We start from the raw sequence: 144,179 nt of genomic DNA, 5'->3' as shown, positions 1-144,179 counted from the left end.
CCAGTTCATCAGGTTCCAAGTCCAACTAAAATAAATAAAAAGAAATATCAGTATGACAGATTACTTCTTATTTAAACTGAATCATGATGTTGCTGTCCTATTGACATGGCTAAACAATTATCTTTTTTATCCATACTTAAGCAAGTCACATCAAAATTGCATACTTGTTTGACTTGAAGTTCTATTTAGCGAACCGTATAACTAAATTTTAATAATTCTGCAATTTAAAATAAAAAGGTGTCATCTTTTCATTCAAGGTATACAGATTTCAGCTGAATCTTATCAAAACTGAATCATAGATGACACTCAAGAGGGATGTCATATTGGAAGAAATGAAACATATTTGAACAGGGACTCTGACTGCCTCAGACTTTAGTTTGACAGATTGCAATTTTAAAAAAATTAAGAAATTGTAAAAATCAGCTTTGTTTTAGGGGGAGGCTAAAATCATGTTAACATGTACATATTTTCAAGTTGATATTGAGTTTAATTTTATATTGAGTTTTGAATATGTCTAAATTATGTTGAAAAAAAAGATACTGCAAGTAAAGGTACTATAGTTTTCCTTTTAGGTATGATGTCAAGCAGGTTCTCATAAATAGTACCTCTACACCTTAGTACATTGAGTAGGCATGCTAGAATATGAAATATTACCAGGTCTGATAAGTTATCCTCATTTTCTTCAGAGTCCATTATTTCTTCTTCTTCACCTTGTACTATTTCTTCTTCTGTCGTCATACTTTTTGGGGCGATATCAATCAAATTTGCTAAAAGAAATAAATCAACAATTACAAGAAATACTCTGTATCTATTTGTTATTCTAATTGTCATTCATAACCTATCATTTAGTATAACTAATAACCAGATTTTAATATGACAGCAAAACAATGCTAGAAAACATTTGAGGGGGAAACATTGCTTACGCTCTAAGATCATGAAAATGTCTGATTTACAATTCCTTTTTTAAAGTGTTTTGTTTTTTTGTAAACTATAATTTGTTATTAAGTGCTTTGTATTATGCCTAATCATGATGTTGCATTTTCCTCCTTATAATTGTTTTCAGTTTTTGTGTTCCTGCTATTGTCGTTGTTGTTGCTGTAGATAAGATAATTTCATATTTTCGATTGTGTATTTCAGCTAATAGTATGTCTATTTGCAACAATGCTGCAACACATTAGCTAATGAAAGTCTTTCTATATTGCATTTGTTGTCTGTTTTGAAAATAGAAAAGAAAATAACTTCATTGTCATGTCTGTCATCATGTTATCATTAGATATATGTAAGAAAAGTAAAAAGAGATGAAAACATATTTCTTTTGAATCTGTTCGTTTCTTTTTCATCTTTATTTGTTAAAAATATGCTTACTTTCCCTAAGTCTTTTCCAAAGTGAAATATTTCCCCATGTCAGGACTTGACTAAATCTATCCCACACTTCTTTTTCGTCGGGTTTCAATGAAATGAGTGATAAATCAAAATCATTCTTTGTCAGTGTGGTTGCATTCTTGCAGAGACATCTGTCTGTTTTGTTGCAATTTTCAAGGTGCCATTTGTCAGTTATGACATTGTCTTTTGGAAGGCCTTGGAGGGTAAGTGGCAGGGTACAAACTTGTCCTGTCCTATTTTCACCAGGGTTTGGGTCGGAATAGGTTATCAGTCTTACTAAATTATCCATCATCAGTATCAGATGACACTCCTGCAAACTGACCAAATTTTCAAGTTCACCGTCCTGTGTCTCATATCTTAGTGGATAACGCTTTAAATATGTATTGTAATAGCATAAGTCGTTTACCGTTCTTTCCTTGATTTTTCGCTCTGCTTGATTCAGACTGGTAGATATACCTGTACTGTTTGTAATAGAAAATACGGAGGTGATACTTTTAAAATGCATTGCAAGTTCGTCAGTGTTGGCTTGTTGTAAAATTCCAATATAAGTCCTGTTAAATGTATTCAGCATTGCATCACACAGCCCATACACTCTATCTAATTTCGTTGTCAATAAATCATTGTGTTTTGATTTTCGAAAGGACATTTTGTTAATGAAGGTTTGAAATAGAATTTGAACATCTAAAGGAACATCTAGATACCACTCTTGCACAACGGAGAAGTCCTTAATACTGAGTGGCTTTGGCAGGGAAGTTGTGTGGCACACATCACATTTATAGGTGTTTGTTTCTAGAACGTCAACTTGTGCTGGTGTTTCTATGTGGAGAACAGATTCTGTAAGCTTTCCCAGGAAAATATCATCTCGCAAATGAAAACGTGCTGTGTCATTGTTTTCTTGTGTATAATTTGGCAATGAATCTTGTGAAAGAAACATAATTTTACTGACATTGACATTGTGTCTTGTATTAAGGAATCGAGAAACATGCTTACTAATTAATTGCCAGTGTAGGAACATATACATCTCTAAATTCTGGGTCATTAAAACAGTTGAGATCAACTTCAGCAACAGACTTGTACAAATCTAGCAGTGTTTTGGTGTTAGTCCTTTTTTAGCTCACCTGGCCCGAAGGGCCAAGTGAGCTTTTCTCATCACTTGGCGTCCGTCGTCCGTCGTCGTCCGTCGTCGTTAACTTTTACAAAAATCTTCTCCTCTGAAACTACTGGGCCAAATCAAACCAAACTTGGCCACAATCATCATTGGGGTATCTAGTTTAAAAAATGTGTGGCGTGACCCGGTCAACCAACCAAGATGGCCGCCACGGCTGAAAATAGAACATAGGGGTAAAATGCAGTTTTTGGCTTATAACTCAAAAACCAAAGCATTTAGAGCAAATCTGACATGGGGTAAAAATGTTTATCAGGTCAAGATCTATCTGCCCTGAAATTTTCAGATGAATCGGTCAATCGGTTGTTGGGTTGCTGCCCCTGAATTGGTAATTTTGAAGAAATTTTGCTGTTTTTGGTTATTATCTTGAATATTATTATAGTTAGAGATAAACTGTAAACAGCAATAATGTTCAGCAAAGTAAGATCTACAAATAAGTCAACATGACCAAAATGGTCAGTTGACCCGTTTATGAGTTATTGCCCTTTATAGTCAATTTTTAACCATTTTTCGTTAATTAAAGTAGTCTTTTACAAAAATCTTCTCCTCTGAAACTACTTGGCCAAATTAATCCAAACTTGGCCACAATCATCTTTGGGGTATCTAGTTTAAAAAATGTGTGGCGTGACCTGGTCAACCAACCAAGATGGCCGCCACGGCTAAAAATAGAACAAAGGGGTAAAATGCAGTTTTTGGCTTATAACTCAAAAACCAAAGCATTTTGAGGAAATCTGACATGGGATAAAAATGTTTATCAGGTCAAGATCTATCTGCCCTAAAATTTTCAGATGAATCGGTCAATCGGTTGTTGGGTTGCTGCCCCTGAATTGGTAATTTTGAGGAAATTTTGCTGTTTTTGGTTATTATCTTGAATATTATTATAGATAGAGATAAACTGTAAACAGCAATAATGTTCAGCAAAGTAAGATCTACAAATAAGTCAACATGACCAAAATGGTCAGTTGACCCGTTTAGGAGTTATTGCCCTTTATAGTCAATTTTTAACCATTTTTCATAAATTAAAGTAATCTTTTACAAAAATCTTCTCCTCTGAAACTACTTGGCCAAATTAATCCAAACTTGGCCACAATCATCTTTGGGGTATCTAGTTTAAAAAATGTGTGGCGTGACCTGGTCAACCAACCAAGATGGCCGCCACCGCTAAAAATAGAACATAGGGGTAAAATGCAGTTTTTGGCTTATAACTCAAAAACCAAAGCATTTTGAGGAAATCTGACATGGGATAAAAATGTTTATCAGGTCAAGAACTATCTGCCCTGAAATTTTCAGATGAATCGGTCAATCGGTTGTTGGGTTGCTGCCCCTGAATTGGTAATTTTGAGGAAATTTTGCTGTTTTTGGTTATTATCTTGAATATTATTATAGATAGAGATAAATTGTAAACAGCAATAATGTTCAGCAAAGTAAGATCTACAAACAAGTCAACATGACCAAAATGGTCAGTTGACCCCTTTAGGAGTTATTGCCCTTTATAGTCAATCTTTAACCATTTTTCATAAATCTAAGTAATCTTTTACAAAATCTCCACTGAAACTACTAGGCCACAATCATCTTTGGGGTATCTAGTTTGAAAAATGTGTCCGATGACCTGGCCATTCAACCAAGATGGCCGCCACGGCTAAAATTGAACATAGGGGTAAAATGCAGATTTTTGCTCATAACTATGAAACCAAAGCATCTAGAGCAAATCTGACAAGAAGTTAATTTGTTAATCAAGTCAATATCTATCTGCCCTGAATTTTTCAGATGAATTGGACAACTGGTTGTTGGGTTGCTGCCCTCCAATTGGTAATTTTTAAAGAAATTTTGCCGTTTTTGGTTATCTTGAATACTATTATAGATAGCGATAAACTGTAAACAGCAATAATGTTCAGCAAAGTAAGATCTACAAATAAGTCAACATGACCTAAATGGTCAATTGACCCCTTAAGGAGTTATTGCCCTTTATAGTCAATTTTTGACAATTTTCATTAATTTGGTAAATTTATGTAAATTTTTACCAAATATAGTTCTCTGTTACTAATGGGCAAAGTTCATGATAGATATAATTGTAAGAAGCAAAATCGTTCAGTAAAGTAAGAACTTCAAACACATCACCATCACCAAAATACAATTTTGTCATGAATCCATTTGTGTCCTTTGTTTAATATGCACATAGACCAAGGTGAGCGACACAGGCTCTTTAGAGCCTCTAGTTTCTCAGAAAAGAAGCAGTTGCTTATATCAGTGCCTATTTCTGTGCATATCTTAAAGTCATCAAAATGATTAAATATAAATTTAGACACTGATGTTGTTGTCACTGCTTTGCCATGAGTAAGGTCTTTGATTCCCTCTTTGTGACCTTTAAACTCCCTTAGCACATTGTGCTTGTGCAGTTTTTTATCATCAGGCGTTTGTCTTTCCCTAATAAATTCGTAAAAGTCTTCAAAATAAATCAAAGGTTCATCTATTCCTTCTTCTTTGAACTGATAAAGAGCTTTCATTTTTGAAATCTTGTTCCTGATAAAGGGGAAAAGTGATGTCTAAGTTTAGAATGTTTATAACTATGTATTTTGCAAAGAAAAGCATGAATTTTGATACTATAAACAGCTAGAGTAAATGATTTTTTTTGTAGTACAAAATAAATGACCTAAGTATTCTTAGTATAAATCCATATATTTATATTGATTTTTAAATGTACCTTCAATGAGGTATGGGCTTTGCTCACTGTTGAAGGCCGTACGGTGACCTATATATATAGTTGTTAATTGCTGTGTCATTTTGGTGTCTTATGTAGAGTTAATTGTCTCATTGGCAATCATACCACTTTGTCTTTTTTTATATTTATTAAGTGGTTGTATTTTACTATTATAATTAAAAAAAGTTCTAATACTACGGTGATGTTTCAATTGAAAAGAAAACTGACTTCATCATTGAAGCTTTATTTTTTTCTGTAGTTTTAAGACCGTTTTCCGTCTTTTTGCAGTACTTCAAGGGCGGTAGATATTGTAAATATGTCATTTTGTCAAAATTAGTTAAGAATGAAAGTATCTGAATATCCAAATTAAATCTAATTTAACTATCATGTCATGCTAATGAAGTAAAATATTCAATTGCCAGTTAGATATATATCACATCTGTATATCTTTGACCTTGTGTATCATTAAGATTCAATGATCATGATATTCTTAATTTCCAATGCATGTATATAAAATGCAACTACAGCTCCTATCAAAGATCATGGCTTATTAAAACATATAGTATTCTTAAAACATTAAGTTGGTTTTTTTTCATGTCAGATGATGTAAAAATTGAAACAATAGTACTTACCATTTATCTGGTTATTTCTGTACTTGAGTGGTTATCAAAAATTTACACGCTTAGCTTTTGTTTTAAACATCTGTTTTGAAGCAATATTATCTGTCCCTAATCAGTTGTTGATGACAGATTTATGTATCTACTTAACCATTTTATAATTGAGAGAAGATATGAAATTTACCCTGTGTAGTGCTTAGTTTGAAGACTGAGTTGACAGATATGTAAATCCACAGTAAAATGACACAAAGAAAATATAATTATTTTAATTCTCCAATATATATTGTTTAGAAAAACAAATGATCTCTGTATTAAGAAAAAAATCTAATGTTTCAAATGTATGGCATTCTTAATAAACAAAAATAAGTTTAATTTAAAAGGTTGAATTTTAACTTATATTTGGAATAAAACTTACATATAGTCTGATAGATGTTGATAATTGTTTTTCAGCTTTTATTCCAGAATGTCCATACTCAAATTACAAAACATAATGTTAAGGTTTTTTTTGCAAGAGTACACACAACTCTGCAAAGACTCTATTTTTTAACACAAACAAACATTTTTAAAAGAAAAAAAAAATACTATATAATTGTTTGAAGCTAATGAAGACAAATTATTTCTATGTTTGTCTCAAAGTTAATTGCAATACTTACAGTATATTGTTCTGACGGTGACCATTCTAATTTGCTAGGTGTCTTCGTCTTCCTAGTTTGCGCCTTTGTAGTAGGGAGAGACTTTCTGGTCTGAAGAGTCTGCCCCTTAGCTACTGGTGACCATAGTCCACTGGTGCTCTGCAAACATACCAATCATTTAATTTTTCTATTGCTTTGTTTTTATTATAGAATAAACAGATATGGTTTCAATTTTACGGTATTGATCAAATGAATAACAGTTTAATAAAATTAATTGTATTTCTTAAATACACTATGATTTGAAGATCTTGACATTTCAGTCTTTAAGGCAGCAAAACAAATTATTTCTATTTTTGTCTCAAAGTTAATTGCAACACTTACAGTATATTGTTCTGAAGGTGACAATTCAAATTTGCTAGGCGTCTTCCTGGTCTTAAGGTGCCCAAGTGATGTGTGCCCCTTAGGCACCTTCGGTACTGGTGACCATAGTCCACTGGTGCTCTGTAAACAAACCAATCATTTATTTTTGTTTTGCTTTGCTTTTTATTAAAGAATAAAACAAGTATGGTTTCAAAAGTAAAAACACAAAAATACTGAACTCCAATGAAAATTCAAAAAGGAAAGTCCAAAATCAAATGGCAAAATCAAAAGTTCAAACACATCAAACTCTGCAATTTTATGGTATTTATCAAATGAATAACATTTTATTAAAATTAATTGTTTTACTTACACTATGATTTGAAGATGTGGTTACAGCCTTGTCGTCAGCAAAAGTGTACTGATCTTGAGGGGGCCATACAAGGTGTAGGGACTGACTTTTACTTTGTGGCGATATGCAGTCTATGGGCGACCATATCTTAGTTACTCTCTGCAATTAAGAAAGATTCTTTTAAAATTGTTGATCAATAACTGATAATCATTTTTATAAGCACTTGAATTGCTTAGAATTCTAATTGAAAAAGTTCATAATGAAAATTTAAAATTTTGGGAAATGAAAAACAAATCTTTTTTTTATTCTTTTTTTTATAGATATGCACATTCAAATTACATGTGATGGGCTTGAAATCATAATAAGCAATAGATGGATTTTTTTATATGAAGCATACAGACAACTCAGTGGAAGCCTGTAACAGAATATTTTTTTATGTTTTTCAAGACAAACAAACCTTTTTTTTTCTAATATTGTGCGAGGGCTAATGAAGACAAATATTGAAATAGTATTTTTACATTTCAGTAGGGTTGTTGTTTCTTTAACAATTTCCATTCTTATTCAAAATTATTTCTACTTTTGTCTCAAATTTAATTGCAATACTTACAGTATATTGTTCTGAAGGTGACCATTCTAATTGAATGCTAGGCCTCTTCCTGGTCGGCGTCTTTAAAGTAGGGGAAGACTTTCTGGTCTGAAGGGTCTGCCCCTTAGCTACTGGTGACCATAGTCCACTGGTGCTCTGTAAACAAACCAATCATTTAATTAATTTTTGTATTGCTTTGTTTTCATTATAGAATAAACAGATATGGTTTCAATTTTACGGTATTTATCAAATGAATAACAGTTTAATAAAATTAATTGTATTTCTTACACTATGATTTGAAGATCTTGACATTTCAGTCTTGAAGGCAGGAAAACAAATTATTTCTATTTTTGTCTCAAAGTTAATTGCAATACTTACAGTATATTGTTCTGAAGGTGACAATTCTAATTGAATGCTTGGCCTCTTCGTGGTCGGCGTCTTTAAAGTAGGGGAAGACTTTCTGGACTGAAGGGTCTGCCCCTTAGCTACTGGTGACCATAGTCCACTGGTGCTCTGTAAACAAACCAATCATTTAATCAATTTTTGTATTGCTTTGTTTTCATTATAGAATAAACAGATATGGTTTCAATTTTACGGTATTTATCAAATGAATAACAGTTTAATAAAATTAATTGTATTTCTTACACTATGATTTGAAGATCTTGACATTTCAGTCTTGAAGGCAGGAAAACAAATTATTTCTATTTTTGTCTCAAAGTTAATTGCAATACTTACAGTATATTGTTCTGAAGGTGACAATTCTAATTGAATGCTAGGCCTCTTCCTGGTCGGCGTCTTTAAAGTAGGGGAAGACTTTCTGGTCTGAAGGGTCTGAAGGGTCTGCCCCTTAGCTACTGGTGACCATAGTCCACTGGTGCTCTGTAAACAAACCAATCATTTAATTAATTTCTGTATTGCTTTGTATTGATCAAATGAATAACAGTTTAATAAAATTAATTGTATTTCTTAAATACACTATAATTTGAAGATCTTGACATTTTAGTCTTTAAGGCAGCAAAACAAATTATTTCTATTTTTGTCTCAAAGTTAATTGCAACACTTACAGTATATTGTTCTGAAGGTGACAATTCAAATTTGCTAGGCGTCTTCCTGGTCTTAAGGTGCCCAAGTGATGTGTGCCCCTTAGGCACCTTCGGTACTGGTGACCATAGTCCACTGGTGCTCTGTAAACAAACCAATCATTTATTTTTGTATTGCTTTGCTTTTTATTAAAGAATAAAACAAGTATGGTTTCAAAAGTAAAAACACAAAAATACTGAACTCCAAGGAAAATTCAAAAATTAGCACTTTATGTAGATATGGGATGGAAACCATGTATTGTTAAACAATGGTCTTCCATATTTAGGACATGGTCACGATTTAATAAGATGTCTGATAGTAGACTTAATAAGACAATTTTTCTTTGGAGTAATAATATCAGTTTTAATAAAGTAAAAAATTGGAACTGTAGAGTGAATACAAAGTTTAAAGAACTTGATCTTATCAGTATTGTAATATTGAATGTATTTTGAGCAAGTCTGTTATTAAAGATATTGAAAACAATCTATTTATTATGTACCAAAATAATTGGCATTTAAATTTACTAGCTAATGAAAGCAGTAAATTGCGTACTTACAGGTTATTTGAATCAAATTATTGTACAGAAAAATATTTAAGTATTACTATGCCCGGTAAATATAGAAGTGCATATGCTAAATTTAGAGCAGGTGTTGCTCCGATTGAAACTGGCAGATATGAAGGTATAGATGTAAATAAAAGGTTCTGTTTTAATTGTAGAAAAAATGATTTGAATATAATTGAAGATGAAAACATGTTTTATTAGAATGCCCAGAATATGCAGATCTGCGAACGATATTTTTTAACAGTGTACGTAATATAGGAAGTAGTTTTAGTAATTTAAGTAATGAAGAAAAGTTTTTGTTTATGTTTCATGATGATAGAGTTTGTTATTTTACAGCCAAAATCTGCCATGAAGTACTTTTTAAGAGAAAGTGTATTTTATACTCGTAATAAGTTTTTATAAAGTTGTTTGTTTTCTTTTGTATAAGTGTTTTTAATAGTATGGTGTTTTATGCTAAGATATATTGATATATGTAATAGATGTAATATAAATGTATTTTTATCTGTGTTTTACAGTCTCTCATAACTCTTTTTAGAGTGGCTCTTTTATAAATTGTTAATATTATATTGTGTTGTATATCAAATGTTTTAAAGAGGTGAGACTCTAATAAATTATTTGTTTGTTTGTTGTTTGTTTGTTGTATCTATCATTTCCTCATCTCGAAGAGAATTGTCCATCTCGGACGTGTGGCCGTCGCCATTATAGCGTAACTGTTTTCATAAATAAATCCAATAAATTCTTTCGTTTAGAAATACATCCACGCGTAAAAATCACTTAAAAAGAAACACTGTTAGTTCCTGCACTAAAAATACGTTTTTCCTACACATACGAAACTCGTATTTAATAGGTAATTTTGTTAAAAAGTTTGGAGATTTGCTTATGAGAATGGCACTGGCTACCGTTACATGGAAATGTAACAATACATTGGAGACTAATTGCCTGAATGCAAAGTTGGGTAAGGAACTGATTAATTACGAATGTAACAATAATTATTGAGGCTACGGTTACATTGCGTTATTGTTTAATGAAAAAATCGGCAATGACTAGTAATATGTACTAAATAATAAAAGTTGAAAACATTTATTTTATATTTACAATACAGACAATTATTACATACAACTTCTTTATTTATTTTTATTTACAATGACAGTTTCTACATATCCAGTAAGTGGTTTTTGGAGCATTTTACAGTCCGACACATCTTTTTTATAAAACATCTCCAAACAATATTTGTATATAGGTATATAGATTTTTAAAAAGGTAAAAAAAGTCACCATTGGTTTAGGCTCGCTCCATTTGATTTTGAAACGAAATTACGTCCTCTATGGATACATGTATACAGAAGTTCACAGTTAGCAAATTTTGCTTTTGATATATAATTTTTTCAGATCTGCGTTTGTATAGTTGTATGAAATTTGTGTCTTGTTATTAAATCAAGGTCGTTCAAAGTATAATGACAGTTATGAGAGTAGGTGTGCAGTTAAATACTGAGAAAACTTTTCTTACCCCGACTCGGTTCCCAACAACAAACCATTGAACTATAATTGTCGCCTTTGACACTACTTATCTGAAGTAAAATTGAGAACGGAAATGGGGAATGTATCAACTTAAAAGCGACAAAAACCCGACTATAAAGTAGACAACAGCCGAAGGCCACAATGGGTCTTTAATGTAGCGAGAAACTCCCGCACCCGGATGCGTCCTTCTGCAAGCTCCTTAACAAATATGTATACTAGTTCAGTGATAACGGACGCTACGCTAAACTCCGAATTATACACAAGAAACTAAAATTAATAATCATACAAGACTAACAAAGGCCAGAGGCTTCTGACTTGGGACAGTATCTTTTAAGAACATCAAAACCATTAATACCTAAAACTATTGAAACACAATTTGTTATTCCCCTTTATTAATGGAAAAATTGCAAAATATTTAGTTTCCGATCTTAAGTTTGCCTCAACCAAATGTAATGCAAGGTATAAATAATGCTAATTTCCACAAAATACAAAACCAGACCAAAAGAAGTCTTTCTCTCTTTGTCATTTTCACATTTAGAAACTTCTATTATTAAGAAAACTTAATTACTCTAAGATGAACATTCTATTTTTTTCTGATATACTGACATTAAGAAATCAAGCGATATTTCAACCTTAAGTCTGTGTATCTTTGTTGTATCATAGAATCTAGTGCATGTAGTGTTTTACAACAGAGATCACCACTATAGTATACCAAGTAACCACGATTATTGTTTAAGTTGTCGTTATTATATCAATTCAATCAACATATTTACAATTTAAACAGTGTGTATATGTCAAGTATATTTGAATAAACATATGTTCTCATAGTTAAGGACTTTATATTCATTATAGATTTTAAAAAAAAAGGTAAAGTTAAGGTGTTTATGGAGTGTCGGCTAGTATAAGAATAAGAATATTTTATTTACAATAAAAGGGTCCTATAAAGAGCTTTCATGACATTACATACAAGTACGTAAATTATACATAAATTAGAGACATATCATAAAACAACATTTGTTTAATACTATTAAAAATGCTATAAAAAGCCAGGACAGAACCAGATAGTACAATTTGCATCTTTAAAATATACCATTTAAAATCATATACCACTCAAAATATGTATATTTTTGGCTAATTTGCATTTATTATTTTTGAACTTCTCCTTATCTCTAGATTTTTAGATAAATACTTTTCAAAACATTTATACACATTTAAAGCTTTCTAGTGTAAATAGCCATAAAAATTTGAAAAATTGTCTAAAGATTGAAAATTATTACAATTTAGAGAAATTTCAGTAAAAAACTCATTTCTGTTATCTCTATTTAGTGGATATTCAGTCGCAAAGCGTTTTTCATTTTCTCAGTGTCCTATATATTCACATAACGTTTGGCATATCTATCAGTCTCAATCCTTACTGGATGAGCGCTTATTCTAATTTTACAGATTGCTTGTCTTAATCTAAAATCTTTTAGATCAAATATTTTTCAAAACAAAATAAGAGTTTTAAAGGAAAAATAGATAGTAAGTTTAACTTGATCTGATTGTAAAACTTTATTTCAATTTTCCTTCCAGACATGGAGATAGTTTTTATATAGCTTATCTTTGATAAATTTTGTGAAAGAGTAGATACTGGTTTTTAAATAACATGTTTGTCTGCCATGTTGACTTTAAATATCTGAGTCAAAATTGGATTATTTCGTTTGATTGGTATGCCTTTACATACCACAAATAAATGTATTGTCTTGAGACCACAATAACATGTATACATGTCTTACATTAAGGTAATCAAAGATAAGAAACAACTTTTTGTCAATTATCATAAGAAAATTGATATACTTTTAGAAATATAAAAATGTTGACATCAGAATTCACATGGTGAACTAGCACTTTACATATCAGACTCTGTATGTTGATCAAGTATACATTTCACACTCATGATTTCTCATGCTAAATATACAGGCCACCAGTGTAACATGAACATACACAAAAATATCATCTTCTAGGAATTTATCCTTAGTTCCTTATTTTTTCTGGTAAACCAGTTATTTTGGGGTGCCAGAATCCCCATATTTTGGGATGATAGCATCCTGACTGATGTGATGTCATTATTGCAATGGGATGCCAGCTTATAAAAATATAAAGCAGCTAACATCAAAATGCAAAGGGATTTAAGACCATTTAATATAAAATTAAAAGAAATACATCATAATAAGCATCTTTAAAGGTAAAGACGCCATATTAAAATTTGTATACAACCGCAAAAATGTTTCTGGGATTGTAAAATGATATGATTTCATCGTCGTCTGCCTTGTAGTCAGAAGACGCATTTATTTAGCTGACAATAACTGAAGAAAAGAAAATGGATCTTTGTGAAATTTGTTTAAAAGGGTTCAATACCACAAAAAGAATGTTTGAATTGATTTTTTGGGCCGATGGTCTGAATTAGCGTATTGGAATTTGGGGGCCAAAAACAAGCATTTTTTCTAGTTTCAGGATATGAACTTGTGTATAAGTATTTGCATTGCTCTCAAATTGTACCACTATGTTTAACACCACAAGTTAAAGGTTGGAATTAATTTTGGGAGTTTTGGTGCCAACAGTTTAGGAATTGAGGGTCAAAAAGGGGCCAAAACAAGCATTTTTGTAGTTTCCGGACAATAACTTGTGTATGAGTGTACGAATCTTTCTGACATTGTACCACAGTGTCCCATATCACAAAGAGAAGTCTGGGATGAAGTTGGGAGGTAATTGCCTCAAACATGGAGGATTAAGGGGTCATAAAAAGGTCGAAAACCAGCATTTCTTTTTAGATTCCAGACAATTACTTGTGTAGAAGTAAATGCCTTAATGGGTCTCTCTGCAATTGTACTACAAATAGTCAAGGTTCCATTCTACAAATGAAAGGCTGAGAATTGAGTTTTGTGGTCATTGATCAAGGAGGGCTTCCATGAGTTGATGGGTTCCAATATTTTTTAAGGGTTTCATTCTGCATATTCGCTTTTATGTAAAACTAGAGTCATTCATAGAATGCTGATATCTGTGTATACCAAATTGTACCAAATTGTATATATAGTTAAATTAAAACTAACTATTCAGATATGTTAACTTTATTTCGAACAGTGCTGCTTTACGATATACAATGTATGTTATTAACATTCTTTTTTGCAGACCGCTGGCCTCACAGGATATTTAATTTCAGGTGGGTCTACTGTGCAAACTAAAAAAAAAATCACTATAATCATTTGATATAATATGGGTTTCTCTATTGTGTTTTGTTTTAGCTGGACGTTTAGTAAGCAAAAGTTATAAGCAAGACAAGATCTTCAATTCAGACAACATAAAGTTATTGTCCATAAATGGCGATTTTAACATTATTTTTTTTGCATTTATTTTACTTTACATGACCCAAAATTTAATAAATAAATCAAAACTGTCAGAACAAAAATGATCAGCATATACGAATATAAATTGTATTGATAAAGTTTTTAGACTGTCACTCTTTATAGGCGTGATTGTTCTAATTGAAGATTTGTTTTATTTTTTTGTGTTTTGAGCAAAAGCTAAAGAAGATAGAAACTGAACAGACGAAATTTCAAGATCCTTTAAAAAAAATTAAAGGATTCTTATTCTCTTTTACAATGTTTGAGAGTGTTCTTTGTTGAATACGCAAATACACCTATGTGAGTATCAAAGACTTTTTAGAGCCTCTAAATACCATCAAAACTCATATGTATTTGAATCTGTTTTCCAGCCTATGAATAAGAACGGATACAATATTCTTTTTAAAAACTTCTCATTTGTTGCAATTTATTCAAGGTACCATTTCTGTTAAAAAGAAGGCGTATGTAGATAAAACATAATTAAAAGATTTTTCATACGCAAGTCTTTTTGACTGGAGTTATTCCTCTTGGTCTTAACGTTTTTGGAAAAAAACTGGTAAATTTCTGATAATATATATATATACCACATTCAAAAATATGGTTTTAGCAAATCTGATAAAAGATCACAGCTAGATCATATAAATACAGTTTATAAGGCGTAACTGAAAATAACTTATTTAGTCAGTATTTAAAGTTAATATTGGTTGTCAGAGTAATATAGAATTTTTTTTTACGCTCCTCTCCATTATGGAGACACAGATAAATAATCTTAATCTAACAACGTCACAGGAAAACTATGCATTCCTTTGCATTTTGTTATAAACAGGTAAAGGTAAAAGCACATTGATACTTGTTTGTTTTGAAATACAATCTAGAGAACATGTTAACGAAATATTTGCTACAATAAGTGGAACATATATCCGTTATTATTTGGGGTAGGTTATTCCATAACAGTTGTAAGATTTAATGTTATTTAGAAAATATAATGTTTGTACTTACTTGGTTTTCCAGATTTTTTATCTAAAATTATATGAATTGAAACATTTAATGGAACCATCGCAATGTAAAAGTATATCAATTTTATGTAACTTAATTTTTTTTGGGGGTCTATCTATTTATTTTCAATATGCTGCCATTTCATATTATACAAGATTGACTAATATAGAAACATTTTTAAGCAATGCATTATATACTTTTTGACTAACCTGTTAATCTGTATGTTATTGCAAGATTTCCATTACAGATGTCGCACATTGAAGGCATCGGGTCTGAATACATGCGTTTTTGAGCTAAAATATGAAAAGTAAAAGTCGGAATTGAGGCTTCACAAATATGAGTGATGTTGCAAGTTTGAAATATCCTTTTTCAATTTTCTTTTCTCCCGAAAGTGACTTGTTTATATTCTATGATCAATTATCGATATAATCATATACTTGTTCCATCATTCTATTGAAAAGCTTTCAAAATACTAAACACTAAAATGATGCAAAATGCATTTATACAGACAGCAATTATAAGACAGCTCCACCACCTAAACAACAAAATATAAATTACCACAAGGATAAAGTCAACAACAGACAGGCAGAAAGGAAAATATGAACCCAAAGACTCATTAAATCTGTACAAAATAATTCCTAGTTTTGACCGTTAAACTTTTGAATTCAAAAAGCATTGACGAATAATCAACTAATACCCGTGTTTTCTTTCAAATTGAAAACATGAAATGCCTTAAATGTTACTATAACCCTTGACTAAGCAGTAAAGTTCTGTATACTTTTGTTGGTAAGGTTCAGATATAACTTTAAATCTATACAATACAAGCACTTTTCAGAAGTGAATTAACTGCTCATGATGAAAAACCTATACTATTTCGTGTTCAATCTATCTGCTATAAATACATTACCAGAATGTCTGGTTATTTTGTGTTTTTAAATTGAAGCCATTAAAAGAAAAAGGTAGTGTTAAAAAATCAAATTTATGTCAGTATACCTTTGTGCTATATGTTTTATAGTTTTTGGTACCAATTAGTTCTATTCATTTTATCGAATAGCATACGCGACATACTAGCTAGCAAGCTGGTCTCATAGATAACCTTTTCAATGGAAATATACGCTTTGTTGTGTTTTTTTCTCATTAACTCAGGTACATCCCCTATTTCTCTCTGACTTATTTTAATAATCCTGTTTTTTTGTTTGTACTTACATTCAAACGCCCATAAAAATATTGTTGACTCATCGTGGACTTCGTACTTTTTACAGCTGTAGTATATGTTAAAGTCTGTCGAATTTACATAGCTGCAGTATAAACAAAATACCTAGATATAATGCCTAGATGCTATGGCAGATAACGGTTTATTTACCTTTAGGTACTAAGCTGACCTGGACAATACAATGTTTCATTGTTGAAATTGCCCATGTTGATAGATATAACATATATTTAGCGACAAAAATAATTCTTATGTCCTGAGACTTCTATAACATGTGTAATAGTAGTCTCAACTACTATAACACATGTTATATATGACTGTGTTATAGTAGTCTCAGCTATGTCTTAATTATAAAAAAAAAAATGAAAACGTTACGAGTTCGTAAATGTGAGTGCATGATGTTAATATGTTTTCTTCTTGAATATTGTCTTTTATTCATTATTTTGGATAATCAAAGTACCCTGTAAAAAAATAGATGTGTTCGTATATGCATATTTTAAGTTCAAATCCTTGTCTTTTATACAATCAATCAGAAATTAGAAAGGTCAAATTGGCAAATATAAAGACTGATGTCTGCGATGACTCTACTGCACATAAGATGCGAAATTGATTGAATTCAGATGCACCATATATGTGCTGGTAAATTATATTTTCATAAATAAAAGAATTTACCCGCAAATGAATCGTCAAAATACTGTCGTATTAAGATATATTTTTCTTTGAATCGAAATGTCATTTTACATATAAAAGATTGAATTAGCAAAATTTTAGAACTAAGTTGACCGAGATACTTTCAATCCCAAAACGTGTTGTTTATTTAACATTTATTTCTATTCAAATTGTTTTGGAAATTTTCATGAACATGTTAAAACAGATGTTTACATGTAGTACAGAATAATTTGTATAGTTAATGTATATGTATTTTAAAAAGAAGTTAAACAAGATATTTGTTTAGTTCAACAACCTGTTATGTACATTTTATTTATTCCTAGTTTAATCCGGTTCACAATTTTTCACAAACATACTAAAATTGGTGCATATATAAAAGCAAATTAAAGTTCTTAAAGTTCATTGAATGAAACAAATTGTGCACATTTTTACAGTACACCACTTTTTCTGTGAACACGCCTTTTTGTTTCATCTAACTGTTGAAACGATGAAAGAACACTGTTACATAGACCTTAAAAATAATGAAATAAAGTAAAATCACAAAATACTGAACTCTGAAAATCGAAACGGAAAGTCCTGAACTCTGAAAATCGAAACGGAAAGTCCATAATCCAAAGGCAAAATCAAAAGCTCAAACACATCAAACGAATTGATAACAACTGTCATATTTGTAGATATCTTGAAAAATTAAATGCTAATGAAATTTTATATGGTAGTATCAAAATCAGGTCATATATTCGTCAGTCAGTGTATTCAGTTAATGTATCAGTCAGCAATGCTTTTTTGAAGAAATAAGTACATTGTACTTGCACTGTGTTCTTCGTTTATAATCTTAATGATCATATTCATACACAAATACACTTACTATTCTGTGAAAAAATCATTGGTGTGTTCTTTACTTTTAAACATCAAAAAACCAAATATTGGACTAAAGTCTGGACTAAATTCTAAACCAAAAAAGAAATCAAAGCCTTTATTCGATCCAAAGTTTTTGTTCAGCAGAGCAGCAAGGTAACCGTATTTGATCTGTCTACGGTAACCTATAAAAGATCCAAAGCGATAAATCAAAATATACATTATCAAAATTGCTGTAATCGGAGATTCTTGATTTGTTTATGAAATGGTTTCATTTGAAGAGCTTAGGACAAATATAAGCAAATAATTGTCAACGATTCAATTAGCCGAGGATATATGATTTGTTTTGTTATTATGAGTCTGATAAATTTAAATGTCTACATGAACATATCTTAATTCCATACACAATGAAAAGCCGTATGCACTATGAAAGTAAAGCGATGCATGATTGTTTAAATTAAGCAACATACATCTTTCAAATGGAAGGTACAACTAATTAGATAGGTCGACTATTGACTTCAAACAATTATTGTTTTCATGAAGGATAAAGTCAATATGATATTAATAAGACATGCTCTCGTTATCTATATCATTAAGGAACTATCTCATTATCTAACGTTTCTTTGCTGTAAATGTTTTAAAAGCCTGCATTGATAAAGTAGAACATTTCTTCGAGAACATATGGCGCATACTACTGGAAAATCAAGTTGATATTTGATAAAGTACAATTGATAACTAAATGAATTCTTTTTTCTTCTTTAGTACCGAACAAACTTATTCCGTGTTTTATGTGTGCATTAAGTAAAATAGACCTTTAAGGTACATATATACATGTATATATTATTGCTTGAAAGAATTAGCTGTATAAAAGTGACATTGTGATACTATGATTGTTGTTGCCATGTTCATTTTCGACGACGAAAAACATTATCAAATTATCCATCAACTTTATTTAGGCACAATCATATATTTGTTATAGTGCAGTAACTTTATAGAATTCCAGTCAAATATTAAATTGGTGTAAAATAATATATCGTTCATCACATTTAATTCTGTTTTTTATTCTATTTGGTTATATTTTCTATATATATCTTTTAAGGTTGTTATACATCATAAGCTTTTAAGGTTTTGGTTTTTGGCATTCCAGATGATGGTAAATCCAAAATAACGCCTTGGACGCACGGAATTCTGATCGCGTTGTTTTCATTTTAAAACTTGTTTCAAGCAATTAACACAGAATTTATAATTTTACTGTTACATGAACATGACTTACCTTTTTTACACCATGCAACCTCGTATAATGCCAGCGCTAGAATTAAGAGTTCGTGTCAAAATCATTCTAACTTTTTAAGATAAGCTTGCTTCTTCCTTGTTTTTTGGAGGAAGAGATGCTTTTAGTTGCAGTCAAGTGCAAGGTGTGAAATCATTGTTATTGTTTCCTGGCAACAGATTGCTGTCATATTTAGATTTATGGTGTTCTTTATTTTATCGATATTGTTTGACAGAGTTTTTCACTACCTCGTCAAGGATATGTATATATATACGTCCTTCACTTAGTTAGCTAGGTATATGATTGTTTTAAATAACATGTTTTTTTTATTTTGAAAATAGAAATATCTTCTCACATAAATGGCATGGGTTCCTAGAAACATAAATTGCTGATAAAATGCAACACTATGTTAACTGGTACTCTTATACAGAAAAGAGTACCAACTCCAAGCAAGTCATCAAATGGCTATTCTGTCATTACTATTCACATAAGTGACAAAGTGCGTAGTGATATATACTATTAGAAATTCCTCAAACGTCGAAAAATTCGTGTATACAAATTTCGGCAATAGAAGTTAACCGATGTTCGAATCACATAAGTTAATCTAAAAAACGAAACCAATAAAAGGTCACAATACAATCAAAAGAACCACACGAGGTCCAGAAGAAAAGAAGACCATGTGTCATCGATACAAAGACTGACATCATTCGTAAATATAAATAAACTTTCTATAAAAACGTTAAGATATGTCTCATCCAATCTTTTATGGTAATATTCTAAACAAAGTAAAATAAAGTTGTCATTCTTCTCAAATGCTTACCAAATCCTTTTGAAAACTTATTCATCAGAGATATAGTTAGTATACTGCATTCAGATAATTGATTAAATAAAGATGGCAAATTTTGGAATGAATAGGGATTCACTCATTTAAGATTTTGCATCGCAAATAAACTCATTTATTATAACATTTTTTTTTTGCATGACATGGGACGACCCTTTGGTTGCATTATACTGTTTTATGCTCTTTGGTTTGGTTGTTGTCTCTTTGGTACACTTCCCATTTGATTTTTTTCTGTCCTAGTACTACTAAAGGCGCAAACTCTGAAATTTTAAATTAATTTCAGTTCAAATCGCACAGTGTTATATTTTTGGGATGTATCAATACTCAGTCTGTGTTGTAATTTCTTAATTTCCGCGGATTTTTTAATTTCAGAATTATCTCAGTTCTGATCTAACAGTGCTTATCATTTGAGATGTATTAACACGCAACCATAGTTGTCATATGTAACCATTGACCACTTTGAGGTTTAAATCCAAGAGCCATTCATTTGTAATGTAAAGTTACGCAGCCTTTGGCATCTTTGAAACAATAGAATTATACACACTCAAATTGAAAAGTGCTGTTCCTTGAGGATGTATGTCTTTAGCAATCTATGGTATAAAAAGTTTACTTTCGTCAAACTAAAGCTTTTAGAGCAAATCTGACAGGGAAACAATTGTTCAATTGGTCAAGATCTAACAACCCTGAAATTTTCAGACGAATCTAACAACCCATTGTTGGGTTGATACCACTAAATTGGTTGTTTGAAGGAAATTTTGCATTTATTTTTATTATCTTGAATATTATTATAGATAGATATAAACTGTAAACAGTAATCATATTCAGAAAAGTAAAATCTACAATAAAGTTAATATGACCATAATTGGTAATTGAGCTATTTTCCTTTAAAGACAATTTTTCACAACTTGTTCATCAAGTTTGCTAACATTTAAAAATCTTCTCTGAAAGTACTGAGCCAATTACCTTCAAAGTTCAAATTAATGTATATTAGGGTATCTTGTTTATAAATTGTATCCGAAGTTTTGATCCATCGCCAAACATGTCAGCCATGGCTAAAAATAGAACAAAAGCATTTTTTATACGACCGTAAAAATAAAAAAAAACCATTTAGTTGTATACTGGTATCACGTCGTCGTCGTCGTCGTCCGAAGACAGATGGTTTCCAGGAAATAACTTTAGTACAAGTAAATAGAAATCAATTTCATTTTAGCACAATGTTTATAACCACAAAAGAAAGGTTGGGATTGCTTTTTAGGGTTGTGGTCCCTAAGGGTTAGGAACAAGGGGCCCAAAGTGGCCAAAACAACCATTTATCTAGTTTCAGGACAATAAATTGTGTATTAGTACTTCAATCGCTCTGAAATTGTACCACAATGTTAAATACCATAAGTAGAAGTTGGGATTTGTGTCGAGATATATGGGCAAACTGTATAGGCCAAAAAGGGGCCAAAAAAACAGGCATTTTTTTTGTAGTTTCAAGACAATAACTTGTGTAAAAAAGTATGAATCGTTCTAAAATTATACTACAAGATTCCATACTTAAAAGGTATGGTTCGGATTAACTTTGGAGGGTTATGGCTCAAACCATATTTACATCTGGGGCAAAAAAGAGGGTAAAAACAAGGTTTTTGTCTGGTTAAAGGACAGTTAAGACAATTTGAAAGCAGTGTGAGGGAGGTTATCTAAACGTTATGTTGGAACTGCTTCACACTGCTATCATACACATGTTCATTGTATTTGTTGAACTTGCTATCCTACCAAAGAAAATAAAGGTAATATATGAAATGAAACAGTTACACTTATCAAAATAATTACTGTTTTAGTATAAAAAAGATGTTTGCACTTAGAATAATTATAAGACGGGTAAGACAGGTATTTGCATAACTGATCATACAGAACATGATTTTTAAAATTGGCGAAATGTGAAAAGAAACTTAAGTCTTAGTGTTATTACAAATTTTAGGGCAGCAACCCAACAACGAGTTGTCAGATTCATCTGAAAATTTGTGAGGGAATAGATCTTATTCTGATGGACATTTACATCTTGAAAGATTTACCCTAAATATCTTAGTGTCAAAGATATAAATCAAAAACTGCATTTTACTACTATGTTCTAATTTTAGCCATGTGGGCCATTTTGTTTGTTAGGCGGGGTCATCGGACACATTTTTTAAACTAGATACCCCAAGGATGATTGTGACCAAGTTTGGTTAAATTTGGCCCAGTAGTTTCAGAGAAGAAGATTTTTGTACAAGTTACAAAAAATGACGAAAAGTGGTTAAAAATTGACTATAAAGGGCAATCACTCCTTAAGGGGTTGACTGACAATTTTGGTCATGTTGACTTATTTGTAGGTCTTTCTTTGCTGAACATTATTGCTGTTTACAGATTATCTCTATCTATAATAGTATTCAAGATAATAACCAAAAACTGCAAAATTTCCTTAAAATAACCAATTCAGAGGCAGCAACCCAACAACGAGTTGTCAGATTCATCTGAAAATTTCAGGGCAGATAGATCTTGACCTGAACAGCAATTTTACCCCTTGTCAAATTGCTCTAAATGCTTTGGTTTTTGAGTGCTAAGCCAAAAACTGTATTTTACTCCTTTGTTCTATTTTTAGCCATGGCGGCCATCTTGGTTGGATGATAAGATCATCGGACACATTTTTTAAACTTGATACCCCAAGGATGATTGTGACCAAGTTTGGTTAAATTTGGCCCAGTAGTTTCAGAGGAGAAGATTTTTGTAAAAGTTTACGGACGACGGACGCCAAGTGATGAGAAAAGCTCACTTGACCTTTCAGGTCAGGTGAGCTAAAAGGCAGACTATCCCAAGTTTTATTACAATCAAGCAAGAGACACTCGAATTTTCAACTGAAACCAGTGGTATTAAACAAGAGAACGGGCAAACAAACTAAGAACTATTTGCCTCAGGGATTCCACAGAACATATAAATATGCAGGTTCCAAAAAACAAGCACACCTTTACTGTAATAGATTCTGTTTGCTCATTTTTCAAATTGTTAGTGATTTACTATTTTGACTGCTGGTTGATATGGCAACACCAATATGCAAATCAACTGCACTTGTTTAGAAATGTTATAAATATTATTTATGGCCTTACATTTATAGAAGGTATAATAAGTTGTTATGACCAGGGTCTCAAAAATTAGAAAAATGTGTAAAAGACAGAGTTAACTACCTTTTTTGAAACATACTCATTCTTTTTATTGATGTATATTATCTAAATGGTGACTTGTTGATTTTATTTTTTATTATTTGAAAAAAAACCAACTATTTCACCAACAGAAAAAACACAAACATTAAAATAATATTATATGAGGTTCTTGAGATATTCTTCAAACAGGTAGCTTTGCATTTATTTCGCTATCAGTAATCTTGAAAAGCAATAAACTTGAACCTTTCAAAAAAATTAACCTATATAAAAAAGAAAATGTAGTATAATTGCCAATGAGACAACTATCCACAAAAGACCAAAATGACACAAACATTAACAATTATAGGTCACCGTACGGCCTTCAACAATGAGCAAAGCTCATACCGCATATTGTCAGCTATTAAAGGCCCCGATAAGACAATGTAAAACAATTCAAACGAGAAAACTAACGGCCTTATTTGTGTAAAAAAATGAACGAATGAATAATTTTGTAACACCTAAACAAACGACAACCACTGAAGTACAGGCTCCTGACTTGGTACAGGCACATACATAAATAATGTGGCGGGGTTAACTATTTTTGTATTTTCTTATTTGTATTTTCCATTTAACATACATGATAAAGTTCATTCATAAATGAAATGCCAAATCCTATATCCGTTTTTTTATACCACCCAGAGCCACCTTAACATATCTTGGTAAAGGTAAATTATATATACAAAGCTGCAGGCAACGGATTTTATTCATAAATTGTTTATAAATATTCGGGCAATATTTCATGACCAACCGAAGTTAAGAGAAATAATTCACAGCATTGACCGACTGCTTACTCTTTAACAATGCAACTCTCTTGTATTTTAGAGCAGAATTTAATTCATGACACTAAAAATGGTTGAATATTTTTTTTGTTGATCTTGTATATTTGATAAAATTGTCTCTCTATTTTCAATAATATTTTCCGAGGAAAAAGGGTTAACAAGCAGAAGGAAGTTTCTATCTTGTTCGGTTAACAACTTCTCTGTCTTGTTCGGTTAACAAATTCAATCAATAGCAAAAACATTTAAATGAAGCTAATGAAAGGTTTGGCCATGTTTACCTAATTGTAATGTTGTCTTGCTGATTCATAAAAAATATTTTTTTCAAGATAATAGTCCGTGCTTGCAGGGGAAAATAGTTTCTATAATAAACATAATTAATAAATCCAGCTTCATAGTTGACATATACCAATTAACACCTATGGTGTACAGAATGAAAACTTTAATTGAAAAATATTTATAAAGCACACACACATATAATCATGATAATATTGACATACATTTAAAACAAAGAAAAGAAAAATCATTCAAATGTAACATATCAAATCCACATAAAAAGAACAAATACTACAATTCATATCTTAATTAAAAGCGCTGTGTATTTTAAACATCTTAAACATTCTATCACTGGTAATAAAAAAATAAAACTTTGATGAAACAGAACAGGACAGGTAAGAAATTCAGGGATTTGTTTTGCTATTGATTTTAAAGTAAAAGGTACTGTGAATAGAGTAGTTGTGATTTAAACAAACCAAAAACCAATGAAACAGTACTTTTACTTGTGGACTATTAATACCTGTAAGTACCAGCAGTAGCAAGTACAGCACTGATAGCTAAAAGTTTAAAGCCGTGTTCACATTGACCTAAACTCGGTGTTGTGTTAGTGTAACTCCTACATAAACTAAACACAATTACGTTCCCATTGATAAAACTCAATGTTTAGATGTAGTTTAGATTATGTTTTGTCTACATGCAGTCGATAATCGATGTAGGCCTTGTGTAGGTTAAGTGTACATAAAACTGGGCATTCAGAGAACCTTAATTTTCCCATGTATATTAAAAAAAGAAACGATTTTTATATAAATTTGACACTTATAACATGTACACTTATTAATTAAGTTTTTTTTTACAGAAATATTTATCTAAATTTGATATATTTTTTTATTATAAAAACACTAAACGTATAATTATTAACCCCTTATAAAGATTCATTCATCATCATTGCCGAACGAACATATGATTCGTTTGCAAAGGTTTTCCCGAATCGACTATACATACATACTGACAGAAATATTTGCCACTGGTCTTTACTTAATGAAATTGAGAATGGAAATGGGGAATGTGTCAAAGAGACAACAACCCCTATTCAATCATAAATGCATTGCTGAAAAAGGTGAGGTTGATTGTACTGTTTGTCTAGTATCTCAGATCCGTTAGAATACAATAAGAAATTTAAAAAAAACATTGCCCCCTCCCTTTGAAATACTCCTTGGAGAAAAAAAATATCATTTAAAACAAACAGAAAAGATAGAAATGTAGTGATCCTTACCATCGCAATTCCTTTTCTTCGTCTGTAAGCAAGCTGAGCTGCCTACGTTTTTAAGGCGTAATCGAGACATCTTTAAGCTACTGCAAATAATCCAAAATTACTTTCTTAAAGCATCAACCACCACTAAAAAAAGGGGAGGTTGAGTCAGAATTTTTTTATCGCGCGAAAGATCATAGCTAGTTTTTGTTTAGATGGTAACAATTCAATAACACTATAATGTTGGAAATCTTTGGATTCAGAATATTTGTTTTTTTTATCATCTGTATGACCCGATTTTTTAAAGATCTAATTGTGGAAAAATCCATCCCCCCTTTTTTTTAAAGTCAAATTATCGTTCCCTAACTGCTAGAAAAGTTGTTCGAAAATTTGAATTCGGTTCTACGTAATGAACATTTAAATGACACATAGCTTACAAATGTGAACAAATTGTATGTACAGGTAGCTAAACAAGGTGTATAGATGTGAACAAATTTAATGTGAAACTAGTGTACATTACACTTAACCAAATGTAAACATGTTTACTGTACATGGCGTTTGGTGTGAACACGGCCTGAGTTATTTATTTATTATCTTAAAAGTTCACATAGTAAAATGTATTGTCTTCTTTATTGAGAGATTTGCTGAAAGTCTATGATTACAAATACATTGATAACATAAACATAACATTCTAAATGAACAAACGGTACCAACTCAAGGTTATTAACATGCCTTAAGTACCTGAAAAACGGACCAGAATTCACTGATTAAATCTATGAAATATTGTCAGTAAACTATAAAAAATAAAAGCAAAAAAACAGATGGTTACATCAGATCACTGTCCATCTGTATAACATATATATAATAACCAGCCCGTATCTCTTCTGAAATAGGAAGCTGTAAATAAATAGGCTTAAACTAAACAATTTTATATGTGTTCCTAATCTGAGACATTCGTTGCTACCGAAATCAAAGAGAGGATATGTTGACAGCTCTTTATCATCAATACTGTCGTGAAATGAAAAGTTATCTGTATCAAAATGTACATACTGAGCGCGATGTTTTGCTACAATTTAAAGGATTTTATTAGACGTATTTGCATTATAAAAACACAAAGAAAAAATATTCGACCTAATGCTGCTAATCAAACATTTTCTTTTTACAAAATGTTAAACTATTAATTGTATCATGCACATTATAAATAACCTAGATTTATTAATTTCCATTCCAAACTCACAGAATCACATTAAAATGCGTTCATGACTTTTTTTCTGCTATCTGAGTTTTAAAAAGAATATTCATCATCAGAACGATTACTATATTGTCTGTAAACATAGTCGTCATCTGATTCAACATAATAATCATTAACTTGCTCATAAGATATTCCTTCATCATCTGAGTCCATGTCGAAAGAGTAGGTTGGAACATAAAATGAGTTATGGAATGTAGACTGCAAATAGTTAAGAGGAATTCCATAATCCCTTCTAATTCTAAAAATAAAATAAAGATTGATTTAATTTAATGCTTGTGCAAAGAATATGTTTCTGCTTAAAAAAAATCTGTGGAGGTAACAAATATTGTAAATGTGTGCAGAGAAATATAGGATATGTAATGAATATTATATACAAAATAATTTTGACAATGTGCACAAGTTTACAATTATTTTATGTCTAATATATGTTATCTTGATCAGCTAAATTACAACCACCGGGTCGATGGCACTGCCGATCAAGGTTTTCCTCTCAGGGTATCACAGTCTTGTAGTAAAAACTTCGTTGTAAAAAATTAGTTATCATTATTATAATGGGCGTAGCTATAAATTCACTATTCCAAACTTCTCAATTACGTGCTTTACTTTTCCTTTTTGAAAGAGGGGCGAAAGATAACAGAGGGACAGTAAATATCATAGATTGAAAATAAAATGACAACGCCATCAATAAAAAATAAAAAGACAAATAGACAAATAATAGTACACAAGGTACAACATAGAAAACGAAATACTAAGCAACATGAACCCCACCAAAAACTAGAAGTTTTCCCAGGTGTTCAGGAAGGGTGAGCAGATACCGTATAGCGGGTTATTTTCGCGGGTGTAAAATTTCGCGATTTTCATTGAACAAGATATACGAAATATTTTGGCGGTTAATATTTTGGCGGACTAAAAACTTGTATTCATACCTTTGTATGTACACCTTTAATTTGGCGGAACTTATTTTGGCGATTTTGTTCTATCCGCGAAAATAAGCGAAAATTTGCACCCCGCGAAAATAACCCGCTATACGGTATGTGGCACCCGTCATGTTGCTTATGTTATTACAAATCCAGCATATAGTCCCATTCGGTAGGTTACATTCGTGAAATCTAACGTTTTTGATTTGAAAGTCAATGACAAGTCTGTTATGGACAACACGCGCGTAAAGGTCACACACTTTTCATCGTTGTATAATGAGTTCATATACTTTACATTACAGACTACACATAAGCCACTAACAATCAAAACCAAGGCGTAAACAAAGACTCACAAAACCAAAGGACATTTACATAAACAGGTATAAATAATAGTTAAGAAACAACACGAACTCCACTAAAAACCGGGAGGGAAATCAGGTGATCCGGAAGGGTAAGCATTTCCTGCACCGTATACGGCACCAGTCGTGTTATTTCTTTGTTCAGTTCGTACATATAGACCATTTTTGTAGATAGAGCAATACTTGTAAGGTTTAACAAAAGGTTTTTAAACATCACAGCGTATTTTTTGTACTTCTCGTTTATATTTTACGAACTTTAGACTAGAAACACAAGGTAGCCTTCAAATAATTTTTAACTGGACGACTTCCGCAACAGCGTTTTGAAATTGAAAAAAATATATAAATATTCTCTCTGTAGGTTTAATTTTGTAGAATAACGTTTTTGTTGATATTTATTGCATTTTTTTTTTAAACAAATACTTAAACCTTGGAATCTTTTCGAGCTGAAATACTTCTGTATTGTGACAGTAATCAACAAACTTCAGGTAGGATTTGATCGTTGTAGGTACTGGGAGTACTTCTATCTTGGATTCTATTTCCGATCCAGCTGACGCCATCACCAACTGCCTTCTAATAACATCTCTACAACGATGTGCTAAAGGCTTAAGAACCGACTGAGAACTCTTCACTAAGGTCTGCAATTCGGATGTAGCATTCTCCATTGGTATTATCTTGTAACTTTCACCTGATTTCTCTATATTCGATAAATTCATTGATGCAAAATTAAAATTTTCAAACCATTTCTCTTTTTCAAATTCCCATCCACATCTGATAAGACACTCTGCAGCTTTGAAGAATCCATGTTTTATTAAAGTCTCCAAGCCTGAATACTCTGTCAATTTTTTGTCCCTGTTGAACGTGAAATATTTACTTTAGCTTGAATATACATATATTCGTGCTTTTGTTCTTTTGGCAACATACCAAATAAGGATAGAGTAGGAAATACTATCTAAAGTTAATTCCATAAGAGAAACATTATATTTCCATACAACATATTATTAAAGAATGCAACAACTACTTAAAAAACACACCTGGTTTTCTGAAAATGTTAAATTAGTATAATATTGAGCGGACTAATAATGGCACTTTGTAATTATAAATGCAAATCCTAGACAAATAAATAATATATGCAAATGTTTTGGTACGAATGAATAAACGATGGTATCAAAAGCACTTTTGGTTTGTCACGGAAGAGTAAAATTAACAAAAGGACCTTGGACACCAAAGAAGCAACGTTCAGACGTTTAACAATTTATGAACTTTAATCAATGAACTAGCTAGAAAAGTGTTGTAGGGTCATAAACACAAAACAAGTATGTGTATTTTTTAACGAGAATTTATCTGACAGTTTGAATCAGTACTTCTATCAATTTGTATCACCAATCATAAAAATCCTTTCTTCTTATTGAAATCAAAATTTATCGAAAAAGTAGACAGATAATCCAATGATTTAATGTTTTTTTTTTTTTAAACAGTAATCGTACGTACTGAGCCGCTAGCAATCTCTGGTATGCTGATGAGAATGTGTTTCTTCTATCTATATCTAGACTGTCAGTTGTGTTGATGCAACATAATTGTGCTCCTCCACAGACAAGAAGATTCAATGACGACAAATCAACTTCTGTTTGAATGACACGCTCTGTTACACCTGACACTGTATGATATCCGACTTCTTTAACCATTTTGGTCACTAAAATATCTAATGGCCTTTTTCCAGAGGTAGTCTGAATATTCAAATTAGCCCCGTTTTTAATTAGAAGTTGAACAATATCATCTCGGCATTTTGATCTATCTATAATAGAAACATTAGAAATTTTATAAAAGAATTTTGGTCTCGCTTAACAGCATTTTATAAAAAAAAATAATGACATTTAAATATTTAAAAGGTTTTCCAAATAGAAATATTGCACATCAATCATTAGCGATAAAAAAATCGGACATTACATTTTCGACAATTGCGACGGAGAAAGGATTTTTGAAGATATATGTATTCTGATCAGTGAGCAGTTATCATTTCATATATTTTAATGAGGTAACAGTTACTCGCGAGATATAGGTTACACTTATGTAAACATTGACAATGCAATTTCTCATAGAAACTCCCTTTTTACGGCTTGAACTGTGACACATTAACTACGAAGTTTCACCAAAAAATTAAGTCTTAAATTTAAGGTTGATATAAACTTCTATTTTATTCAAAGATCAAAACATATGTTTTGCAGCATGCTGTCAACATTTATATGCCCCGAACTTCTCAGCGTTTAAACTCAGACTTAAATTATGTACAACCCCTCCCTTCATTTTTGGTCTTTTTCGCAGCTACCTTCTTTATTTATACTGGGTACATTCCCACGTTATGTCTCCATGAGAGAAAAATTACAGATCATATTTTGGAACAATTGCGTAAACGAAATTAAATATCTATAAATATTAAAACAATTATATCTTAACAACTTGGAAAAATCATTTAACCATACAGCCTGTTTGAATTGAGAGCAAACTACTAAGTTTTACTATCAAATAAAAAAAACATGTTACTCTTTTACAAATTCTGTTAATATAAAATTGATAACCCTCCATGACGTTTTCATCATTAAAAACATCACACATATTTCTCACCATTTTCAAAATTTGACAGGAAAATTTAAACCAGAACCCAAAGTTGACTAAGGCAGCGATATGACGACAACGATAAATACGGTATTATCGGTTTTTATGTAGTAGGGTGGGCAATAATTATATAATAGTTCTTGAAAAACTGGCCATTATCGTAATATATGGACTGCCCACAGGACAGTGGTATTGACTAAGATAGTGATAATGACTGAGCCGAAGGCGAGGTCATTATCGCTGTCGCAGTCAATACCGCTGCCCTATGGGCAGCCCATGTAAATCGATAATGACCAGTTTTTCAAGAACTATTATGTTTATTTCATTGAGAAACCATGTTTTGGAAAATTCTCATAAATTCAAACTGCCTACAGCGAACTCGAGTAGTTGAACGATTTATATGGCAAAGAGTGAAGACCAGTCGTAGTAATACTGCCATTCATTTTAGTGCAATTTTTTATACTTATTAAACAAGTTATCTTTAATTTTATAATCAACGAAAACATAGTATTAACAATTCAACAACTTAAATATAATCATTATATCAAAATCAGGAACATGTTTTATAAAAGGTACACCTCTTTAAAAAGAGAAACCACGCCCCAACCGGTCATTAACAGAGAAATCAGTCTCCAACGGTCATCATCTGACGGAATCCACGCCCCAACGGCCATTATCATGTAAAAGTTCGTTAACGACCGGTTTTCTGGTCCGTTTTTTTCTGTTAATGACCGATGGAATTTATTACTGAAGAATAATGAATGTCATGTGACCACTTTTAATCCAATAAGAGAATCTTATTCTCAACCAATATGAAATAAATCTTGATAACAAAAAGAACTGAACTATGATATTGAAAGTATAGAGACTGATATAGCACATTAGTGTTATCTAATGACGAGCGTTGAATGTGACGCCATTCAGGTTCGAACGTGATCTGTGTTTGGTGGTTATAAGCATCGTGTATAGATAAGTATGCATAACATATGGTTGAAGAAAACTTAGGTACGAGAACGGTAACCAATTTCGGAACGTACAGGTGTATAAGGGTAACCAGTGGTACCCCCATAAAAATTAGTACGACAAACGCACGTTACAAATTACTGATCGGTGACGCTCGAACCAAAAAGATTAAAAAGCAAAATAAAGAACAAAGTTGTAGGAATTTCGGATCAAATGTCGAAAGGTTTTGCCATATACAGACGGCAAAGTTAATCTATTCCAGGGGTTGACAATATTAGTATTTCAATTTCATTAAATGCTTTGTCAACAGTATATTTATAAATATAAGTATATCAATAATATTACATGTCAACATACAAATTCTGAACAGTTGGCTAGAGACAACAAACACCAAAATAGTTAAATAGAGATATAACTTCATACAATTGTCCAAAATTAGCGAAGGAGAAAAATATGTACAGACTAATATTAAGCCAGGGATTTCGTTACTTAATTCTTCCATAGATATACAGATTTGGTTTCGAAGTTTGGTTTTTCAAACGATAGAGCACATCTTTATTTTTTATGGAAATGTTGTTTACCGTGCCCGAAAAAAAACTTATTCTAAAAGATAACAAATTCAACACTTTACTTATATCATTTAATATTGTTTTAATGGTATTTTATTATAAAATAATTTGTTATCAGTAAGTTAAAAGGCAATCTGTCGATACCTGAATCTTGGCATTTCACAATGTAATGTTTTATCTTACTGTTAATGACGTATTTATACTTATTCCATTGGATATTGGATAAGTACTGACTGATAAATTGAATTTGATCTTAGATGCATGATTGTTTTGTAAATTATAAGGAGGTTTGAACTAGCTGTCAGTAACTGCGAGATCTCTAAGATCATAACTGAGTGTCTTTTTGATGTTATGATATATAAGTACCTAGCCACGTCCATTCTGTGTTTTAGTGAGATTAAATTATATTTGTATCCATCTGATGAGCCTTTTTCAACTATTTTTTATAGTTCGTTCTTATATCGTACTGTTACATCACTATCCTATGTTAGAAGGATGGCTGGGATCCCGCTAACACTTTTATGAATGTGCCTGCGCCAAGGCAGGACCCTGTAAATTAGGGGTTGTTGTCTTTTGAAGTACATGTGTTATATATTTGTTTTCGTTCATTTTATGTACATACATTAGGCCGTTAGTTTTTTCGTTTGAATTAGTTCACATTTGTCATTTCGGGGTCTTTTATAGCTGACTATGCAGTATTGACTTTGCTCATTTTTGAAGGCAATACGGTGACCTATAGTTGTTAATGTTTGTGTTATTTGGTCTCTCTTAATTTTAGAGATTTTGAATTGGAAATCATACCGCAGCTTCAATTTTATATGAGCGGACTGGAAAAAAAACGTTTTCTGATGATATATTATTCACTTTTTCAGAATGAAGTCGAGAAGAATAGACATAGAAACAAATATATAATTGAAGGAAACGAAATAAATTTGTTTGCACATAACTCTTTGTACAAAAAGGCCATAATAACGCCTGGTAAACCATCAAATCTCAAGCAAATGGTTTAGCGAGAAAAAAGTTTATTGGCACTTGTGATTGTCTGGTATAGATTGTAATATTCTGGAACAATGTTGAGATTTTCTGTTAAATAAAACTTCAAACAAGCTTATTGTCAATCAGGAACGACCGACGAAATTGGTATACCCTCTATATAGTAAACTCTTTTCTCGCTTAACCATTCGATTAAGAGTTTATGGTTAACCAGGCGTGATTATAAAGTATGACATTTGCTATAGACCATATGTTTTAAAACTAAATTTCCTTTATGTTCTTTGTTACAGCAACCTGTAAAAATTGTTTGAACATGTTGAAAATCTAAAACCTGCAAACAGTACGACTTTCGATTAACTTGTTTAGACGTCGTAACAGTAGAGTGTAAACACATTTTAAATCGACCGACATTCTTCTTCATAGATTTCACTAATTTTACAGTACACTTTTATTAGTTAGTCACACCTACCTAATTCACAGGCAAAATGTAAGGCTGTCATGTTTCTTGAGTCACAAAAGTTAACGTCTGATCCGTGTTTAAGGAGCGATTCTACCAAGCATCTCGATCCACATGATACCACATGTATCATGTTCGATGAATCCCCATTGAATACATTAGGATCACATCCTTTTAGAAGAAGCAAATCAATCAATTCTACCCAGACTGTGTTTTTCTCAGGGAAATTTACAATTGCTTTTTCAAGGCAATTGCTTCTTGGGTTTGCTCCTGCATTGAGAAGTGCTATTCCAGCTTTTGGATTTATTCCTAGTCAAATAAAAAAAAAATGAAGAAAACATTTAAAAAGACGCGTTTTAAGTTGTTTTCCTTTTTCGTTATCCTTTTGCCTTAAAATATATATAAAACGTAACCTTAATCACGTAAGTGTGAAAATTGTAAAATTGAATAAAGTAATCTTTAACTAAAGAATTGAACAGTGATAAACACCTTTACATGTGTCATTTAGGTAAGGGAGGCTTTTGTGTGGGACCGATTTACGTAATTTTTATATAGATATATAGGTATATTATTAATTCGTATATTTTCACAAATTTGATTCGTTTAGGGATAGTCACATGTTAAACTGTATTTTCGAAGGTAGAGAGAAAACGGCGGATAGCAAAAATCATATTGACCGGCAAAAAGCATATCACACGGTTATTTTTAGAATATCTAAAAACCGATATACTATGTGACGTCATGTAATGAATTCAAGGATATTGAAACACATGATATCTGTGATCGATTATTTGACGAAAAAAATCTTCAAATACATAAGATGCACAAAAAAAAGTATATGAAATAACAACTTATATGTTGGTATTGTCAAGGAGATAATGTATTATCTATAAAATTCCAACAAACCTAAATGACGATTTTGATACAAATATGGTCGGAAATTAATAATATAACAAATATAGCCTTTGTATGAGGTCAATACAGTATATATCGACCCAAAGAAGTATATCGACCTCGGACTACGTCCTCAGTCAATATACTTCTTTCAGGTCAATATATCCTTGTATCGACCTCATTCAAAGGCTATATTTGTATAATATCATTATTGTAGAGTATCATAAAGTAATACGGTATACGAAACCCTTACATATGCAAAATGGTTAATTAAATATAAGAACTGACCTGAAATGCATACTCCATCTAGTGCGGTTTTATCAGACTTATCAACTAAATTAACATCCAAGCCATTACCAACTAACACAGGAACCATATCTTCCCTCATTTCCTTAGAGTGCCTAAAATCTTTTTGATTTTTATTTGAAGATGAATGAGAGATATTTTCTGCTGTTGTATATTGGAATAACGGGAATAAAGCAGATCTTCCGGCCTTATCTGTTGCGTTCACATTTATACCCTTTTCAAGCAGTAACTTTGTCATAAGACACAAGTCTCCTACAAAACAGTTTATTGATTAAGATTAATATAGGTTTTTTTAGATATATCATTTAAAGAAAAACAAAAGTTATTCAAACAAGTTTACGTTTACAGTTAAAACAAATATATCCAAATCTGTAACTACAAAAACAGGAAATAGTAATGAACATATTTTGATCGTTAATAATAGCATACTTGAAAAATTGCTATTCAATAATTATTCTTTATCAATATTCTAATGAGCCAAAAAAAGTTTTATAATATTTTTTCATCTGTTGTTCTGTTTTAATACAGCATGTATTGTTTTATCACAAATTCGACCGTTGATTTTCTTGTCTGAATTGTTTTCCTTCAATTATGTAAGAACCTTTCATAGGTTCTTTCTACAAGTTTTGCTCAAATAAAGATGATTGTACGTTTGCTTATCATTTCTTACAATTGACGTGTTTTTATTTTTCAATCTTCATGTTGTCCGTGCATCTACATTGGTATATATTTATATAAATAACATATATATAGTACCATCTTTGCACCAGATGCGCATTTCGACAATAAATGTCTCTTCAGTGATGCTCTGGTCAAAATATTTGAAAATCCAAAGCTCATTTAGAAGATGAAGAGCTTTAATCCAAAAAGGTACCAAATGTATAGACAAAATATAAAAAAGAAGATGTGGTATGATTGCCAATGAGACACCTATCTACAAAAGACCAAAATGACACAGACATTAACAACTATAGGTTAACGTACGGCCTTCAACAATGAGCAAAGCCCATACGTCATAGTCAGCTAAAAAGACCCCGATAAGACAATGTGAAACAATTTAATCGAGAAAACTAACGGCCTTATTTATGTAAAAAAATGAACGAATAACAAATATATAACACATAAACAAACGGCAACCACTGAATTTACAGGCTCCTGACTTGGGACAGGCACATACATAAATAATGTGGCGGGGTTAAACATGTTAGCGGGATCCTAACCCTCCCCTAACCTTGGACAGTGGTATAACAGTACAACATAAGAACGAACTATACAAATCAGTTGAAAAAGGCTTAACTCATCAGATGGACAAAAATAAAAGTGAACGTGGCCGAGTACTTATACATCCCTACAAAAAAAGACACAATGAAGAGATCTGAGAGTACTCTCAGGTATCTAACAGCTAGTTCAAAGCATGCATCTTAGACTAAACTATCAATCCGTACACATCCAACATCTAATGGATTTAGTGTAAAGACGTCATAAACAGTCAGAGAAAAACATGACCTTGTGCAATGCCAAGTTACAGGTATCGACAGATTGTAGAGCCATGACTATGTATATGTATATAACATACTAGTAATATTTAGTTAGCTTTTAGTTTACTGATAACAAAATCAATATTTATACCAATGAAAACAATATTCAATGATCTTATTACAGTGCTGAATGGGTAACCTTTTAAAATAAGTTTATTTAAAGGAGCAACAAGTTTACATGGATCATTTCTAAATTTCCGGGCACAGTTAACAACATTTCCGTAAAAATGAGGATGTGCTATGCCGTTTGAAATATGTTTTCTACAGGTACAACCAAACTTCAATACCAAATCTTTATATCTATGGAAAAATTTAGTAAAAGTTTTAAGTAATTTATGGTAACGATATCCCTGATTTAATTATTCACCAGTAATACATAGGTTGCGTTCGTTAAAATCAAAAACGTCACAACAGACAAAGTCGGGAAAGGAATAATCAGACCTTTAAATCAGGGAAATACATAAACTTAATTTACAATATGTTCTAATATTTTGTATCATGAAATTTTAATTGACAGTAAATAAAATCCTCAGACACACATAAAATGGCTCCATCGTGCTAAAAGGCAAGAACATTTTATAATTTATTCCAGTTATTTCTAATCTACTCTATCATAGATAGCCATATTTTTTTTTCAAAATTGCATTTCTGAACAAAAAAAAATAAATGAAATTGAATCATATTAACAATCTTTAAATTGAAATTTTGTTTCCGAGAATTCTCTCTAAAATAGATGAGATATCTGAGGGACAGTCAAACTCAAAGATAGAAAATAAGCTGACAAAGCCATGGCTAATAAATAAAAAAGACAACATTCAAATAATGGATCACAAGATTTAACAGAAATCTCGAAAACTAGAGATTAAGCAACACGAACACCACCCCAAAACTGGGGGCGATCTGATATGCTCCAGAAGGATAAGAAGACCGCCGTGTTGGTCATGAAATTACAAACTTGGTAGATAGTCTTATTCAGTAGGTCACATTCGTGAAAAGGGAACAAAATTGCAGTTTCGACATAAGGCACATATCCGCTATCATCTGTGAAACGGTTACCATAACGATCAACTCGTAATGGCGTCCGTAAAATCTACGAAGGGATGATTTCAACTCCACCGCTTGGAACTCTCGGTTTAATAGCAACCCTCTATGAGAGAAATTAAAAACAAGCCCGAGAATATCGTATATATTGGGAAATATATACTTCGTATGCAGGCGCTGCTGGAATGTTGCTACATAGAATTGGAAAGTTCACAATTGGGAAGCTGGACTAATCTATTTGGTCGTAAAACCCCCTTGGAGCAAGAACCTCAAAACTAAATTCCAGCATTTCAATGGTAGTGAGAAACCTTTTAGTATAATTTCAGAGAGATCCATACACTTAAACACAAGTTATATTATTGTCTGTAAACCAGAAAAATGTATCTTTTTGTCCCTTATTCCTAGATGTTGGGGGGAAATTAACTTCAAACTGAATCCCAGCCTTCCCTTCGTTATATGGAACCTTGTGGTACAATATCAGCTCCTGCTTTTGGCATTAAACATTGTGGTACAATTTCAGAGTGATTGAAATACTAGTACACAACTTATTGTCATGAAACTAGATAAATGCTTGTTTTGGGCCCCTTTGAGCCCATTATTCCTACACCTTTCGGATCATAACCCCCAAAATCAATCCCAACTTTCATTTTGTGGTTATAAACATTGCGTTAAAATTTAATTGATTTCTACTCACTAACTACTAAAGTTATTATCTTTTATAATTTTTGTAAACAAAGCTGATTTTACTTTACGGTTGACAATTACGTCAGTTTTTTCATGAATATTCATGACGTAGGTGTCTCAGACAATAAAATTTCTGTCATGTGGTATACTTACATGAGTTACGGAAGCCTGGACATTTTGTACACTAACCATGTTGTCTTTTGTTAGATTTTGTAATTTTTATTTGAAAAACTGTTCAAAACAAAACATTTTCTTTTAAACGAAACCTCACTTGGAGAATTCATTTCTGACCTTATTTGTTTTTATTATTGGGTTATTTTCGTTTTTAACTTTTGGCACGACTAATCAATATATATACTAGTATTTACTATAGTTCCCGTACTTTTCATGGGGTTTGCAAATGTAGAAGAGCTCCTCGAATTCAAGATACGTAAAGATTGAGTACAATTCAAGTCTACACATGTACAATACTATACCAAAACAAACCTTTTTTTGATTTATCTGAATACAATACATGTAGAAGTGATCTACCAATTTGATCTTTTACATTGATGGATGCCCCTGCCTTTATGAGTGTAGAAACTGTGGGTACATCGCATTGTTTAACAGCTGAAACAATGGGTATTTTAAAGCTTGTGTGTTGGTTAGGGTCAGCTCCATTCCTCAACAAAAGATCGATTAACTCTTTGCGGTTGCGAGCTTTAGTTGCTATATAAAGTGGTGTTTCATGTGCTTTGTTTTCAACAGTTGCACACTCCTTTGCATCTAATATAGCAATTGCTGTTCTGATTAAACCATGTCTGACCGCAGTATGTAAAAGAATAGGATCATCTCCGTCGTCGATAGATTTCATAGAGCTTTTTATCATGAACTGGAAAATTTCGGCTATTTCAACAGTGTCTGCTCTTTCGTTGTTACATTTCGCATTCAATAAGGATGTAAGCGGTAAATTACCATTTCTATCCTTATTATTAAGAACGCCTCCCTTCTGGACATAGAATTTGAGAAAATCCAGTGCACCATTCAACGCTAAAATAAATCGTTTTATACAAATAACTGATAAACAGCTTTTTGTATCTAGTTTAATTATTTATATTTTTGTATATAGATGTGGTATGAGTGCCAATAATACAACTTTCCATCAAAATCACTATTTGTAAAACGTTAAAAAACATAGGTCAAAGAACGGCCTTCTTTTGCTGTTTAACAATTCAACGTTTAATTCAATCATGTGTAATGAACGAAACAAAAAATGGTACACAAACTTAATTTCTGACACGCTATTCAAGTATACAGTGATCCTATCTGTCTGGTAAGAAAACTTAAAAAAAATTAATTAAGCTGTAGTCAGTTTTTATCGATTATTAAAATGAAAACATATAGGTCCAAATATACAGATTTTTAAGACGATTTTAAACAGAAAATAGCTCAACCGAAATGTTTATAACCTATTATTGCAGAAAGCATAGCTTTAAACAGTATTTGATATTCAAGAAAATCAAATGATTATTGAAAAAAATTGTCCATATTTCCTAAAAATAACATTGTAAATTGTAAAAAAACTTAAAGTCTTATCATTCGACTAAGGTAAAATTAAAACTATCCATACATGTTTCCATTAGGAACATAATTTGTCGACTGTCAAATATTTTACTTACATTCTGACCAACATACATGTAAGATCGTCTGCCCTAGAATATTTCTATAATCCAAGTCAGCTCCATGGCAAAAAAGACTCTCCATTGTTTTGAAATCTCCTATTCGTGCACATTTCATTAAAACATTTCCTAATTTTTCCAGATCAGTAACTGCACCGGCTTCTAAAAGTCTTTTTATCAAGGTCAATAAAACGTTGTAGCTTGCATCATTCTCATATATATAACTGTTTGTATTGTTGCAAAAAACATACATGTTTATTGCCTTTTCCAAAGCTGTTTCACCTTTGAAATCTTTCCTGTCCAGCAAAGGATTGACAACCAGAAGGCAATTTAGCATGGGCATAGCTGTTGTCTCATCTGATCCAAACATTTGAATATAATTACACATTTAAAAAAAAATTCATAAAATAACTATTTGAATAAAGCTACTTATAGAATATCAAAACAAAATGTAACGGAATGAGCATCGAATTATAAATAAAAGTGAGTCGATTCTGATATTTTCTCATGAATTGTGGTAAACTTAGTAAAGTAGCAAAAGGAAAAATTAGCAAAAGCAGCGACTCAGAGTAAAACTATATGTTTATGATTGATTATGCTGCTAATACGCCATTTCCTTGTCAGACACTATATGGAAAATCAATTGTTATGAAGACAGGCATGTACAAAACAAGATTACACTCATTTCAAGATAACCTCTGACCGCCCTGGATATGCATGTACTAATTTCTACTGGAAATAGCAGTTTCTGTTAATCAATTAATCATCAAAATGATTTAACCATTATTCAATGTTGTTTTGTTATCAGGAATATGAATTATAAAAGCGGTTTTTGTTCGTCAATGATTTAAAAAATATACAGGATATTTTAAAATTTATTAACAGAGCGTTGATTTGTAATCTTAATGTCTTGTGAAAATAACTGTTTCTAAAAATGCTTCTAATATTTTCTTATTACAATTTCAGTTCATAATTACCTTGTATATCAATAACATGATGTAAAACAGTTGATCCTCCTACTCCAGCGTAATTCACATCAGCATTACAACCAAGCAGCTTTTCAACAACAGCTACAACTCTTCTTTTGCAAAAGAAAATGAGAGGTGAATCCTCTTCATTTTTCGCAAAGTTAACATTGATCGTATTTTCAGAGTCAAGTAGTCGTGAACAAATATTAGTAATTAATATTTCATCAAACTTAAAAAAGCGACGTAGAAATTTGAACAATTTGTAAAATATATGTTCCTTTCTTTTCCCCAAATCTGCATGTTTAACTAATTCGTTCAGGCATTCCAGTCTCCCTGAAACATAACGTCATATTTGAATGGAATGTTTGATATTTTTTTAAAAAACGAATTCATAACATTTCTGAAAACAATAACATAAGAAGAAGAGTGCGTATTGAACATTTTTGCAAACTTACCGTGATGTTTAAAGTAGCTAGATACAAACCATAGTATGCGTTCAGTATTTTTGTATTATTACTTTTTATAACACATAAAAACGGACAAAATTTCTCAAACAATTATATAAAAGTGGGTACACTACGCGAATATAATAGGAAGATGAAACGATACCAAAGAGATCACCACATTTGAAGATGAGTATACAATGCAATGGCAATAATGAACAAACCACCCACAAATTATATACAAACCAAAACATAAAAAAAGAGATTATCATTGGGCAACACAAACTCAACACAAATGGTGTGCTCTCAGTATGTGTGTCATAGTAACGTGAAGTTTTAAAGATCTTTGTTTACAACTGAAAGACAAATTATCTACCACAACCTTTCACAATCTTTCTTATAAATTTGGTACTGTCTGATTGATGATTATACAATGCACTTATTTATATATATCAAAAATGTGCTTTTTATCCAGCACTTTCAATCTCGGTGTGAACGTTGTTTTCAATTAAGTAGTTTTCAAAGATACCTGCATTATAATTTAATACGTCAGACGCGCTTTTCGTCAACATAAGACTCATCAGCGACGCTCAGATTGAAAAGGAAAGTCAATTTAGACTATAAATATATACAAAACGACTGAAGAATAGCCAATAATAATTACTACTGGCTGATAGATCATACTATTTTGATACAGTACACTACAAAATATAATATATAACAATTCTAAAAGGGTACAGCATCACCATAAAATAACATGAACATGAACAAAATTAATGTTAAATATTTCGGATAACAGATATATTCTTTATTATGAGCACGATGTTAAATTAATCAGATCAATCTATTTTGATTATTAAACTATAGGAATCTTGAATTTGATGTCAGTTAAGATGTTACAACAACTGCGTGTAAATACAGGGGCATTAAATTGAATGGAAAATATAAAGGGAAACATCCTTTTTCTTGATCAATGATGTTTTTCGACCGTCTTTGATATTCTGTGTTTTTCTTCTCTTAGAATTTTCAATATAATGTGTATGTCTACACTATTAAAGGGAATATATGAAAGTATCAGAAAATTTAAACTAGAGGCTTTTAAGAGCATGTGTCGGTCATCTTGGTCTATGCGTATATTAAACAAAGAGCACAGACGAATTCATGACAAAATTGTATTTTGGTGATGGTGTTGTGTTTGTAGATCTTACTTTACTGAACATTCTTGATGCTAACAATTATCTCTATCTATAATGAACTTGGTCAAGTAGATTCAGTGGAAATTATTTTGTAAAAATTATTAAAAACTATTAAAAATTGATCTTAAAGGGCTATAACTTCTTAAGGGGTTAATTGACCATTTTGGTCATGTTAACTTATTTGTATGTCTCACTTTGCTGTACATTATTGCTATTTACAGTTTATCTCTATCTGTAATGATATTCAAGATAATAACCAAAAGCTGAAGTTTTCTCTTTAAATTACCAATTCAGGGGTAGAAACCCAATAATGGGTTGCCTGAATGTTCTAAAATTTAAGGGCAGATAGATCTTGCCCTAATGGACAATTTTTTTCTGAAAGATTTGCTGGAAATGCTTTTGGTTAAGATATATGAGCCAAAAACTGCATTTTACCCTATGTACTATTATTAGCCATGTCGGCCATCTTAATTCGCGGGATGGGTCATCAGACACAATTTTTAAATTACGTACCGTAATGTTGATTGTTTACAACTTTGGTTAAATTAATCAAAGTAGTTTCAGAGGAGAAGATTTTTTTTAAAAGAAACAAAAATTTACGATTTTTTTTTTAAATTGACAATAAAAGGGCAATGACTCCTTAAGGGGCCAACTAAGGATAGTGTTGACGTATTTGTAGAACTTACTTTACTGAATATTATTGCTGTTTACAGTTTATCTCAGTCTATAATTATATTCAAGATAATAATCAAATACGACAAAATGTCCTTAAAATTACTAACTCAGGGGCAGCAACCTAACAACGGGTTGTCCAATTCATCTGAAAATTTCAAAGCAGATAGATCTTGACCTGATGAACATTTTGACTTCTTAAAAACACTTTTACTCCTGAAAAACATTTTTACTCCCGTCATATGTGCTCTAAATGCTTTAGTTTCAGAGATATAACCCAAATTCTACATCTGGTGCAGAAAAATTGGTACCATTAATGTTATTACCCCTGTGTTCTATTTTTAGCCATGGTGGCCATTTTGGCTAGTTAGCCCGGTCACCGGACACATTTTAAAAACTAGATACCCTTATAGTGATTGGGGCTAAGTTTGATTAAATTTTGTCCAGTAGTTTCAGAGAAAAAGTTTACGGACGACGGACGACAAGTGATGCAAAAAGCTCACTTGGCCCTTTGAGCCAGATGAGCTGGGTGAGCTAAAAACACTTACTGTTTGCTAACCTGCCCAAGACTCCGTCTTTAAAAAACGCAGGACAAATTGTCGTGACTGTCAAGCAAATATCAATGGCATTCAATTGGTCTTTTCCGCGGTGGAACATATTTGGATTTTCTTTTAGAACTCTTTTTACGACCTCAAAGTTCTCCGTGCGTACTGCTAATATCAAAGGAGAGTCACCACCTTCATTGTTGTGGTCTACGTTTGCTTTATGCGAGAGTAAAAAGTCTATGATCTTCATAAGTTCCCAATTCCCGTCGTCAGTTTCTGTAAATAAAATTCATAAACATTGGTTTTGTTTTAAACATTTTAAATAAGAACCATATATGAATAAAGGGGCACGGTTAGCAAATCATTGGGAAAAAACATTCTTTTTAATTGCATGTTAAAATAATGGAATAATATTTGTTCGTGTTTATGTCGATCACAAATATTCCTTAATTTTTAATTAAATCTGACATAATTAAAGATAAGAAAATACTCCCAAAGTAGGCTTCATACCAGGATGAAGTGGTTGAATCTAACAGGAAATCCTACTTGTGGTTATGTTGATTTCTAACAATAGGCGTATTCGACTATGGTAAATGAAAACATCGTCATTATCATTTAAACATTTATCATTCATCTACTTTAAAAAAAATTATACCTTTGTTTTGATTTACATAATCATTTCTTTCTTTTTCATTTGTTTCAGCAGACGATGATTGCTCTGGTGCTTTCATTGGTGGCACGTTCAGTCCATAAGAATGCACTCTTGAAAAGTCCGACATTTTGGCAAGTTTGTTTGAATTATCCATTAAGAAGCTTCTCTTTCGTTTTTTGTCTGTTGAGCCTGATTCTTAAATATATAGAATACTCTTATGAGGATATATTGGTTGGATAATAGCAGGCGAAAGTGATCAATTTTATATTAATGGTTCGTATACACTGTAAAAACTTTTAGAACCATTTTTAAAAAAGTCAGCTAAGCCACTAACGCAGGATACGCATAAGGTATTAAGCTGAAAATAAAAACTGATAGTTCTATTTTCTGAGAATAATTCTATTGTTAAGAATTTGGGAAAGTTATCGGTATAGATAAAACTATCAAGTAACAACGAATTTTGACTACATTTTGAAATTGAAGTTTATCCAGATATCAATGGTTTAAAAACTGCATTTTTTATAACATCGACTTTGACCAATAGAGCAGCTGACTCTACAATTCAAAGACTTGATTCTTTCCTGTATATCTATTGGAATGATTTCCGGAAACCTTTGTTTCAAAAATATGCATTGACAAACAAACAGACAGACGAAAATCGTATGCTGTGCAACCGCCATATGGAAGTCATAGATAAGTTTTAAAAACCTTTGATCTCTAAAAAGGAAGGGAAGAGATTTTTTTCTTTATTCAATGAAATTAATACACAAATTACACAAGTTTTCTGGAAACAATTAATTGTTTATGAGACACAAAGTCTCCTCGAAACGTCTTTCAATGTATTGATTTAAAATTATTCAGCAAACAAAACAGCTTTGACAAGACAATATGAGCTGAACTTGAAATTAATGATGCTACCAATACAGGGAGGTCTGCTGGATTTTTTCAATGATATGAAACAAATGGACGATTTAGCACTAGAGTTTAAAGAACAATCGTCAAATCGTTTTCTTTTACATTCCTTTATGTGATACATGTAGGTGTCTCGTTTAAATATCAATTTTTACATTGCCTTAATATTTGTTCACACTTACAGAAAATCAATAAGAAGGAAATAAATTGTAAAATGGAAACGGAAAATGTTTCAAAAAGACCACATCTCGACCAAAGAGCTAAAAGTCTTTATCTTAGATTTTTGTATTAAGGTTCCCGTTAAATATATAGATATAAAGACCCAGAGAGGACATATTTTATTGTAAGTTACAGCTCCATTTAAAGTACGTTCAGCAGAAAACAATGTACATACTGAAATCGTCATCACTGCTGATATATCACCCAAATACCTAGCAATTATATTAAATATCTGTATGTGATATTGTTTCGATTGATCTTTGCTGATTCAGTCATACATTGTAACTCATAACAATACTAATTTCATTTCTGAAAACGATAAAACTCTTGTACTTCTTAATCCGTTCAGTCCAGGTTTTTTCACAATGTTCATGTTGCTTAGTCCTTGGTTTCTATGCAATGTTATGTTGACTGTTATTTGTATTTTGGTAGTTGTTAGGTATTTGACGTGTCGATTTGTGTTATTGATTTGGCTTAAGGGATTTGTTATTCATTTTCAATCTTCCATTTATCTTTCTATCTTACCTTCAAACAATTCTTCACTAAGTTCTTTAACTTGATTTAATTTAAAATCGTTTGCGCTGTCATTCTGCAAAGATCCTACAAAATGTAAATATATGATTACAATTTGATTTTAGAATTCGAGTAAAAAAAATAATGGGATGTAGTATGATAGTTATTGATATACCCAATCCATTTGACACAACAAGAAGAGAACGCAATCAACCATCAATCACTATATTATCGTCATAATACATCAATTTTATACCTTTAAGTAGCTATAAAAAGCCACATACAAAACGGGTTAATACGGCTGTTTGTTAGCATAATGAAGATATTCGCTAAATTATCCGTTTCAATAGATTAAATACATATTCACAATGAATTTGTATACATAAATATATTATCCATTTAAGATACAGATTATTGAAGGCATCTCATACCATAATTCTATAAATTTCTTGAATGATTTATCTTTTTTTTTATTTTTCCTGTCAATTATAATTTAATTTTGTCTTATATTTGTCTTCGGGTATTTTAGACGGTTCAGTTATTATTTTTGTATTTTTTTATATTATTGGTCTGCAATTAAGGTTTAACTAAGAACGTGCGATGCCAAATCCTGAGTGACTAACGTCGAATAGATGAAGATATAGCACAAACTTAGTGTTAACATTCAAAACATTTTATTTTCTCTTAGTACCAAATGAATTGATTCGAATTGGGATCCACTTTTCGAGTTTCATAAACGTGGTTAATTGTATAAGTGTGGTTTAACTGCAAATCTGTTTGAAAACAGTGTTCCCTTAGAATTTCGTTCGAATTTTGTTATTTTACTTTTTATTGTAAAACATGACAAAAATATTAAATAGACGCATAATTTACTTTAGCTGTTTGTATTAAAAAGTACTGTGTAGATATTTTAGATATTTTCAATCGTTATGATCTATCATAAAATCTGTAGTTTGTGTGCAGGTTTTAAATCTAAAGTTTATAACGATGATGCTTATTAATGTCGAAATGTTGCCTTTTTTTTAAAGGTATCTTCATTGAGATACACTCTTGTAGTACAATCCGTTTGCCTTAGTTGTAATACATTATCATGTCCTGTCTTGAGAACAAATTTAATTTGTTTTTGTCGTCTACAACCGTAAAATACCTTTCAACAAACATAAATGTAGAGCTGTGTTTCCGTCTTTTCCAACGTGGTTAATGTCTGCGTTGTGCTAACAAATATATATGTAAAAGAATGTTAAAATGTTCTAGATTCTGCATTGTCAAATGGTTATGAGGGATAAGAACACAGCCCTTGCAAAAATTAACCTTAAGAGAAACACATTTATTGTTATAACAGTATCGCTAATAAGGCAAGTTTCAAAACAATATGCAATTAGCAACTACTTAAACCTTAATCAAAAATACATTGAAATAATCTATAAAACCATTCAACAGTAAAAGTAATATTAATAATAGAACAAAGACAAATGAAAGATCAATTTGAAAGTTCAAATTGTATTAAAAGCCTCTATACAATGCTGCTATCCTCCACCTCATATTTAACATCACTAGAAGTGTGGTAGGATTTCTAATGAGACAACTATCAACCAGCTTTGTGCCAATAAAGTGGATGTACATGTAAGAATTAAAAGATTTGTCTTCTTTTTTTTTGTTTGCTTTCACATACTTTTTGTATCGTTACTAATGAAATTAAACCAGAAAAGCTATTCGAAAGTACATATTTTCAAGTCTTGGTTTTTAACCGAACATCAGAAAGTTAAACCCAATCTTATTCAAGTCAGCTTTTAAATAATGTTGCAAGCGAAAACAACACAGACATAGAAAGTTATGATCACGATCGCCATATTAACAAAAAAGGATAACGAAAAATACAATCATAAGATACACATAACAAAATGTGTTATGATTGCCAATGAGATCTCTATCACTAAACATGTTTAAGATGAACGACCAAACGTTTTATCAAATATTGAAACTATAATTGTAAATGCTTTATTATGGCAATTATCGGTTAAACACAAATTCAAAATCAATTCGAAAAATAAAAGAGCAAAACTGTTATGCAGTTTGTTTATAGCAGGTTCAAACATAATATCCTTCTTTAAGAAAAACTATTGATGAACAGACGGAAAAGGATCTTACCCTTGTAATTATTTTTAAATGCCCTTATACTTGAGACAAAAATCCTTTAGGTCATGCTCTATGCTATGGGTAGGCATTATATTTGTCGATCGTAAAAATAAGGCGTCAAAATGAGCATAAAGCATGACATGAATGAATTAATTCGAATATAATAGTAAAAACACAATCTTTCTATAGGCCGAATCGTTAGCAATATCTTAGAAATATGTCAATATTCCTGTTTCCTCCCCATTGAGTATCTGTATCATATTTGCATACCCAATAAGTTTGTAAACTAATAGCAGAGTAAATATATGCATTGTTTGATAAAGTTTATATCAGTAGTTAAAATATGTACTTCATATAAAAGAAAATGTAAACAGTAAGTTTGTGTGCATGTGTGAAAGATAGATTGTGCTTATTAGAACATGGCTTTAAATGAAACAGAGACGTCATATTAGAATTTAAATATTTCAGTTGAATGTAATACACAAATAATATAAATAACAATATGTTAAAAAAGAAAATCAAAATAAAATATTGCAGACAGTCTAAGCCAGACGATAAACAACTATTTATAATTTTTGGTTTTAACACTCCTCCGATGTACTTAGTTATGGCCCAACATATCCATAAGTTTTTAAACGACTGGACTGATGCGAAAGCTAATTGACTTTCAGTCCACGAGTGTTTCAGTTTCCCATGACCAGCATGTGACGCTACTGTGCTGATAGTTAATATCATTGATAGGGTAATTAATGTAAAACAAATCACCAAAGCTTCAAAACGACTACAGCTTTTGAAAGATTGTACACATCTTTTTGGACATCCTTTTTTTTCATTGATTTTTTTTTTATATTTCAGTATTCATCTGTCATTTTATTTATTTCAGTCCACTCATGTAAAAAGAAAACCGGTTGTCTGTTGTATTAAAGTGTAAGCCGGGTATTTTTTATGCATTTTTGTAAATCTTACCTGTACCAAATTTTCAACAGCTGAATAGAAATCGTGATTTATTGCCTCCATTAACGTAGAACTGCCTTCCTTGTCACAAATATTTGGATCAGCCCCATGGTCTAGCAAAAACTGTACCGTGTTGGGATTTGATGTTCGATTTGATTTCCTTATGTGACGTATCAACACCGTTTCTCCAATATTATTGACTGCATTCATATCAGCGCCAGAATTCAGCAATGCTGCCACTACGTCTTTATCAAATAATGTAGCATCTTGAATAGACATCAATATTGCATAAATTAATAATACAGAGAAGAGTAGAAAAAGTCACTGATAAGAAACACAGTTGTTCTCAATCAAAATGCTTTGTTCTATGAATCCAAGAATATTAAACATCATACATTGTAGTACAGCATTTATAGCTCCAATATTTGAATCAATTGAATCAATAGAATAAATATATTGTATGTTCTAGATGGTGAATCCCTTTTTATTTATTACTTTTGATGTGTACCTTGAATTTGTTTCCAAGGAACATTTCTCTCTGTTTTACATAAATAAAATGCCAGTTTTTCACTCATTAAACAACACTCAAGCGATCTTTAAACATATCGGATTTGTTTCAAGTTTTTTTTCTCCTTTTTCTTCATTGGAATTAAAATATAATGTGTAGCTAGACTAGAGTTCAAGATATAACAAAAGCTTATTTTATTTTACGAGAAGTACAGATTTAGTCTTTTTCCAATACTAAACATGCTATAGGAGTGGTCATATTGGATGGCTGTGTACCATAACTTATCAACGTTGGTGTTCAATACAAAGATGAAAATTCATTATTGCCAAAATTGATATAATTTAGAAAACAAAACTGGTTTAAATCCATCTGAAATAATTTTGATATGTTGAAGATTATTTTATTCAGTGTAACTTCTTCTTCATTTAAAAGTAGATTTGCATGATATCAATTTCGATAAACGCTTTAAATGATAATGGATAATTTTCTAAGATAAGTGAAAGTCAAAAGTTTTGTCAAGGTAAGTGAATTGTTTTTAGAAGATTTTGGAATATCTAATTTAATCATGTTTTCACACGTATAAATACATAAATACACACCCATGTGATAGTGTAGAGATGTATTGCCATCGATGTCTTTTGAAGCGATATCTGCCCCGAGTGACATCAATTTCATTATAATATCGCAAGTACAACATTTGGCAGCAATGTTTAGTGGAAATGTTTTCTGTTTATCTGGGAAGTTTACATCTGTGCTGTACTTTAATAGGGCACGAATATTGTCAAGATATTTCTGGTTGTTTCTGATTCTGCATCTTAGTGCTATGTGTAGTGGTATTTCTTCGTATATCGTCTTCGATTTCAGTGAAGCTCCTGCCTGCAGCAGCATGTCTAGGATTAAATGTTGGTCATTGGTATTGTTTGCTATGAGTGTGGTTTTCCTATCTGTAAAATGGTTAAGGTTTGACTCATAATAACTAGAAATCAAAAATTGAAAGTTACACATATTTTGATTACGACTTATATCTGACTGTTTTGTACTGATTTTAAAGCTTTTCCTCAATTTGATTAAAAAAAGAATAAACGCCAGAAACCGTAAACAAAATATTTGTGAATTTAAACCAAATAATAGATATAGGAAGATGTGGTGTGAGTGCCAATGAGACAACTCTCCATCCAAATAACAATTTAAAAATTAAACCATTATAGGTTAAAGTACGGCCTTCAATAAAACTGCTTAAAATAATAGTCACGACAATGTGATTACAGTTTTTTTAAGACGGACTTATTTTTTATTGTTAGAATTTTTTTTAAAACTAACGATTTTCTTATCCCAGGCACAGATTACCATAGCCGAATTTGGAACAAGCTTTTTGGAATTTTGGTTCCTCAATGTTCTTAAACTTTGTACTTGTTTGGTTTTATAAAGTTTTTGATATGAGCGTCACTGGTGAGTCTTATTTAGACGAAACGCGCGTCTGGCGTTCTAAATTATTATCCTGGTACCTTTGATAACTATAAGTAAACGACCATTTTTACCTTTTTTTTTCTAAAATAAGCATTACCCCCTTCTTTTCCCCTTGCAAGGGAGCTGTTAAATATAATTAATATTTCTTATGTTTATTCGACTCAATATGAGGCAAATGCATTCAAAGTATACATTTATGTATGTATGTACATTATCTATGTGCCTGTTCCAAGTCAGGAGTCTGTAATTCAGTGGTTGTCGGTTGTTTATGTGTTACATATTTGTTTTTCTTTCATTTTTTTCAAATTAATAAGGCCGTTAGTTTTCTCGTTTGAATTGTCTTACATTGTAATTTCGGGGCCTTTTATAACTGACTATGCGGTATAGGCTTTGCTGAAGGCCGTATTGTTACCTATACTTGTTAATTTCTGTGTCATTTTTGTCTATTGTGGAGAGTTATTTCATTGGCAATCAGACCACATGTTCTTTTTTTTTATATAAGATCTGCAATTCAGAACATGTCTGTCGGTGGTTTTCGATCTTCTGTTCAAGAAACCTTCCCTGTACTGGAACTAAACATTCCATACCAACATCATAACTCAATTACCTTTTCTAAGATACCATACACATTGCCGTTAATGATTCAAATTTCTTAAAGTATGGATTTGTTGCAAATAATTGTAGATATTTGTCTAATGGAGGTTTGATAAATTAATGCAAATTACTTCTAAGGACGGGAAATAACAGTTTGTTTTAATTTACATTTGACAAAAGAGTTTGAACGCTAACCATTGTATCCTCCATTTATTTGCATCCAACATTCCTGATTAATCAAAAACGAAACAAAACCCTTCATGACACATACATGTACATCCAAGTATTCTATCCAAAGGCAGGTATAAGAGATCTTAACGCGCAATGAAGTGATTGGAAACTTCCATTGCTCTATAATCATAATCCCAATACAAGTGTCGTCCCATTATTAATAACTACATGATCGTAAACAATGTACAACTTTGCGATTTCCTGGTCAAAGGAACACTATTTCATGTTCCGAAACACACCAAGAACTTCATTTTACTAATGGATGTAGTTAAGGACTATGCCAAAAAAAACCTAAAGAGCTTACTCGGTGAATCCAAAACTATAACTTTATCTGAATGGATCAAAGTTGGTCGATCAGTCATGCATTCAGAATCGCTTTCAAAATTTAAGACGCAAGACATGCACTCGATAACCCTTGGTTGCGGACATACTTTTATTATCCTTCCCTAACAAACATATATTGTTGTTCAAACTAACAACCAAATACACAACACTGATTTTGTATGCAAATCTTTATATGTTATCTGTGACTGAATTTCTTAGAATTTACAGCAAAACTGAGACTTCTGAATAACCTCTACATCATGTTCTTGATAATTCAGTCGCTACAATATTATTAACCATGCTTAATTAAAAGATCGAATACAGAAATGGAAATTGCAGAACACAATATTGACACACTAGAATCCTGACCGAAATGTCAACTTTTCATTTCTTATCAGTAACTTTCTATCCGACTTATTGTATAGCTTTTATATCTAAATTGATTCGTTATGCCCGTAAAGGCTTACTCTTTACACAGTGTATCAGCGGAATGTACTCATTACTCTTAATCTTTTCCAACAAAGTTATGTCGAAGACCAGTTGCAAATAACACTTAATGAACATGATTAACGACTAATTGTCTTTTTTGTTTGTCCCATTTCTCTTTATCTCCTTTAGTTATTGACCAATACAAACAAGATTAAAGAACATTGACTTCTATGAAAAGAACACATATAATTTCATCTATGCTGACCTATAGAATGTGTCCTTTAAAATCTTGGACCAATGTTTGACATATTTCCTTATCCTTTGAAAATAAAATGGAAATAGAAATGGAGAACGTGCTGAAGAAACATCAAACTCATATACAAATCTATAAACCATATATATTTATCTTAAAGTAGTGACAAGATTTAAGACTAAAAAAATATATCAATTATCGTTTATTATTAGATATGTTTTCAAAGATATTATATAAAAATACTTACCAAAAACTACGAAATGTGCATGCAGTGGTGTGTTGTTTTCTTTCCCTTTATGATTTACATTGGCTTTTGCATCCAATAGAGCCTTTACTATTTTTGACGCTCCAAGGTTAACCGCTTGCAACAGAGGCGAATGTCTACCTTCTTCAACCAGATTAGGATCGGCTTTATATTCAAGAAGAAGATTTACAAATTGCTCTTTTTGATCGATGGACAATTCTGGCATATCTCTTAAAACCATATTTAAAACGGTATCATTTATGGAACAAGAAGGGCTTTCCGATACCACAGATGACGATGAAGAAATCTTCGTGTATTTTTCACTGGAACCTCCTACGTTATGAACATAAAAAAATTGAGACGCTGTTGGTAACATTTTCAATTAAAATAGTGTAATTTGAATGCTTTTCAAATTTATTAGTTTATGTTTATTCGATTTAAACGTTATGTATTGTTAAATAATTAATTTTCAAGTTATTGTCATGAAACAATTGAAACTTCATTCACTGATATCAAAATTATATGTGATATTTTAGTTGTATTTCAATTTTTGTCGATGCAATGTCAGTTTGTCTTCGAATTCTGAGTTTGAATATCCTTTTGGTATATGTTGCCTCTTTTATAAGTGTTAATTATCAGGCTATCGATAAATAAAACTATTTTGCAAAATGTAAGCGGTAACACCATGGCGTAAAAATCGACGATATAAAAATTTAATGAAAACTAGTATGGGAATTTGATATAAAGCTGATATATCACTCAATAAGTGTACTAACTAATTTAACCAGATATAAATTAAAAACAAAATCTATGAAAAAAATATAGTTTTAAAAACGTTTATGCAATCAAATATCATACCATCAACAAGTGCTTTTTTTCTTTTGAGTGCTATTTTGTGGTTTACACAAGGCCTTGATTTAAGCATCAGTTTTACTATCTCAGTCTGATCACGTCTTATAGCTGCTGCCAAGATTGCAACAAACCGATCATCATCAACAGTTGTACCTCTCTCTAATATCGTGTTTACTATTTCCTCATTACAAAGCCATACTGCTACCAACAGCGGATGAATGTTAGATTTCGTTGGTTTGTCTATCTCAACACCAAACTCAAGAAAGCTTTTAAATACTATAGTTCTTGACCTGTTGTTTGTAATTTCTGAGGGGAAATGCAATCAAAAATAAGTATACATAGTGGCAAATATAAACATCCAACATATGTTCATCGAGATAAAAACGGTTATTTCACTTTGAATGATATAAGTAATTCTCAAGCTTACCTACAAATTGTACCAGATAAAAAAACGTTATTTTGTAAATAAACTATGCTTTAAATTCATATTCAAAGATACATTTTTTAACAGATGTGACATATGACATGCTTCATGTTGAAGCGATGATTTTGTTTTTGTTTTAAAAGATTTCTCTATTATGATTAAGCATGTTTGCCTTTCTTTTCCAAGACTGAAAAATAATATTATTGATGGAAAAACTTATTATAAGTTAAAATCAACTTGATTGGCTTAGTTCTCAAAATTAAGATACACAATCCCAAAAGATTGGTTTAAAATGTTAAATGAAGAAAGTTAAAGAAAATATATAATTTTAAAAATAACTCACTTCTTATAAGTGAAAAGAATATTTCCAAACATAACTTAGATTCAAGGCAAACACTATACAATTTATATACTCCTCGTGTACGTACATTTATTTCCTAGATAACCTTTTTATGCTTTATGTCATAGTCAAATATTTATGATATTACGCTTAAAAGAGTATGATTTAAATATTTACCACTTTTACCAATTCAAAATACGTCCACAATACGTCATTATATGATTCACATGGCGATATGTAGACACCAGCTTACACAAAATGATGCAATTTGGGAAACAAACTATTTGAAAATAAATGTTGAACTGCATAGAGGCAAACTACTGTAGAATGATATCATATGCATGTAATTTTTTTTTTAATGCGATAACAACGTTTCTATATCAATTGAAACACTTTCTATATCATCTCTTAATATCTCACCAGTACTTCGACATTTATCAAGATGTTGTTTTCCCAGCTTTTCCTTTACTTTCACTGAAAGATTAGTAAAGAGAATAAAGATTTTTTCAATCGTAAGCTACAAATTTGAATAATTATCATGGTCACATTTTATTGGTAATATTCTATTGATTATTTTATACTGATTATTTGTATTTGAAACAAGAATGAGAACAAAACAATTAAAGGTATTGTTGCATGCATTTCTAAATTGCAATCATAGTGTTTATAATACATAACTTGTCTTACTCATCTACATCTAAATAACCATTGAAGTATGCGGTCAACTCTCAAGAAAAAAGTGCAAAAATATCTGAAACAACTCATGTCTGTCATATTTGATTTCCGTACATTGTATTGTTAATAGTGTGTATGTTAGTCTTCTAATTGGATTAGCCGGGCCTTGTATAACCGACTATACTGTATGGTTTGTTTAATTGTTCAAGGCCATGCTCCATTTGAATTTTGGCGGATAGTTGCCCCAGTTGTAATCCTACCACATCTTCTTATTTTGTTTACCGACAGTTTTCATCAGATTGGTAATTGTAACATAAATAGTTAAGTTTTCATGCAATTGAAAATCTTTACGACTAAATGTGAAATTTAAAAGTCGTGCACTTTTTGAACAAATATTAACATACGTGCAAAAAGACCAAATACTGTTTCTCCTGTGTCATTTGTAAAGTTTACGTCAGTACTGGCTCTCATAAGATCACATGACACCTTGAAACGGTCGTCTGCTATAGCTAGCATCAATGCGGAAGATTTTCCAGGTGTAACCAAATTTGGATTGGCCCCTTTTTTAAGCATCATTTCTACCACACTGTTGTCAAACTTCCTTTCTAGGACAAGATTCAGTGGATACCCTGCGTCACTACATACATCATTTAAAGGAATTTCTTTATCTATTAATGCTTTCATAATGTCATCTCTATTTGTAGATGTCACTGTAATGTAAATAAGGACTATTTTAAGATAAATAAAAAGATTGAAAACTTGCTTGGAAAGGCATAACACCGTCATAAGGAAAGGGTAATTCTTAATAGTATTATAACAAGAGGGTTTTATCATTGGATGTTTTATAGAGAAGTTATCAGTAAATTTATTGTATTAAGATTTCATGAAAAATTCTACTAAAATCTTTATTATGTTCAATACCAAAACTTTTTTTGTAACGTGTTTTGGACTATTATCAAAGATCAAAGTTTGATGAAGGAAAAATAAAGGTGTTTAAGTCATTAGAGTGTAATAAAATGTGACCCATGTATTGTGACCATTTTTAAAATAGGTTTTGCTTAACTCATTGAGTAAGTGTTTTTTTTTTAAATGATCTTATCATACATATCACGACAAAGTACTTTTGACATTCTAAAGATTCTTGCAGTGAAAACAGCTTCTGATATCTTACATTTTAAGCAGGTGCTGAAAGGCGTTTCACCTTTACCATCTGTATACAAGACATTCGCTCCTTTTTCAATTAAAAGAGTAACAACGTTTCCCAATCCTCTTTCTATGGCAATCACAAGAGGAGATGACTTGCTATTTCTGTTACAGTTTGGGTCTACACCATTTTCCAACATTTTCGACAAAAAACTTTCAATAGTAGCAATTGATCCATCAGACAGCAAACGGCTTCCTGAATAGTAACTAGTAGCTAACGGGTTACACTTCAGTAAGGACTCTAACGGATAGACATTTTCTTCATTAGGCTTATTCATATCAGATCCAGCCTCAATCAGTATGTAACTAATTTCCCTGGAACTGGCATCAAGCACTGAAAACAAATCTTACTGTATAACATTATATTTATATAGTTTAAACATTCATAAAACGTCTAGGGTAAGGTCAAAGAGACAACAACACGACCAAAGAGATATAACAGCCGATGGCCATCAACTACTACTGCTGGCCCTCTGATTGTTAGTTTTATTCTCTATTCATGACATGCCAACAGTTTTCGATATATGGATTCTTTTCAAAGGTTTAATCTTTCATATTAATTTATGAGGTTGATCTACATTTAGAAGATCTAATAAACTAAATCGACATGATTATTAACAAAAAGTAGTTCATCAAATTATATGCAATTATTGTTAAAAAAAAAACCAACATAATTAATATGTTAGGGTTGAAAGTATCTTATTATTCTGTAGTTTCAAGCTTTTGGAGAAACTTTTGGAAATGTTTGGTCCTCAATGCTCTTCAACTTAGTATTTAAATTTATTTGGCCTTTTTTAAAAAAAAATCATTCGAGCGTCACTGTTGAGTCTTTGTAGACTAAACACTCGACTAGCTCGAATATGAAATTTTAATTCTGGTATCTAAATAAAAAAGAAGATGTGGTAATATGATAAGTTTATTGATATCTTTCATCTATTGCAAATCATAATGAATATATTTTGTTTTAATTTTACTTTGTTACATGATCATAATATTTACTGGCATAAGATTTAGTATTTTGAATCAACTGGGTAAACTGACACTGTGGTCATCTGTTGATATTTTCTAACTAAAAGAACATCATATTAACATAAAATGTCACAAACGCATGAAATTAACAACAGATTTTCGTAAATAAGAACATCACGAAGCTAAATACACTTAATTAGACAATGACTAACTTACCATTTTCACAACAAACATGGATAGCAGTGTATCCGTTTTTCCCAAGGTGGTTCACGTTAGCTTTGTGCTTAATCAACATATCTACAACATCCGACATTTTTTTCCTTACAGATATGATCAGAGGTGAATCTTCTTCCTGTGGTATCATGTTCGGATTGGCTCCTTCTGATAATAATTCTGTAACGATCTGTGATAATTTTGAAGAAGTGGCATTTGAAGCATTGTTTAGCAGCAGTCCTAGTGTCGACACATTGTGTTGTATTTCGATGATATTTACAGAAATACCTGCTTTGCGGAATAAGCACAGCTGACCTGAAATAATCAGCATCAGTTTATGCTTTTGTTGAATAATGTAGGTTAAGTCGGTAGCACACAAATGAAAGATGTACATTGTATATGTAGCTGACTTTATTGAGATGGAAATAAACAAAATGCAGCATATAGTATCGATGACAATTACTATGAATATAAAAGAACAAAATTATGTTAACCGCCTAAAAAGTCAGGCAGCGATGCATCAATTTACGATCTTTAGTATATATATGTTAGATAACAATACTCCAAAACTGATGCAAACTATATTAATATATGTCAAAGCTATATCATAAACTCGAGTTCCAATTGTTTTCAAACATTCAAAATCAAACAGGATGGATTTGTTTTGTCAATTCAATGAATTGCTTTCTGCAAATAAGACAACTTGCAAAAGAGGAGAAATAAAAATGGTAATTATTCATATAATATAAGTATCTTGATAACATTTGCAGTATAATTTAAATGATCAAAGATATATGTCAGTGCTTAAGTGATAATGAAGGCTGATATGATTATTATGAATCACGGTAAATTGAAAAATAGTGTCATCTCTGTTTGTTAGGGTTGTATTGTGTTTTTCGTTTACCCATTCTTCACTGGTATTTCGCTTCATTATCTCTATTCATAATGTGTTTTTTTTTTGAATATTTTTTATGTGGCGTAAGCCACAACCAGACACTCTTTTGTGGATCAGGATCTACTTACCCTTCCAGAGCACCTGAGATCACCCCCAGTTTTTGGTTGGGTTCGTGTTGCTTGGTATCTAATTTTCTAATTTTGTGTCTTGTGTGCTGTTGTTTGTCTGTTTGTCTTTTTTTTTTGCCATGGTGTTGTCAGTTAATTTTTCGAGTTTGACCGTACCTCTGGTATCTTTCGTCCCTCTTTTGTAATGATTTTTTATTTTCGAGTTGATTTTAGGGGCCAATTTTGAAAATAAAAAAAAATGCTTTTAATTAAACAAAGTTTTATATATTTTATATAATATCCACTGAAAACCACATGTATAAAGTACATAGTTTAGACGTTACTGTTAATATATTAAACAGAGATATCATATGGTATGATTTACAAACGGACAAAAATATCCAAACATGTACCAAAACATTTGCATCGTGAGGATAGAAAGCAGTACAATTTATTAAAAAAAAATTAAGTGCGGCAAGGGTCAAAAGTTGGAGTTTTTTTTTATCACTCTCATCTCCGTTTTTGTGACTATGTTAGTTCATTCGCACTTCACTCAATGCTAGACACAATAGATTTAAAAAGGTGTCGTATGAGTGCCAATGAGACAACTCTCCATCCAAACCACAAATTATAAAAGTACTGTCTTCAACACGGTGCCATGGTTCACATTGCCCAGCAAGCTATAAAAGGCCCCCAAAATAACGGGGAACGGGGAAACAATGGGTATAATCTATATAAAAAACAAGAAACGAGAAACATTTATAAACCACATCACAAACTACAATTACTGAACATCAGATTCCTGACTTATGACATGTGCATCAAATTGCAGCGGGTTTAACGCTGTAATTGAACCAAACATTCACCCTGATCTGAAACAAAAGTATAACATCACAACATAAACCCCCAACAAAAAAAGACACACTATAGACTATTGATAAAAATTGCTTAACTCCATCAAAAGAGATATTAACAAAACAACATACACTGAACGCATATATTTGATCTATAATACAGTGTAAATACAAATTTAAAGAAATAAGGGACAAATGAATGTAATGTCATCTTTGCAATTAATCTTTTTTATAATGCTTAGTTAAAAAACAAATTGGTTCAAAAGAATGTCAATACTATAATTTCCTGTGTTTACAAATCTCTATAACTTACCGTATGATTTACAGCACTGTATGGCCGTTTTACCGAGTCTCCCTTTACTAGCTCCAGCCTTGATCAAAGCTATTACGTCATCTTTACGGGCATGATTGTCCATAGCAAGAAGCAGTACAGATTTACCGCTTTGTTCGTGTACTTCATTTGGGTCTGCTCTGTACTTCAAAAAATCTGGAATTAGGGATGGACATTTCATAGCTGCAAAACAAAAGGAGCCTATCCATCCAATTGCTTTGTCAGATGGTTTTCCACGAAATGACACATTCGCTCCAGCCTCTAAAAGTATTTTTGCATTACCTTCCATTCCTGTTTTTATTGCAATGAAAAGAGGTTGTTGACCGTATGGTTTTCTACCCCATGGTTCGTTAACGTTTGCTCCGTATTTCAGAAGTAATGGCAAAAATTTGTTGCCCTCTTTTCGTTCGGCCATATAATGAATAGATTGCAATCCTCTGCCCACAATCCCGATGCTTGGGTTGGCTCCGTTTCGACACAAAATCTCAGCTCCTGCATATTCATTTTCTATTATCAGGGTATATAGTGCTGTTTTCTTATTAGGGAATTGTTCGTTTATGTTTAATCCAGCAGATTTTAAAAGTCGTACTATATCTTCACATCCTGATTTTGCTGCATAATATAATGCACTTTTATGATTTTTCCCAGAGTAGTCCTTTGTTAAGGTGTTTCTGAATGAATTTTCTCGCACGGTCTGGAGTACGTACTCTACAATGTTCAACTTACCGTTTTCACATGCTATGTGTAATATATTTTGACCACCATCAAAGTCGTTTGTTGTAGATTTTAGATCTGCACCCAAGTCAACTAAAGATTTCAATAATCCTAGGGAACCGAAAGAAGCCGCATAATGAATTAATTTCCTCCCATTGGATTCGTTATATTTTAAAACTGCTTCTTTGTGTGCAGGATTTGTACACAACTGAAGAAGCTCCTCGACATTTTGAGAGTTCACTGCACTTTGTATTTCTATTTTACTCTGATAGTTCGAGTCCATCACGGCTCTCGTTGAAGATAAATCAAAATGTCATAACATCTTATAAAATTTCTCACAGCTTAACCAGAATAATTGTTAAAAGAAGACAGCTCTTCACTAGTATTTCCGAAAATTGAAATCGAAAGTAAAATAATATTAAGTTGGCAATATGCCTGAATGAGTATATTATTGACCTCAATATAAAAGAGACCTTTAAATGTAAACAGATATGACGTCATTGAAAATATATTTTATAGCTATCCTATTCCGACTTGATGTGTCAGTGTAAGATTCGGACTTGATGTGTCAGTGTAAGATTCGGACTTGATGTGTCAGTGTAAGATTCGGACTTGATGTGTCAGTGTAAGAGTTGGACTTGATGTGTCAGTGTAAGATTCGGACTTCGTGTGTCAGTGCCATCGGTGTGATCTTACACTGACAACTAAGTCCGATCGGAATGACTATTTTACATCCCAGCTGTTTTAGATCAGACGAAAAACTATTTACAATTCATCTACTAGTAGTTAAAAACGCCACACAACCATTAAAATATACTTTATCTACTAGTATTACTATTTAATGAATACCCTTTATGATCCCCGACTACGATGTTTATATATGAAACCATGTCAACTCCTCCCATTTGTAAATCGGCTCACTCTTGTTCACAAACACGCACCACTTGTGAAAAACAGTAAAATTCAATTCAACAATGTCTGACAACTCGTCTTATTTATGAAAAGTTTTAAAATATATAGATTGCCTAACAATGTAATTTTAACACACTATTTAGTATGTAAATATAAAAATTGTAAAATACTTTTATTTAACATAATGATGAAAATAAACGCAATATTTCGCCAGACTAACTAGCGTTATCAAGCGTGGATCTATCCAAGTGAAATCGGATGTAGATGAAAAGAAACTTTTGCAGCTCAATATATAAAAAAAAAGATGTGGTATGATTGCCAATGAGCCAACTATCCACAAAAGACCAAAAATAACACAAACATTAACAACTATAGGTCACCGTTCTGCCGTCAGCAATGAGCAAAGCCCATACCGCATAGTCAGCTATAAAAGGCCCCGATAAGACAATGTAAAACAATTCAAACGAGAAAACTAACGGCCTTATTTATGTAAAAAAAAAAGAAAATGAACGAAAAACAAATATGTTACACATAAACAAACGACAACCACTGAATTACAGGCTCCTGACTTGGGACAGACACATACATAAATAATGTGGCGGGGTTAAACATGTTAGCGGGATTCCAACCCTCCCCCTAACCTGGACAGTGGAATTACAGTACAACATAAGAACAAACTATAAAAATCAGTTGAATAAGGCTTAAAATAAAAAATAAATGAAAACGTAACGAGTTCGTAAACGTGAATGTGAATGCATGATGTTTATATGTTTTCGTCTGGAATATTGTCTTTTAATCATTATTTTTTATAAACAAAGTACCCTGTAAAAAAAGACAAACAGATGTGTTCGAACATGCATATTTTAATTTCAAATCCTTATCTTTTATCCAATCAATCATAAATTAGAAAGGTAATGATTTATATTGGCAAATATAAAGACTGACGTCTGTGTTGACCCTACTACAGATAAGGAGCAAAATTGATTAGCATAATATACTTCAAAGAAATACTTAGTTGGAAATTTGAAATTTAGATGCACCTCTATGTGCTTGAAAATAATATTTTCATGAATAAAATAATTTGCCAGCAAAGGGATCGTGAAAATGCTGTCGTATTAAGTGATTTTTTCTTGAAATCGAAATGTCATTTTACATATTTGTGATAGCGATAATTTGTGTAAATCATGCATCTTCATTTGGAATTATTTAAAAAGAGTATTCTTCATAAATCTGATACTTTCGAACTTTTACTGAACAGTTTGTCAGAATTTATGTTATGGAAATCATTTTATTTGCAATATTTGTCCGTCAAAGTACGTGTGGAGTAATAAAGCTTATATTATCAGGCAAGTGACTAGATCCTAGTCATTGTCTTATGTTGGCATCATCAACGTGATCAGCTTCAAATCAGTAGCCAATTTCCCGGTTACATATAAAAGATTGAATTAGCAAAATTGTAGAACTAAGTTGACCGAGATACTTTCAATACAAAATATTTTATGTATTTAACATTTATTTCTATTCAAATTGTTTGGACAATTTTTCATGTACATGTTGTTAAAACAGATGTTTACATGTAGTACAGAATTGTTTGTATAGTTGATGCATATGCATTAAAGAAGTTGAACAAGATATTTTTCAGTTCGACAACCTGTTATGTAAAAATGAAGCGTCATACATCTTTCGAATGGAAGGTACAGCTAATTTGAAAAGTCGTCTATTGACTTTTAACAATTATTGTTTTCACGAAGGATCAAGTCAATATGATATTACATGTATTAAGGCACTATCTCGTTATCTAACGTCTCTTTTACTGAAAACATTTTGAAGCCTGCATTAATTTGAATTTTAACAAGTAAAACATTTCGTCGAGAACATATGGCGCTTACTACTAAAAAATCAAGTGGATATTTGCTTATTTGATAAGTGCTATTGATAGTCCAGCAGATAGGTGCAATATATGAAGGAATTGTGCACTTCGTGTTAAAAGCACCAAATTTGGCTGAAATATACTTTAATATATACTCTTCAATTTTAGATATGGAGGCAAGCTAGAAAAATTATCCACTTCCAGTAAAATCCAATATGGCGGATGCATGTTCTAGATTTCATTTTTTTTATTTTCTTTCAGAAAATAAAGTTTAACCTACTAGAACCCGTTGTTAAATTCAATTAGAATCAAATCAGATGTTTTTTCATTGTTATTGTATATTGTTGAATGCAGTATGTGGTCAAGTTTGGACCACTTCTGGTCCAAATTTTGTGTTAAAATACAAGAAAAAAGCCGACTTTTAATTTAAATATTAAATCTTCAATAAGCACTCTGGTACCACTTTTTGAGAAAGAAGCGGAATCAGTAGCTATAATAAAACACTCCTTTGATGTTGTCAATACAAGTGTTCAAGTATTGAATCCAGGACTTGCTAAACAAATCCAATGGAATTGGACAGAACAGTATGGTGAAGATCGATTTTTAATCATGTTTGGTGGACTTCATATAGAGATGGCCTTATTTAAAACAAGCGATTGGCTTGAATGTTCTGGATGGACAAGTTTATTAACGCAAGCTCAGGTTGCTTCTTCTGGTAAAGCAGATGCATTTCTGAAAGCAAACCATGTTACCAGAACACAACGTGCACATCAAGTGACGGCTTGTAATTTGTTTATTCTCCTGAAGGCTGCTTACAATGAATATCTTGAAAAGGAAAACCAAGATGAACAATAAGGTTTTGAGGAATGGTGTTTTCAAATGTCGTTTGATAAACCACATTTTCATTACTGGTATTTAACCATGAAACTTGAACTGGACGCATTAATTTTCATAAGAGCAATCAGAGAGGGAAATTTCAAGCTGTGCATAGATACTTTGAGTAAAATAATTCCTTGTTTTTTTGCGCTAGGCCATATTCATTATTCTTGATGGTAACCAGTTCATGTGCGTGACATGGCTACTCTTGTGCACACTATTCCAGACATTTACAAAGCATTTTCGGAAGGAAAGTTTGTAGTTCATAAATTAAAAAAATGTTTTCAGCAATAGCTATTGATCATACGCATGAACAAAACTATGCTGTTGTTAAGTCAGATCGAGGCGCAGTTGGATTAACAGAAAACCCATCAGCCCTCCTAGGACGGATGATTGCTGGACCAGAAATGGCAAGACTTGCTAAAATTTTGTACTTGTTTGACTTTATAAATATTTTGATATCAACGTCACTGATGAGTCTTATGTAGACGAAACGCACGTCTGGCGTACTAAATTATAATCCTGGTACCTTTGTTAACTATTTACACCACTGGGTCGATGCCACTGCTGGTGGTCGTTTCGTTCCCTAGGGTATTACCAGCCCAGTAGTTAACACTTCGGTGTTGACATGAAAATCAATAATGAGGTCATTTTAATAAATTTCCGGTTACAAAACTTAGAATTTTTCGAAAAACTAAGGATTTTCTTATCCCAGGCATAGATTACCTTAGCCGTACTTTGCACAACTTTTTGGAATTTTGGATCCTCAATGCTCTTCAACTTTGTACTTGTTTGGCTTTATAAATATTTTGATATGAGCGTCACTGATGAGTCTTATGTAGACGAAACACGCGTCTGTCGTACTAAATTATAATCCTGGTACCTTTGATAACTATTGCTAAAGAGTTTGAGAGCTGCATAGACCGATTTGTTGATGAAGAAGACATAAATCACCATGAGCGATTCCAAAGTTTTCAAAGGTCGTTTATCCAAGATGTAACCTCTTTGGTAGAAGTAAAAGAAGAGTTAGGAAATCCATTTCTCGAAGACAGCAACGATCTGCTTGTTTGAGATACTAAAGATATAGCTCCCTCGTCAGTTATTGACACTATTCGTCCAATAGAAAAGGTTAGACAAGATCAGTATGAAAAGTTTATAGAAGATTGATTTATCAACAGATCCGTGTATGTCTTTGAAGGAAAAACGGACTGCCATTATTTCGACCTACTCCAGAAAAAAAACGCTTTTAACCACGAAAGGAAAATTTGCTGTTTTAAAAAGTGATGTTTCCTTGTTTTCAGGGCAGTACATGTATATATCATGTGAAACAAGAGGAGGAAACTTAGATGAGTTCTTCGAACATGAAAATCACATCCATCCACCAGCATTGAGTCTGAACAGAACCATTCGTCAGGGAATCAAATCAGACCTGCTTACGAAGTGTTTGGAACCACTGACAACATCTACCTGAGATGTACCCAATGTAGAGACTATAGTGATTGATGGTGCAGCTGTTGTAAATATGTTAAAACCAGGAGCCTCTCGAAATTTTTATGAAAATCAGGGACAATATTTTGTCCATACATTAGGAAACAGCTTGGTAGTGTACAGAGAGTTGATGTTGTATGGAATACATGTAAAGATAACAGTTTGAAGAATGCTACGAGAAGCAAGCGAGAAACAGGAATAAGGAGACGTGTACAAGGGCAAACATGTGTACCAAGAAACTGGCAGAGCTTCTTACGTGTTGATAAAAACAAAACAGAGCTCTTTCATTTTCTGTCACATAAACTGATGGATGAGAACATTTTGGAAAGACTAATTGCTACAGATGGACAGCATGTTTTTTGTTATCCACCCCGAGATGACATGTTAGGCCTTGCACCTTGCAATCAAGAAGAAGCTGATATCAAAATCATGGTGCATATTGCAGATTCGGTTAAAAAGGACAGTGTGATGATTGATGATTCGGACAGTGGATACCGATGAAGTAGTAACTGTTGTGTCTCACTTTTATGCGATAAATGCAGCTGAAATATGGGTTGCCTTTGGGACTGTGAAACACTTCAGATACATTTCTATTCATGAGCTAGCTAACACTTTAGGACTAGAACAAGCATATGCATTGCCTGTCTTTCATGCATTCATTGGATGCGATACCGTCTTATTGTTCGCTGGTAAAGGGAAAAAATCATGGGATACATGGATGGCATTCAATGATGTCACAAGACCATTCATGGTAATGAGAGACCAACCAAGGACTATGAATGTTGAAATCACTATTACTTAGTATGCCATTAATTGAAAGATTCGTACTTCTGATGTATGATCGAACAAATATATCAGAGAAGTTGAATGAGGCACGAAAACATCTTTTCGATCAAAAAGGCAGGTCCATTGAAAGTATTCCACCAACAAAATCAGCTCTTTTTCAGCACACAAAACGCTCCATCTACCAAGGTGGGTTTGTGTGGGGTGAATGTCTCAAATTAGAACCACAATTGCCTAGCCCAAATGCATTTGGTTGGATAAAAGACAAAAATTATCAATGGCAACCATTTCGGAGCGATATGTCAGAGGCATCTTCGTCATGTCAAGAGTTAATTCACTGTGGATGCAAACGGGGATGTCGTGGTCGATGCAAATGTGGACAGTCTACCCTCCCATGCACTGCCTTGTGTGCATGTAGTGGCGAATGTGAATGACAATTCTCTCAATATGTAAATTTGACAAAAACATATTGTTGTTAGATCTTAAAATATGTTTTATTGGACAACATTGCTTTTTTGCATAACAACAGATGTATTTTACTCAAGTATTTTTGTGATATTTTGTACCTGAAGTGAAAAATTCTGAGTGTTATATCCCTAGATCTTCACAAATATGTTACTCTATGTTAATCCATGAATACACAGTAATATTACCGTTTACCAAGCAACTTTTTACTACGAATAACCATATCCAGTTATTAAATGCTTGTCCGCCATTTTGATGATAAAACCGGAAGTTGGTAAAATTAAGCTTGCCTCCATAGCTAAATTTGTTTAGAATGGTCCTATCAAATTTCATGCTTTTAACACAAAGTGCACAATTATTCACCTATCCGCTGGACTATGACAACTAAATGCATTCTTTTTCCTTCTCTTTTTTTGTTTCTATTAAAATTGTAACACGATGATGACTGCTGTGCCCATATTTTGACATATTTATTTATTATGTCTGTTTAGTTCACGCATCATTGTAAATATAACTGAATTTGATGAGACTGTCGTACAAAGTGAGAGGTTTAGCGCTATTAAACCAGGTTTAATCCACCAATTTCTACATTTGAAAATGCCTGTACCAGTTCATGAATATGACAGAAGTTGTCCATTCCCTTTTTGATGTGTTTTGTAATTTGATTTTTCCATGTGAGAAGGGACTTTCCGATTTGATTTTCCTCTGAATTCAGTATTTTTGAGATTTTACTTCATAGTACCAAACAAACTTTTCCCGTGTTTTTATGTGTGTACTAAGTAAGACAGAAAACTTTAAGATACATTATATTATTGCTTGAAAGAATTTGCCTTACAAAAGTGACATTGTGATACTATGGTTATTGTTGCCATGTCCATTTTCGACGACGAAAACATTATCAACTTATCCCCCAAATATCCCTCAAAAATCAAATTGGTTTAAAATAATATATCTTTCATCACATTAAATCCTGTTGTTTCTTCTATTTTTGCTACTTTCTGTTAAAATAGCTTTTAAAATTGTTAGGTTGTTATACATCCTTAGCTTTTAAGGTTTCGGTTTTGAGCATTCCAGATAAAGGTAAATCCAAAATAAAGCTTTTGACGCACAAAATTATGAAAGCGTTGTTTTATTTTTATACCACCGAAATTTTTTAAATTTTTTGGTCGTATATTGGTATCACGTTGGCGTCGTCGTCTGCGTCGTCGTCGTCGTCTGCGTCGTCGTCGTCGTCGTCCGAATACTTTTGGTTTTCGCACCATAACTTTAGTATAAATGAATAGAAATCTATGAAATTTAAACACAAGGTTTATGACCATAAAAGGAAGGTTGGGATTGATTTTGTAAGTTTTGGTCCCAACAGTTTAGGATTTAGGGGCCAAAAAAGGGCCCAAATAAGCATTTTCTTGGTTTTCGCACTATAACTTTAGTTTAAGTAAAGAGAAATCCATGAAATTTTGACACAAGGTTTATGACCACAAAAGGCAGGTTGGAATTGATTTTTGGAGATCTGGTTTTAACTGTTCAGGAATTAGGGGCCAAAAAAGGGTCCAAATAAGCATTATTCTTGGTTTTTGCACAATAACTTTAGTATATTAAGTGAATAGGAATCAATGAAATTTAAACACAAGGTTTATGAACACAAAAGGAAGGTTGAGATTGATTTTGGGAGTTTTGGTCCCAGCAGTTTGGGAATAGGGGCCCAAAGGGTCCGAAACCAAACTTTGTTTGATTTCATCAAAAAATGAATAATTGAGATTCTTTGATATACAGAATCTAACTGTGTATGTAGATTCTTAATGTTTGGTCCCGTTTTCAAATTGGTCTACATTAAGGTCCAAAGGGTCCAAAATTAAACTAAGTTTGATTTTAACAAAAAATGAATCCTTGGGGTTCTTTGATATGCTGAATCTAAAAATGTACTTAGATTTTTAATTATTGACCCAGTTTTCAAGTTGGTCCAAATCGGGATCCAAAATTAAACTTTGTTTGATTTCATCAAAAATTGAATAATTGGGGTTCTTTGATATGCCAAATATATTTGTGTATGTAGATTCTTAATTTTTGGTTCCGTTTTCAAATTGGTCTACATTAAAGTCCAAAGGGTCCAAAATTAAACTAAGTTTGATTTTAACAAAAATTAAATTCTTGGGCTTCTTTGATATGCTGAACCTAAACATGTTCTTATATTTTTGCTTATGGGCCCAGTTTTCAAGTTGGTCCAAATCAGGATTCAAAATTATTATATTAAGTATTGTGCAATAGCAAGAAATTTTCAATTGCACAGTATTCAGCAATAGCAAGAAATCTTCAATTGTACAGTATTGTGCAATAGCGAGAAACTTTTAATTGCACAGTATTGTTCAATAGGAAGAAATCTTCAATTGCATAGTATTGTTCAATAGCAAGTATTTTCAATTGCACAGTTTTGCGCAATAGCAAGAAATATCTACTTGCACAATATTGTGCAATAGCAAGAAATTTTCAATTGGAGTTATCTTTCTTTGTCCAGAATAGTAGTTGACAGAGCTCCAGATAAGAATTCACAAATTTGTTTTTTTACCCACCATTTTCTTTTATAATTGGGTGATAAAGTTTTTTAATTGCATTATCAATTCCAATTCACCCCTCAGATTAATATAAAATTGGGTTTTTTCACCACCAAGCTCCTTAATATATTGGGTTTTTTCATCAATATAATATTGAACATTTAGGCAGTATCAACCCCAGATTGTTTTCCATCTTAAATATGTTTCTTTCTATGTCATGTCTGTTTAGCTGTTTTATTTGGTTTAGGGTTAGGGTTTTTTTTAAGCTGTTTTATTTGTTTTATGCACTGAGGAGCAATTGTAGGTTTAATTTGTGTCCCGAACCTTCTGTCAGTTTTGTATTTTCTCACAAAAACGGATATGTGTATTCACAGGCACTTGTCTTATACCTTTAAATAATAAATTCTGAGACCAGTGCCTGTGTGTGTATTCATTAATTCACCATAAATTGAAAAAAAATAGTATATGAACTCTAATAATACTTAAATGATTTTGTTTTATTCAATTTACATAAATCTGGGTTTAGTCGTCTTTTATTAGAAGGCCTTATTCATTATTGATTTGGCCTTTCAACTTTTCCAACTGAGTACCTTTTTGACGAAACCCCGTGTTTATTAGCACTGTTCTCGTTATGGTACGCACACACGCCCGTGCATTCAATGGACGCTTTCTAAAAACACCGACTGAGTCTTGTTATCATCATAACTTTCCCTCAGCTTTTCAAAAGAAGCAGAAAACATGCTTCTTTTCAATATTTTTTCTGGACATTCACTTTTGTTTTAATTCAATGTATGAGGTCATGTATGTTATGATAAATCCCGAGCAATGCGAAACAAATATGACTACATGACACACGCTTATTAGATAAACGCCGAGAAGATCAAAATGTTTTCAAAAACACGTATACCTATTGAGCAATGGAAAACTCCAACAGGGACCTATTTCAGCTACTTGATAAAGGGATCTATTTTTAGAACGAAAGGAAATTTCCAATTATAAATATTATAAAAATAGTTTACGCGACGACTGTAAACAGATAAGGGTAAATAACGCAAACGGTAGTCAATGAAAGGGTTGAGAATTCATGGTTTATTAGTTGGGTTATGGAACCCTGTAATGGGCAATTGCATTGTTTTTTTTATTGAGGAAGACGGCTTGAATATTTGTATCAGTGGCGGATCCAGATTGGGGGGTTCCGGGGGTGCGAACCCCCTTTTATTTGGGCCGATCAATGCATTTGTATCGGACATATGTTTTGCACCCCTCCTTTGCCCTGGGTTAGCACCCCCCCCCCCTTTCGAAAATTCCTGCATCCGCCCCTGTGTATTGCGTGATCACGCAAGTACGCAGCTTATCTGGAGCTCTAGTTCAATCAACTTAAATCATTGTTTTATACAATATACAATGTATTTTCACTTTTACTACCAACTGATAAATTAAAACAATCTTTACCATTCAGTAATAACAAGCACTTTTTTTACATTTTAATATTTCATGATGTAATTAAATGAGCAGTTAATGTTGCAAACTCCACTAGAAATTTGAATCGAGATCAGTTTTGGAATAAGGGAAAGGGGAATGTGAAAAAAAATTGGGGGGGGGGGGGGGGGCAATTTTTCTCATTTCAGATTTCATAGATAAAAAGAAAATTTCTTCAAACATTTTTTTGAGAGGATTAATATTCAACAGCATAGTGAATTGCTCAAAGGCAAAACTATTTTTTTAGACCACATTCATTTTGTGTCAGAAACCTATGCTGTGTAAACTATTTAATCACAATCCAAATTTAGAGCTGAATCCAGCTTGAATGTTGTGTCCATACTGCCCCAACCGTTCAGGGTTTAACCTCTGCGGTCGTATAAAGCTGCGCACTGCGGAGCATCTGTTTTTTTAATCTTGTTTCAAACAATTAACAAAGAATTTACAATTTTACTGATTCATGAGCAGACTTACCTTTTTTACACCATGCAACTTCACATAATGCCAGAGCTGGAAATAAAAGTGTTCGTATTTGAATCATTTTAACGTTCTATGATAAGCTTGTTTTTTTTTGTTCTGTTCCTTGAAAGTTGAAATGCTCTTAGTTACAGCCAAGTGCAAGATGTAAAATCATTGTTATGTTTTCTGGCAACAGATTGCTGTCAAATTTTATTTCATGATGATATTTATTTTACCGATATCGTTTGACAGTTTTTCCACTACCTCGTCAAGGATATGTATATATATACGTCCTTCACTTATATTAGTTAGCTAGGTACATGTTTTTTTTTATTAACATGTTATTTTTTTCATTTTTGAAAATAGAAATATTTTCTCATTCATATAAATGCCATGGAGTTCCGAGAAAGTTAGTTTGCTGATAAAATGCAACACTATGTTTACTGTTACTCTTGTACAGAAAAGAGTGCCAACTTCAAGCAAGTCATCAAATGACTATTCACATCAGTGATAACGTTCGCAGTGATACACTATATCAAACGTCGAACATATCGTGTAAGGTTTACAGTTCTCTTACTCAATTTAACTCAAACAGTGTTACCGGTGCTAACTAACAAAAATACCGAACTCCAAGGAAAATTCAAATCGAAAAGTTCCTTCTCAGATGGCAAAATCAACAGCTCAAACACATCCACATCAAACGAATGGATAACAACTGTCATGTTCCTGATATGGTACAGGCATTTTCATTATGTAGAAAATGGGGGATAGAGAAGTCTTGGATCTATTGTCAAAATTATTACAGCCGGTTAAGATCAATTACATTTGTAATATATTTAGCTTGTGATTACATTTAGTCGATATATACAATGCAAGCAAAAGGAAGAAGTTGGTAATTGTGAGAAAATTTTAAGGAAACTTTTTCATATATTATACAAATATTGAAAATCTTAAATCCTTTCAGAACATTTAAAATTTAATCAGTCATCAATTTCTTCCGTTTTCGTTCGAAGATTGTTTTAGAATTTGGTTCATGAAATGTTTCGGAGTTTGGTGACTTCAATTTTAGCTGAACTTATTGATTAATATCAGCTGAGGCCAGCGTCCGGGTGTGGAATTTTCTCGGGTGTGTTGTAGACCAATTGATGGTTTTAGGCTGGTTTATTTTGGTCTTAGGTTTGGTTGTTGGTTTTTTTGGCACATTCCCTGTTCCAATTTTATCTGTCAAATTTCAGAATTATCTCGGTTCTAATCTTTCATTGCTAATCATTTGAGATGGAAATACACAGCCACAGTTGAAACAACCTTATTATTGTAAATTTTTAGAATTTACAATTCAATCAGTTGAAATCGAAGACAGTGGCGGATTCAGAGGGGGGCGTGGAGGGCATACGCCCCCCCCCCTTTGGTGGCACTTTTTTTCTTCTAAAATGATTAATAATCAGCCTAGACTTCGTGAATATTGCCGTGTATTTAATTTTTATGCGACAATTCTTCACTTATAAAGATATTTTTCGCTCGTATTCACTGTAATATACTAGTTTTATTGATTATGTCAAATTTATGTGATTCGCTATGGTGGAATTGACAAGTATACGTCGAAAAAGACGTCATGGCATACGATACAGTTTTGATCCCGTATTTACAGTTTGATGAAAGTTTCCATACAGGCTATTTTTTGCCTGATTAAATCAAATATGTAATAAAAATATACCTTCATGTGCTACTTTTTGAGTTAAATGAGGCCGAAATTTTGTACATTTGCTCAAAATTCGGATTTGTGGCCATATTTTTCCTTTCGAAAGAAAGACATAACTTTTGTGTTTTAAAAGATAAACACAAATTGTTTATTGTTAAATAATTTGTAATTTCTGTATTTTATAAGTATCCTAAAAAATTATGCACTTTTTATTCAGAAATAACTCATATTTATTAAATGGTCATGAATTGAAAAAAACCCGTCTTTTTTTGCTGTATATTCATGATATTTATCAAAATTAAAAAAATTGCACTAGTTACAGTTTTATAAAATTTGGACCACATAATCTCCCTGCAAAATGAACAAAATGTCGTTTTAATAAATAGAGATCCAAGCACTCGTTTTCAAATTAAATCAGTTTGAATGATAAAAATCAGTCGAAAAATGCACCTTTTCCCCATATGTCACAGTTTGACGTCGCGAAAATAACATTTCACGTTAGCAACGTCATTACCTCCCCTGTAACTGTATCGTATGCCCTTAAGCATGACGCCTTCAAATCGACAAAGTATTGAGCAAGGACGTATTGACTTCTTTTTTTACAATTCCACCCAATGGAAAGTTATACTCTATTACACTTTCAAAAAAACGGGCGTAATTATTTAATTATTAAATTTTTTTGTTGGGGGGAGGGTTGCATTTGAATCAAATATCTGACCGGAAGGTCTGTTCCGCCGAACTGATATACTGAATATTTCTTTCAAGGCCCGTCTGCAACCGGCCTGCTGGGTGTGGTCTATATGACTCCATGTGTCAACCGTTATTCACAACTTCATTTTCGTTTCCGATGCATTCGTAGCCTTTGGTTAATTTGAACTCCTCGCTTCCCTTGTTGGGTGAAACATTTCAACTAAACATTTCAATGGATAAATTTCTTGTTTGTTTTTCTTCGTGTCGGTCGTATTGTAAATTTCATTGAATAGCCGTATATCTTGTTCACAACAAACGGGAATTTTCCATGTCCATTTTTTACTGACAAATCCCACATCAAATATATTAAGCTTTGAATCCATTCAATCATTTTATAATAGACAATCAATGTAGAGAATACGGCACCAAAAATGTCCATCCCTTACACTTAAACTAAAATGCATTTTACACTTATTTTATGTTTTTAGCCAAAAAAAAAAAAAGTCCCAAATTTATTACTTTGCCCCCCTCCCTTTCCAAAATCCTGGAACCGCCCCTGGAAGAGCCATTCATTTGGGATGTATAGTTATGTTGCCTCAGTTGTAATACTTACCCTTAGGCAACTTTGTAATTTCTGAAATATACCTGTCCAGCTCAAATTTTAAGGATGTATGTCTTAAAAGTCTATGGTATAGTAACTTAACTTTCGTCCCCTTGGAAAGTTTATACAGTCGTACCAGCTGATATCGTTAAATACAGAAATGCGCTTTGGAAGCATGAGGTTATTTTGCATTTTAGATATTTTATCTGTATCAACTTTGAATTTTTTTAATAATACAAGAGTATCTCGATTTTTTTTTTTTTTTAGTTATGTCAAAATACATAGACAGTTTTCATTTTATACCATGCTAATGAAGGATTTCTGTTATTATGTTTTTTAATACTGATATATAATGTGTCATTTTTTAGTTTAATAGTCCCCTAAACCAGGGGCGACTGACATGATACCGACTCTTCGTAATTTAACATATTTAGGGGAAGCAAGACATTTCATAAGTAAGGCGAGTTGGCAGACCTTTATTCAGTAGGATTTTAACCCTTTTAAAAAATAAGGCGAGTTGTCAGCAGTTGTCAGACAATGGTATTTAACCCTTTTTCATAAGTGGGGCGATTTTTTAGAAAGTGGCGATGAAGTGTTGGTCGATTTGCCAGTGTGGCGAGTTGACATGGTTTCATATACATCGTGTTCGGGGGTATTATATAGTTATATATAAAGTATATTAAAATGGTTGTGTGTCGTTCTTACTAGATTTCTTACACTAACACGTCGCTTCCCAATGGGATTACTATTATATATAATTTCTATGACGTCAGATCTGTTTACATTTAAAGGTAATTTCTTATTGAGGTCAATACACTCATTCAAACATATTTCCAGCTAAATATAACTTTTGCTTCCGATTTATTCTGAAATACTAGTGAAGAGCTGTCTTCTTCCGACAATTGTTCTTGTTAAGGTGTGAGATATTTTATAAGCATGACAAGATGTTACGACATTTTGATTTATCTTCAACAAGAGCAGTGATTGACTCGAACGTTCAGAGTAAAATAGAAAGTGCAGTGAACTCTCAAAAGGTTGAGGAGCTTCTTCAGTTGTGTTCAAATCCTGCACACAAAGATGCAGTTTTGAAATATGAGGACTACAGAGGAAGGAAATTAATTCATTATGCGGCTACTTTTGGTTCCCTTGGATTATTGAAATCGTTAGTTGACTTGGGTGCAGATCTAAAATCTACAACAAAAGACTTTGATAATGTTCAATTTATATTACATATAGCCTGTGAAAACGGTAAGTTGGACATTGTAGATTACATACTCCAGACCGAGCGAGACATCTCTTTCAGAAACACTTTACCTAAAGATTACTCTGGAAAAAATTGTAAGAGTGCATTCTATTATGCAGCAAAATCAGGATGCGAAGAAATAGTGCGACGTTTAAAAACTGCTGGATTGGACATAAATGAACTTTTCCCTAATAAGAAAACAGCACTATATACCCTGATAGTAGAAAATGAATATACAGGAGCTGATATTTTGTGTCGATGCGGAGCCAACCCAAGCATCGGGATTATGGGCAGAGGATTGCAATCTATTCATTATCTGGCCGAACGAAAAGAGGGCAATACATTTCTGCCATTACTTCTGAAATACGGAGCAAACGTTAACGAACCATTGGATATAAAACCGTACGGTCAACAGCCTCTTTTCATTGCATTGAAACAAGGTATGGAAGGAAATGCAAAAATACTTTTAGAGGCTGGAGCGAATGTGTCATTTCGTGGAAAACCATCTGACAAAGCAATTGGATGGATAGGCTGCTTTTGTTTTGCAGCTATGAAATGTCCATCCCTTATTCCAGATTTTTTGAAGTACAGAGCAGACCCAAATGAAGTACACGAACAAAGCGGTAAATCTGTACTGCTTATTGCTATGGACAATAAGGCCAGTAAGGATGACATAATAGCTTTGATCAAGGCTGGAGCTAGTAAAGGGAGACTCGGTAAAACGGCCATACAATGCTGTAAATCATACGGTAAGTTATAGTGATTTATAAACACAGGAAGTTATAGTTTTGGCATTCTTTTGAACCAATTTGTTTTTTTAATCCTAATCATTATAAAAGAGTAATTGCAAAGACGACATAACTTTCATTATTCATCCCATATTTCTTTGATTTTGTATTTGGGCGTTTTTCAATATAAACGTACTTTCTTGTCCCAGCCACTTTAAAAAAAAATGTTTTTGATCTTTGCAAGTAATTTTTTGTGCATTCAGTACATTGAATGAGATTTAACATTTTTAGGCAAAGAAACAGTTTATTTTTTAGAGGGATTGATAAGATATTGATTCCTGAATGGTCCAAAACACCCAAAATGACATGTCCCTAAACCGCCTGTTCAACATTCATACTCTAAAATATCGCAAAAAAATGTAGAAATAAATGTTATTTTTACTTCATATAAGTTCTTTGATAATTCAAAAGTATGTTCAGAGCCAACATATTTTAATAAACAGCTTTCAACATAGGATTTTTAATTTCAGAAGGTGTGTCCCTGACAAAATGTCCACTACGAAACGAAGTCTTAAAATTTGCTAATAAACAGTTTTATAAAATCAATGTAATCTTTGTTTGCAAGAGATATAAACATTAGGATCTTACAAAAGAAGTGATGCTTTTTTAACGGCAATTAAATTGTTGGTAAGAAAAATTGAGCACATCAAATGGACCAGAGAGATACCGTATTTTTGTTAATGTCCACTACGAAACGGGTCAAATCGCCTTCAGTATCTGGTTTTGAAATTATGAAAAAAAATATCAGTGTACAGCTTACTACATGCTTTGATGAATACAATCAGTCTTGTTACTATTGCAATATAGGGATTGTGGGGGAAAATTAAACATGCCAATATGTCCCCTACGAAACGGTCACCTACGAATCAAGTATGGGAGAAAAACGTTTCGTAGTGGACACTACCACTACCATGCAGTCTTTCTCTACTCTTTTTTCACCAGCCTCAAGCTAGCGAACAATAAGCCTGCGACCAATAAGATGCATCAAGCTAGTGAACAATAAGCCAGCGAACAATAAGAAAACGCACCAACATGATCATGCCTAAAAACCGAAGACTTCACTTGCAACAACACGACACGTACTTAAAAATCTGATGTCAAATAATCTGCAGTAGGGAGATGAAATGCAATTCCATTTTAACACAGACAAAGTTAATTATTTATTAGTGTTTTTGATACAACTTAAAAAAAAACTGTGCATCTAAGATACTTTTTAACTAACCCTTTCTCTTTTTTCTCTGATTAGAGATGGGTTTATTGCTAGTGATACAATTATATCTTCAATAGTTATCAAAGGTACCAGGATTATAATTTAGTACGCCAGACGCGCGTTTCGTCTAAATAAGACTCATCAGCTTATATATATATATATATATATACTATTGAAAAGAAACCAATAAAAGCTGATAACCATTATATACGCTTTTCGTCAAAGAAGTATACTACCTAGTTCATCTAATTAATCAAAAGTAAATAGTCACTCTGGTAATTTATTTATTACATTTCACTAAGAAGAGTGATGAGTGTTAGAGTAACAAACATATAGAACTAAAAACGATTTGACTTAAAGACTTTGGTTAATCTAAACAACAATTCATTTAGATCCAAGCCTATGCAAACTAACTAAAATCCGTAACAACTCGATAGGCAATTGCCTAAGGTTGCATTGACCTAAAGACCCAGGTGGGTAAAGTTACTGAAATTTTTTTCGAGGTTCAAAGCTGAGGTCGGGTGACCCTACCAACTCCCTTCTTTAATTCATAGAAAAGTCCCTACGGCAAAGCTTTTTTGTCCACTAGGTACAAATGATATGCACTTGCCTAAGGTTGCCTGGGCCAAAATACCCAGGTGGGTAAAGTAACGGAACTTTTTTTTTTGAGGTCCAAAGTTGGAGTAGGGTGACCCTACCATCCCCCTTCTTCCCCTCAGAAAATTTCCCCTACGGCAAAGTTTTTTTGCCCACTAGGTACAAATGATAGGCATTTATCTAAGGTTGCCTGGGCCAAAATACCCAGGTGGGTAAAGTTACGGAACTTTTTTTGAGGTCCAAAGTTGGGGTAGGGTGACCCTACCATCCCCCTTCTTTCCCTCAGAAAAATTTCCCTACAGCAAAGTTTTTTTGCCCACTAGGAACAAATGATAGGCACTTGCCTAAGGTTGCCTGGGCCAAAATACCCAGGTGGTTAAAGTTACGGAACTTTTTTTTTAGGTCTAAAGTTGGGGTAGGGTGACCCTACCATCCCCCTTCTTTCCCTCAGAAAATTTTCCCTACGGTAAAGCTTTTTGCCCACTATGTACAAATGATAGGCATTGGCCTGAGGTTGCCTGGGCCAAAATACCCAGGGTGGTTAAGTTACGGAACTTTTTTTTGAGGTCCAAAGTTGGGGTAGGGTGACCCTACCATCCCCCTTCTTTCCCTCAGAAAATTTTCCCTACGTCAAAGCTTTTTTGCGCACTAGGTACAAATGATAGGCACTTGCCTAAGGTTGCCTGGGCCAAAATTCTCAGGTTGGTAAAGTAACGGAACTTTTTTTTTTAGGTCCAAAGATGGGGTAGGGTGACCCTACCATCCCCCTTCTGTCCCTCAGAAAACTTTCCCTACGGCAAAGCTTTTTTGCCCACTAGGTACAAATGATAGGCACTTGCCTAAGGTTGCCTGGGCCAAAATACCCAGGTGGGTAAAGTTACGGAACTTTCTTTTGGGGGTAGGGTGACCCTACCATCCCCCTTCTTTCCCTCAGAATTGGGTATTTGGGTCCAGGCAACATTTATCAATTGCCTATCGAGTGTCCTTAGTGTGGACAAAAGCTTTGCCGTATTGACTTTGCTACGAATTAAATAAGTGGGATGGTAGGGTCACCCTACCCCAACTTTGGACCTCAAAAAACAAGTTCCGTAACTTTACCCACCTGGGTATTTCGGTCCAGGCAACCTTAGGCAATTGCCTATCGAGTGTACTTAGTGTGGACAAAAGCTCTGCCTTAGGGACTTTGCTACGGATTAAATAAGGGGGATGGTAGGGTCACCCGACCCCAACTTTGGACCAACAAAAAAAAGTTGCGTAACTTTACCCACCTGAGTATTTGGGTCCAGGCAACCTTAGGCAATTGCCTATCGAGTGTACCTAGTGTGGACAAAAGCTTTGCCGAAGGGAGTTTGCTACGGATTAAATAAGGGGGATGGTAGGGTCACCCGACCCCAACTTTGGACCAACAAAAAAAAGTTGCGTAACTTTACCCACCTGAGTATTTGGGTCCAGGCAACCTTAGGCAATTGCCTATCGAGTGTACCTAGTGTGGACAAAAGCTTTGCCGAAGGGAGTTTGCTACGAATTGAATAATGGGGATTGTAGGGTCACCTGACCCCAACTTTGGACCTAACAAAAAAAGTTCCTTAATTTTACCCAACTTGGTATTTGGGTCCAGGCAACCTCAGGCCATTGCATATCGAGTGTACTTAGTGTGGACAAAATCTTTGCCGTATGAACTTTGCTACGAATTAAATAAGGGGGATGGTAGGGTCACCAGATCCCAACTTTGGACCTAAAAAAAAAGAGTTCCGTAACTTTACCCAACTGGGTATTTCGGTCCAGGCAACCTTAGACAATTGCCTATTAAGTGTACTAAGTGTTGATAAAAGCTTTGCCGTAGGGACTTTGCTACGAATTAAATAAGGGAGATGTTAGGGTCACCCGACCCTAACTTTGGACCTAAAAAAAAAAAGTTCCGTAACTTTACCCAACTGGGTATTTGGGTCCATGCTACCTCAGGCAATTGCCTATCGAGTGTAACTAGTGTGGACAAAAGCTATGCCGTAGGGACTTTGCTACGAATTAAATAAGGGGGTTTGTAGGGTCACACGACCAAAAATTTGGACCTAAAAAAAAAGTTGCGTAACTTTACCCACCTGAGTATTTGGGTCCAGGCAACCTTAGGCAAATGCCTATCGAGTGTACCTAGTGTGGACAAAAGCTTTGCCGAAGGGAGTTTGCTACGAATTAAATAATGGGGATTGTAGGGTCACCGGACCCCAACTTTGGATCTAACAAAAAAAAGTTCCGTAACTTTACACAACTTGGTATTTAGGTCCAGGCAACCTCAGGCCATTGCATATCGAGTGTACTTAGTGTGGGCAAAATCTTTGCCGTATGAACTTTGCTACGAATTAAATAAGGGGGATGGTAGGGTCACCAGATCCCAATTTTGGACCTAAAAAAAAAGAGTTCCGTAACTTTACCCACCTGGGTATTTGGATCGAGGCAACCTTAGGCAATTGCCTATCGAGTGTACTTAGTGTGGACAAAAGCTTTGCCGTAGGGACTTTGCTACGAATTAAATAAAGGGGATGGTAGGGTCACCCGACCCCAACTTTGGACCTAAAAAAATGAGTTCAGTAATTTTACCCACCTGGGTATTTGGGTCCAGGCAACCTTAGCCAATTGCCTATCGAGTATACTTAGTATGGACAAAAGCTCTGCCGTAGTGATTTTGCTACGAAATTAAATAAGGGGGATGGACCCCAACTTTGGACCTAAAAAAAAAGTTCCGTAACTTTACCCACCTGGGTATTTGTGTCCAGGCAACCTTAGGCAATTGCCTATCGAGTGTCTTTAGTGTGGACGAAAGCTTTGTCGTAGGGACTTTGCTACGGATTAAATAAGGGGGATGGTAGGGTCACCCGACCCCAACTTTGGACCTAAAAAAAAAGTTCCGTAACTTTACCCAACTTGGTATTTGGGTCTAGGCAACCTCAGGCCATTGCCTATCGAGTGTACTTAGTGGAGATAAAATCTTTGCCGTATGAACTTTGCTACGAATTAAATAAGGGGAATGTTAGGGTCACCCGACCCTAACTTTGGACCTAAAAAAAAAGTTCCGTAACTGTTCCAACTGGGCCCAAATTTTGGACCTAAAAAAAAGTTCCGTTACTTTACCTGGGTATTTGGGTCCAGGCAACGTTAGGCAATTGCCTATCGAGTGTACCTAGTGTGGAAAAAAACTTTGCCGTAGGGACTTTGCTACGAATTAAATAAGGGGGATGGTAGGGTCACCCGACCCCAACTTTGGACCTAACAAAAAAGTTCCGTAACTTTACCAACCTGGGTATTTGGGTCCAGGCAACCTAAGGCAATTGCCTATCATTCGTACCTAGTGGAAAGAAAGGAAGGAGTTAGTTGGATCAAGATTTTACATTATCTTGGAGTCAATATATTTGTCGTTCAGATTAACAAAAATCCTGATGTTGATACCTTTCCTGTTCTTTTTGTATTATGTCACTCTTACACTAATCACTCTTTTTATCGAAATGTTATGACGTTACGCGCGATGTTCGTACATTTTAGTTTTAACATATTTTATTGTCTAAATATACAATAGGATTGGATACAAGTTATAACAACTTAAGATAATCCTCTCCATATAAGTACAATATACAAAATTTCAAGATGACAGCAATTAAATATTTCAGTACAATATGAAAAATATACCATTTTATATTTTGTTTAAACAGTATAACAGTTAGATACGAGTACATTTTAAGATACAGCAATATTAATCAAAGAATCTTTTTGTATGGCGTATATAACTATGTACATTTCTGAAAAGGATTGTGTTTTGTTCAACAGTAATTTCGTCTGTTCCAAATAAAATATGTTCTATAGATATATCAGCTAAGTGTTGAATGTTTTTAAAGAGCTGATTTCTAAAGTTTATGTAGAGTGGACATTCTAAGAAAAAATGAATCGAATCTTCTAATGGACACCCACATTCACAACTGGGGTCATTTACTAAATTAACTCTGTATAAATCAGCTTTTAAAGGACTACATCTGTGTCGTAATTTTGTATGTAGTATATTTTCTATCCTGTTTCCAAAGAAATAATATTTAGGTACCAAAAAAGAAATATAATTTCTCCGGATGGTGTTTTTGAAATTTTGAAATGATTGTATGGATCTAATATCTAATGGTAATAAATTCCATGCTCGAATTGAAGAAGGGAAAAAAGATTTAGAAAATATGTCCAATCTACATCTTGGTACTCTATAGTGAGAACGGTTTCTAGTATTATAATAATTATCATCTGTATAATCCGAGATACAATCCATAAGATATTCTGGAACATTATTGTTGTGTATTTTATGAAATAAACATAATTTACGTCTATTTCTTCTAGAACTCAAAGTTTCCCATCCAGTTCGTACATGTAAGCGTAACATAACGTCGCGAATATTTCGTATCGTTCAAACCAAAACTTCGACTGAAACGTTGGTTTTAAGCATGTGCGACATTCTTGTAAGACTCCACAAAATCGACGACGCGTTTTAATATTTATCGAAAATTGATGTACTTTAGATTTTTGAAAAATTAAGAAAAACATTTTGAAAAATAATAAAATTCTACCATTATAAGAGCTCTGATAAGCAAACAATTGACGTAAAGTTGAGTTGAGTTCTTTTTTACGTCAAAAAATGGCGGTGCGACAATCTTGTAAGCCTTTGAAAAATCGCTCATAAATTACAATATATCTCATTTTTCAGGATATTTGTTATTAAATTCATAAAATTTAGCAAAATAACATTGATGTAGTAAATACAAATACTAACCTTTTTCCTTTTAGATAAATGTTTTTGATTCTCAAATCTGGAAAACCATTTTATTTTCTCCCGTGGGACAGATTTGCCCTTGTAGTATGGAACACTTTATTTTTTCTATGACGTCATCAAAACGTCATGAAAAATGCATAAAAAATGAAGGAACCTCTTTGTTAAATAATGGAAAAAAACGTTTTTCAAAATATTAAATAGTTTAGAAGAAAATTACAGTTTAGTGGTTACAATAGATGAAATATTTTACGCGGGACAGCCTAAAAATAGCCGTTTTTCGAAACTGAAGCTTGTCGCATGCAGCATAAAACATAGTTTCAACAAATATTTTTCTTTTTTATTTAAAAAAAAACACACTTTTGTTCAAAATGCGTACAATAGCAATGAATATGTATCACAAAATAAGATATTTTGGACTTGCATTATGTCAACTACACCGATTTTCAAATGAGGTACGAACATCGCGCGTAACGTCTATAAATAAGTTACCAGTATGACGACATGTTTTTGAATAATTAAAAAAACGATCTTGACAAAAGAGGAAAACTGCTTGTAATATAGTTGTAAGCTTTTATTACTACAGAAAATCTAACAACAACAAAAATACTTGACGTTCCGAATTCTGTCTGGTTTTTTTTCTTTCTTTTCTAAGACATATATAAGCTAGAAGGTTAAATTGTATCGTTACTCTAGTTAAGTGTGAACTAGAATTGTTATTCATTGTTCAAACATAAAGACAACAAACCCATCTCTAACCACAGAACACAAAAAAGAGAAAGGATAAGCCAAAAAAAAAAATGTTTTAAATACAAGAATAACTAATTGATTTTGTTTGTGTTAAAATGGTATTGCATTTCGTCTTCCTACTGGAAATGATTGTCAGTAGATTTCAAAGTACGTTTGGTGTTATTGCAAGTCTTCGGTTTTTAGGCATGATCATGTTGGCGCGTTTTCTTTTTGTTCGCTTGCTTATTGTTCGCTAGCTTGAGTCTGATCTTTTTTCAATTATTCGTGCAAAACAAATACCAAGGGTCAGTTTCATGTAATTTGTATTATGTTTTTATAAACATAGAATAGGGATAGATGTCAACTTCGAAACTTTTAGTCCACTACGAAACGGTTTTGTCAACTACGAAACGCATCAAAATGTCCACTACGTAACATGAGTTGTACCTTCATATGTGAAGTACTGTCTAATCTTTATCGATAAAAAATGGTTCTCCAATTCAGAAAAAATGAGATTTTTCTAGCATATAAAGTAAACAAACTGGAATGTCTATAGGAAACATTTAAAATTGCAAAAATATGTGTGTTTAGAAGCAGTTTCGTAGGGCACAAAAGTCCCCTACGAAACAGTACACAAATTATGAAAAAAAATATCATTTTAAAGAGTATTTAAGATTGCACTTTTTGTTTAAAAACAGGTCTATAATAGAGGTATTCAAAATAACTCTTGAAATTGAATTTTAGACAAGTTGATTTTCCATCTTTGTAGGTCTGAAAGTTACGCTTTTATTGAAAAACGCCCATTTACATTGTTACATAGATCAAATTTATGCGTTCAGTGTATGTTGTCTTGTTAATGTCTCTTTTGTAAGAGATATCTCATTGAGTAAAGCCATTTCAATTAATATTCTTTAGTGTGTCTTTCTATGTTGTGATGTCATACTTTTGTTTCATATAAGGGTGAATGTTTGGTTCAATTTAAGCGTTTAATCCCGCTGCAATTTGACATGTCCTGATCTGATGTTCAGTAGTTGTAGTTAGTGATGTGATTCATAAAATGTTTCTCGTTTCTCGTTTTTTTTTATAGATTAGACCCGTTTTAATGGTTTTACACTAGTTGTTTTGGGGGCCTTTTATAGCTTGCTCAAACGATGTGAACCAAGGCTCCATGTTGAAGACAGTAATTTGACCTATAATGGTTTACTTTTATAAATTGTGACTTGGAGGGAAAGTTGTCTCATTGGCACTCATACGACATCTTTTTGGGGTACGATTGCTTTCAAGCAATCTGTAGACTTATACCGGTGGCTCAGAGCATTGCCCTCACGTCAATCGTTTTATTCTAAACATTAAGGAACATCTCAGATACTTATGATTGTCTTGCTTTAAAAGGTAAAAACAAACAAAGGGATTGAACTTTAACAACTTTCCTATAATGTTCTTTACATAATCTTCATGTTTGATAATTCCCTTGATTTATATGCGTGTTTTTAACAACACGGAAAATCAGAATTAAGCAGTATTTATATTTAGTGTTTTTATAAATTTAGAAACACGTCAGAGGGACTTCCCAGTTTTGATAAAATGCGAGGGTTCTCTGAATTCCGATAAATCTATTTCTGTCATATAAGAACTGGAGTGGAGTTTTTCTTATATTTTACCGTTATGAAACTGATATTTGAGATTGTACTTCCATAAAGAAATAGAGAACCATCTAGGTCGTTTAATAAACATTTAATTAATATACGTTCTTGCTCCAGGGTTTGTTTTGGAAATTATGCGCATGCGTATAGTTTTCTTGACTTCAAGGGGTTTTCGATTGAATGGTTGCTCTGGATTCCCCACTCAATTAATTATTTTTTAACTCATGGGATCTTTTCTATGTATGTCTGCTATTGAAGGTTATTGTTGTTGCATAATTTTAAATCATATGCATCATTTAAATTAAAATAAATATAGTCCACATCGTAGAACACCCCTTCAGGCGAAATGGTGTCTTCCATATTATCGTTTCGAGTTGTCTCCCTTCCGGAAGTAACTTCAGTGAATTCTGAATCACAACAATACGTCGAGTATTAGCTCGTTCTATCAACAAAGTGTATTATATTGAAAACGATGGCAATTTAAACTGATAAATGTGTACGGAAAGGAGTCATGAGCACTGACCCAAAGGAAATTAAATATTTAAAGAGTTAGGAATGGGGTTCCTCCTAGAATTAACGTAGGAAAATAGGTGATAAGATACGAAGTGAAATACCTTCTCTCACTCTGAGTCTCAGTGACTGCTGTGGAAAGTAAACTTGGAATTGATAGTACAAAAATAAAACACAATAGGACTAATCACATTGTTCATACACTTTTATCCGGGATTGGCTATTTTGTAACTATTTTACATGTGCAGTTGAATTAGCTTTCAAAATAATATTATCCAGCTACATGTATACATGTGTCAATGAAACAACGGCAATCGTATCCCTCAGAGCAATCTGCTCTTTGATTAAATCTATTGTGTCTAATATTGAGTGTAGTGTGAATTAACTAACATAGTCACAAAAATGGAGATAAGAGTGTTAAAAAATAATACATCCAACATTTGACCCTTGCCGCACTTCATTTTTTTTTAGATAAAATTTACTGCTTTCTATCCTTACGATGACCTATATACAAATGTTTTGGTACATGTGAGGAAATTTTTCCATTGTAAATCATATATCATAGCTTTGTTTTATACATTAACAGTAACGTCTAAAAAATGTACTTATACATGTAGTTTTAAGTGGATATTATATAAAATGTATAAACCTTTGTTAAATTAAAATCAGGTTTTTTTAAAATTTTTAAAACCGTGATTTTTACTTTCTTTTAGTATCAAAGAACGCATGACAAGGCCACTTTCGGCCCCTGAAATCAACTCGGAAATAAAAAATCATTACAAAAGAGGGGCAAAAGATATCAGAGGGACGGTCAAACTTATAGATCGAAAATGTACTGACAACACCATGGCAAAACAAACAGACAAACAGACAAACAACAGTACACAAGACAAAACATAGAGAACTAAATACAAAGCAACACGACCCCTACCAAAATACGGGGGGGGGGGGGGGGGGTAATCGCAGGTGCTCCGGAAGGGTAAGTAGATCCTGCTCCACAAACGAGAGTCTGGGTGGGGTTTACGCCACAAAAATATATAATATGAATAATTATAATTTTTTTTTATTTCTCCTATTTTGCAAGTGGTCTACTTTGCAGAAAGCAATTCACTGAATTGACAAAAAAAAATCTATCCTGCTTGACTATGAATTTTTGAAAACAATTTCAACTCGAGTTTATTATATAGCTTTGTCATAAAGTGCTATTATAGCTTGTGTTAGTTTTGGAGTACTGTTATCTAACATATGTGACGGGATTGCTTCCCTTAGAAAAACTTAGTAGATACTTAGTCAGCCGTAAGCGTTTGAGCAAAGGAAGTACTTCTTTAGCTCAGTCGGTTAGCGCGCTGCCTTGTAACACACAGGTCCCGGGTTCGAGTCCCGGTGGAGACAAGCAATTTTGTAATGAAATTCGTGCTCTCCGGTTACATTGGCGCCCAACAATAATAACCCACGGTTAGAAGAATTACCTAGCCAGGTTAAAAAATAAATATAAAAAAGATGAAAATATCATCATTATAGAGTATAATGACTCTTGAGGTGGGGGAAGTGTGACGGGATTGCTTCCCTTAGAAAAACTTAGTAGATACTTAATCAGCCGTAAGCGGTTGAGCAAAAGGAAGTACTTCTTTAGCTCAGTCGGTTAGCGCGCTGCCTTGTAACACAGAGGTCCCGAGTTCGAGTCCCGGTGGAGACAATCAATTTTGTAATGAAATTCGTGCTCTCCGGTTACACACATATACTAAATATCGTGTAAGTTTTGGAGTACTGTTATCTAACATATATACTAAAGATCGTAAATTGATGCATCGCTGTCTGACTTTTTTAACGGTTAACATAATTACATGTTCTTTTATATTCATATTAATTGTCATCGATACTATGCTGCATTTTGTCAGCTACATATACAATGTACATCTTTCATTTGTGTGCTACCGACTTAAGCTACATACAACGTAAATCTTTCATTTGTGTGCTACCGACTTAACCTACATATACAATGTACATGTTTCATTTGTGTGCTACCGACTTAAGCTACATATACAATGTACATATTTCATTTGTGTGCTACCGACTTAACCTACATATACAATTTACATCTTTCATTTGTGTGCTACCGACTTAAGCTACATATACAATGTACATCTTTCATTTGTGTGCTACCGACTTAACCTACATATACAATGTACATCTTTCATTTGTGTGCTACCGACTTAACCTACATAATTCAACAAGAGAATAAACTGATGCTGATTATTTCAGGTCAGCTGTACTTATTCCGCAAAGCAGGTATTTCTGTAAATACAATCGAAGTACAACACAAGGTGTCAACACTAGGATTGCTGCTAAATAATACTGCAAACACCACTTCTTTACAAATATCACAGATCGTTACAGAATTATTATCAGAAGGAGCCAATCCGAACATGGTACCACAGGGAGAAGATTCACCTCTGATTATATCTGTAAGGAAACAAATGTTAGATGTTGTAGATATGCTGATAAAGCACAAAGCCAACGTGAACCACATTGGGAAAAACGGATACACTGCTATCCATGTTTGTTGTAAAAATGGTAAGTTAGTCAATGTCTATTGAGCGAGATCCAAAAATTAACAATTATTTTTACAACATTATTCCAAATAATTATTGTGATTATGACGGTCTTAAAATTTTATTATAAATTTATGCTGTGTTGACGTCCTATTTATTTGGACTAATTAGTTAACAAACTTTTAAGGTACTATAATTAAAGACGCTACAGACGCGTTGATACGTATACGTTAAAACGACCGGGCGTACACTTGAATTTTGATAAAAAAAAAAAAATCCAATAAAATAAAAAGAACTGGTTAAATGCACATCAGCCGTGTACTTCTTTCTTCAATGGCCTGTAATAGGGTATGCGAATAAAAGGGACAAAATATACATTTTCTATCCAAATGTTATCGTATCATTTATATATTTGTTCATTTTCTGTATCTACTGTCTGAATCTACTTTGAGTTCTGTGTACTGTTCTTTGGTTCAAAGAAATGCATTATCTGGGTTGCGTTTAATGTCCTAGAAGCTACATAAATCTGCATAGGGCTACGTAGATTTGTAAATCTAGAGTAGATAGCAGCTAGGCTAGCTACACGTTCAGTAGTCAAAAACCTATGTACAACATGTAGCTGTTACAACATTGAACGCAACCCTGATGAGATTCGATAATTTATGTGGCTTTTTTACTTTTTGGACAAAACTTGACATCCTGTTTTCTTTTTTTGCAAGTTGATCATCCTGCCCTTTTGTTTACTCAAAACTCCTATCCTGCCTATAATTTAAATGGTAACTTCCTTTCATTTGAAACCTGCATAGATGGTAATGAAACTTCTTCAGACGTCAATATTCCAGATTAAGAATAAAATATCTTTAAATAATGATTGATCTTTCTAACTGCTCTAAAGGACTGATAAATGAATTCAAGTTTTGCTGCAAGAAATCCCAGGCGAGAAACCGGGTTCTTCAGAACCTTAAAAATGCGAATTTTAATATTGCACCTAATAATTTCTGAAAATTATTTATTTCAAGTTCATTTACGATTTTGTTGTTGATAAAATGCTTGCCCCCACAGCTTCAATTTACTCATATTCAAAAGTAATTGGTTTGAACGATTTCTCTAAAACCAATGATTCGAAAAATTCCAAATTAACACAATGAATAGATAAAAAAAACCCAAAACATTTCGATTCCGTGCACAGTATACTAATATTGATGATTTTTTAATGACAGGAATGATATCTCATTCTCGATACTATATAGCTTTCGGGGGCTTTGCCCCCCTCACTTGAACCCACTACCTTAGACTCCTCGCTGAGGTTCCTCGGGCGTACACGTAAAAATGACCTAGCTACGCCACTGCTCTAGATGCACATTTCGTCTTAAAAAGACTCATCGGTGACGCTCAGATCAAATTAGTTATGATGTGAAACAAGAATTAAGTTGAAGAGCATTGAGGAACCAAAATTCCAAACAGTTGTGCCAAATTCGGCTAAGGTAATCTATCGGGTATAACAAAATATTTAGTTAACAATACTTTACCAATTGAAAACGGAAATTAACCCAACTATACTGTCAAATAAGAAATATGTGAAATGTACTTTTACAGAATCCAAACCTCAAACCAAAAAGTACGAATCAAGCTCTAATACGATACTTTAGGTATGCGAAAGTCGAAGTTTAGTAAAAGACAGTCAGAATGTACCAAAAGAATATTCTCAAAAATCGTAAACAAAGAGACACCACAATAGTAGGTGACGAACGACGAAGAGACAACAAACAACAAACGTAGAATATTTGAAATCCTCTTCGTGTTCATTGAGCGTCTCTGACTCGGCCCTTTAACAATGCGCATATTTTAACGCATGTTTCTTACGACGAGTACTTTGGAAACGGTCGCTTTCATGGGTCTTCTCAAAAATAGCTTTGACGACCTTGGAACGCAGGCGTGTATGAAAGCACCCTTGACGATGTAAACAAGTGTACAAACAGGAAATACGAACGGTCAGAAATTCAGAGTGCTTTCTTCATTTTTCGCATAAAAGTCTAAAAGGAGAGAAATATACATGATTTAAGCATAACATTTGAAAAAAAAAGAATATATAAATACGGACAAAGTCACATGTATGACGTCGACGGTGCTGCTTCGCTCCAAAAACGCATTCTCATCTTACACGGTCGCCCCTTGGGTCCCGGTTCGTACCATATTTTGAATTCACTTAAATACCGGTTGAATTAAATGATGTCTTGGAGAATTATTTTTGAAAATGTTTTGCCAATGACGCAATGATTAACTGTAAACAAATGATAGCGATGTAAACAACTGCATGGCATCGTACAGCTTTCAAAACTGACAGGTAAAACCCGTATAGTATGCTGTAAAGGCATCGGGTTGGGTTCATTTTCAAGCTATCCGTTTGGCATTTTATAACAGTTTGTTTCTGTCATAAATCTCTTTATTTCCAAGTATTTTTAGGAGTTTATTCCCGATTATGCGATATATTTTTACACTGCAAAAAATTTTGATAATTATAGTTAAATATTTTTTTATTTTCCCCTAAACAAATTTGAACATGCCAATTTTCTAACAGTTTTAATACTTGACAGGCACACCTAACATTTCCTTTTAAAGATTTGTTTACCTTATCAAAAAATTAGCACGAAAATCTTCTGATAAATTTTCTCGTATCAGAATTCCATGAGTTTCTGAACATTAGACTAAGTCCTATAATCTAAGACCTCGGGGCCAATGTTTTCTACTTTTATGATTTTTCTATTACTTATTTTGCTAATTGTTATTTTGTTGATTTGCAATTTTGTGGTGTATCTATCAATATGTCAACCGAGTTCAAATTTAAAAAAAAAAGAATCAGATTTAAAACTTTAATAATTGAATCAAGCAAGTGTTATTATTTGTTTTAGATTTATGAGTTTGACTGTCCCGTTGGTATCTTTCGTCCCTCTTTTATTATAATAGACTAATGGATCCAGCAACTTATTTCACTAAAATGATTATTTGTTTTCCTGCAGAAATAAAACGACACTTCAATAATTTGCTGTTTTCCGCCTTTTCGGGCCCAATCCAGGACAAAAAGGGGTGTGTTCTAACTATATTTCCCCATTCAAAAGCATTGATCGTCCAACCCCCGGCCCCCCTGGATCCACCACTGTCAAAAGTAATCGGGACTGGACTAGTATTCCGACCTATGATATAATTCCTCAATACTGCATGCTTTGCAGAGGACCGCAAAATTTTTGGTTTCAACATGTCGAGATTTTGCTAGGAACACCCGCAGCGTGTTGGGCAGTCACAAACACTACTAAAGACTTTATATATAAAAAAAATCTATACTACTACTAGGTTCAGGAAAAGTTTGCATGGATGGTAATTTTGAAACTCCGCACAGTACACAGGAACGCTATATTAGCCGGTGGTGTTGGCAAACTTTGGCTTCTATCTTAATTTTTGACATGCTTTTTTAAAAGGTAAGCTAATAAGGAAAGTTCTTGATTAAAAAAATATAGTGGAGTGATGACATTGCGGCAAAAAATGTGAATGACAATTTTGTTTGTGAACACTGATTTGATCTTACCGTGGCAAAGAAATGTATAACTAATCATCGATCTATGGGTGATGATAAAAGGAGATGATCATTTTTATTTATAATATTGAATTTCAAATTTGAACTTTGGTGGATAGTTATTTCATTGGCAATCATACCACATCTGCTTTTTTTCATATCGTATGGTTTACATAGAAATATGACTAATCTGACAGATAATCCCTTGCTTAGACAGAATGTTCATAAAGCTGGATGTATACATACGAAGCCTCGTAGGGTCAAAAGGGGGAATTTTGCCTATACATGATCATATATGCACCAAGCATAATCATGATAATTGTCCATTCATTTTCTTATGGCAATCCATATAAATAGCTCCTCTAACTTTGCATAACTTTCATAATTGATACTTGTCTGTATGTTGAGTTCTCATCCGTATTATGCTTGAAATATTTGCCAGTGACCATTCAGTATGCACAAATTAAATTTTCATTATTTGCAATATATAAAAAAAGTAATTTTTGGGACTTTTATTTGTTTGACTATGTGGTATACAGGTATAGGTTTTTGGTAATTATACGGGGACATAATTGTTATCTTCTATGTAAATTCGTCTTTGGTGAAGAGTTGCCTCATAAACAATGATGAAACAACGAAGTTGCACAGGGTATAATGTTTTTGACCCGTCTGTCCGTCCGTCCGTCTTGTTTCTTGTCATCACAACTCCTCTCAAACCGCCCAACAGAACTTCATGAAAACTTTTTAGATAATAAGGACATACTATGTAGATGTGCATATCTACAGGAAATTATGATTCAATTTTTTTTTTTAGTTATTTTATTTCTCCAGTGACAATGTGGGGAATGACTGCCAAAGCGGGGTTGGCTTCAGTTATTCACAATATAATCAACCAATGAGCCCGCACCCCATGTCGGACTCTGTAACAATCATCCCATCAACCAAATATTTTGAAACATATTTAGAATTCAAGAAATAGACAAAGCCATGAAATGAAGTTAAGTTCAGATAAACCCTGCAAGACAGACATATTTATTTTTCGTTCATTGTTTGGACATAAAATCACCCAATAGTTTTCTCATTTGAATTGTTTTAAATTATTCATTTATCATTTCAAGGCCTTTAAAACCAACTATGCAGAATAGGTTTTACTCATTGTTGAAGTCCTAATGGTGACCTACATGTATAGTTATTTCTGTGTTATTTGGTCTCTTGTGTCTCATTTACAATCATATCACATCCTCTTATTTGATGTTTTAATTTGTTATAATACATTTAATAATCATTTCATACACCAAATATACATCAAGATGACCTATTGATTACACAATATAGCATATTAAAAGAGGACTTACTGTTGACCAATGAACCATACAAATGATTATGTGGTCAATGACAATTGACAGAATTGTAAATTATTGCACACAAATAGTTTATCTACCACATGTTCCTTTTAGTATTTATAATTTTTGAGTATATGTCCAACATGTTGACGACGGACAGTCAATGGTATACCATAATACGTACTGAAAACAGGCGCAAAAAAAAAGGCTCAACTAAATCAATTTTTTGGAAAAGTTATTGATTTTATTCCTCAAATGTCTATGAGATCAAATTTATAAAACATTTATTAATATTGTTAATTTCAATGTACTAGTTTACATGTAAGTATTGTTGCCATTTATACATCATGTACATGTACAATCATTAGCTGATCAGCTCTATATTTTCCTTTTTTTTATTCTCCTTCACTGTTTTTTTTTTTGTATAAGACTCAATATATATATATGATCTGTATTCCTCATTGGGACAGTTAGGTGAAGTAGGTCCTTTTGATTGGATTATTTTTAAAGGATTTTGACAGCACTAAAGCATATACATGTAGTTCCAATTTATAGTTGATCTAAGCTCCTCAAATGGACTGTGACAACACATATTGCATATACATGTACATTGTAGAATGTTGTTCTTAAGTTTCAGCACATAGTTTCCGGTTTGCAAGGCTACATGATACTGGCTTCTCATAAAATTCTGTCAGTACTTTGCCAATAGTTTCCAAGTAAAGTTGAACATTCCAAGATCACTCCTTCCATTTGCATGTATGATGAACAAATGAACTTGCAACCTGAAATTAAATATCAGAGTAATTCAGTCAGAAAATCAACAATTATTGACATTTAAAAGTATATAGATGTAGACTAATTCATAATGGGGAAAACAGATGAGCAGCCGCATGCATATAAAAAAATAAAAAGAGTGACACCACCCAAACTTGTACTTGATCTGAGTTTTGTTGTAGTAAGCATTGCATATAAGTTTAAGAACATTTAGATTGAGCAAACTTGTGTTAAAGAAAGGAACAAAAATTTAGCAATTTTTTAAATTTGTAACTGGGCATATCTCTAGAAAAGTAAAAGCTACCCCACCAAAAATTCAAACTTCATGTGTGTTTGTTGGTAACAAGCATATTTATGCATTAATTGTGTATTAGTTTAATGACATTGGTAGAGGAAAACTGAAGTTAGAGAACAGAAACCAAATTTGGGACGTTTAATACATGTAAGTTTGATAAGACTGACAATGCAAGGGTAAAACTTAATGCCCCTGCCGCTATGGTGTAAAAATAATTAAGAATTTGTGGTTATCAATAATGAGCAAACAAAATATAATTACATGCACAACAAGTGTAAATAGTGATTATGTTTCTATAGGTTGAATAAAGACTTCTTGCTGTTCGGCTGCCTTCAATTTTAAAAATGCATTGCAGCTCAGTCCTCACGAAAAAATTATGCTGCGGCTTTTTGTACCCTGTTTGGAATATAGGATACACAAATTTTGTATTTATTAAAAAATACTATTCACAAAACAATAATGATTTTTTCAACTCAAAATACAGTACCTGGCCAAAAGTATGTGTCACCTGCATTTTTTTGCTACATGTATATATATAATATATTTCATATAAAAACACATTTCTTCAAAAGATTATTTTGAGGACTTTTACAAATGTATGGTTGGATTTTTATCTTTGAGCCTTAAAAGAAGTAGAATGGTCTTAATTAATATGTGTTTATTTGATAATATTAGGTTCGTTTGATAATATTAGGTTCGTTTTCATGTGTTTTTGTTTTCCCTTGAGAACACATGATACATTTTTTTATAAATAATTTGGTTGAATATATAGCGAATTTCTATACAGAAATAATGAAATAAGACAAACAAAAAAAATAGAACCAAAAAATAAACCTGTTACAGCACTGCTTCTATTGGTACCAGGTTGCTTTTCTGGTACCAATATTGAATGTCAATCCAAAATGACATTTTTTTAAAAAGTAGTTTTATATACAATATACAAAAAAAAATCTAAAGTGACAAATACTTATGGCCAAACTCTGTTACACATGTTTAACCCTGATACTACTATAACTAGACCTTATAAAATTTTTGTATACCAAACAGATTTTTTTTTTTGGGGGGGGGGTTAATGCCTATGGTATATGGTAAACTAATTGTGATTGATCAAGAAGAATCCTTCAATCAGATGTATTGCCTCCCACTGTAGGGGTTATCATTTACAAATTAGGCCAATTATGTCGTATTCTCAAGTAAAAAAACAAGTCAACCAAACCCCTTGAGGACATTAATATTAAGGGGGTGGACAGGGGTAAGGAGACAGAGGAATGAGGGATCAGAGAAAAGGGTTATTTTGGAAATACATTTTGTCATTTTAATTTTGTCTTGGAGCAAGGAGATGGAAGTATTGAAATAAGAGAAGAAAATTTTAAGGTAAAAAGGAAGGGAAATATAGTTGGGGCTAGGGAGTAGAAACTGTCCGAGGGAATTAATGGGATACCCCACATACAGTTGACCCTAACTTGGCTACGAAATTAGATATTACAAATGATTATTAGAAAAGACTTAATTCATTGACACTAACGGTAGCGTAAAAATTATACTTCATAGTGGATGTCATCCCCTTCTCTTCGGTCGTTTGCACACGGACTTTTCAAAACTGGCCAGACATGTTTACAACTTGTCAGGAAAGGGTAAAAATACTAAAATAAACACAAAAATAAGAACGAGCTATAACGATTAAACATGGAACAGAAATTGAGCCCGTGCAAGGTTTCAGATGCAGTAATTTTCAACAGTAGCGAGTATTTTGAGACAACCCCCAAGTTTGTATTTTTCGTGATACTGATAACATTTGGCTGCCTAATATATCGAAATCTATGTTTTCTTATGTAATAACTCTACCTTCATCGTTGTATATACGCCACAATGTCTGTTATGCATGTACATGGTCGTATTCAACAATAGGGCTCTTCACGGTTAGTTCGGCCATATAGGATAGGGGGCAGATTTTCATAATAGAGGTAAAAATGGTGTGAAAAATACGGGAAAACATCATTAAAACAGAGCTGTTGCTTGGTAACACACATAGGATTTCCCACACTTTCATACTATTTCCACCTTCTTCCAAAAAATCTGCCCCCTATCCAATATGGCCGAACTAACCGTGAAGAGCCCTATTTAGTATGCTGATCGGCAATGGCGATCTTGAAATTCCTCTGATCCGATAACGGCGCTAAATTACAGGGAAGCAACTCGCGCCATACAAAATTACCGTATTTCACCAAAATATATAACCGGGCTTCAAAGTTGAACTGCCTATTCTAGAGGTGGCGTGAATCAGAATGTGGATATTTAAAAAAAATCTAACTCTCAAAACATTTGACTTTTCTACACTTTACACAAGTATTCCACGTTCAAAACTAAAAGACAAACTGAAAGATTTGTTATTGCTTTGGTTATTAAAAAGATTGGCTAACGTAGATACAAGTATCTTGTCTTTGGGAGAGATAAATCCTCGTTTGTAAATGATCACTCTGATTCAACCAAAAAATTCTTTAAAACTGACATTATCAAGATGTGTGATTTCTTGATTGCAACATATGTAACGTTCGGAGAAGGTGTTTTTTAACAAACTGTCGGCATTCCAATGGAAACCAATTTTGCGCCTCTTCTTGCCGACTTGTTTCTTCATTATTATAAGGCTGACCTCATACAGAAACTTCTTAGGAAGAAAGTTTAGAAGTTAGCTATATCCTTTTATTTTTTCTTTCCGCTATATAGATGATGTTCTCTCACTAAATAAGTCAAAATTTGGTGAATATGTTGAACGCATCTATCCCATCGAACTAGATATAAAGGATACAACGGATACAGTTAAGGCAGCCTCATATCTTGACTTACATTTAGAAATTGACAATGAGAGTCGGTTGAAAACAAAACTTTTCGACAAAAGAATTGATTTCAGCTTTCCAATTGTGAACTTTCCATTTCTAAGTAGTAACATTCCAGCAGCACCTTTTTACAGGGTATTTATCCCAATTGATACGATATTCCCGTGCCTGCATTTCCTATCATGATTTTCTTGATAGAGGGTTGCTACTGACAAGGAAGCTATTAAACCAAGTGTTCCAAATGGTGAAGTTGAAACCATCCCTTCGTAAATTTTACAGACGCCATCACGAGTTGGTTGGCCGTTATGAAATAACCGTTTCATTTATGATATCGGATATGTTCCTTACGTTGTCACTACAACCCCCTTCCCTTTCATGAATGTGACCTACCGAATTAGACTATTTACCGGATTTGTTATAACATGAGCAACGCGACGGGAGCCACATGTGGAGAAGCATCTGCTTACCCTTCCGGAGCAACTGATATCACCCTTAGTTTTGTTGGGGTTCGTGTTGCTTTATTCTTTAGTTTTCTATGTTATGTCATGTGTACTATTGTTTGTCTGTTTGTCTTTTCCATTTTTAGCCAAGGCGATATCAGTTTATTTTCGATTTATGAGTTTGACTGTCCCTGTGGTATCTTTCGTCCCTCTTTTTGTTAATAATCATGAGTTTATAAGACCTTCTGAATGTAGAAGAACCTCGTAAACTAATATGAAAGATTAAACATTAAAAAGGAATCCATTTATAAAAACCTGTTAATATGTCATGAATTGAGAAAGGAACTTAACAATCAGATGGCCAGAAGAAGTATTTGGTTGCCTTCGACTGTTATCTGCTCTTTGATTTGGTTATTGTCTCTTTTATGCATTCCCCTTTTCAATTCTCACTTTTACTACATTTACTAGTACAATAATTCTTAAAGATTAATAAGTTTATATGGTTATTTACTCTGTCACAATGACTTATTACACAATACTTATATAAGCTTACTCCTAAACGTTTTATATATTACTGTGGATTCATTTATTTTCGTGGGTACCAATTTTCGTGGATTATGGAAAACTTGCAAGTTCGTGGATATTTATTTCGTGGTTTTGCCGAAGTCTACATACAAGCCGATAGGAAATTTGTTATTCGTTGAACATTTAATTTCGTGGTTCACCAGTACCTACGAAAGCCACGAAAATTGGTATCCCACGAATAATAATGAATCCACAGTATATTGAAACTATATAAATATTATGCTCAACAGTAAGATTTGTTTTCAGTGCTTGATGCCAGCACCATGGAAATTAGTGACATACTGATTGAGGCTGGATCTGATATGAATAAGCCTAATGACGAAAATGTCTATCCGTTAGAGTCCTTACTGAAGTATGACCCTGTTGATAATAGTTACTATTCAGGCCGCAGTTTTCTATCTGATGTTTCAAGTGCTACTATTGAAAGTTTTTTGTCGAAAATGTTGGAAAATGGCGTAGACCCAAACTGTAACAGAAACAGCAAGTCATCTCCTCTTGTAATTGCCTTAGAAAGAGGATTGGGAAACGCTGTTACTCTTTTAATTGATAAAGGAGCGAATGTCTTGTATACAGATGGAAAAGGTGAAACGCCTTTCAGCTGCTGCCTAAAATGTAAGATATCAGAAGCTGTTTTCACTACAACGATCTTTAGAATGTTTAAAGTACTTTGTCGTGATATGTATAATAAGATCTTTCAAGATTAACTTACCCAATGAGTTAAGTAAGGCCTATTAAATTGGTACAATACATGGGTCACATTTAATTGCACTATAATGACTAAACCCCCTTTCTTTTTTCTTCATCAAACTGTGATCTAGATAATAATAGTCCAAAACACGTTACAAAAAGAGTTTTGGTATTGAACATAATAAGGATTTTAATAGAAATTTTCATGAAATCTTAATACAATAACAATACTGATAACTTTACCGATACTGGGTATGCTTCTCTATGAAACATCCAATGATAGAAATCTCTTGGTATATTACTATAAAGAATGACACTTTCTTACCTCACAGTGTTATTCCTATCCAAACAAGTTATAAATCTTTTAACTTATCTTAAAATAATCCTTATTTACATTACAGTGACATCTACATATAGAGATGACATTATGAAAGCATTGATAGATAAAGAAATTCCTTTAAATGGTGTATGCAGTGACGGAGGATATCCAATGACTCTTGTCCTAGAAAGGAAGTTTGACAACAGTGTTGTAGAAATGATGCTTAAAAAAGGGGCCAATCCAAATCGGGTTACACCTGGAAAATCTTCTGCATTGATGCTAGCTATAGCAGACGACCGTTTCAAGGTGTCATGTGATCTTATGAAAGCCGGTGCTGACGTAAACTTTACAAATGATATCGGAGAAACTGTATTTGGCCTTTTTGCATGTATGTTAATATTTTTTTAAAAAGTACACGAATTTTAAATTTCACATTTGCTTAAACAAATAGTAAGCTTTTTCAATTCTATGAAAAATGAACTATTACTGTTACAATTACCAATCTTATGAAAACTGCCAGGAGTAAACAAACTTAAAAGATGTGGTATGCTTGCTAATGAGCCAACTATCCGTCAAAGTTCAAATATAGTATGGCCTTGGAATTAAAAAAAAATACCGTATAGTCCCTATACAAGACACCGACATGACAAATACGAAACAATTCAGTTGAGAAAACTAACAGACAAAATTTTAACAATTTAATTTACGAAAAACCAATATGACAGACATGAGTTGTTTCAGAAATATTTGCACAGTTTTTTCTGGAGAGCTGACCACATAATTTAATGATAATTTAGATGTAGATGTAATGTATTATAAAAACTATATAATTGCAATTCAGAAATGCATGCAACACTACCATTAGCTTTCACTGTATTGTTTTCATCCTTTGTTTCAAATACAAATAAGCAGCAGTACAAAATGTCAAATAGAATATGATCATGAATGATTATTCAAATTTGTAGCTTACGATTAAAAAAAATCATTATTATATTTTCTAATCTTTCAGTGAAGGTAAAGGAAATTCTAGGAAAACAGCATCTTGATAAATCTCGAAGATCTGGTGAGTTATTATTCAGAGATGAAAGAGAAAGTGTTTCAATTGATATAGAAACGTTACACTGTACACATTGTTATCGCACTTCTTCATTTTCTTTAATTACATGCATATGGTATCATTTCACAGTAGTTTGCCTCTATGAAGTTCAACATTTATTTACAAAAACTTTGTATTCTATTGTAAGCTGGTGTCTACATGTCGCCGTGGGAATCTTATAAGAGGGTGGTAAAGAGACGGGGTGCTTGCACAAAAAAAAGTGAAATAAGACACAATTTCACGTTGAACGTGAAATAATTTCTGCAGTAAACGTTGCACGAAAAATAAATACTTTTATTTGAATCTTTTGTGACTGGGTCACTGTTTTCTTTTATATATTAACTCTTTGTTTTACTTGATATTCCCGATTTAGTATACACATCTATGATATAATTGGTTTACGGCTTTTAAAAAAGTATTTCTTGACGATCCCTGCCAAGTGTTTGAATTTTATTTAACAAATACCGAGCAAGCAAAATAAGACTTTGAAAATTATGATGCACGTAAAATCAAATAAGCAGAACACGTTGAACGAGGCACCCGTATAATCAAACATAAATATGTGAAAAATTGTGTATTTACAATGAATAGTTTTTGAATAATCCAGTTTTCAAATTGTATGACCAATCAAGTCAGTGTTTTTAGCCAAAATTTTGAGAAAATGGGTGAGGGATACAAAAAATGATTTTACAAGAATCATGTACATCCCATATCATTTTTTAGTCTTTTCAAATTTCTTAGATATGTATTTTTTCAATCATTTATGACAAAAAAGTTGAAACAATATGCATTTTGTTCTTAAAACTGAGAAAAATCACAAAAATACAAAATTGACAGCATGGTAAATTTTACACAAAAAAGCGTCAAAATATGATAAAACTTTCTTATATTAACACCTACCTATAGTTTTTGAAAGTAAAATTTATTCAGAACGGTCCAATTCATCTTTATGGAAAGTATGAAAAAAGTTTAATTGTAGAACTGTGATTTTTTTTCACGATAATAGCCCTAAAATAGGTAAAAATCGATGAAAAATGGGAAAATCATCAAAATTGGGCATTTTCAAAGGGCCGTAGCAAAAAAAGAAGTGCACCACCATATGATTTTTTCTTCACCAATTATTTTGTTACAGTCTTGTGAACCCAAAAATCAGGTTAAGAAAAAAAGTTTAATTCTAGAAATTTTTACTCCTCAGATGTGTACATCCTTAATACTACAATTTGATATTAATTAGTATTGTTATTTTCACTGTTATTAATAAATGTTAGATAAGTCATATAAAACTAATCTACTATTTCATGCAAATTCTTTCTTAATTTTTGGAACTCGTTTTAGAATTCAAATGTGACGTCACTTTGTACTACTTTGTGTGTTGCACTGGCTTTGGCTAACACGGCTGTGTATTTTTGTAATGTGTCCGTTTTCATTCGTATCTAGTCACCATTTCCGTATAATCATGAATATCTATTATTTAGTCATTTTATATAATTTACAAAAGTATTAATTATTCTACATAATAAGGATGTTCTTGTCCCAGGCGGATAACCCTAGCCGTATTGGTCACAACTTTTTGGAATTTTTGGTTCTCGGTAATCTTCAACTTTGTTCTTATTTTGACTTTCAAACTTTTTTCATCTGAGCGTCGCTGGTTAGTCTTGTGTGGACGAGGCGCTCGTCTGCTGTATTAAATTTTTAACCTGGTACCTTTTGTTTTTTATTATTAGTTTGTTTCTTCCATTTATTTGTATTGTAATTGTGGTCCTGTCATGTAATGTTGTCATTTTAATGTTATAATTAATATTGCTAATAAAGCGGGGGGTTTGGCATGCCAAATAAACAGGTTCAACCCACCCCACCATTGTTTTTCTTAAAATGCCCTGTACCAAGCCAGGAAAGTGGCCATTGTTATATTATAGTTCGTTTCTGTGTGTGTTACATTTTAATGTGTTTCTGTTGTGTCGTACTTTTCTTATATTTGATACGTTTCCCTCAGTTTTAGTCGGTATCACGGATTTTGCTTTATTTGAATGTTTATATTTGCCCCTATGTATAAATATAATTCATTATATTTTCCCTCCAGAAATTACAAATAACGAGTGGAAAACTACTGTCTTTAAAAGCTTCATAGAGTTTGGTGTTGAGATAGATAAACCAACGAAATCTAACATTCATCCGCTGTTGGTAGCAGTATGGCTTTGTAATGAGGAAATAGTAAACACGATATTAGAGAGAGGTACAACTGTTGATGATGATCGGTTTGTTGCAATCTTAATAGAAGCTATAAGATGTGATCAGACTGAGATAGTTAAACTGATGCTCAAATCAAGGCCTTGTGTGAACCACAAAATAGCACTCAAAAGAAAAAAAGCACCTGTTGATGGTATGATATTTGATTGAATAAACTGTTTTAAAGCTATATTTGTATCATAGATTTTTTTCTAATATATGAATTGGAATCCGATTTTGTTTAGTTCAATTACTGACATATCAGCTTTTTAACTAATTCCTTTTTTAGTATTCATTGAACTTTTATATCGTGGATGTTTTACACCATGGTATTACCCCTTACTTATGACGCAAGATAGTTTTTATGCCCCACCTACGATAATAGAGGGGCATTATATATGTTTTCTGGTCTATACGTCCATTTGTCCGTCTGTCCGTTCGTCCCGCATCATGTTAAAGTGTTTGGTCAAGGTAGATTTTGATGACGTTGAAGTCCAATCAACATGAAAAATGTGTTTATGATATGATCTTTCTAATTTTAATGTAAATAAGAGTTGTGACCCCAATTTCACGGTCCACTGAACATGGAAAATGAAAGTACGAGTGGGGCATCCTTGTACTGGGGACACATTCTTGTTTTTACTTATATTAAGGTCATGTATACTGATAATTATTTAAAACACTTAAAAAAGGCAACATATACCAAAAGGATATTCAAAGTCAGACAAACTGACGAAGCAATGACAAAAATTGAAATACCACCAAAATATCACATTTAGTTTTGATATCAGTAAAAAAAAGTTACATATGTTTGGTGACAATAAAAGTCCAAGTTGAAAAACATGAAATAATAAATTTGAAAAGCATTCAAATTATATTTTTATTTTATATGTTATGAACAGCGTCTCAATGTTTTTATTTGCATGATGTAGGATGTTCCAGTGAAAAAAACAAGAAGATTTCTTCATCGTCATCTGTTGTATCGGAAAGCCCTTCTAGTTCCATAAAGGATACGGTTCTAACACTAGTTTTAAGAGACATGCCAGAATTGTCAATCGATCAGAAAGAGCAATTTGTTAATCTTCTTCTTGAATATAAAGCCGATCCAAATATGGTTGAAGATGGTAGACATTCGCCTCTGTTGCTAGCAGTAATCATTGGAGCGCCAAGAATTGTAAAGGCATTATTGGATTCAAAAGCCGATGTAAATCATAAAGGGATGCACAATTACACACCACTGCATATACATTTGTTAGTTTTGAAAAATAAAGGTAAGTTTTATCTATTGTAAATCCTTTGAAGACATATATCTAACAATTAACAATAACTAACATACTTCTAAAATTCAAAATCTTGTCACCACTTTAAGATAAATATATATATATATGGTTTAAAGATTTTTATTTGAGGTTGTTGTCTGTTCGACACGTTCTCCATTTCTATTTTCATTTTATATTCAGCAAGATAAGGAAGTAAGTCTTACATTAGTGAAAGCAATTAAAGGACAAATTCTATTGGTCAGCATAGATTAAATGATGTTTTTTTCTCATAGGAGTCATTGTTCTTCAATGAAGTTTTTATGCAGTTAAGCTGCATTATGCGAGCACCCTAGATTTGTGTTCTACCCAACAAATGCTGAAATACTTGCCATTGTTATTATCTAGCTGGCAACTATGTTATATATAACTAATTGAACACTTTTTTAATAATTTTTATTCTGGATTACTAAAAATATGACCAGAAAAACCATAATAGATCGTCGAATCATCCACAAGTTTTGAAGTTACACATAGGAATTAGTGCTCATTGTGTAGTTTATTATGACCTGTGCTGTTGGCTAAGATGTCAAAGAACAATTGTATGAAATATTTAATCGCCGAAAATCTCTTAAGACAAGTAGTTTAGATTTCCCAAATGGCCAAAGTCGTAGGAATATTGTTTGTCATCAATACGTAGTACACTAAGTCAGTAGTTTAACTATTCATGCTGTTGGCGTCAATTTCAAATTAGAAGACGATTTTTTCGTATCTTTTCAATTTGGAGACATGGGTGCAAACTAGCGGTGGTCCGAGGTCCGCGAACTTCCAGTTTTGCACGCGGAAATTCGACTTGGTTTCTAGCTACGCCCGACGAAGTCACTTTCCACTTGAAAGAAAATAAGAAATAACTAAAGTCTCCAAATAAACGATGTAAAAACTTATTTTCATCATTATAATTAATGAAAAGGATGTTCATTTTGTAAAACCGCTAGCTTTATACAGAAAATCCCCGACAAATAATGTGTAAATTCGAGTAAAATCGTATCTGATTGTCAAAAACAACATTGTAAACACAATAACATGCCGTGAAGACAAAATTTTACCATATCAGATCCGATTCCGGATGCGGATAAGGGTAATTCCGGGTTTCGGCGATCGACTACTAAAACATCCAGACAGGTGACAAAATACATCTATGCATGGTAAAGGAGTATAAACACTAGAATTGACAACCAAAAGATATATGAAAAGGAAAGAAAAAGCAGAAAATATTTTATACAGACACTCAAAATTACTTTTTGACCAATTTTAATGTCAAAATCCAATACAATGTGACAGCTGGGAACAGTATATCTAACAATATATATGTTCATGGTCACAGTATAAATTTTCTTCATCAGTGATTAATGATGATAATGCATGTGAGATGCTTTTAAAGTGTTAACATATTACTGCAATTTTGAAGGGTTATTTTTTTTCTCAATTTCGAAGGGTCAATTAAAGTATACTATATTTTTACAAATAATGCAACTATATTATATAATACCTGTATGTAAGCAAATCATATGATATATAGGTGGCGTCCTTTAGGCCACTCTACCCCCTCCTGTTTGATTACTTAGAAATGGTCGAGATCCCCACCCCTAAACCATATATTCAAGTATAGGACAATATAATAAATAAAATAAAATATAGGAGGAGTCAACCCCTCCTGTTTGAGAATTTGAAAACCGTTGAGATCCCCACCCCTTAACAATATATATTCAGGTATGGGACAATATAACAATTCAAATGAAATATAGGGGGAGTCCCTGGAGTCACCATACACCCTCCTGTTTGAGAACTTGGAAATGGTCAAGATCCTCACCCCTAAACCATATATACTCATCATGTATGGGACAATATAACAAATCAAATGAAATCTAAGGGAAGTCCCTGTGGTCAACCCACCTCTCCTGTTTGAGAACTTGGACACGGTTGAGATCTCCACACCTCAAACATATATATTCATGTATGGGACAATATAACAAATCAAATGAAATGTAGGGGAAGTCCCTAGGGTCACCCTACCCCTTCCTGTTTGAGAACTTGAAAAGCGTCGAGATCCCCACCCCTAATCCATATATATTCATGTATGGGACAAAATAGCAAATTATTTACATTTACTATGGGCAGGTCACCTCACCTTTGATCCCTGTAGTAGTGAATATTTGTCTGATTCGTGTCTCATAACTTTTGTACTATAGAACACAAACTCAGTTTTTCTTTCCTGGGAAACCAGTCCATTCATACTATTACATGTTCGTACTAAGTCAACTTGTACTACTAGCAGTCATCTAAAACAACGTTAGCTACCCAGTAGAACAACTGTAATCATTTCGAACTTGTACCACTGCAGACTCACCATAAAAACTTGATATACATTGATATATGCATTGCTTTTGAAACCTTGATAACATATACATTATTTGCCTTACTAATTAATTCATTAGATAGAGATTAATACATGGCCTTTTCCATATCAGCCTGGGTATCATCCCGAGACCCTCATATCAGCCCGAGACGGAGTCGAGGCGCTCATATGGGTCGAGGGATGATACCCAGGCTGATATGGAAAAGGCCATGTATTAATCGCTTTATCATATACTTCCGACAATAGTTTTATGTAAGGCAAAAAAAACCAACAACAAATGCAACAACTAAAACAGTCAAAAAACGTTATAAAGAAGTTAAGTTATAAATCAAATATACTATTATTGTCAACCAACAGCATCACTACCTCCATATATATGTACATTGTATGGTAACATTTCCTATAGAGGCAATTTGAAACATTGAGTATTTGGAAGAGTTTCATGATCATTTTACTCCATGTTTGTTGTACTATAAAATGATTCATCATTGCCAATGGCATTTGTAAGCAAGTACTACATTATCCCCACAAAAGTTCTCGTATAATTTTGACGTCGTCATCAATATCTGACGTCACAATGGAAAAATAAACAACCGATACCGGAAACACCGAAAAGTAACTTGCACGAGAAGCACTGTTATGGGTTTTTGCACGAGACGCCCCTGATATGGGTTATCAGACCGGGCTGATATGGGTTATCAGCCTGGGTGGGAAATTATGGCTTGTGTACTTCCGTTCGTTACACATATGCAAAAGCTATCATATTAATGCTAAGTATATGATAAATAAACATAAATGTATAGTTTACAGTAGTGGAGTGTGTGCATAATGGCATTGACGGAGATACACCTAGAGCTTGGTGGACGAAATACGCTATTTGCAGCCTCTAGTTTAAATCCGAACCAATAAATATTTCCAATAAGTTAATCTAACCTTAACTATACCATGGATTATATTTAGGCAACAGTAGTTTTCATATGTTTAAACTTATAAATCGACAATAAGACCGACCAAAGTACAAACAAGAATAGAGGAATCGTATAAAAAGAAAAAAGATCAGGTGTGTCAACATGTTTAGGGGCTATCGCAATATATGCATGGCAATTAGTGTGCTTTAACCCTCCATCAAAATGTTACACTATATTATCAAGATACAATCGGGATTTGGATATACTCGGAATATTACAGATTAGAATACTATATAAAATAAGAAGCTGTGGTTTGATTGCCTATTAGACAACTGTCCCCCAGATTTCAAATGACACTGATATGAATTACCGTACAGTCTTCTACAAAGAGAAAAAATACAGTAAATGTTTTCTAAGATCTGAGACTTTGAAAAAATGGATTTATATGGAGTGTAGAAAACAGACATATGACATCAATCAATCACCTCTCGACGGTGTGACAAAATATATGCAATTTTATTTGCAAGCGATTAACGTGTATCCTATTGAGTGAAGGAGAAAATGGACGAGGTAATGCATATATACGGAATGGGGGAAAATAGATGGTTTGCTATATAATTCGTATAGATAAAACTGAGTAGGTCCTCAAATTAATATAAAATTGAAAAATATGATTACAATCGATATAAAACAGTCACATATAAGCCGTTATCAAATTAATATGTGAAACTTGCTATTTTCGATTTGATATACTAGAGTTCTAAATTAAATCTTTATCATTTTACAGATAAGAAAAACACACTCATAGCAAACAAATCCAACGACCAATATTTAATCCTGGACATATTGATGCAGGCAGGAGCAGCATTGGAGACGAAAACGGTACACGGAGATATGCCAATACACATAGCACTTAGATACAGACTCAGAAACAACGAGAAATATCTTGATAATATTCGTACTCTATTAAAGTACAGCACAGATTTAAACTTCCAAGATGGACAGAAAACTTATCCACTAAATGTTGCTGCCAAATGCTGTACTTGTGATATTATAATTAATATGATGTCTCTCGGGGCTGATATCGCGTCAACAGACAGTGATGGCAATTCTGCTCTACACTGTCACATAGGTGTGTATTTGTGTTTGGTACCTAGGTAAACATCATAAAATTACTTAATAAATTGTAGTTAGTTACTGTCGGGGACGAAACGTTCACCAACAGTGGCATCGACCTAGTGATGTAAATAGTTATCAAAGGTATCAGACTTATAATTTGATATGCCAGACATTCCAAAACGCTTAAAACATTAAAAAATCTACCAACAACAATACACTTACTTTGACAAAAACTTTGACCTAAACTTATCTTAGAACATTATTCAAAATCATAAAAAAGTGTTTATCAAAATCAATATCATGCGAAGCTCCAATCTACACTTTATTTTTTTATCGGTCGTCCCATTGTCTATATCGTTCTGCTTAGCTCTAAAATAGCATATCACGGCTTTGTGACGTCAAATACGATGACCGGGCCTCAATAACTTTGACATATCAGCGACGATATAATGTTTGAACCGACGTTTATAAGTCTGACCCGAACTTATGAAGACATATAAAATATTACCTGCTCAAAACAATATGAAGGCTTTTTGATCTCGTTCTCTGCGCTCACTCGACAAAAGGCTTCATATTGTGACTCGCAGCTGATATTTTACAATATCAACATGCAGACAACCTGATAATCGGTACTTATCCAATAAATGAAAAGAAAGAAACTTGAAAAATCAAGATCTGACATGTTTATAGATCGCTGGAGTGTTACTTCATGGGCTCAAAACTAGCCTTGCATTCATATAAATACAGAGATATTTTTTTTACCGTTTACATGTATTTCTAGTGTTTATATTAGCTTTACAATATGGATATTTCCTTATATCTTAATTTATCGTATTATTGTTGCCTTTTTAAGATGCTAAATCATTTGATAAAGACGTAGTGTCAGCATTGTTGAAATCTGGCGCTGAAATGAATGCAATCAATAATATTGGAGAAACGGTGTTGATGCGTCACATAAGGAATGATAATCAAACCTCAACTCCAGACACGGTCCAGTTTTTGCTAGATAATGGAGCTGATCCAAATATGTGTGACATAGAAGGCAATTCTACGTTAATGGAGGCAATTAATCACGACTTTTATTCAGCTGTTAAAATTTTGGTACAGGTAAGAGTTAGAAAAATCATCGAACAATACCCGGCATATATTGTAAGACACACAGACGGTTTCGGCTACGCGAATGAAAAGAAATGCCAACTGATAACTGAAATTAAAAAAGCATTGAATAAAAATGTTGTCTACAAACTGTCTGAAGAAAGCTTCCTTGGGGAAGAAAGCTCTTTTAGATTTAATTGAAACAAAATTGAAAATTGAAATGTGGAATGTGTCAAAGAGACAACAACCCGACCATGCATGGAACAGAAAACAGTAGAAGGTCACCAATAGGTCTTCAATGCCGCGAGAAACTCCCGCATCCAGAGGCATCCTACAGCTGGCCCCTAAACAAATATATATACTAGTTCAATGATAAGGAACGCCATACTAAATCCAAATTGTACACAAAAAACTTAAATTAAAAATAATACAAGACTAACAAAGGTCAGAGGCTCCTGACTTGGGACAGGCGCAAAAATGCGGCGGGGTTAAACATGTTAATGAGATCTCAATCCTCCCCCTATACCTCTAGCCAATGTTGAAAAGTAAACGCATAACAATACGCACATTAAAATTCAGTTCAAGAGAAGTCCGAGTCTGATGTCAGAAGATGTAACCAAAGAAAATAAACAAAATGACTATAATACATAAATAACAACAGACTACTTTTAACTGACATGCCAGCTCCAGACTTAAATTAAACTGAATGAAAGATTATGTCTTCATCATATGAATATCAGGCACAATCCGTCCCGTTAGGGGTTTATTATCATACCATCATAACATATGAACTTTGTTTACAGAAATTACACTATCAATGACATTGTCAGCACAATCATATTAAATCCTGGTCATGGGATGTTGAAACACATTGGGGACTGAAAGTCAGCTAGCATTGGCAACGATCAGTCGTTTGAATGTCATCAAAATTTTAAACCATAATTTAGTATGTTTGAAAACCAGAAATAATAAATTATTGTTCAAAGTCTGCCTAAGACTGTTTGTAATATTTTATTTTGATTATCTTCTATAACATTTTGTTATTTATATCAGTTTTTATTAGCATACGACTGCAAAAATGTAAGTTAAAGGGCATTTAAATGTAGTTTCAAGTTTAATATCCTTATGATGTGCTCATGTCCTTTTGTTGTGTGATTATAGGGACTTATTAATACCCGAAAGATAAGCCAGTCATTCAGTAGCCATTTTAATCATCAGTTGTCTATCTGTTTTGCACCGATAGAACAAAGTAGTTAAAAATTAATCAACGGCAAAAAAAAATTCACAAACTGACGCTAAGCTAACAGAATATTAAGAAACAGCACGTGAATGTTTTTAGCACAGACAATGTTGATTCCCATTCAACAGCTTTATTTTCTATACTCCTTTTTATGTTGTCTTAGTAATTGATTTTGAATGTGTGTTAAACCAGTCATTGTCATAATATAGCTTTACCAATTATGATTTTGTAATTAAACATTAGTTCATTCGTCTTTGGAATACATGTAGTTGTATCATTGTCAATCATATTACATCTCGTTATCTGTATTGTTGTAAACTACGTTTGTATTTATTCTCTGTATATTTATGATTATATTTTTCCCTTTACTCTTTTGTAAATATAGCGACCAGTATCATTATTATCACTGTCTGTGTTGTTTTTTAATGTTATAAAAGCTATATTTAAGAGGTCTGAATTACTGTGGGTAAAACTCTACGACATTTGGTTAAGTAAATAAAATAACGCTTTAAAATCTATAAATTAATGATGTGCAATCCCGTAGAAAATAAATTTTCTTAACGAACATCTAGATTCCCTTACCGAAGGCTTTACAAGTAATTCATAGATTACCAACATTTAAATCAAAAACGTCAATACAGACATGGTGAGGTAAAGTTCTGAAATATTAATCACAGACGATCATTTCTATTATAAAAAAACACAATGACTAGAACAGGTGTTTTCTAATAAGTCCTGCCAATGCCATCATTGTTTATCTGAGCTTTGTTTCAGCATATTTATATGAAACTTATATGAGAGTAGCAGAAAATGTGTTTTCCCCTTAAGGTAAATTATTGCTATGAGTGTGCCGCGGTCAATATTGATGTATCTCATAAACAGATGAACCTGCTCTTATCCTCCATATGTAACCGGTCACTAAAAGTATAATTTAACTATGCCGAAATTATAATATTTTGACTCTCTTTTTCATATATTTGTTAGCACAAAGCAAACATTAACCACGTCGGAAAAGACGAAAACACAGCTTTACATTTATGTTTATTGAAAGGTATTTTATTAATTTAGATGATATATCCTATTTAGAATAAAATAAAACAAATAAAATCACTGTTAATGCCTATTGCAAATGTTTTCACCTGTCCTAAGTCAGGAATCTAATGTACAGTAGTTGTCGTTTGTTTATGTAATTTATACATGTTTCTCGTTTCTCGTTTTTTATATAGATTAGACCGTTGGTTTTCCCGTTTGAATGGTTTTACACTAGAAATTTTGGGGCCCTTTATAGCTTGTTGTTCGGTGTGAGCCAATGTACCGTGTTGGAAGGCCATACATTGACCTATAATGGTTTACTTTTATAAATTGTTATTTGGATGGAGAGTTGTCTCATTGGCACTCACAACACATCTTCCTATATCTATATACACACTAAAGTTGAATAATTTGGAAAGTTTTAGCCTCGGCTGAGAGGAACAGTAGAAAAATGTATTTGATTGAGATGCATGCACATAGTCTTCACTAGAATCTTCAATGTGGCATAAGACATCTTTTAAAAGAAAAAAATATATAAACCAAATGTTATTATTACTGTCATACTGTCGAATATATCAAATGGTTTTTGATTTAAATTTGCTTGAAAGTTATAAACCTGTTTTTACTAGATGTTAATTTTGATAACTAAAAAATTTCAGAAAATTTTAGGTCAACCACCATTACCAGCATCAGCCATTAAACACTCACATGCAAACTGTATTACAATTTCAACTCAATATACTGAAGTTGCATGAACATAATTTCTTAAGTCAGTTATCATCACCAATGATATAAAGAGTGTATTACTCACACGTATAAGGCAAAGAATAACGGTGCAACGCCTGTAATCTTCGTTCATGTTTTAAATATTAACTTCAATAAGTAAAATATGCACCTAGTTAATATTGTTGTCATATGTTACAATAAAAACTCAATTCTATTTCGAATCAGAGTTGCCATTAAAATGCAGTTATTAAAGCCGAAATGGAGAGCCACTGTGGAGTGGTTAGTGCATCGGACTACTAACACAAAGGTTCCTGGTTCGATCCATGTTCAGGGAATAAAATTTCAGGGACTGATTGTTGAGCTCCCTGTTGACACCATTTGAGAGTATAGTCTTGCGAAACGATGATAGTCAGTCCTAAGGGGAAGATAGATGGCTGACCCGTGTTAAGAGAGAGACATATCTCTAGCACGTTAAAGACGTCCTTGTAGATTTCGAAAAAGAGCAGGCTAATGCCGCTACAAGGCAGCACTCGCATCATCCGCAAAGTGGAAAGGGATTCATATAAGTTGCAATAACTTGTTTCCCAATCACCTATAAATAAATATGTTTAAACTTGTTCAACGTAAACATATTCATAATACTGACATAACACGGAAAGGAAACAATTTTTAAAATATTCACGAAGACAGATACACGTTAGAACTCTGTAAAGCTTAATGCAAAGGCTTAATTGGCAGGAAGAAGGGAAAACAAATATATCTTTACTACTACAAATATGTATTTAATTCAACTGTAAAGGAGGATTTATGGAAGTTCTTCACTACTCTTCCATACAGTTTGATTGACATGTTTTATATTGATCATATTTTTAGACCAACTAAAAGGTTTAGCTTCGCATATTGCTTAAGGTCATACAGCGCCCAATAGTTGTTTGCATTCTCTTCTCGTAGTGTTAAGGGAATGGAGATATCATTGACAATCATAATTTAAACTAAACAACCAAATTGTAATTATGTTTGGGCATTACATTTTGTAGGACCTTTGAAGTATGACAGTGCAAAAGATATGAAATTGAACCCAATATGTCTCGAAATGATTGAAGATGTGACAAATACAGGTAAGAGATAGACGGCAGATGTCAATGGTGCAATCAAACTTTTGATCAATGAAGAATTTACAACGCAATAGCAAAGATCTTAAACTACCAAAAGACACACACATGTTCAAACAAAACAACATAGAAAAACAAAGACTGAGCAACATGAAACCTACTGTAGTTAGGGCAGTACTGATTAAGAAACCTACTGTATTTAGGGCAGTACTGATTAAGAAACCTACTGTAGTTAGGGCAGTACTGATTAAGAAACCTACTGTAGTTAGGGCAGTACTGATTAAGAAACCTACTGTAGTTAGGGCAGTACTGATAAAGAAACCTACTGTAGTTAGGGCAGTACTGATTAAGAAACCTACTGTAGTTAGGGCAGTTCTGATTAAGAAACCTACTGTAGTTAGGGCAGTACTGATTAAGAAACCTACTGTAGTTAGGGCAGTACTGATTAAGAAACCTACTGTAGTTAGGGCAGTACTGATTAAGAAACCTACTGTAGTTAGGGCAGTACTGATTAAGAAACCTACTGTATTTAGGGCAGTACTGATTAAGAAACCTACTGTAGTTATGGCAGTACTGATTAAGAAACCTACTGTATTTAGGGCAGTACTGATTAAGAAACCTACTGTATTTAGGGCAGTACTGATTAAGAAACCTACTGTATTTAGGGTAGTACTGATTAAGAAACCTACTGTATTTAGGGCAGTACTGATTAAGAAACCTACTGTATTTAGGGCAGTACTGATTAACAAATATTACAGTTCTAACGGTTTTTTATATCTTAAAAAACAAACAATATATACATCTTGAAACTGTTTTATTCATTAATGTTTTTGGAATGAAACCAATGATAAAACTCCTTCAATATACATTGCATTAGATTTGTAATTAATCTGTTAGCTTTTTATTTTAATTTTTCACTTAAATGTGGGTTATTGAGCGACAGGACATACTCAATACACCGGAAAGTGATTTCGGTTCAACGTTTTTAATTAAAGTGTTTTTGTTGTCTTTGATTATGTTTTGTTCGAATAACGCCTCATAACAATACAAGAAAACGAGGCGGCAAGAAGGGATGCATAATAAGTACTCATGAAAATACCCGCTATCATTATTATATTAATCCACCAACTCTTCAACAACAGTACTGCTATTCCGATTCTAATGTATAACAAACAGTAATAATACGATAGAGCTTGAGCGAAATGTATAAATTTGAAGTAAAATAAAATTCCGCGAAACTTCATGAATGATTTTAGCGCAAGGACGTCATGGCTAAACATGACGTCATACAAATGAAAACTTACAATCTGAAGGTTATTTCGTTACTTTTACGATTCAAATTTGGATAAAATCACATTAAAACGGCGTGTTTAGGTAGGTGTTGTTTCATTTTTGATCAAATTTTAGTAATCGAATATTTGTTGATCCATGAATTCTAAATGGCAGATGCATCCTTAGTTACGACTAGTCAAGTGTGGATTTGACGGTAACTTTTAGCCAATGAAAAAAATGTTACTTAACAATTGCATTAGAATCCTGATTATAAGAATAATGAAATAGAAGTATTTTTTTCAGACACAAAGGGTTAACAAGGAGTAGGGAAATAGGTCGATTTGTAAGAGGGTCTCCAAATGTTAACAGGGTATAAGAACCTTTAAGATAGAAGTAGAATACATACCTTTCGTATTTAATAAGTGAATCGTTCAGTGCTCAATACAAGTTAGAATTACAAATGGGAATGTAGATATATGTATATATATTTCAGAATCAGCTACTGAACACTTCAAACGAAAAAGAAGCTATTTAATGGATAATTCAAACAAAGTTGGCAACATTTCGGACATTTCAGGAGTTAAAAAGCGTAGAATTGTACATTGTTTAGGACGGAATGAGCCACCAAAGAAAGCCCCAAATCAATCATCTGAAACAAATGAAAAAGAAACAAATGATAACGTAAATCAAAACAAAGGTATAATTATAAAATAGATGAATGATAAAATGATTAAATGATACTGACGATGTATTCATTTATTATAGTCGAATACGAATATTTTTAGAAATCAATATCACCACAAGTAAGATTGCCTTTTAGAGTCAACCACTTCATCTCATTGTGAAAAATGCTTTGGAGTATTTACTTTTCTCTAATTCTGTCAATATAAAAAAAGAAGATGTGGTATGATCGCCAATGAGACAACTATCCACAAAAGACCAAAATGACACAGACATTAACAACTATAGGTCACCGTACGGCCTTCAACAATGAGCAAAGCCCATACCGCATAGTCAGCTATAAAAGGCCCCGATAAGACAATGTAAAACAATTCAAATGAGAAAACTAACGGCCTTATTTATGTAAAAAAATGAACGAAAAACAAATATGTAACACATAAACAAACGACAACCACTGAATTACAGGCTCCTGACTTGGGACAGGCACACACATAAACAATGTGGCGGGGTTAAACATGTTAGCAGGGTCCCAACAAACATGTTAGCAGATTGTTTACACATGCACATATATCTAATAGAAATATGAATGATTTGATTAAATATTTAGGTATATTTGTGATCGACATAAACATGAACATTAACATGCGATTAAAAGGAATTTCTTTTTTCCATATGAACTCTACATGTCTGCTGTTAGCCAGCTTAAGCCAGTAATATTTTTGGTATACAATTGTGTTCGTGTTGCAAAATTCAATATCTCAAATTTTCAGTGTACATATTATTTTTCTATACATTAAATGCTACGATTCAGGGATGTTTTTCCTAATTTAACCCTTAAAGGGAACTTTCGTCCTGAGTACAGTTGTCAAGTTTGTAGAATTTCGATTACTCCGTACAACATGTGCATTGATATATTCATGCGAAATAGATTCAAACACCAGTGATAAAGGCTAATGGTAGTATTTTGATCTCCTGTTAAATGGATATTAGCTGTAAATTAAGTGCACCGATTTGATTCCAACTTTATATATTAGAATAATAACATACTAAATAAAGGCAAAAGTAGTATAACGCTGTTCACAAGTCATCAATCGACTAAGAAAGAATAGTTGGGTGTCCAGTGTCTAAAAGGACTAGTTTTGCATTTGTTTGCCAAATTTCATGCTCGATTAAAACGTACTTGTAAAGAAATTGGCAATCAAATACACAAGTCAAAATATTGGCATAAATGAAATTGAGAATGGAAATGGGGAATGTGCTAAAGAGACAACAACCCGACCATAGGGCAGACAACAGCAGAAGGTCATCAACAGGTCTTCAATGCAACGAGAAATTCTCGCACCCGGAGGTGTCCTTCAGCTGGCCCCTAAACAAATATATACTAGTTCATTGATAATGAACGCCATACTAAACTCCAAATTGTACACGAGAAACTAAAAGTTAAAATAATACAAGACTAACAAAGGCCAGAGGCTCCTGACTTGGGACAGGCGCAAAAATTCGGCGGGGTTAAACATGTTTGTGAGATCTCAACCCTCCCCCTATACCTCTAGCCAATGCAGAAAACTAAACGCATAACAATACGCACATTGAAATTCAGTTCAAGAGAAGTCCGAGTCTGATGTCAGAAGATGTAACCAAAGAAAATAAACAAAATGACAATAATACATAAATAACACCAGACTACTAGCAGTTAACTGACATGCCAGCTCCAGACTTCAATGAAACTGATTGAAAAATTAGGTCTTCATCATATGAATATCAGGCACAATCCTCCCCGTGAGGTGTTTAGTATCATACCATCATAACATATATGTGAAGAACATAACCCGTGTCATGCCAACAACTGGTTTATTAATAATAAATGTGTTCAGTTCCGATGCAAAGACCCTATAAGTGAATCAATATTAACGCCAAAATATGCAATCTTGAATGACATGACAACAGTATCGTAACTATATCCCTTCTTAATAAGTATATTTAAAGGTTTTGTTAGCTTCTGAGGTGAATACTGACATTTTTGTGCTTTATAAAGAGTATTTTCATAAAATATTGGATGTGAAATACCTGAACGTATAAAAAGTCTGCATGTTGAGCTATATATACGATTGATGTCCTTATACCGATGATAAAATTTAGTAAATGTTTTGACTAGTTTGTGATATCGAAAACGCTGGTGTAATAATTTTTTTAGTAATACATTAATTTCTCTCGTTAAGATCTAAAACATTGTTACACATACGAGCGAATCGTACAAGTTGAGATATATAAACACCGTAAGATGGTGACAAGGGAACGTCACCATCTAAAAACGGATAATTAACAATTGGAAATGAGAAATCATCTCTTTTATCATAAATTGTAGTATTAAGCTTTCCGTTAATGATATATATATCAAGATCGCGGAAAGGGCAGTGGTCATTGTTAGTATTAGCTTTATTTAAAGTAAGTTCAACAGGATAATTTTTAAAATGTATCACTTGATCGTGCTATAAATAACACCAGCAGATACAACTGCAATAATTTCAGAGCTGAATGTACAATAGATTTATACCTGCAAACCAGTGAGGCCAATGATCTATTTTTGTACAATTCTTGCACCACTTTCCCAGGATTAGAGGGAGGGTTTGGCAGCCACTAACATGTTCAACCTTGCAACAATCTGTATGTGCCTGTCTCAAGCCAGGAGCTTGTATTGCAATGGTAGTCGATTTCTGCTCTGATACATATTTGATTTTGGTTCATTATTTTGTACATTAATAGGGCCGTTAGTTTTCTTGTTTGATATTTTTTTGTCATTTTGGATCATGTTATAGCTGACCAAGTAGTATGGGATTTTCTCATTGTCATGGCTGTACGATGACCTACAGTTATTAATGTCTGTATCATGTTGTCTCCTGTATCATGTTGTCTACTTGGCAATCATACCACATCTTTTTTTAAATGAACAATGCATGGACTCGATAATATGTTTTTATACGCCCTGGACGGGACGTATTATGGTATAATGTTGTCCGTCCGTCCGTCCGTCCGTCCGTCCGTCCGTCCGTCCGTCCGTCCGTCTGTCCGTCCGTCGTCCACACTTCGGATAATAACTCAAAAACACCTTCATCAATTTCCATGAAACTTTAGTGAATTGTTTATATCTATTGATGTAAGCTCCCTTTCGTTGTTTTTTTTAATAGTCTAGCGGATATCAGAATAATTGATCACTTTATGGTAAAAGCATGAAACTTGGCAAAATGAAAGATTAAAGGGTATAAACAAAATTCAGATATGGAGCCACGTAATAAAAATCCAATATGGCCGCCAAATTCAAGATGGCCGCCATAAGTATAACATTTTTCACTTGATGAAGTCTTTCAATTCTAATGAGTTCCAAAGATGTCAGAAACTTAAGGAAATACAATTCAGATGTCTAAGTTTTACCATATTCGAATGTATACACCATTATTATGTGATAGAAAGTTATCAAAGCAGTAAAACTGATCTTTTTGATATCGACAAAGGGTTACAATGTATCACTTTTACCTGGGTACGAAGATAATATTTTCAAAATGGCGGCAATATTCAAAATGGCGCCGTTTAACATGTAAAAATTTGACGTTTGTTTTTGAATATGATATAAAATGATTAAAAAATAATGGATCCAAATGCAGGGTAATCAAAATAAAGCACAGTCTCAATCGGTTTCTCTTTCACAGTCCGGTGAGCATTTGCATAATGCTGTGCATTTTAATGCTGCCTTTAAGCATTTACATGCACCTCGACATCCTTTCTTACAGCCACAGTGGATGAGCTCTTGGCATGACATTGAAGCTTCAGCAAGCACAGACCAGAATGGTACCCAAGTACCATCAAGTTTTTGCCAACCAAATAAATCTGGTGATGGCATACCTGGATTTGAAACTAAACAATTTCCCCAAATAACACTTCCTTGGTAAACTGCACGTTTCGTATGTTGAAGAAGTGCATCTCTTGTTGGAGGAATATTGTCTATTGTTCTTGTCTTTTGTGTGAATAACTGTTTTCTTAACTCATTCACCGTATTAGCTGTACTAGACCGATCATACAAAAGAACAACATACCGTTCTATTACTTTCAACACTTTTAAAATTTCAACTTCATTTGGATTCTCAATAATCTGCAGAAATGCATCTGACAACTCCTCATATACGGACCATGTGTCCCAAGCTGATTTCTTACCTTTCCCAGAAAAAGCTGAGACTGTGTCACAACCGGTAAAGGCATGGAACAGTGGAAAGACTTTCGATTTCAATGGTCCTAGAGCAAGGCACAATTCATGAACTGAAATATATCGGAAGTTCTTTCCAGTGCCAAAACCTATCCACAGCTGTTCAATTTGCAGTCTGTTGAAACAAGAGACAGACAAGACAACAACATCTGTGTCAACTGTTCTGATCAGTATTCTGTTATGGCCTTTCAGGGAAGCATCTAAGGCATGCAACAACATTCTAGTATCAGCTTCCTCGTGTGAACATGGGCTTAACAATTCATAGCTGTGTCCTGCAGTATTTCCAAGGGCGTTGATCTTGTCAGTTACTACGATCTCATTGTCGATACCAGCACTGGTTATTTTATCAGCGAGAAAATGAAACAACTCAATTTTATTTTCATCTAGACGCAAGAATTCCTGCCAATTTCCTGGTACATTCGTTTCATCTTGAACTCGTCTTCGAATACCTTTCCCACGTTTTCCTCGAGTAGACGCCTTTAAGCTATTGTCAATGTATGTGTCAAATACAATGTCAATTCTTTGTACATTTTTTCCAATATTCTGAATATACGGTACAAACACTTTTAAAGCGTATTCATTAAATGATTTGACATTGACAGGCTTGAGCATATTAACAACTGCAGATCCATCAAGAATAACAGAAGACACTACAGGTTGAACATCTGTTGGAGGGGTTAATCTCTCCAGACATTTTGAAAGAAGGTCAGCTTTTGTTCCTAGACGTATAGTACCATTTTGACTAAGCGATGGAGGGAAAGCATGATTCTCATGTCTGAAGAAATCGTCAAGGTTTCCATCTCTTGATTGACAAGCAATATACAATCTTGAAAATAAAGAACAATTACTTTTCAAAGCCATTAGCTTGTGATCTGTCGTAGACGTTTTCTTTGCCGGAGGTGGTGTTTGAAAAAGTGGTAACTTATTCCTCTTGATAGTATTAAAGACAGACGTTGTTCGATCAACAAGGCGTTCTTTCGTATACTTTTCAAACTGTTCTTGTCCCAATGATTCTATTGTGTTAACAGTTTTAACAACTGATATGTTAACAATGTTCTTCGAATCTAATACAAGCAAATCCTTACTTGTCTCTAAAAACGGATTTCCAAGATCATCAATTACATCATACAAAGACACAATGTCATTTCTGAAAGATTCTTGAAAGGATAATGTTTGTTCATGATGAAGTTTATTAGATGCGTTAGTGTTCACAAAGCATTCAGTGACATTTTCAAATTCATTTACCAACCTAGCCATTTCAGGCCCTGCAACCATCCATCTACGAAGCGCCCCTGGATTTTCCGTCAACCCAACAGCACCACCATCTGCTTTAACACAAGCATTATTTTGTTCGTGGGCTTGATCAATAGCCATACAGGAAAATTTCTTCTCTGTCTTGTTGACAACAAAGTTGCCGTCAAGGAATGCTCTATGAGTTTCTGGGTTCGTTTTTGGTAACTGAACCATATCACGCAGATGAATTGGTAGCCATCGTGAATAATTGGTGTGATCCAAGGCAAAAAACCAAGGAATGATCTTTGAGAGAGCTTCAATATATAATGAAAAGTTAGCCTCACGTATAGACCTTATAAATATTAATACTGTCAATTCAAATCGGAGAGTTATATACCAAAATTTAAAATGAGGAGATTCTTTAGATCGTTCCAAACACCACTCTTCAAATTCTAAGGTAACCTCATCATCCCTCAAAATATCTTTGTATTGACAGTAAGCATTTGACAATAGACGGTAAAGTGTGCATGCTGTAACTTGGTGTGCTCTACGTGTTTTTGTAACATGAGAAGCCTTTAGAAATGAATCAGCTGTACCTGGTGATGTAACCTGTGCATTTACTAAAACACTAGTCCATCCACTATCTTCAAGCCAACTACCAAGTGCTTTGAACGCAGCCATCTCTATGTGTAGGCCACCGAACATCATAACAAAGTGATCCTCACCATATATCTGAGGCCAGTTCCACTGTATTAGTTTTGCTACAGTGAAAAGAGGTTGGTCAAAAGCAACAACTGGCGTTTGGCCAGGATTTAGCTTTCTAACAGCGCTACGAATAATGTTCAATGAGTGTCGTATCATTGCAACAGATTTTGCTTGCTCATGAAACAGAGGTAAAAGGGCAGACACTGCTGGTAATTTATTCCCATCTGGCAGGACTGCAGCATGATAGGCGGACCATGAAATATTTGTACCCACTGTAGCACTAACACTTGAATTTTCTGCAACATGTTTCAGCCATTTGAATTCCCCTTTTAATGCAGCTGGGAATGAGAACATATCAATTGAAAGTTCTCCTTCAACTAATGGAATATCTGGTTCGTTGAATCTTAGTACAGCTGGTGGAAGGTTTGAATAACTCTCTGGTAAAAGAGAAACTCTCTTTGACTGACATTTCAACATAGTTTCAGATTGGTCCAATGCTTGAACAACGCCTTGAGCATCCTCTGAAATATGTTGGAATAAAGATATACCTGTACCATGGAATGAGTCTTTTGACGATATACTGCTTGGATTGTGATCAATGTTGTCTACAGCAGATGAAGTGAATACATTTTGCAATAGATTGGTAGGGCAAACAATACCTTCTTGAACATAACGACGACAAGCATCATTGGCCATTGAAGTAGAAATTTCTAACACTCGATCGTAGGAGACAGACAGTCCAAGTTTGAAGAAAGTATCTACTAGATCACGTTTTCTAGTCTTACAGTGGATCATGACTCCCAAATAAACACAAACTGGAGGTTCATGATGTTTCATGTGACGGTTTGATTGTTTCTTTGTACAACTATACATCAGAAGCTGTGCTATTGTTAATGTCGACTGAGAATAGGAACGGTCCTGAATGTTGGGTCCAAACTGAATCATACTGATTAAAGAAAGCAATGACTGGGGTACAGAAGCTTCCTGACATCCCTTTGGGAAGGTTCCTTTGAATTCTGAATTTAATGAGAAAATATCTTTACGAACAAACGTAGCTGCTTTAGATATGTTGACAAACTCATTATCAAAGTCTTCTAAGCAGACTCTCTTCAGTGCAGGACCAATGTCATCTTTGAAAGCAAGAATGTTTTCACGGCCTTGTTTGTAAGCATCTAAGTCTGGGAAATTAGATACGATTCTGTCTTTTAGTCGTGAACTATTAACTCTACATGAAACATCTGCACCTAGACATGTGATTCTTTCCGTATACAGTTTACATAGATCTGACAATTTGTAAACACTTATGGTCTCATCGCATGACCTTGTCTCATTTATATAAGAGACAAGTTCTGAAAATGCAATGCCATGGATTTGCCTTTCTTTCTTAGATTCGACATTATCATTTTTCATTTCAATTCGAGATGCACGATTATATAGGGAAACTAAACATTTAGAGTGGTACTTTGCCTCCTGTGCAATTAGATCACCAGCACTTAACTTTGCAAGCAACAATGTGTCGTTCAATTTCACTGCACATTCTCTCACACGTGTATCTTGTCCAAATGTTGAGGACTCATGAAGGGCTTCTTGGCCATTTTCATTACAGAAAAAGCACACAGACGGGTTACTGATAGACTGAACGGAAAAGCTATGTCTAGTCTTTTTTTTAGATGTGGTGGCTTCATCTATGCTCTCACGTAATGTTCGTTTTTCTGCTCTATTTAACTTTGTCCTGTTTAGTTTTAAGTTGCAAGATTTATGCCAACATGCCTTGTGATCAATAAAAGACTGAGCTATTCCAGATCCCTCATCTAAGTTTTCAACGCACACATTAATGCCTTCAGGCATTAATCGCAATGCATGAAACTTCTTAATATTGTCAGCTAAATATTGATAACCAGCCCCAACATTGAGACGTTTAGAATCAAATGGGCATATCAGTTTTTCATCTATAATTTCTTGGCATAGGATGCAATTTGCCCAATCAATATTATTTGATTTAGTTGGTTTGTCATATTCTACACTTGATACCCTGAATGTCTTTTCAGTAGCCATGTTGTAAGAACTATGATCGTAAATTTGTTTAAATATTCCTTGTGGATAACTTCTGTATGCCAGACGCGTGTTTCGTCTACAAATGACGTATCAGTGACGCTTGAATCACAAAAGTCAAAAAGACAAACAAAATGTATGTAATTCAAGATGATGACCTGAAATCTTGAAATTTTCGCAAAACTCAACTATTTGTTAATTGTTAATGGCTTTCCAGATAAACACGATATAATGTTTAAAAATAAGACTTTTGGCGGCCATTTTGAATTTGTCGGCCATTATCGAATTGTTTTCCATATTCAGAAAAGATAAATTAGCATCATATTTAGCAATATACAATGTTTTGTGATTTTATTTTCAATGTTCAATTTAACTAATTTTTTTTTATTCTGCCTAATGACTGTTGGCCGCCATTTTGAATTTGTCGGCCATTTTGTGATTAGTTTTGATTGTTCAATATTCGTTAAAGATTAATAAGCATCATTACTAGCAATATGCATTGTGGTGTGCTTTTATTTTCAATTGATAAATTATACCTTATTTTTTGACCCCGTCTCATGACTGTGGGCGGCCATTTTGAATTGGCGGCCATTAAAGAATTATTTTTTAATTTTTCCATATTCAGAAAATATTAAATACCATCATTACTAGCAATATGCATTGTGGTGTGCTTTTATTTTCAATTGATAAATAATACTATATTTTTGGACTCAGCTTCATCACTGTTGGCAGCCATTTTGAAATTGGCGGCCATTGTGGATTTTTTTTTGATGGCTCCATATCCAAAAATGTTTATAAGCATCATAACTAACACTGTGCAAAGTTTCATGCTTTTACCATTAAGTGATCAATTGTCCCAAAATATTGGACTTAGCTGCTGGACTATAATTTCAGATTTTAAGTTTTGGATTTATGGGGCTTTATTCATAAAAAAAGGGGGAATTTTCAACACTTCGGACAATAACTCAAAAAGGCTTTCACTAATGTCCATGAAACTTTGGTGAATTGTTTATATCTATTGACGTAAGCTCTCTTTCGTTTTTATTTAATTTCAGATTTTAAGTTTTGGATTTATGGGGCTTAAATTTATTCATAAATAAAGGGGGATTTTTAACACTTCGGACAATTACTCAAAAAGGCTTTCACCAATGTCCAGTAAACTTTGGTGAATTGTTTATATCTATTAATGTAAGCTCCCTTTCAATTTTTATAAATTTCAGATTTTAAGTTTTGGATTTATGTGGCTTTATTCATAAAAAAAGGGGGATTTTTAACACCTCGGACAATGACTCAAAAAGGCTTTCACCAATGTCCATGAAACTTTGGTGAATTGTTTATATCTATTAATGTAAGCTCCCTTTCAATTTTTATAAATTTCAGATTTTACATTTCCGTGTTATGAATTTTTATGCTTAAAAAAGGGGGGATTTTTCAAATCTTAAACTTTCACAAAATTTTATGTATGGATGAAAAATTAAGAAAACAAACTTAGTTAAATTTGAGGTAGCCTTAATAGTGCCATTTTTTTTGTGCATTTTTAAGCGCAGCCCTTTATTTCTTCCGTATTTCTGTCTAGACGTTATCTTATTAATCATCGAGCTATCCTCCGAAGACTGCCTACGGCCATTTAACCCGATATCAACATAAATTTAGATTTAACAGATATTGCCATGTGAAATTGGATTTGTATAAGTCTGGTTGATTTCAAATTGTAAATTAAAAGAATGTGTATCATTGTTGGTACTTATATTTTATTTTTTTGGTGGATAGTATCAGTCAACCCAAGTGTTCATTCATTCGAAAGAACACATAATGCACGTACTTTGATTTGCTAACCGTACTTCTGTGTTCATAAAAGGTCCTAATGTAAAATGTTTAAAACAATACCAATATTTATAAATTTAATCTTTAGAAACTGATGAAGAGAATTCGGAACTTATGAAGACCATAGACTTTTTACTCTCGAATAAAGCCAACGTAAACCACAACAAAGAAGGTTGTGACTCTCCCTTAATATTAGCAGTAAGAACGGAGAATGTTGAAGTCGTAAAAAGAATTCTAAAAGCAAATCCAAATATGTTCTACCGCGGAAAAGACCACTTGAACGCCATTGAGATTTGCTTGACAGTTGCTGATGATTTGCATGTCACAACGATGGGACCTGCTTTTTCGAAAGATGGAGTCTTGGGCATGTTAGCAAACAGTAAGTGTTTTTAATTTTCGAATACTTTCATATATTCACATTAATGGTGTCGACATGCACATTATATAAAAAAGTCTAAGAGAAGAAAAACACAGAGACTATCAAAAGAAGGTTGAGAATCAACATTGATCAAGACAAGGATTTTCCCCCTTATATTTACCCCTCAATTTAATGTCCCCGTTTAGTGTTTGGCTCCTTAAGTCGTTATGTATTCAGAAATCTTTTTTTTTTTAATTAACCGATTAACTGCTTCTTTTAAAATTTAACAGGAAAATGCTTATAAAGCAGAAAAACGGAGTGTTTAAACGTGAATTTTATTCTTGAATAATTTGTTTACGACAATATAGCTAAATGTTACATGTTTGTCAAATTTACAAAACGAAGGGGACAAATGGGACTGTTTAAGAAATAAAAAAAACACCAGACAACACAATGTGCAGCAGGAAGAATCCCAAGTCAATAGAAACAACAAACATTCACAAGCAATTAAAAGGATCAGCAGCAAGAAAACACCTATTTTTTAAATCAGCTGTTCCTGCCAGTGAGACCCTTCGAATTGCTCTTGATAAAAATGATTTATAAAATCATGACTAGTGATCAAACTGAACACTATAACGGGTTTTGTAAATTTTCTGTCAGATCATTAATCATAAGATTAAATTTACAGATCACTCTTTGTTTTGCTGTTATTAAGACGAATTATTGATACAGAATATGTATTCAGCCTTGTATTCACATCACTGGTGAATCAATCGGTAATATCTGTTGTAGAGTTTTCACTGGTTCAGTGGTACTAATAATATAATTATTTCTATGACTGCATCCTACATTAATTTGTAAGATCATCTACGACGGATAATTCAGCTGATCTGTAAAAACTCCATCTTCATCGTCAGTTACGACTGACGAGGAAATATAACACCTGGCCACCGAACCCTTATGGTGGTAGAACTTAAGTTAGCTAGTGGTTTAGCGCGTCGGGCACAGTGCAAGGTGATTTGGTGCCACGATATCTCAGGAGCATGAGTTCTAATTGCGGTCAGGAAAGAACAAAAAAAATTCTTCTGCATATTTACAGATCTTTAGACAATGTATATATATCCTTAAAGATCTGATAAACAGTGAAACCAGTGGATACTATGGATGATACTATGGAGAACATAATGAACATTTGATAGTGTTATAGACAAACTGTGAATATTCATATTAAATATGAATATTTGGAGCGTTTTCAGCCTTATTTTGTCCCCCTATTTTGTGCACAGTGTGAACAAAATTTTAAAACCTTTAAATACATATCTTTATATATACAATTCTTAATTCAAAACAACGTTCAAACCTATGATTGTGTTGGATTAAAACCCTATTTTTGTTACATATATAAACGCATTGTATAATCTTCAATCATAAGAAAGTACAAAATCTATAAGAAAGACGGTAAAATGTTGGATTAGTTAACATGTCCTGCAGTTGTTAACAAACATCTTTGAAATTTCACACTGTTATAACACACATACTGAGATCACACCATTTGGGTTTAGTTTGTGTTGCCCAATCTTTTCTGTATGTTTTGGTTTGTATATATGTAGGACTCTAAAGTGCGACGGTACTCTAAAGTGCGATGGTACGCTAAAGTGCGATGGTCTATGCTAAAGTACGATGGTGTCTCACGCTAAAGTGCGATGATTGTTTGTTCGCTAAAGTACGATTGTATATCACGTTTAAAGTGCAATGGACCAAAAGAGTGATTCGAGGGATTAAGACATCGAGGTTAAAAAATAGTCTATTTTCAAAAGCTAATATGCTAAGGTATATCATATGTGATAGGCTTGATAATTTACCGGCAGGCTTAAGTAATTGTTTCTAAACTTAGAAGACCGACCACGTAATAATTGCTTAAAGGGTAATATATGTGTCGCAAAATATCATATTTCATGTAAAATGATTTTTTTTAAATTCGGAGCTTATTGCATATTTGGATACTTAGTGTAGATTGCCGTTCACACTCATGTAACAACCTCTCTTACAGTCGTCATTGTAAATAACTAATACAAAATTCGTTCATTATCGGAATATGCAACATTTATTAGTATAAGATTTAATTTGAATGCGAGAGAAAGGCAATGTTCGCCGAGCTTTCTCCTTTTTCGTAGCGAGTACAAATACATGTTTTATTTTCCTACATAGTACAGAACAAACTAATGTTTTATCAGATAATTTATAATTCACGCATGAAAACATGTATCTCTATGTTATCCAAATCTATTGATCAAACCTTATCCCTCTAACTCAAACTTTGAATTTAGAAAATTAATTACAAAACTTAAAATCAGTGATCATTCATTATTGATTGAAAAAGGAAGGCATTTTAAAATTCCTCGCGAAGAGAGACTTTGCAAAAAAAAGCAAGGTACTAGATGATGAGAAACATTTCTTAAAAAATTGTTCTCACAATTCAAATATTAGATTAACATATTTTAATTGCATTAACATAGACAATAATTCATTTGCTAATCTCATTGACAATGACAAAGTTATATATATACTTTACTGATCAACCCCAACACAAGTGAATAAACTAAGATCCTTTTTTAAACAAGTTAATGGGACTGAGGAAAGGGGAGCCTTTAATATTTACCTGAATTTGTATATATATATATATATTGAGTTACTTAGTTTTTGTCTTTATTTGTTTTTGTTTTTATGTCTCAAACTGTAAAGTTTATATGGCAATAAAACTTTGAATTGAATTGAATTGAATTTAACCGACGTTACTTTCATTAAAGTCGACACCATTTTAACGGAGATCGCAAAGAAAACTGCCACATGAAAAATGATTTAAATGTGTCCGTTTGCTTCAAATAGAAGCAGGATAAGTATGCCGATACTATTTTGTATTTATATAGTAAAATGGTCGACTATAGAACACGAGTCCTTCTTCCAGCACGAAAAAAAAATATTGTGTGCTTCAGCCGACAAAGAACGGTTAAGTTTTAACCAATTACTAATAAGTCATAAACATTTGGTGTAATTGTTGTTAATCAAATACTCCTAATCTATCTTCCGGCATGTTCATTTTCGGTTTGTATGTACGACTGTTAACGTCATTATCAAACTACGTTTATAACGTCTATATTTTCGCGGACCATCCGACTTTAGCGTAGACTATCGCACTTCAGTGTGACCATCGTACTTTAGCGTCCCCATCGCACTTTAGAGTCCTACATATATTTTTTGGGTGGTTTGTTTATTATTGCCAATGCATTGTATACTCGTCTTCAAGTTTGATGATCTCTTTGGTATCGTTCGTCTTTCTATTATATTGGCGTAGTGTAATATTGTTTGAGGAATTGACCCGTTTCTATGTGTAATAAAAAGTAATCTTACAAAAAATACCGCACGCTTACTACAGTATGTATCTAGCTCATTTAAACGTCATAGGAAGTTTGCATGAACTTTCAATTTGCTCTTCCTGTTATGTTATTGTTTTCAAAAATGTTATGGATCCGTTGTCTCAAACATCCCAATCAAATATGACGTTATGTTTCAGGGAGACTGGAATGCCTGAACGAGTTAGTTAAACATGCAGATTTTGGGAAAAGAAAGGAACATATATTTTACGAGTTATTTAAATTTTTACGTCGCTTTTTTAAGTTTGATGAAACATTAATTACTAATATTTGTTCACGAATACTTGACTCTGAACATACGATCAATGTTAACTTTGCGAAAAATGAAGAGGATTCGCCTCTCATTTTTTTTTGCAAAAGAAGAAATGTAGCTGTGGTTGAAAAGCTGCTTGGTTGCAATGCTGATGTGAATCATGCTGGAATAGGAGGAGCGACTGTTTTGCACCATGTTATTGAAATACAAGGTGATTATGAACTGAAATTGTAATAAGAAAATATTATAAGCATTCTTAGAAACAGTTATTTTCACAAGACATTAAGATTACAAATCAACGCTCTTTTGATAAAAAAATAAAAAAAATCCAGTAATTTTATCAATCAATTACCAACAAAAACTGCTTTTATAATTCATATTCCTGAGAAAAAAGACCCATTGTTTAATGGTTAATTGATTCATTGATTGATAGAAACTGATATTTCCAGTAGAAATTAGTACATGTATATCCAGGGCGATCGGAGGTTATCATGAAATGAGTGTAATCTTGTTTTGTACATGCCTGTCTTTATTACAATAAAATTTCAATATAGTGTCTGACAAGGTAATAGCTTATTAGCAGCATAATCAATCAGGGGCGGATCCAACCATTTTAAAAAGGGGGTTCCTTACCCAGGACAAGGGGTGGGGGGAGGGGGTCCAATCACATGTTCCAAATCAAATTCATTGATCGTCCAAAAAAGGGGGGTTCCAACCCCCTGACCCCCGTTCTGGATCCGCGGCTGTCAATCATAAACATAAAGTGTTATTCTGAGTCGCTGCTTTTGGTTTTTTCCCTCATGCTACTTTACTTAGTTTACCACAATTCAAGAGAAAAAGATCAAAATCGAATCATTTTTATTTGAAGGTTATCAAAGGTACCAGGATTATAATACTTAGTCGATGCTCTTTCCGTCACTTTTTGTTTTGATATTCTATAAGTACTTTAGTTAAAAGGTTATTTATGAATTTAGTTTTAAATGTGTAATTTTATTCAATTGTTTGAATCAGATAAGGCCACAGCTATGTCCATGCTAAACTGCCTTCTGATTGTCAATCCTTTGCTGGACAGGAAGGATGTTAAAGGTCAAACAGCTTTGGAAAAGGCCATTTATGTTTTTGACAACAATACAAACAGTTATATAAATGAGAATGATGCAAGAAACAACGTTTTATTGACTTTGATAAAAAGACTTTTAGATGCCGGTGCAGTTACTGATCATGAAAAATTAGGAAATGTTTTAATGAAATGTGCACAAAAAGGAGATTTCAAAACAATGGAGATTCTTATTTGCCATGGAGCTGGCTTGGATTATAGAAATGTTTTTGGGCAGACGGTCCTACATGTATGTTGGTCAGAATGTAAGTAAAATATTTGACAGTTGACAGCTTATGTTCCTAATGGTACCATGTATGGATAGTTTTAATTTTACCTTAGTCGAATGATAAGACTCGTTAATATATAACAACTGGACTGGAACAATTTTTTTACCATATTTTTTCAATAATCATAAGATTTTGTTGAACATAAAATACTGTTTAACGGTTTGCTTTCTGCAATAAAAGGTTATAAACATTTCGATTGAACTACTTGCTGTTAAAATCCTCTTAAACATCTCTATATTTTGACCTATACGTTTTGCTTTTCCAAAATCGATAAAAATTGTCTACAGTTTAAGTTTTTTTTAAGGTTTCTAATTCACAACGTACGAAGTGTGTCTTTTGAAAAACCAGACAGATATGATCACTGTATAATTGTTTAGCGTGTCAGAAAGTCGGTCTGTTTTCCATGTTTGTTCCGTTCATTACACATGATTGAATTTGTTTAACAGTAAACGAAGGCCGTACTTTGACCAGTAATTGTATACGTTTTACAAATTGTGATTTTGTTGGAGAGTTGTATTATTGGCACCCATACAACATCTTCTTACATCTATATACAAAAACATAAATAATTAAACTAGATATCCTAAGAACTATTTATCAGTTATTTTTACAAAACTATTTATTTTAGCGTTGAATGGTGCACTGGATTTTCTCAAATGCTATGTCCAGAAGGGAGGCGTTCTTCACAATAAGGATAGAAATGGTAATTTACCGCTTACATCCTTATTGATAGCGAAATGTAACAACGAAAGCGCAGACACTGTTGAAATAGCCGAAATTTTCCAGTTCATGATAAAAAGCTCTATCAAATCTATCGACGACGGAGATAATCCTTTTCTTTTACATACTGCTGTCAGACATGGTTTAATCAGAACAGCAAGTGCTATACTTGATGCCACGGAAAGTGCAACTGTCGAAAACAAAGCACATGAAACACCACTTTATTTAGCAACGACTAGATGCAACTGCAAAGAATTAATCGATCTTTTGTTGAGGAATGGAGCTGACCCTAACCAACACACAAGCTTTAAAATACCCATTGTTTCAGCTGTTAAACAATGCGATGTATCAGCAGTTTCTACACTCATAAAGGCAGGGGCATCCATCAATGTAAAAGATCAATATGGTAGATCACTTCTACATGTATTGTATTCAGATATATCAACAAAAGGTTTGATTTATTATAGTTTTGTACAATTTGACTTATATCGTACTCATACTGTACATATATTGAATTCGAGGAACTCTTCTACTTTAGCAGACCCCACGAAAAGTACAGAAAACTATAGCAAATACTAGTATATACGGAGTGGTCACGGCAAAAAGTTAAAAACGAGAACAGCCCCAAAATAAAAACAAATAAAGTCAGCTCTGAATAAAAGTGATTTAGCTCATTTATTAAAGGGTTTACGACGTTTAACTACCTAAAAAATAGAGTGTTCATTACCAGAGCAACCACTCATAAATTAATTATCAGAAGATGAACTCGAAATAAAGTCCATCAAACGTTTCAGTAATTATATTTTCAAGGATCTACATGTATGACCAATTTAAAAAATAAACCTCCCCCTTTTTTGTTGAACCTTCTGAAAAGAACAGACAAGACTAGGAGTGTACCAAAGCATGCAGTCATATTTTAATTTGGAAATAAACACCCTCTATAAATTTATGTTTTTTATTTACATTTCCATTTGAATATTTAAAAATGTATGTTGCTATGGATTATATGTGTTTTTATTGTAACTGTTGAAGTCAGCAACGCTTAACGATGGTAATTTAGAGTTTTTGGTTGAAGAAGACTTCAAGTCTTCTAAAGGCCTATGGTGCCGACTTTAAAATCAGTGAACCTCCCTAGACCGCAGTTGTTTCTGTGTATTACAATTTCATAACAACTTCTGATTCCTGACACCGATTTTTACACATGAGTAAGCATCTGAATCATTTAATTTGTAAGTTAGGATTGAAAAACAATCACTATCGTAAATATGTACCCTTTTATTTATGTAAAGGATTAGATTTTATCTACATGAACGTTATTTGTTTACTTGTATCCGGATGTTTTAACTTTAGATATTTGTAGTACGCATGCGTGAATTTGGTGTCGGGACAACTCGCCCTGCTTACATGTTCGCCCTTGGTTTGTTCGTCCTGAGTTCTTTCGCTCATACAGTACGTTCGCCCTGTGTTCATTCTCTTTAATGTTATCAAGGACGTTTTATAATACATCCTTGCATTTATTAAAAAATATTAATATTAAGGGTATCGTTAAAAACTCTAAAACACGATTAAGCGAAAACCATCTGTTCCTTATTTTGTTCCCAAGTTAAGACAATCGTGTTCAGTCAATCAAATTCTGTGTTTCTCATGATGAAATAATAAGCCAATCAAAAACGTTTTCTCTGAAGATTATTCTAACATGCTAGTTTTTGAACTTTTTTTCATCTTGTTGTAAAATCGTGAACATGGCATGTGCATTTTCATCTGCAAGCAGGTTCTTACACAGCTTGAGGATAAAAGCATGGCTGATTGACAAAATTCAATGATGCAGTACTACCATAAAGATAAAAATAAAAAAAAATCACTAATTTATGTGACATAATACTTGTTGTAACATATGCTATTTTTGTATTCAATTAAATCATTTAAGGGACAATGTACTATTCTTTTTTTTCACAAAGACCAACAAACAGGTTGGGACCACCCCCCCCCCCCCCCCCCCCCCCATTATGAGTGGTGTCCCTTAATTGAAGGGGTTATATAACTGGTTTTTTTTTTAAAGATTTTTACCTCTCAAAAGTGGGAAAATTCATTATATTTAGAACAACTTTTCTAAATGAGGGGTCAAATTAATAAGGAAGATATAAGTTTATAAACATACTTGTGACATGTTTTGACCATTTAATACTTGATCGATGCAAAATGCTTGGGTAAAAGTTTCATCAAATAATATGAATATAAAGGTGCTAATTTTTTTACAGTGGGTTGTAATGTTCTTCCAATAAGGGTTCCTTTGTGTGTTGAAAAATTATTGAATTAAAGTTGGTTAACATGTATACCTTTATGACTTAAGGATGAGACAATACTTCAATAATTCTTTTATTAATGATTACAATATATTCATTAATGTGTCTTCTTTTTGTAGTTACTGATTTGTATATATTTGTTTTGACTGTAAACTTGTTTGAATAACTTCTCTTTCATTTAAGTGATATACCAAACAATAACATTTATTAATATTGTTCGATCAATTGTTTTGTAGGCTTATATCTTATGACAAAGTTGCTGCTTGAAAATGGTATAAATGTAAACGCAACAGATAAGGTCGGAAGATCTGCTTTATTTACGTTATTCCAATATGGATCAGAAGAAAGTATCTTTCCTTCATCATCAAATAAAAATCAAAAAAATGTTTTGCATTCTAAAGAAACAAGGGAAGATATGATTCCTGTGTTAGTTGGTAATGGCTTGAATGTTAATTTAGTTGATAAGTCTGACATTTCCGCACTAGATGGAGTATGCAGTTCAGGTCAGTGGTTATATTCAATTATTCAGTTTTCATATTTTGGTATTTCGTCTATTGTTTTACTTTATGATAGGCTACAGTAATGATATACATATATATCTATATATAAGTTACGCAAATCGGTCCCACACAGAAGCGTCCCTTACCTAAATGACAGATCGAAGGTTTTTATCACTGTTCAATTCTTTAGTTAAAAATAACTTTATTCAAATGCATATAAATGAGTATACAAGCGTTTTATTACATGAAGTCTATGTCAGTATTTGATCCGTGGTGAATATTATTTATATATCCCATGAACAGACAACATAAATGAAAATGTAAAATCAGATACACATCAAGTCACATTAAAATGTAGGATTTGCTGTCAAATTTTCACACTTAAAGGTTACGTTTTACATCTCAGTTAAATGTAAATATTCAAAATGTATGTAAATAGTAAAACGTAAAAGAAAATAAGAACAAGTGAATCCAATAAATAACAAGTTACATTGAAATCAGATGTATATCCAAACTCTATAATGTATAAAACACAGTAAAAAGAAGGCATAGGGATTACACAAAAAGGAAAAGATTTTAAAGCATGTATTTTTTAAATTTTTTTCGTCATGTGTTTGCATCTTGCAACTTTTGGTTTGTTTAAATCAGAACATCTATTTTACTAGGAATGAATCTAAAAGCTGGAATCGCGCTTCTTAATGCAGGAGCAAACCCAAGAAACAATTGCATAGAACAAGCAATTGCAAATTTTCCTGTGAAAAACCCAGTGTGGGTAGAATTCATTGATTTGCTTCTCCAAAAAGGTTGTGATCCTAATAAAATCAATGGTGATACATCGAATCTGATATATGTGGTATTAACAGGATTGAGATGCTTGGTAGAATCGCTCCTTAAACACGGATCAGACGTTAACTTTTGTGACTCAAGAAACAAGACAGCTTTACATTTTGCCTGTGAATTAGGTAGGTGTGAATAATTAATAAAAGTGAATTGTAAAATGTGTGAAATCTATTAAGAAGAATGCCGGTCAATTTAAGATGTTGTTAAACTCTACTGATTCCTTTTATATGCGACGACATTTCAACAAGTAAATAGAAAGGCGTTATGTTTGCAGGTTTTGATTTTCATTTTCAAGTTTTGCAGGTGCTTTAACAAAGAACGTTAACACAATTTAATTTAAAAACATATGGTCAAATGTAACACTTGATAATCACGCCTGGTTGACCATTAAATCTCAACCAAATGGTTGAGCGAGGAAAGAGTTTATTATATAGAGGGTTCAACAATTTTGACAATTGTTCCTGGTTGACAATTAGCTAGTTTGAAGTAGTATTTGAGAGAAAATCTCAACATGGTTCCAGAATATCACAATCAATATCAGACAATCGCGAGTGCCAGTAAACTTTTTCATGCCTGAACTATTTGGTTGAGATTTGATGGTTTACCAGGCGTGAAAATGGCCTTTTTGTACTGATACAAAGAGTTCTATGCAAACAAATTTATTTCGTTTCCTTCAATTGTTTATTTGTCTCTTTGTCTAAATGTTTCTTTTCAAAAAAGAATTATTCAGTCCTCAAGTATTCTTTTTTAATTCTAACCATAATGTTACGTATTTTGTACCATGTAAATATCATTTCATAGTTTTAGATTTACTATTTCTATGACCGCTAGCCCCCAAGGATGACTGGGGAAATGAAATATGGTAACTTGGTCTTCCCCACCGGCAGTCAAACGTTTGCAGAAGGGGGCGTCCGTTTGGTTGTGCGGAATGTATCAAGTTCGCAGTCACGTCAGAATGGGACGTTGAATCCGATGCCTCATATAAAAAGAGTGCCATGATCTTTGCACGTTAAAAACCCTTGCAGCAACTATTTGATGGTTCCGTAGGTGGCCTGTTGCGAGGCAAACTTTCTGTCCTTAAACAATATACCCTCATTTTCCAGTGTTTGTCCAAATTTCCCAAACCATCTGACATCATGGATGGCCTCTATTATGACAAGACCTACCTACTGTATTTATTGTTAACTTGTTCCCTTCCTGAACATGCATGAAATATTTGCCACTGGACGTAAAGCAACCAACAGTTAATCAATCAATCTATGATCGACATGCAAATTTTCATCTTACAAATACACAGAATGGAAGTGGCTAGGTACTTATATATACATGATACTAACATCAAAAGACACTAAGTAATGATCTGAGAGTTCTCGCAGTAACTGACAGCTATATTGTAGTTCAAAGCCACTAACAACTTGTAAAGAAATCATGCATCTAAGAAAAATTATAAATCAGTACTTATCCAAAATCCAATTGATTGAGTGTAAAGACGTTTTAAATATTCAGAGTAAAACATGACCTTGTGTAATGCTAGGATTCCGGTATCGACAGATTACAGATTCATAAATATGTATATGCAACAATAACATTAAGTTTGCTTCTAATTTACTGATAACAAATTATTAAAACAATACTAACTGATATAATCACAGTGTTGAACTGGTAATCTTTTAGAATAAGATTATTTATAGGATCGATAAGTTTACCAGGATCGTTTCCTAATTTCCGAGCACGGTAAACAACATTTTCCGTAAAAATGAGGATGTGCTATCCCGTTTGGAAAAACATACTTCAAAACCATATCTTAATATCTGGAAAATATGGAAAAATGTAGTAAATGTTTTAAGTGATTTGTGGTAACGGAATACCTGGCTTACTAATGAGAGGGATGAAAGGGGGTACCTTTCTCCTTTCTCTCATAGTCTTTACACATTTTTTCCTTCGTTCATTTTGGACAATTATATAGAGTTACATCCCTTTATAACTATATTGGTGTTTGTTGTCTCTAGCCCAGTGCTCAGAACTTTTGTGTTGACATGTAATACTTAGTATAATTGATATACCTATATTCATAAATATACTGTTAACTAAGCATTTAATGAAATTGAAATACTAATATTGTCAACCCCTAGAATAGATTACGTTGAGACGTAATTGTTTTCTCTTATTTTTGAGATATTGAGATAAGACGTGGCACGGTATTTGTCTATCCCAAATTCATGTATTTGATTTTCATGTTATATTTGTTATTCTCGTGGGGTTTTATCTGATGCTTGGTCCGTTTCGGTGTTGTGTCGTTGTTCTCCTCTTATATTTAATGCGTTTCCCTCGGTTTTAGTTTGTTACCCCGATTTTGTTTTATGTCCATGGATTTTTGAGTTTTGAACAGCGGTATACTACTGTTGCCTTTATTTACCCAAGCTGTCTGTATATAGAAACATTGTTTGAGTCGTTATCATTGTCGTCGTATCCCTGGCTTTGTCAACTTTCGGTTGTGGTTTAAATTTTCTCATCTTACCAGTTTATACGTAGTGAAATCTCATGAAGACATAACTTGGGAATGTTATTAGAATAAATAAAGAATGTAGCGGTGAAAAGAGTGAAGAAGACCAAAAGTAAAGGGAGGGGTTGTACAGAATTTAAGTATGAGTTAAAACTCTTAGAAGTTCGGGGCATATAAATGTTGACAAGATGCCGCAAAACAATATGGTTTGACCTTTAAATAAAAAATAGCACACATTTAGTCTTTAGTTTTCTATGACGTGTCTTCTGTGCTATTATTTTTCTGTTTGTCTTTTTATTTTAACCATGGCGTTGGCAGATTTTTTTCAATTTATGAGTTTGACTATTAAGTCTTTAGTTTTCTATGACGTGTCTTCTGTACTACTATTTTTTCTGTTTGTCTTTTTTTTAACCATGTCGTTGTCAGATTATTTTCAATTAATGAGTTTGACTATTAAGTCTTTAGTTTTCTATGACGTGTCTTCTGTACTATTATTTTTTTTGTTTGTCTTTTTATTTTAACCATGGCGTTGTCAGATTATTATCAATTTATGAGTTCGACTGTCCTTCTGGTATCTTTCGTCCCTCTTTTCAATCGAAGGCATATTGTTTTTGCGAAACTTCGTAGTAAACGTGTTACAATTTTAGCTATGGATAATAGCATTGTTTATGTGTACATAAGTGCAACCTATAACTCGTGCGTAACTGTAACTTCATTTAAAGGTATGGAATGATCAGAATACATATACCTTTAAAAGATCCTTTCACTTTCCCAATTGTCGAAAATGTAGAATCCGATTAGTTTTTTTTTTTTTTTTTTTTATCGCAAATGATTTATATATCATGTATATCTATTTGGAAAAAAATATTTTTAAACGGCATTTTTTTTCTGAAATGCTGCCTAGCCAATCCAAAATTGTTTTATAAAATTTCTAATGTTTCTATTATAGATTGGTCAAACTGCCGGGATGATATTGTTCAACTTCTAATTAAGAACGGGGCTAATTTGAATATTCAGACTACATCTGGAAAAAGGCCAGTAGATATTTTAGTGACCAAAATGGTGAAGGAAGTCGGATATCATACAGTGTCAGGTGTAACAAAGCGTGTCATTCAAACAGAAATTGATTTGTCATCATTGAATCGTCTTGTCTGTGGAGGAGCACAATTATGTTCTATTAAAACAACTGACAGTCTAGATATAGAAAGAAGAAACAGAGTCTCGGTTCAGTACGTACGATTACTGCTTTTAAAGATAAATAAGCATGAAATCATAGGATTATTTGTCTACATATTCGATAAAGTTTAATTTCAAAAAGTATAAAGAAGTTTTAAGATTTGTGATACAAATTGATAGTAGTACCGATTAAAACACTCAGATGAATTCTCGTTTTAAAAAATACACATACATGTTCTTTAGTTAGTTGTTCATTGATTAAATTTGACATATTGTTAAAAGTCTAAATGTTGCTTGCTTAATGTTCAATGCACTTTTGTTAATTTAACTCTTCCTTGACAAACCAATAGTGCTTTTGATGCCATCGTTTATTCAAACGTACCAAAACATTTGCGTATATAACTTTTGTGGTAAAAGAGAAATAGATTGAGCCACATTTATTAATCTGGAATTTGCATTTATAATTACAAATTGTCATTACTAGTGCGCCACATATTATACTTATTTACAATTTCAAGAAAAAAACAGGTGTTTTTTTTAATTAGTTGTTGCACTCTTTTAATATATGTTTTAATGGAAATATTATGTTTCTTATGGAATTGACATTAGATGGTATTTCCTACCTTTTATTGGTATGTTGGCAAAGGAACAAAAGCACGAAAATATGGTATATTCCAGCTGCTTGAATATCATTTCTTTTTTAATAGGCAGCGCTTCTGGTTCTTAGTCACTAGAATAAATAACTCTTTTTGATGATTTTATATACGCATTCGTCACTCAAAAATATAAATATAGCCTCTATATATAGCTGACGGATGTCCTTATTGGTATTCTCCCGTCCTGCATTCAACCCATGTTTAAAAAATTCAGATGTTGCCAATAATTGAGTTCATCATCGATACCAGGTTTTAAATTTAGTATTTGCGCCATACGCGCATTTACTTTATACCTTTTTAATTTTTCGTTTTGAAACATTTGTTTTTATAATTATTAAGATTATAACACAATGTTGACTTACTTTTACTTATCATGTCTGTTTGTTTTGCCATACAAGTGAGATGTTATTCACGGATTTGGATATACTTTTTGGACCTTTTGGATTATAGCTCTTCATCTTTTATATAAGCTTTGGATTTTAAATATTTTGGCGACGAGCATCACTGAAGAGACATGTATTGTCGAAATGCGCATCTGGTGCAAGAAAATTGGTACCGTTAATTTTATTATGCTATCTATAGAACCATGCTGAATCCACCATTTTTAACATATGAAAATGAATGTACCAAGTCTGGAATATGACAGATGTTATCTATTTGTTTTCGATTCCTTGATATAATGTGTTTGGGGTTATGATATAACAGTTTGATTGGGGACTTTACTTTTTGAATTCCCTTCGGAGTTCCGTTTTTTTCGGATATCCAATTCTTACAAAAAATATAAATGCAAATAGTAACATGGAAGGGAGTGCTGCAACTTTGTAGTCCTGATTTTTTGTGAATATACTTATGACATATTTTCCTCTGACAAATGGTCTAGGTTCTTTGTAGAAATAATTCAATGACTTTCATATTTTACAGGGACACAAAATTAACAGAGTCTTCAGGCTTGCAGAATTTAATAAAAAATGGATTTTTCAAGGCTGCAGAGTGTCTTATCAGATGTGGATGGGAACTTGAAAAGGAGAAATGGTTTGAAAATTTTGATTTTAAATCATTGAATTTATCAAATATAGACAAAGCAGGTAAAAGTTACAAGATAATAGGAAAGGAGAATGCTAAATCCGAATTGCAGACCTTAATCAAGAGTTCGCAGTCGGTTCTTAAGTCTTTAGCACATCGTTGTAGAGATGTTATTAGAAGGCAGCTTGTGAAGGCGTCAGCTGGATCGGACATGGAATCAAAAATAGAAGTACTCCCAGTACCTACAACGATCAAATCCTACCTGAAGTTTGTTGATTACTGTCACAATACAGAAGTATTTCAGCTGAAAAATATTACAAGGTTTAAGTATCTGTTTTTTTTAATAAGGTTGCAATAAATATCCACAAAACCGTTATTCTACAAAATTGAACCTACATAAAATAAATTTATATCAGTTCTTCAATTTCAAAACGCTGTTGTGGATGTCGTCCAGTTCGAAATTATTTGAAGGCTACTTTGTGGTTCTAGTCTAAAGTTCGTCAAATATAAACGAGAATTAATCAAATTGCGCTAGGATGTTTGAAAACCTTTTGTTTATCCTTATAATTATTGGTCTAGCTACAGAAATGGTCTTTATGTTGTATGAAGTCCTTGATGTTAAGTATATAAACTCATTAAAGAAAGATGAAAATTGTGTGTACCTTACGCATGTGTTGTCCGTAACAGATTTATCATGACGTGTTAATCACAAACGTAAGGTTAAGGTTTCACTAATGTGACCTATATCCCGGATTTGTAATAACATAAGCAACACAACGGTTGCAACATGTTTAGGATCTGCTTACCATTCCGGATCACCTGGGATCACCCACAGTTTTTGGTGGGGTTCGTGATGCTTAGTCTTCATGTATTGTGTACTATTAGATTGTCAGTTTATTTTCAATCCCTGAGTTTGACTCTCTCTGTGTTAATATCTTTCGCCCCTCTTTTAAAAAAGAAAAATAAAGCATTTGATTGTATAGCTTTGAGGAACATAAATTTCAGAAAAGTTTCTCAAAATGCAGATAAAAAGTATATTGATTATAGGTTTAAAATTCGGTAAGATTACAGTGAATTTAAAATTTTATTACAGTGAATTTAAAGCTACGACCATTTAAATTATAATTCATGTTCACAACGGAGTGTTTACTACTAGAAAGCCTTGATCAGCAGTGCCATTGACCCAGTGGTTGTAATTTAATTCCTCAATATAACATATATTAGTCATAATATGATAGTTAAATGTGTTGAAAGAATATGTGTTTTGCTTTAAAAAAAAAGATCTAGGGAGGTTACAAATATTGTAAAAGTGTGCAGGAAAATAAAGGATATTCAATGACTATTAAATACTAAATAATATTGCCAATGTGCACAAGCATTCGATTAAATCAATCTTTATTTTATTTTTAGAAATAGATAGGATTATGGAATTATTTACTATTAACTATTTGCAGTCAAAATTCCATAATCCGTTTTATGTTCCAACCTGCTCTTTCGACATGAACTTAGATGATGGAGGAATATCTAATGAGCCAGATTATTATGCTGAATCAGATGACAACTATGTTTACAGATGATTATGATGGCAATCATTCCGATGATGAATATTCTTTTTAAAACTGAGATAACAGAAAAAGTTATGAAACCATTTTTATGTGATTTTGGGAGTTTTTGAATGGAAATAAATGAATCTAGATAAATAAATAATGTGCATTAGACAATTAATAGTCTAACATTTTGTGAAAAGAAAATGTTTGATTAACATCATTAGGTTGAATATTTGTTCTTTGGATATAAATAACCAAAATGGATTAGAAAAATATCTAACCACATCTTTTCAATTTTCAGAATGTATATTTTGATATTCATAAAGTTTGCATTTTCTGTTGTGAAATATGACAGAAGTTAAACGATCAACTGTGGAATCAACATATTCAGGATACTAATATTTGTTGAATTTAATGGATAAAGATCAATTGCCAAATAGAATGTATTATGAAATACGAGTTTAATATAGAGCAGAATTCGACGAAACCACAATTACAAATATATGTAGAATTCGACAAAACCACAATTACGAATATATGTAGAACTCGACAAAACCACAATTTCAAATATATGTAGAATTCGACAAAACCACAATTACAAATATTTGAAAAATTCGATAAAACCACAATTACAAAATATATGAAGTATTCGACAAAACCACAATTAAAATATTTGACGATTTAGACAAAACAACAATATCAAACATCTAACAAAACAATGAATACATTTTTTTTTTACCTAAATACAAGAAGAGAAATAAACCTTAAGAATATACAAGTTTCTTATATACCCATACAAATATAACTGTTAGAAAACAATGAATTAGAATAAGCGCTTTAACTGTACAGAATTAAAAAAAAAAAGGTAATAGATCGAGTAATTTTTGAATTTTTTTCATTGTTTGTTGCAATTAATAATAATAAAACCACTGAAACTATAGCAATCGTAATTATAAGGTTAAATGATCAATTATGGTAAAAGTTTAAGATCGATGGAGACATTTCGTATGACTATATATGCCTACATTGCTACGGAAACTGTAATTGTGCTCCTAATACCCCCTTCCCATTCAAAAATATTGGAATAGCAAAATAGTATGGTAGGTCAGGCTGCAAAATTTCGATATTATTTCAATTGTCTAATGAGGATATGCATGTTTAAATGAGTAAAATAGTTTTGACTTGCGTACATTATTGATAAGACGTTTGTCTATATAAACTGTCTTAGTCATCTTGACAGCGAAACGTAATACTAAAGAGAAGCAAATATACCAAGTTAAATTCAGTCCAAAATAAACCGTCAACGTTACGGCCAAAACTGAATAAAGGCCGACAGTTGAACAATAATAGTACACAAAACGCAGCATAGAAAGCAAAAGACTAAGCAACACGAACCCTATCAAAACTAGACACCCTAAAGGGTGAGCAGATCCTTCTCAAAATGTGGCACCAATCGTGTTGCTCATATTTGTTCTCGACTGTTTATAAGTCTAATTCGTTAGGTCTTATTATCTCAAAAGTGGACGGGATCGTGGTAATGACATTCGGTACATAACTGCTATCATCTGTTAGAGAGATATTCCATAACAGTCTATAACTTCGTAATGGCGTACGGACAGTTCTTAAAGGGATGATTTCATCTTCACCCTATGGAGCTCTTTATTTAATATCCTTCTTTGATTAATAGC

The 144,179-nt window shown here is 32.9% G+C and overlaps 4 protein-coding genes across 6 annotated transcripts; 1 reads left to right on the top strand and 3 right to left on the bottom strand.

The window, feature by feature from the left end:
- Positions 1-8,036: 8,036 nt before the first annotated feature.
- Positions 8,037-10,616, bottom strand: LOC134684420 (uncharacterized). Its single transcript, XM_063543704.1, has 4 exons — positions 10,575-10,616; positions 8,855-8,974; positions 8,526-8,669; positions 8,037-8,303 (listed from the first exon to the last, which is right to left on the bottom strand). Exons 1-4 carry the CDS (start codon positions 10,614-10,616, stop codon positions 8,037-8,039), a joined length of 573 nt encoding a protein of 190 aa, XP_063399774.1.
- Positions 10,617-26,686: 16,070 nt separating this feature from the next.
- On the bottom strand, positions 26,687-50,587 carry LOC134685372 (serine/threonine-protein phosphatase 6 regulatory ankyrin repeat subunit B-like). Its single transcript, XM_063545078.1, has 14 exons — positions 50,248-50,587; positions 49,153-49,406; positions 47,198-47,264; positions 46,063-46,137; positions 44,410-44,601; positions 43,758-44,030; positions 40,908-41,231; positions 39,931-40,287; positions 38,759-39,301; positions 34,992-35,261; positions 33,822-34,118; positions 29,706-30,009; positions 28,644-29,066; positions 26,687-27,179 (listed from the first exon to the last, which is right to left on the bottom strand). Exons 1-14 carry the CDS (start codon positions 50,534-50,536, stop codon positions 26,975-26,977), a joined length of 3,873 nt encoding a protein of 1,290 aa, XP_063401148.1. The 5' UTR covers positions 50,537-50,587; the 3' UTR covers positions 26,687-26,974.
- Positions 50,588-52,522: 1,935 nt separating this feature from the next.
- Positions 52,523-61,180, bottom strand: LOC134684419 (ankyrin-3-like). Its single transcript, XM_063543703.1, has 8 exons — positions 60,036-61,180; positions 57,870-58,181; positions 56,653-57,018; positions 55,886-56,191; positions 55,227-55,280; positions 54,049-54,348; positions 53,194-53,523; positions 52,523-52,545 (listed from the first exon to the last, which is right to left on the bottom strand). The coding sequence occupies exons 1-8, from the start codon at positions 61,048-61,050 to the stop codon at positions 52,523-52,525; spliced, it is 2,706 nt and encodes a 901-aa protein (XP_063399773.1). The 5' UTR covers positions 61,051-61,180.
- Positions 61,181-73,895: 12,715 nt separating this feature from the next.
- Positions 73,896-142,665, top strand: LOC134685371 (uncharacterized). Of its 3 annotated transcripts, XM_063545076.1 has the most exons (21): positions 73,897-76,630; positions 88,413-88,724; positions 98,788-99,153; positions 99,630-99,935; positions 100,557-100,610; positions 102,724-103,023; positions 103,802-104,140; positions 108,237-108,581; positions 109,422-109,675; positions 111,888-111,954; positions 113,699-113,779; positions 115,539-115,742; positions 125,884-126,174; positions 129,725-130,048; positions 130,849-131,199; positions 131,852-132,394; positions 134,483-134,749; positions 135,412-135,708; positions 139,039-139,318; positions 140,843-141,265; positions 142,355-142,665. In XM_063545076.1, exons 1-21 carry the CDS (start codon positions 75,583-75,585, stop codon positions 142,362-142,364), a joined length of 6,462 nt encoding a protein of 2,153 aa, XP_063401146.1. In that variant the 5' UTR covers positions 73,897-75,582; the 3' UTR covers positions 142,365-142,665. The 3 variants fall into 3 exon arrangements, with proteins under 3 accessions (XP_063401147.1, XP_063401146.1, XP_063401145.1); XM_063545075.1 differs by having other exon boundaries at positions 140,843-142,665; XM_063545077.1 differs by lacking the exon at positions 115,539-115,742 and having other exon boundaries at positions 73,896-76,630; positions 140,843-142,665.
- The last annotated feature ends 1,514 nt before the right edge of the window (positions 142,666-144,179 follow it).

Source organism: Mytilus trossulus, chromosome 9 (assembly GCF_036588685.1).
Source record: "Mytilus trossulus isolate FHL-02 chromosome 9, PNRI_Mtr1.1.1.hap1, whole genome shotgun sequence".
Classification (NCBI taxonomy): Eukaryota; Metazoa; Mollusca; class Bivalvia; order Mytilida; family Mytilidae; genus Mytilus; species Mytilus trossulus.
The sequence above is the reverse complement of the archived record's forward strand: the minus strand, read 5'-3'. Positions and strand labels throughout refer to the sequence as shown.

Coding starts and splice junctions, on each gene's coding strand:
- LOC134684420 (XM_063543704.1), bottom strand. CDS start 10,616: ATGCTCCAAAAACCACTTACTGGATATGTAGAAACTGTCATT. Junction 8,975..10,574: donor GATATGTAGAAACTGTCATT/GTAAATAAAAAT, acceptor GTTTGTTTACAG/AGCACCAGTGGACTATGGTC. Junction 8,304..8,525: donor CACCTTCAGAACAATATACT/GTAAGTATTGCA, acceptor GTTTGTTTACAG/AGCACCAGTGGACTATGGTC.
- LOC134685372 (XM_063545078.1), bottom strand. CDS start 50,536: ATGCTGCTGCAGGCAGGAGCTTCACTGAAATCGAAGACGATATACGAA. Junction 46,138..47,197: donor ACATTTATGTTTGTTGAAAG/GTATTTTACGGT, acceptor TACATTTTGTAG/GATCTTTGCAGAATGACAGC. Junction 29,067..29,705: donor CAGAGATTGCTAGCGGCTCA/GTACGTACGATT, acceptor CACGTTCAACAG/GGACAAAAAATTGACAGAGT.
- LOC134684419 (XM_063543703.1), bottom strand. CDS start 61,050: ATGGACTCGAACTATCAGAGTAAAATAGAAATACAAAGTGCAGTGAAC. Junction 54,349..55,226: donor TGATAAATGTCGAAGTACTG/GTGAGATATTAA, acceptor ATTTCCCCTCAG/AAATTACAAACAACAGGTCA. Junction 53,524..54,048: donor AAAAAAAGCACTTGTTGATG/GTATGATATTTG, acceptor TTCATAACGTAG/GAGGTTCCAGTGAAAAATAC.
- LOC134685371 (XM_063545075.1), top strand. CDS start 75,583: ATGTTACGACATTTTGATTTATCTTCAACAAGAGCAGTGATTGACTCG. Junction 99,154..99,629: donor TTTCAGCTGCTGCCTAAAAT/GTAAGATATCAG, acceptor TTTACATTACAG/TGACATCTACATATAGAGAT. Junction 131,200..131,851: donor ACATGTATGTTGGTCAGAAT/GTAAGTAAAATA, acceptor TATTTATTTTAG/CGTTGAATGGTGCACTGGAT.